Source organism: Humulus lupulus, chromosome 7 (genome assembly GCF_963169125.1).
Source record: "Humulus lupulus chromosome 7, drHumLupu1.1, whole genome shotgun sequence".
Classification (NCBI taxonomy): domain Eukaryota; kingdom Viridiplantae; phylum Streptophyta; class Magnoliopsida; order Rosales; family Cannabaceae; genus Humulus; species Humulus lupulus.
The window spans coordinates 176,988,072-177,132,250 of NC_084799.1; the positions used below are offsets into that span (position 1 = coordinate 176,988,072).

General features: G+C 41.5%; 4 protein-coding genes and 2 non-coding genes across 6 annotated transcripts; 4 read left to right on the forward strand and 2 right to left on the reverse strand.

The window, feature by feature from the left end:
• Positions 1–30,512: 30,512 nt before the first annotated feature.
• Positions 30,513–31,748, reverse strand: LOC133792396 (uncharacterized). The gene has a single exon (XM_062230298.1). It carries the CDS (start codon positions 31,746–31,748, stop codon positions 30,513–30,515), a length of 1,236 nt encoding a protein of 411 aa, XP_062086282.1.
• On the forward strand, positions 31,276–31,382 carry LOC133793314 (small nucleolar RNA R71). Its single transcript, XR_009874763.1, has one exon. It is a non-coding gene; the product is annotated as a small nucleolar RNA R71 (small nucleolar RNA).
• A 25,033-nt stretch (positions 31,749–56,781) lies between the features above and the next one.
• TRNAL-AAG (transfer RNA leucine (anticodon AAG)) lies at positions 56,782–56,862 on the forward strand. The gene has a single exon. It is a non-coding gene; the product is annotated as a tRNA-Leu (tRNA).
• A 1,057-nt stretch (positions 56,863–57,919) lies between these two features.
• Positions 57,920–63,608, forward strand: LOC133788858 (poly(ADP-ribose) glycohydrolase 1-like). The gene is made up of 11 exons (XM_062226483.1): positions 57,920–58,310; positions 58,482–58,667; positions 59,656–59,759; positions 60,320–60,524; positions 60,693–60,797; positions 60,980–61,098; positions 61,410–61,553; positions 62,002–62,146; positions 62,425–62,619; positions 62,916–62,978; positions 63,166–63,608. Exons 1-11 carry the CDS (start codon positions 58,056–58,058, stop codon positions 63,316–63,318), a joined length of 1,674 nt encoding a protein of 557 aa, XP_062082467.1. The 5' UTR covers positions 57,920–58,055; the 3' UTR covers positions 63,319–63,608.
• A 431-nt stretch (positions 63,609–64,039) lies between these two features.
• Positions 64,040–66,987, forward strand: LOC133788859 (putative pectinesterase 11). Its single transcript, XM_062226484.1, has 4 exons — positions 64,040–65,729; positions 65,822–66,010; positions 66,109–66,344; positions 66,585–66,987. The coding sequence occupies exons 1-4, from the start codon at positions 65,352–65,354 to the stop codon at positions 66,778–66,780; spliced, it is 999 nt and encodes a 332-aa protein (XP_062082468.1). The 5' UTR covers positions 64,040–65,351; the 3' UTR covers positions 66,781–66,987.
• Positions 66,988–96,179: 29,192 nt separating this feature from the next.
• On the reverse strand, positions 96,180–98,146 carry LOC133788860 (large ribosomal subunit protein eL30). Its single transcript, XM_062226485.1, has 5 exons — positions 97,988–98,146; positions 97,710–97,815; positions 97,218–97,319; positions 96,569–96,637; positions 96,180–96,429 (listed from the first exon to the last, which is right to left on the reverse strand). Exons 1-5 carry the CDS (start codon positions 98,006–98,008, stop codon positions 96,389–96,391), a joined length of 339 nt encoding a protein of 112 aa, XP_062082469.1. The 5' UTR covers positions 98,009–98,146; the 3' UTR covers positions 96,180–96,388.
• Positions 98,147–144,179: the final 46,033 nt, after the last annotated feature.

Consider the following 144,179-nt stretch of genomic DNA (forward strand, 5'->3'; position numbering starts at 1 on the left):
AAAAGCTGGCTATTTGGTGTCGGCATCTCAAAAATTGTGACGATACTTCCAAGCACATCCGATCATGGTCCTGATGGATCAGCCCCTGAGAATGGTCTTGCATTGACCTGATACTTCAAGTTGCTTATTAAAATGGGCCATTGAGCTGGGATAGTTCGAGATCCCCTATCAGCTAAGAATAGAGATAAAAGAACAAGCACTCGCTGACATCATTGTAGAGTGCAATCGGCAAGAAAAAGACTAGTGATCAAGAGAGGATTATTGGCAAGTGTACGTGGATGGTGCCTCAAATGAACACAATGTTGGGGTAGACATAATCCTGACAACCTCAGAGGACCACCGTATCCATTGCGCACTAAGGTTTGGTTTTGATGCAACGAACAATGAAGCCGAGTACGAGGCGTTATTATTAGGGTTACGCATGGCTAAGGAATTTAAAGCTAAGTGTATAATGATTAGAAGTGACTCGAAAAGTTGGTGGTCAACCAAATCCATGGCGAGTACCAGTTCTGCGAAATACGAATGACTGCCTACCTAGCCAAACGTAAAGACATGCTTGCCCAGTTTGATCGTTTCAAAATAGAGCAAATTACTTAAGAGAAAAATTCCAACACTATCAATTAGCAAAACTGGCGAGCGCAAGAGATGCGGAAACCCTCAAAATCATCTCGATTAAATTTTTGATGACACCAAGCATCAATCCTCCTACAATTGAGGACCGCTCGACTGGTGACCACTCAAATGGTGACCCCAGCACTGACAACGCCATGAAAGGCAACCACAAGGGTAATCATCCTGGCACATCGATGTTGGTTGAAGAAGAAGACACATGGATGCCTCCCATCATCAAATATCTAAGTGAAGGTATCCTTCCATCGAATCATAGCATGGCCAGGAAGATGCTTTATCAAGCGCCCCGCTATGTCATACAGGATGGTCGCCTAAACTGAAGGATGTTCACTAAGGAGGAGGCCCAGTACTTGTTACAGGAACTCCATGAAGGATTTTGTGGCGATCATGCTGGGGGCCAGAGCCTTTCCAAGAAATACTCCGACAAGGTTATTTCTGGCCCACCATGAACGAAGACTCCATGGAGTACATGAGAAAGTGCGACAAATGCCAAAGTTCTTCCAAGATCCCAAGTGCCCCTCCAAATGAATTGAAATAGATGCAAAGCCTGTGGCCTTTCGCAGTTTGGGGGATCAACTTGATAAGCCAACTCCCTACGGGTCACGGAAGAGTGAAGTACGCACTAGTCGTCGTCAACTACTTCACTAAATGGTGGGAGGCTGAGCCATTCGTGACCATCACTAAAAGCTCTTCCCAAAAGGTGTTGGACTTTGTTGTAAAGAATATCATATGTCGCTATGGGTTGGCTTACAAGAATGTGTCTAACAATGGAACCCAATTCGATAACGAACACTTCACAAACTTTTGTGTTGGCCATAAAATTGTGAAGAGCTTTTCGGCGGTGCCACACCCGCAAGCAGAAGGACAAGTTGAGGCTATCAACAAGACCCTCACGGACACTTTGAAGAAATTCCTAGAGGAAGCGAAATGGGCATGGCCAGACAAAGTCCCAGAGGTACTATGAACCTATAAAACAACGACAAGGACTTCCACTGGACACACACCCTTCGCGCGTGCTTATGGTTACGAGGTTATGCTACCCATCAAAATAGATGTCCCATTGCACAGAAGGTTGAATTATGATCAGGAGCAGAATGACACACTGCTTGCCAAGTCCCTGGATCTTGTTGAAGACAAACATGAACAAGAAAACCTGCGGGTCACACCCTACTGACAGAAAGTTCTCCATTGGTGACCTCATTTTTCACTGTGTGTTCCTCAATACGCGAGACTTGTCTGCCAGGGTCCTAGGTCTAAATTGGGAAGGGCCCTACCTACTAAAAGGATTCATGTATCCCAGAACATACAAGTTGGCGAGACTCAATGGTGAGGAAGTCCCGAGGTATTGGAGTGGAGAACACCTGAGGAAGTATTATTAGATACAAGGTCGATGCCCCACATTTGTAATCAAAGAACAACTCTTAAGTGGTTTCTCTTAATATGATTATTTTGAGTATTGTGTCACTCCCAAGTGACTTCTATGTAATGGCTCATTGGCCACAATAAATGAAAATCAAAAGAGATGTCTGCAAGACCGTCATGATTTCTCCAAACCTCTATAAGGTCTAATATCGAATGGTAAAACTCATTAGGTCAGGCCAACTAATGAAGAGAAAGTGACACTTATTACAAAGAACCCAAGGGGTTGAGACGGGATCCCAGGTCCAGTCGCAGAAGCATGAGAGCCATTACAAGCGATCGGGCAAACACAACAACTTCCCCCAGGTGAGACATTACAAGCAACCAGGCAAACTATTGGTTTTTATTGATCAAATCAGAGATTATACGCAGCAGAACAACAATCAAATTGTTAATTTAATCCCACAAGATTTCTAGATCTACTTCTTCACATGCATATATATATTGAATCAAAGACATGAATAGAAAAAAATACCTCAGGTCCTTCCTTGCTGCTATCTTTTTGTATGGAAAAATCCTTGATATCTCACACCAAGATCTTCCAAAATGTTCTCAGCACACAAAGAACGAGTGTGGGCTCGCTATACAAATAATAGGCAAAATCTATTTATCAGATGTTCTCAACACATGAGATCTGATAAAATTTGGACCTAGGTTTTGTGAAGAACAGTGACTTTTGTTTGAATCACTGTTCTCTTTCTCTGAGAGAGATTTCAAGATATTTTTCTATCCCTGAAAAGTTACGTTCTGAAAAACTGATATCCTATATTTAATATATCCAATCTATTAAAAATAAAATATTAGTTATTTTAAACAATTTGAAAATAACTAATCAGTTATCAGATTTTATTTAAATAATAATATTTTAATCATATTACAATATCTCATTATTTATTTAATATTTAAATAACTGAAATTGTGGAACCAAGAAACTGCTTAGAGTCTCTTATGCGTGTAGTACAGTGACTGTGCACTGTGCTACACGTGTACCACATGCCAGGGATGGCATGTGATTTTTCTCAATTTTTATTATTATTTAAATGCCAAAAATCCCAAAAATAAATAAATTAATTAATTCTCAATTAATTAATTACACATAATTATACAATAATGATGTTTGATGCATAGAAAAAATATTTTTCTTATCACATAAGTCCTTTTTGCCCATTTTTGTATTTACCTTTGTCAGTGTTTGTTTGAGCCATTTTGGGGACCTATAACATTAAGCTCCAATAAATTGAAACTAAATAATTAAACTCTTTAATTATAATAGTTAATTTATTAATTATGACATTTCTCCACTATAAATTCAGAATTGCACTCTTTATGTTATAAATATTCTTTTACAGAAATCTTATCATAAGTCGTCCATTGATATAACCATCTTACAATAGTTCAACCCTCTAATTAATTAGTTTATAAATTAGAATGGAAGAATAACCATTTTACCTTTCTAATTTACTTCTTATTCCTTAAGTACCATTAATTCACTAGTGAATAATTAATCTATAATCTAATTATAGATTTGAGCTCAAAATCATTCAGTTCCAGAATTAACCCTTAAGGGAACTAATATACGATCCGTTAGGAAAGATTAGATTCCGTATTGTTGATACATGTTCCCAGCCAACCATGATATTAAATCTCCAAAACAAAAGTCATTAGCCTCATTCTATGAAGAGACCTTAACGAATGAATAAAAAGATTTAATAAACATGAACAGGAGTTCATGAACACTCAGGATTTAGGTTGATCTATAAATGATCATCAGTTATGATATGAATTACATGTCTTTATTGTTAAGTGGTTTTTGGATAAAGACTTTAATTCATATCTGTCCATGTCATATATAATCATATTATATAAAGCACCTTTACCGAGATGTCTTACCACATCAATAATCCGAATCTAGATTATTTGTATCATTATGATACTCAGTAAACCGTACTTACAACTCCAATTAAAGAATTCCATAACTTTAATTTGTTGTTGTTGACTATTTTTATTCATTCATGTGATCTTAATTCTCTCGTACAAGATCACATCCTCAATAATGAATATGGAATTTTTCTGATATTTACAAAATTATTCAAATAATAATTTAACAATCTAAATATAGCAATAATAATAAACCATTGTATTTATTTATTCATAGAAAAAACAAATGTCTTTTACATGCTGTTAGGACACACTCCTAACAATCTCCCACTTGTACTTAAAGCAAGTGATGCATTTCTCTCAATCCCATATTACGTACATGACCCTCGAATTGCTTTGCAAGAAGCGTCTTCGTGAACGGGTCTGCCAGGTTGTGTTCTAATGCGATTTTCAGAATGGACACTTCTCCTCTATGTACGATTTCTCTGACCAAGTGGTATTTTCGCTCTATATGCTTTTCCCTCTTGTGGCTTCTTGGTTCTTTAGAATTAGCCACTGCTCCACTGTTGTCACAGTAAAGAACAAGTGGTTTCTCCACTTCTGGAACCACTTCCAGATCTGTTTTGAACTTTTTCAGCCAAACTGCTTCTTTAGCTGCTTCACAAGCTGCTATGTATTCAGCTTCCATGGTAGAATCAACTATACTGGATTGCTTAATGCTTCTCCAGACAACTGCTCCACCACCAAGAGTGAATACTGACCCAGAAGTAGACTTTCTACTATCCTTGTCAAATTGAAAATATGAGTCAGTGTATCTAGTAGGTTCGAGGTCACTACCCGAATATAATAGCATATAGTCTCTCGTTCTCCTGAGATACTTGAGAATATGTTTCACCGCAATCCGGTGTTCCAAACCTGGATTTGATTGATAACAACTGACAATCCCTACTGCATAACATATGTCAGGTCTAGTACATAACATTGCATACATTAGGCTCCCTACAGCTGATGCATAGGGATGCTTTCTCATATCCTCTTACTCTTGTGGTGTCTTTGGACATTGATCTTTGCAAAGAGTAATCACATATGAAAGTTATTGGATGGAGAGTCGGCGTGGAGGCAGGTCTGAGAGCAACCTGAGAAATCACTTGAGTTCATCACAAAGTCCTCGATATGATCCACAGACCGACTTGCGCGATCATTTGAACTCACAAAGAAGGTTTCCAACTCAGAATGGGATGTTAGCTATACTCGACATGAGGGAGGTCCATCCATTGTACGCGATAATGGGAATGTCCCACCTAACAAAGCTCGAACTTAGAGGGACAACAACCCATCAAACGTTCATAATAGGATGAGAGCTGTTGAACAACCCCCAATTAACCTAGGGACTAGGGATCAAACCCTTGAAAGGCTGCTTTAATGGAAGAGCAAATAAAAAGGCTCTTATTTGGGAAGGGAATGGACAATTGCGACTCAGATGAGGAGCTTAAACTTTTTGCTCCAAACATTGCAACGGCAACACATCCTATTGGATTTAGGATACCACACATGCCGATGTTTGATGGAAACGCAAATTCATCTGATCACCTTGAGATGTTTAACACCATGATGATGGCCCACAATGTTGGGCTCGATCTAAGATGTATCTTGTTCCCTGCAACTCTTGTCGGACCTGCCAGGCAGTGGTTTAAACAATACAAGAAGCATTCGATAAGCTCGTGGAAGAAATTTTCCTCTGACTTTAATAGTGCATTCCAAGCTTCATAGGTAGCGTGTGCTAATGTCGATTCATTGGACAACATAAAGCCGCAACCTGGTGAGACACTGAAAGCATACTTGAGTAAGATTTGCCAATGTTGATGCGCGAGCTAGGGACGTTGATGACAGCTCTAAGCTCATGGCAATGGGAACGTGACTCTTGGGGGGAGGCGACCTATGGCAAGAACTCCAAAGAAAAAGAGTTAAAAGCATAGACGAATTTCTGACCCGATCTCAGGAGTGGATAAACCTGGAGGAGGCACGAGCTTGTGTCACAGGAACCAGCTAGGTCCCTGTCCAATCCATTTGAGTGGTGACGGATATTACAGCTATGGCTTAACTCGTTACCCAAAATAACCATGGGGAAAATAATAAGAGGAAGGGGAATGGTGAGGGCGACTAGAACGGGACGAAGAAGAACAATTTTGTGGAGAAATTCAAGCCCATTTACGCCACCTATACCGACCTAACAGACACCCGAGAGCGTATCTTCTTGGCTAATTCTAATCGCCTCCCATAGAAGAAGCCAGAACCTTTAAGGCTCCAGAGGGCGAAGAGAGATCCTTCAAATTTTTTCCATTCCACAATGACATTGGTCATAACACTAATGACTGCCAGCAGCTGAAGGATGAAATTGAGACTCTCATTCAAGCTGGACCATTGGCCCAGTACGCCCGAAATCAAGTAGTTCCTAATCAACCTACTGGGTAGAATCCTCAGTCAGTTCCAGAAGCTCCGATAGGTCAACCTGGAGCTCAGAATAATCATGTCGACTCTCCCCCAATAGTAGAAGGAGATATATCCACTATTGCTGGAGGACCTCATTTGGTAGGAACATGCATCGGGGCCCAAAAGAGGTATATCAATGAGTTGAAGGCTCATAATGGTGTGGAGTTTGTCCAGGAGCGGCAGTTATCGAAGCAACAATGGTTGGAAAAGCAACCAATCATTTTCATAGAAGAGGATGCTAGCCACGTCCAATTCCCACACAATGATCCGCTGGTGGTAACCGTGTAGCTTGCTAACCAAAGGGTATAAAGAATACTAGTGGATAACGGAAGTTCCATAAATTTACTTTTTAGGTCCACCCTAGAAAATATGGGATTGTCCGTATCCGATTTGAAGGCGACCTCAATGACTCTGTACGAGTTTTCGGGTGAAGGAGCAGTGACCATATGGACAATCGAACTAGTGGTGACATTGGGAGAAGAGTCGCGATCTGTCTCCAAAATACTTGAGTTTGTGGTAATCGATTGTCCGGCCGCATATAACGCAATTTTGGGCTGACTTGCACTAATAACATTTGAAGCTGTCACTTCGATCCGACAACTGGCAATGAAATTCCCCTCAACCTCAGGGATATGCACAATAAGAGGAGACCATCTTGCTGCCAAAGAATACTATAGCATTTTTATGAAGGGAAAATCACAACTCGGGCAGTAGTCGATGGTCATAAGTGAGGGAGGTGAGGAGTCCCAGGAAATGGAAGTCACCCGTGGGATGGAAGAACCTTAAGAAGAAGATGGTGAGGTCACCCAACGTGACATCCGTGGGTATGCAAAGACATGTCTGAGCTTAAATCCATAGAAGAGCTTGAGGAAGTAAACGTCTACCCGAAAGAACCTTCAAGGGTTGTAAAAAATGGGAAAAATATTGAAGACAAAAGGAAGAAGGAGCTGGTCGAGTTTTTACGGAAGAACCTAGATGTTTTCACTTGGACACACGAGGATATGGTGGGAATCAGTTCGAGTATAATAATGCATACCTTAAACTTGGACAAGAGCGTGCCTGCAAAGTCCTAAAAATGGAGGCTTTTGGGGATGAGCTGAAGCATTAGAAGAAGAAGTAGCTCACGTACTAAAATGTAGGTTTACCATGGAAGCAAAATACCCAATCTAGGTTGCTAACCCTGCGATGATCCGAAAGACAAATAGGAAGTGGAGAACCTATATCGATTTCTCCAACCTCAACAAGGCTCGTCCCAAGGACTGTCTCCCACTACCAAGAATCGATCAGTTGGTAGACGCTACGGTAGGTCACGAGCTCAGGTCTTTCATGGACGTGTATTCTGAATATAACGAGATTGTAATGAACCCTGCAGACCAAGAGCATACCAGTTTCATGACCGAGAATAACGTATATTGCTACAAATTATGCCATTCGAGGTGGCATCTGGAAAATTTATGGGGTTCATAGTCAACACAAGAGGGATAGAGGCGAAGCCGGAAAAAATCAGGTCGTTGCTAGAAATGCCTTCGCCCAGGTCGCGTAAGGAAGTTCAAAGCCTAACTGGAAGGGTGGTGGCTCTGAACCGCTTCATTTTAAAATCCACTGAAAAGTGTCTACCATTCTACAACTTGCTCAAGGCAAACAAGAAATTTGAGTGGACCGAAGAATGCAAACAGGCATTTCACAATCTGAAAACGCATCTAGCTGAACCTCTCATACTATCAAAGTCGACGTCCTTAGAGGGTCTATTTCTTTACCTGACCGTGACAGAGAATGCAGCCAGTGCCGTGTTAGTTCGAGAAGAAAACCGGGTGCAGAAACTCGTATATTACGTAAGCAAGAGGCTTCTCAGAGCTGAATCACCACTGATAGAGAACCTGGCATTCTGTGTCATTTTGGCTTCCAGAAAGCTCAATCCATATTTTCAGTCCTATTCTATTAACGTCTTAACCGACCAACCTTTAAGACAGGTATTGAAAAAGTTTGAAATGTCAGGACGTCTATTAAAATGGGCCATCGAACTTAGCTAGTTCAAGATATTATACATGCCACAAACAAGAATCAAGAGTCAATGCCTTGCTGATTTTATGGCAGAGTGCACTGGTTTTCAGGACGAGCTGATAAGGGAGCCAGTGCAAGAATTATGGAAAATCTTCATTGATGGATCGTCAAATGAGAAGAGATCAGGAGCAGGGATAATCTTAATCTCACTTGAAGGACATCGGTTCCATACAGCTCTCAGGTTCAGGTTTGAAGAATCCAACAATGAAGCAGAGTGTGAGGCCTTATTGGCAAGGCTAAGGGTTGCGAAAGAGCTGAAGGCCAAAGCCATCCAATGCTATAGTGATTCCAAGCTAGTGGTAAATCAGATATTAGGAGAATACCAACCTCGAGGCATCAAGATGGCGCCCTACCTGGCTAAGGTAAATGGCGAGTCGTCTGAATTCGAGTTTAGCTCCGTTGAAAAGATACCCCGCGAGCAGAATTCTAACGTTGATGCTCTGGCTCGACTTGCTACCACCAAAGAGGTCAAAACATTGAATGTAGTTCCGGTGGAGTTCTTGGAAAGCCCAAGTGTAATGGGAGAAATGGTGGAAGATGGAATGGTTGACATAAGACCGACCTGGATGACTCCTATAATGGAATATCTCATGACTGGAAAGCTACCTGATGATAAGAAATACGGGAGAAAACTACTTTATCAAGCTCCACGGTATGTAATAGTTGAGGTAATCCTATATCGGCGAGGTCATTTGTTTCCCCTCCTGCGGTGTGTTCTGCCCGAGGAAGTAAGAACTATTTTACAATAGATACACAAAGGTTTTTACAGAGACCACACTGGGCTGCAAAACCTAGCACTGAAGGTGCTGAGACATGGCTATTTTTGGCCCACTTTAACGAAGGACTCGATCTTGTATGTTCAAAAGTGCAACAAATGTCAGCGTTTTTCCATAGTTGCCCAAGCTGCCATAGTCGAGCTAACAATGATTTCATCCCCTTGGCCATTTGCGCCATGGGGAATTGACTTGATAGGTTCCCTACCAATCCGAAAAGGAGGGGTTTGGTATGCAGTAGTAGTGACAGATTATTTCACAAAGTGGGTAGAGGTTGAACCTCTAGCAACCATCACTTCAAAGAGGGTCCTGGATTTTGTTGTGAAGAATATCGTATGTAAATTTGGACTCCCTAAAAAGATCGCGTTAGACAACGTAACGCAGTTCGATAGTGTTCTCTTCACATAATTTTGTGAAAAATATGGAATAACCAAGAGTTTCTCGTCGGTATCATACCCGCAAGCCAATGGGCAGGTCGAGTCAGTAAATAAGACCCTGAAGGCAAGCTTGAAGAAAAGGTTAGACAAAGCCAAAGGATTATGGCCTGAGCATCTCCCACAAGACGGACGCGAACTTTTTCTTTCCTTACAACATTTCTTATGGTGTTTTGTGAACACCATTTCCATTAAAAAATATAAATCGCCTTGGGGTGTACATTGCTAGAAATAAAAAATATTAGAAAAGAGCAGAATTAGATCCTTCTGACTATTGATAGTACTGGTGATGTGTTCTGTGTTCCAGGCCCTAGGACCTCCGTTCTGTCTAGTCTCCTTAAGCTATACGCTCCCAGACGTACTTCATTTTGGATTACATAGGGTCCTTCCCAATTTGGTCCAAGAACCCCCATTCTGGGAGCTTGAGATACAGGGAAGACTCTTATAAGGACTAGATCGCCAGTTTCGAACCTCCAACTCTTAACTTTAGAGTTAAAGTGCCTGGCGATCTTACGCAGATACATCTTTAGCTGCACTTGTGATTCCTCCAGATCTATTCGATGAGATCTAGGGATTCCTGGAGTAAGGCATGGTTCTGTACGAGATCGTATTTGTCCCGTCTGTTAGACAAGACTGTCGTTTCTATTGGGATGACTGCTTCACATCCATACACCATTGAATAGGGAGTATGTTCGATTAACGTTCTTTCTGTGGTCTGGTAAGCCCATCGGATGCGGGGTAACTCTTCTGGCCACTTGCTCTTGCAAGCTTGTATCTTTTCTTTAATGTTCCTTTCAAAATCTTGTTGGCTGCCTCTATTTTCCCGTTTACTTGAGGCCTTACAACCGCAGAGAAGCTTTTGATGATGCCATGTCTTTCACGAAATTCGATGAAGTGGATGCTATCAAATTGCTTCCCATTATCAGACACAATTTTGTGGGGGAGGTCGTATCGTCACACAATGTTGTTGATGACAAAGTACAAGGAATTTTTGGAGGTGATGGTGCTCATAGGTTCCGCCTCGACCCACTTGGTATAGTAGTCGACGACTACGATAGCTTATTTTACTCCACATTTCCCGGTCGGGAGGGATCCTACCAAATCAATTCCCCAATCTACAAAAGGCAAGGGACTAGTAATTAGGGTTATCTCTGTTGGAGGGCTCACAAGATATTTGCATAACTTTGGCATTGTTCGCACTTGCGGACTTAATCTACACAATCCTTCTTCATTGTTGGCCAGAAATATCCTTGCCTGATGATCTTCTTGGACAAGCTGAGTCCAGCCATGTGATCTCCATAAAAGCCTTCATGCACTTCATGCATGATTGCACTCATTTCAGTCCCGGATACACATCTGAGATAGGGCATGGACAACCCCATGCGATAGAGTTTTCCATCCGTCATGACGTATCTGAGAGCCTAGTACTGAAGTTTTCTGGCAGCAACACTATCTGCAGGAAATTCCCTAGTGGTTAGGTACTAGATGAGAGGGCCCATCTAGGAGGTAGAATAATCGATGGTGTTGATTATTGTGGGGGCTTGAATATTGGGCACAGGTAGATGGTTGATCGGGACTACTCCAGAGAGTTCTGCTTCACCATCCGTGGCCAATTTTGCCAATGTATCTGCAAACACATTCTGTTCCCTAGGGATTTGGCGGATGAAGTATTTCTTGAAAGATTGGAGTAACTCTTGGGTTCGCGCCACATAGGCGGCCATCTTCTCCCCCTTTGTTTGGTACTCCCCCAAAATCTACCTGACCACCAGTTGGGAATTGTTGTGGACTTTAACATTTGTTGCCCCTACCTCCCAGGCCAAGCAGCATGGCCTCATGATCATCCTCGTTATTTGATGCTTCAAACTGGAAACCTTGAGGGGATATCAAGATAATCCCAGCCCTAACCCCATTTTCATTGAAGGCTTCATCTACAAAGATTTTCCACAAGGGCATTATGGGGTCGACGGGTTCTTCATCTTCAGTTATCCCAGTGCATTCTAAGATGAAGTCGGCTAGGGCCTGTCCCTTGATATAAATCCTGAGGACATATGCAATGTCGAATTGGCTAAGCTCCATGGCCCACTTTAAAAGTCCTCCCGGTGATTCGAGTTTCTGTAGCACTAGTCGTAGGGGATGGTTCGTCGGTACCTTGATGGTGTGGGCCTAAAAGTAAGGTCTCAGCTTCCTGGAGGTAGTCAGTAAGCAAAATTTCAGCTTCTCAATTAAAGGGTATCTAGACTCTGCGCCCAGCAACCTTTTGCTTACGTAATAGACCGGGAGCTAGACTTTTCCCTCTTCTCGCATTAAAGCGGTGCTGATGGTGTGTTCTTACACTGGCAAATACAGGTACAATGACTCCCCATCGACTGGTTTCAACAAGATTGGCACTTAGGCCAGATGTTCCTTCAATTTTTGGAAGGCATCTTCACACTCGGTCGTCCATTCGAACCTCTGGTTTTCGCGAAGCATGTTGAAGAACGGGATGCACTTGTCTGTGGACTTCGAGACGAAGCAGCTCAAAGTTGCTATTCTTCACATCAAGCTTTGAACATCTTTTTGCTTTTGTGGCAATGGAATCTCGATCGACACTATGATCTTGTCAGAGTTGGCTTCTATCCCTCTTGAGCTTACTATGAAGCCCATAAACTTCCTGGATGCCACGCCAAAAGTGCACTTTTTGGGGTTCAGCTTCATCCCATACTTCAAGATAATGGCAAATGCTTATACCAGGTCATTCGCGTGTTGGGCCGAGGTCTTGGACTTGGCCAACATGTTGTCTACATAGACTTCTATGTTCCTCCCCAGTTGGTTCTAGAACATCTTGTTGATCAGTCTCTGATAGGTGGCCCAAACATTCTTAAGCCCAAAGGGCATGACGATGTAGCAGTATACACCATTGTCCGTCTGGAAGCTGGTGTGCTCCTAGTCTGCTACATGCATAGAAATCTAGTTGTAGCTAGAATAGGCATCCATGAAGCTCAGCAACTCGTACCTGATGTAGCATCCATCATCTGGTCTACTCGGGGCAGAGGGAACCAGTCTTTCGGGCAGGCCTTGTTAAGATCTGTGAAGTCGATGCAAGTCCTCCATGTTCCATTTTGCTTTGGTACCAACACCGGATTGGCCATCCAAATGGGATACAGGGCCTCCTCCCTTTCCGCGCCTAGGGGCCTTCACTTCTGCCGAATGGGAGTCATGTTCTCGTCAATGTTCAGGGCATGACATATGACATTGCAATCAATCTTGATCATATTTGAATGAGACTAAGCCAGGACATCCTGGTTTTTCTTCACTCAGGCAATTATGGCAGCCCTGACCTCTAACTTCAGGTTCCTCCCTACCTGGATCACTTGGGTTAGGTCAGTCTCCTGATGCACACCTCCTGAACTTCCTCCATGGGCTTTAATGCCCTATCCGCATCTATCCACGGATCCAATTCGTCATCCTCCCATACCACCCTCCGTGTTGGCTGTGGTGGTGGGATTGGATCAGCGTTTTCCTCATCAAGAGGTTCACTAACCATGAAGATCGGTCGGGTAGAAACGTGATAAAACTTTCAAGCGCTCTTCTGATCTCCCCATATTTTTCCCACTCCTCCATTATCACATGGGAACTTCATGCAAAGGTGGTGGATGGAGGTGATGGCGCTGAAGTCGACTAAATCAGGACGGTCGAAGAACACATCATATGCAGTGGGGCACTCCACCACTACAAAAGTGCAATACTTGAACGAGCCCTAAACCTCGTTCCCCAATGTCACGGGTAGCTGAATCTTGCCCATCAGGAGCAATGAATCCCCAATGAATCCGTAGATCTGTGTTGGGCAGGAAGCTAGATCTGCCTCTATTAGGCCAATTGCTGTGAATGTCAGCTTAAATAGGGCATTGATAGAGCTCCCGTCATCTGCCAACACTCAGGATCCCGCTTTGTTGGCGATTTGGGAATCAATGACCAAGGGGTCGTGATGCGGGAAATGAACGTTCCGGGCATCCTCTTCCATGAACGTGATGGGCAGGTTCATCAATGTAATGCCCCAAAATCCCTAATGTGGTTTAATGGTCGGATTAGTAGGCCGGGAGGGCCATAATTATTTTATTGTGCCATTAAATGATTATATGCATGTTTATGTGAATTATAATATAATATGATGTTAAATGCGTGCATGTGGGTCCACATTTGATTGTAAGGGCATTTTGGTAATTTGGCCTGTTGAGGGCATATTTGTATATTTTGGTGCATGCTTATGATTAATTGTTGAGGCCACATTATAATGTGGATTTGTTTGAGCTATTCTGCATGAGACGATCTTTGAATATAAACTATCGGTTTGGTCATAATAGGCTTAAGCTCGGGGCTTGGGGTGAGTCTCGGGATGTTTTGGTGATTAGAGCGTTACTGGGAAATAAAGGGTAACAGGTTGTGAATTATTGGTATTTGAGAATATCGAGAATAGTGGGAATGGGAGGGTGTTAATTATGATTAACAAAATAGCTGGGAAAGGACGGTTTTACCCTTGGGAGTCTTTAGAAACCTTTAAATGACCTAGGGGCAAAATAGTCATTTCACCCATAAGATATATATCAGCTTTGTAGACTGTAGAAGCTTACCAAAACAGAGCAAGTTCTCCCCTTCTCCCTTACATCCTTGCTCCTTCATTTTCCTTTGGTATTCTTGACCTCAATTTGAAGAAACAAGCTAGGAAATCAAGGATTGGAGTTTATAAACTTAGTTCATCCATTGAAGAGGACACAAACCCAGCTTGAGGTAAGAATTCATCCATGAATTTAAGCTATACTCTGTTTTTCTTATGGTTTTTAGTCAAGAGATTTTGATGTGGTTAGTTGGGAATTAATGGAAACTTTTGGAGGAAATTCACTTGGGTTTTGATGCTTGTATGCTCGGTAAGTTGTAGTAACAATTGGTGACTTTGTTTGGTGATGTTGGGGGAGTTTTAATGAGGTTTTAGAATGAGTTTGAAGGGAGAAAAACAAGGATTTTGGCTGAATTTCAGGTGGGGCTATGGCTCTGTTCTAGAGCGCTGCGGCCCAAGCTTGAGAAAATGGGAGAAAGAGGCTGAAGGGCCGCGACATGGCCAGGAAGGGTCGCGACCCGTGCTGGGAGCTAAAGGGAGGCCGCCTCTAGTTGAGAGACGGGTCGCGGCATGGGCAGGGAGGGTTGATCCTGAGGCCTAAGGCTTGAATCCCCATATGTTTAGGGAGGATGCCCGAATTTGGTGGGAAGTTATAACCCAGACAAGAAACATCAATGACCTGAGTTAGGAAGAGTTTCAGACTCTGTTCAACGAGAAATACTATAATGATGCCACCAGGGCGGCAAAGGCTGAGGAGTTCATTAGGCTACTTCAGGGGAATTTGTCAGTGACTAAGTATGCCTTGAAGTTTGACCGATTGGCAAAGTTTGCCATGGAGCTGGTGCCCAATGATGGGACCAGAAGGGAGAGATTTCTCCAGGGGCTACAGCCTAGATTAGCTCGTGATGTTCGTATTACCACTGTGGTAGGGGTTACTACCTATGCACAGGTGGTCGAGAAGGCACTCACAACTGAGAGTGCAGAAAACAAGATCTGGCGAGATAATGCAGCCAGAAAGGAGTCCAGGAGGACGGTCCTCCATTTGTGGGTTTTGGTAGGGGTGGAGGCCCCAGTGAGAAGAAGAGGAAGGTTCCTGACACCTTCCTAGTTCCAGGTCTAGATAGGCGACCCCGTGGTATTTCAATGGGTCATCCAGGTGGTAATGAAGCCTGGAAGTCTTATCTTGAATGCCCTAGGTGCAATAGGCGTCATTTGGGAGAGTGTAGGGCAAGGGCCTGCTTTTCATGTGGAGTAGTGGGCCATCTTAAGAAGGATTTCCCTAAGGCCAGAAAAGAAGAGCCCAAGAAAAGCGGACAGCTCGGCCCTAGCTCGAGTGTTCGCATTGACACAAGTAGAAATTGAGGCTTCTCCCTCAGTAGTTACAGGTCAGCTTCTTAGTGCTGGAACCCCTTATAATGTTTTGATTGATTTTGGTGCTACACACTCTTTTGTTGCTAGTGGAATTATTGATAGACTGTGTAGACCTTGTGGTTTTTATGCTGTGGGGTTTGGAACTTTATTGCCCACTGGAGAGTTAGTGGTATCCAAGAGATGGGTCAGATCTTTTCCAGTGACAGTGGAGGGCAGAGAGTTGTCAGTGGATTTGATAGAGTTGGTTATGACTAATTTCGATATGATACTGGGTATGGATTGACTGGTAAAGTATGGTGCAACCATTGATTGTAGAAGGAAGATGGTCACCTTTGAGCCTGAAGGTGAGGATCCTTTTGTGTTTGTTGGTACTGTGCACGGACCTCGCATGCCTTTGATTTTTGTTTTGAGGGCTAGAGATCTACTGCAAGGGGGTTGCATTGGATTCTTAGCCAGTGTGGTTGACACCACTCAGGTTGTGCCAGTGAGACCAAAAGAGACCAGATTAGTTTGTGAATTCTTGGATGTGTTTCCAAAATATTTTCCAGGGTTACCACCACACAGAGAAATAGAGTTCGTGATAGAACTGGCACCAGGGATGGAGCCAATGTCTAGAGTACCTTACAGAATGGCCCCAGTTGAGTTAAAAGAATTGAAAGTACAGTTGTAAGAACTGTTGGATTTGAGTTTTATCAGACATATTTTCTCACCTTGGGGAGCGCAAGTTCTGTTTGTGAAAAAGAAAGATGGTTCTCTGAGGATGTGTATTGATTACAAAGAACTGAATAAGCTAATAATCAAGAACAAGTATCCTTTGCCAAGGATAGATGATCTATTTGATTAGTTGCAAGGTAAGAAGGTATTCTCAAAGATTGACCTTCATTCTGGTTATCATCAGTTGAGGGTCAAGGAGGGAGATATACCAAAGACTGCTTTTCGTACCAGGTATGGGAATTATGAGTTCTTGGTCATGTTGTTTGGATTGACCAATGCCCCAACTGCTTTTATGGATCTGATGAATAGAGTGTTCAAGGATTATCTGGATCAATTTGTGATCGTCTTCATCGATGATATTCTGGTATATTCTCAGTATGAGTCAGAGCATGAGCAGCATCTGAGGTTGGTTCTACAGAGACTGAGGGAACACAAATTGTTTGTAAAGTTCAAGAAATACGCGTTCTGGTTATCTCAGGTATACTTTCTTGGGCGTATTGTCAGTAAGGAGGGGATTAAGGTAGACCCAGCGAAGATTGAGGCAGTCAGAGATTGGCCAAGGCCAAAGAATTCTTCTGAGGTTAGAAGTTTCCTTGGATTGGCAGGTTATTATAAGCATTTCGTGGAAGGGTTCTCAAAGATTGCTACTTCATTGACTGAGCTGACACGCAAGAGTCAGAAATTTGTGTGGTCAGACAAGTGTAAGAACAGCTTTCAGGAACTGAAGCAGAGGTTGATTACAGCTCCGATTATAAGTCTTCCAACAGATCAGGAGAAGTTTGTGATTTACTGCGATGCTTCTCATGAGGGTTTGGGATGTGTTCTGATGCAATTAGAGAAGGTAATTGCTTATGCTTCATGTCAGTTGAAGGAGTATGAAAAGAGATATCCCACTCATGATTTGGATTTGGCGCCTGTGGTCTTTGCTTTAAAAATATGGAGGCACTATCTTTATGGGGAAAAGTGTGAGATCTATACTGACCACAAGAGCCTGAAATACTTCTTCACGCAGAAAGATCTGAATATGAGACAAAGGCGTTGGCTGGAGTTAGTAAAAGATTATGACTGTGAGATTTTGTATCATTCAGGAAAAGCCAACGTGGTAGCTGATGCTTTAAGCTGGAAGGGTCCGGGACAGATTTATGGTGTAAGGCTGATAGCCAAAGAGTTAGCTGATGATATGACCAGAGCTGGTATAGAGTTGCTGGTGGGCTAGTTAGCCAATATTACGCTACAGTCTAAAGGATCAAAGAGGGTCAGTTGAGTGATCCACGATTGATCAAGATCAAAGAGGATGTTTTGGCTGGATCATCTAGAGATTACACAGTGTTTGATTTAGGCTTGCTGCGATACAAGGGGCGGATATGTGTTCCGTTAGACACTGCTTTGAGGCGAGAGATTCTGGATAAATCTCATACTACACCTTACTCTTTGCATCCAGGCACCACGAAGATGTATCGGGATGTGAGATTGTTGTATTGGTGGCCGGGGATGAAGAGGGATGTAGTGGAATATGTGGCTAAGTGCTTGACATGTCAGGAGGTCAAGGCTGAGCATCAAAGGTCGGCAGGGTTATTGCAGCCTCTGGATATCCCAGAGTGGAAATGGGAAGACATCACGATGGATTTCATGGTGGGGTTACCCAGGACTGTTGGTCAGCATGATTCTATTTGGGTGATAGTGGATCGCTACACCAAGCCAGCTCACTTCTTGCCAGTGAGGACTACATATACAGTTGATCAGTATGCAGATCTCTATGTGAGAGAGATCGTGTGTCTCCATGGAGCACCAAGGTCGATCGTGACCCCACTTTTACTTCCAAGTTCTGGGGGAGTTTACAGAAGGCCATGAGAACACAGTTGAAGTTCAGTACTGCTTATCATCCTCAGACATATGGGCAATCTGAGAGGACGGTCCAGATATTGGAAGACATATTATGAGCATGTGTGCTGGACTTTTGTTGATCTTGGAGTAAGTACCTTTGATAGAGTTTTCCTACAACAACAGTTATCAGTCTACCATTGGAGTTGCACCTTATGAGATGTTGTATGGTTGGAAGTGCAGATCTCCCATTCATTGGGATGAGACAGGTGAAAGGAGATACTTGGGTCCTGAGGCCGTTCAGAGGACCAGTGAGGCCATTGAGAAGATTAGAGCTAGGATGCTCACTTCTCAAAGTAGACAGAAGAGCTATGCAGATCCTAAGCGTAGGAACGTGGAGTTCCAAATGGGAGACTATGTCTTCCTCAGAGTCTCGCCATGGAAAGGGGTGAGGAGATTTGGGAAGAAGAGCAAGCTGAGCCTTAGATTTGTAGGTCCATTTGAGATCTTGGATATGATTGGTCAGGTGGCTTACAGATTAGCCTTGCCTCCAGCATTGTCAACTGTGCATAATGTGTTTCATGTTTCAGCTCTTTGGAGGTATGTGTCTGATGTGACTCATATTTTGAGCTATGAAGATCTGGAGCTTGAGACAGATCTCTCATTTGAAGAGCAGCCAATCCAGATGCTTGACAGAAAGGACAAGGTCCTCAGGAATAAGACGATACCTTCGGTTAAGGTATTGTGGAGGAACAACAAGGTCGAGGAAGCGACCTGGGAGCTGGAGTCAGATATCCAGAGTCAGTATCCCGAGCTATTCAGGTAAATTTCAAGGATGCAATTTCTGTAAGGAGGGGATAGTTGTAATGCCCCAAAATCCCTAATGTGGTTTAATGGTCGGAATAGTAGGTCGGGAGGGCCATAATTGTTTTATTGTGCCATTAAATGATTATATGCATGTTTATGTGAATTATAATATAATATGATGTTAAATGCGTGCATGTGGGTCCACATTTGATTGTAAGGGCATTTTGGTAATTTGACTCGTTGAGGGCATATTTGTATATTTTGGTGCATGCTTGTGATTAATTTTGGAGGCCACATTATAATGTGGATTTGTTCGAGTTGTTCGGCATAAGACGATCTTTGAATATAAACTATTAGTTTGGTCATAACAGGCTTAAGCTTGGGGTTCGGGGTGAGTCTTGGGGTGTTTTGGTGATTAGAGCGTTATCGGGAATTAAAGGGTAACCGTTTGTGAATTATTGGTATTTGAGAATATCGAGAATAGCGGGAATGGGAGGGTGTTAATTATGATTAACAAAATAGGTGGGAAAGGACGGTTTTACCCTTGGGAGTCTTTAGAAACCTTTAAATGACCTAGGGGCAAAATAGTCATTTCACCCCTAAGATATATATCAGCTTTGTAGACTGTAGAAGCTTACCAAAACAGAGCAAGTTCTCCCCTTCTCCCGTACATCCTTGCTCCTTCATTTTCCTTTGGAATTCTTGACCTCAATTTGAAGAAACAAGCTAGGAAATCAAGGATTGGAGTTTATAAACTTAGTTCATCCATTGAAGAGGACACAAACCCAGCTTGAGGTAAGAATTCATCCATGAATTTAAGCTATACTCTGTTTTTCTTATGGTTTTTAGTCAAAAGATTTTGATGTGGTTAGTTGGGAATTAATGGAAGTTTTTGGAGGAAATTCACTTGGGTTTTGATGCTTGTATGTTGGGTACGTTGTAGTAACAATTGGTGACTTTGTTTGGTGATGTTGGGGGAGTTTTAATGAAGTTTTAGAATGAGTTTATAGGGAGAAAAACAAGGATTTTGGCTGAGTTTCAGGTGGGGCTATGGCTCTGTTCTAGAACGCTGCGGCCCAAGCTTGAGAAAATGGGAGAAAGAGGCTGAAGGGCCGAAGGGCCGCGACATGGCCAGTGGTGACCGAACTCCTGTTGCCATCCTGACCCAGTGGAGATGTCCCAGTTTGATCAGTGTAACGACCCAAGTTTGCTAATAAGGCTTAAGGGCCTTGATTAGTGTGCATGGAGGGCATAATGGGAATTATGTGTGACTATAATGAGTAAAATGCATGATTATGATTTAAAGCATGTTATATGACTATTTGAATATTCGAGATGCATGACTATGTGTATTAGTATGCATGTAGGCCCTGATTAGGTTAGAAGGGCATAATCGTAATTTTGGCCATTATGGGCATAACCGTATACATATATGTGATAATTGTTGAGACCACATTATTATGTGGATATATCTGTGATCTATGACTCGAGACGATCCTCGTGAGCAGATTAGCAAAAAAGTCATGGCGGGGATTTATACCCGGCTCGGGGTGAGCCTAGGGGTATAAATGGGAATTTGGTGAGTATGTTGGAGTCTATTTTGACATTGAGGAATATTATTGGTGATTAATTGGGTATTGGGAAGTAGCGGGAAAATATTAGAGACACTCGAGGAATTAGCAGGAATTGGGTGAAATGACTAAAATGCCCTTAAGTGGACTAAAGGACTTGGGATTAAAGGGGAGGGTATTGTGGTCATTTGGCAGATAGAGATAAGTAAAACTGAGGCTTTATGTTAGTGGAAGTTTTAGAAAAATATAGAAGTCTAAAAGAAAGAAAAGAAGGAAAAGAAAGGGGAAAACAGAGTTGTACTCTCTAGGGTCGGTTTGTGGTTCTCTCACCACTTTTCTTGGGTTTTCTTGGAGCAAAGCTCAGAGGAGAGCTAGGTTAGGCTGAGCATCAAGGATCCTAAGCTAGGCTTGAAGAATTGACAGGGGTTTAGCAAGAACACACCATCACTTGAGGTAAGACTTTGTAGCTTCTTCAATTTCTGGTTTTAGTTTTTGACCTATGGTGCATAAGCTGGATTTGATGGGAACTTTAGGGAATTTATGCCAAAGGGTGAGGAAGAGCAAGCTAAGGAGGTGTAGAGGTTGTCTTGAAACCGAATTCTCATTAAAGGTATGAAGTTCTGAGCTTTAACTCTGATGTTTTGACTGGTTTCTGCTCAGTTTTGAGTTTAGGGTCAACTATGGTGAATTTTGGTATTAAGGATGCATGTACTTGAGTTTTGGGTATTTGGGGTGCTTGGGATGAGTGGATTATGTTAATAAGGTTGTTTTTGAGTTTGGTGAAGATTTGGAGAGGTTTTGGTTGAGTTTGGTTCGAGGAAATCGCAATAAGGAAAGTTGGGGTATTGCCTGTCTGTGACTAGCGCTAGCCTTTGGGCGTAGTAGCGCTAGGCCAAGCTTTCAGGGGGAAATTTGGTTCTTCTTGTAGCGCTGTAGCGCCCTCCTAAGAGAGCTGTAGCGTTACCCTGTTTTCAAAAAGGGATTTTAGGGTTGTTTTCAAGGGTTTTTGACCAAGGGTTTGGGGTTTGATTCCACCACCTTGTTTGGTGGAACTGGAACTTCCTGGGGGCTCGGGATTGGTCCCGAGGCTAGGTTTTGGGACTTGAGGTTTGATGATGACTTTGACCTATGTTTGTGTTTAGGTGAGCGCTAGGGCTTGAGAGGGATCGTGCTCAAGGAGTCAAGTGATCAAAGCTAGCGAATCGAAAGGTAAGAAAACTGCACTCGGTTATATGTTTGTGATGGGACTAAGTGCTCTCGATATTTGTATTATGTCAATGATGGTATTATGCCATGGGACATGTGATAGCGGCCTAAGGGTGTTGTACACAATATTTGCGCACAGGGCGCGACTTGGCCACTAGTAGCCGAGGATAGCTTAATATTCACTGAGCTCGGTTTAAGCGGGCCGGAGTCAGTGGGATAATGGAGGGAGCAGCCTGAGGGCGCTAGCCCTAGTTATCATTTGTGATATGATATATGATATGAGTTTATATGTTTAGTATTTGGAATACTTGATTATACTGAATGCTTATATGGTTGAGAATATGTGATGCAATATGAGATATTGGTTTGTCTGTTGATTGCTTATGCTCTGTTGTTGTGTTTTCTTGCTGGGCCTTGGCTCACGGGTGCTACGTGGTGCAGGTAAAGGCAAGGGCAAGCTGGACCAATCCTGAAATGGAGAGCTGCGGGGTTGAATGTACATAGCTAGCTGTTCGATTGCCATGGTCGAGGAGTGGATCAGGACAGGGATTGCCTAACAGTCTGTTTTGCCTTAATATGGCTTGATATTGTATTTAAACCTTATGTCTTTTGTAAATTGTCTTTAATCTTAATATTTTCGGGATCCCGTATAAACAGGAAATGTTTCTTCATGAAAATGTGATTTTTGAGACCAAAATTTTTTAACCCTAGTTCCCTTATAGTTTCAATAACACATTTTAAATTAAATGACTTGATTAGCAAGTCTAGCACTTTATAAACACACAGTGTAAGGCGTTACAATCAGGTTCTCGATCTCGTCCTTCAGCTGACAACATTCCTCGGTCATGTGGCCTACGTCCTTATGGTAGGCACACCTTTTGCTGGTGTCCCTCGAATTTTTCCCCTTTGAACATGGGGCTTGGTTTCTGATAATGGACTACATTTCCTGTTGCAAGGTAGATGTTTTCCAGGCTGTCCACCAAGTTAGTATACTCCATGTATTAGGGCTCGTACCCCCTTTTTCCCTTCTTCGAGGGCTCAAATCGGTTCTGAATTTTACCCGATCTCTTTCCCTATGAAGGGTTCATGCTTGCCTCAGCTGCTTCGACCTGAGGCGGTTGGGCAACGCCGGGAGCGGCATTGTACCCAGTGGGTGCCACTCTGTACCCGGAGAATGGGGTCGATGGAGCCGGAGCATATCCCGTCGAAGTGGACCCATAAGCCATCAGGGTCATGAATGGCAACCCAAGGGTTCCATTGGATCTGAATGCTGCTAGAGGTGCTGGATAGATATTTGCTTAATAATGCACTCCGTATCCGGGAAAGGTTTGCGCTGTCGATTGGGTTGCTGGCTACTACCCAAAGGCTTGGATTCGATCCTCCTCCCAGTTGATGAAACCTTGTGCCCTCATGATGAATTCTTCAAGGGTGGCCGCCTTGCTGTCTTGCATGTCATCCCAGAGAGGGGACCCAGCTTTGATTTTGAAATGGAGAGCTACCAGACGTTGTCCGTCATCAACCTTAGTTTTTGAGTCTTCCTTCATGAAGTGTTGGATGTAAGCTCTAAAGGTCTTTGTGGGATTCTGTTTGATGTTGGCCAGCACGCTGACTTCCATGTCCAGCTTTATGGCGGCCACTAACTGTTTACGGAAAGATGACTGCAATCTGGACCAAGATTGGATCGATCCCATCTTAAGTCTCTTCCACCACTCTTTTGTGGGTCCAGCCAAAATTATTGAGAAACATAGGCACTTGCCGTTGTCACAGACGCTACATTCATCAGGTGATTGTAGCGGGACAAGTGATCTTTGGGGTCAGTGTTCTTGGTATAGGCGGGTATATCCGGCATCTTGAACCCTTTGGGTAGCACGATGTCTAGGATGCGCTTGGTGCATGGTTCTTTTCTTCTTCTTCAGAATCAAAACCTCTGTCTTCTTGCTTCCGGACCAGCGGTTCGTGACCTTTTCAAGAGTGACCAGTTGTTCCATGAACTGCCTGGCCATTCCATTGTCTAGGGGGGCTCTCTTGGTCCTCTATTTGTTGAGGTTATTCCTCAAGTCGCCTCCTCGGGGGTGAATCTTTTCTTTGTAGGTCCGCTCCTTTCAGGCATTGAGGTCGTCGCGCAAGTCCACTCGGGAAGTGTTGTCTCTCGAACTGATTGGTTCTCGCTCTTCTTCGTGTTTGCACCCACTATGATCCTTGTTCACGGAGGCACTAGGATAAAAGCATCATCCTTGATCGTCCTGTCTAGGGACGTTCCGGGGCTTAGTACCCTACGAGCACTTTCCCTATGGGTTGTTCGGATGATCCCGTCCAAGGACAGGATTCATCAGTTCTTTCCTAAGGAATTGCCCTGGATTAGCCCTAGTTTTTGGAATGGGATGAGCTCTCTTTTTAGGGTTTGTTTTTTCAACAAGATCAGCCATTTTGGCCTACCCTTTTTCCTGAGCAGGGTTCGTCGGGCTGGCTCCAGGATGTGGGGATGGTCCCGAAGGAGAAATAGGGGTAGCATCATTGGGTACACTAGTCCTTACAGGTGGGATAGGCGGATGCGTTCCTAGGGGAGGAATGACTGAAGGATTGGCTGCCAATCCTTGGGCAACAATAAAGGCTTGCAGAGCCAGGAGGGACTCTTGCATTTGCTAGGTGGCCTCCTGTTGTTCAGCGATCCTGGCTTCTTCATCCAGGACCTGTTGTCTCAAACGAACCTCCTCTGGATCCTCTTGTTTAGGATCCATATCCTTCTCATCAGGATCAATGGGGCTTTTGACCTCGTGATCCTCATACTCCCCTCCATCTTCCTCGTAATAGCCTTTGTCGTAGTCACCCCATCCCCAAAGTTTTGGGAGTCGTTGGGCAAAGGCCCTTGGTAAGGCCCAACCTCAGGTTGGTCTTGAGGAAGTGGTTGATTGGGCAGTGGTCTTCATTGTCTTGTTGTTGCTGGTGACCAGGATCGACCACGGTATGCCTGGTGTTCACCATTTTTATAGATGATCAAGGTTGAATCAAGCTTTCTTCAACTCTCAATGAAAACACCAAAATATTTACCGAGTTTTTTAGAAACTAGAAATATGTTATGAAATAAGAGTTGGAAAGAAAGGATTAGAGATGAATAATCATAGTTTTTACGTGGTTGAGGCATTAATGAGCCTTAGTCCACAAGTCACTAGTATTAGGCTTTAGAGAGTTTTGCCAATGGAGTTTTCTAAAAATTCAGCAGGGTTTTTGCTTACAAGAGAAAATCTGGGATCCTTGCTATAGTGCACAACTGATCCTATTTATAGGTAGTCAAGTAGCTTGGGTGGGACTAATTTGGGCCCAGTAAGGATGTAATTACAATTTACTCGCTAACAGAGCCATAATACAAAGAACGTAACATAATTAGATGTTCTTAATCTGAGCCCATTGGATCGGCTTAGGCGTGGCCAAGCCTTATAGTTGCCCATTGTACGTTGGAATGGACTGGTCCACGTGGGCTACTAAGGGGATCTTGGGGACAGGATCTGTCAGAGTAGTGGAAAAACTGTTTCCTAGGAACAGTGTACATTCCGTGCGTACCCTATTCTGTAGGTTAGTTGAGGAGACCAACTACCAGATTTCGTGGGGATAGGTCAACATCAAGGAAAACTAGGCTTGCCCTATCTAGACGTCTGGTCTGGGTTCATTTACTAATGTCCTGGTTCATTTATCGGAGTCCTGGTTTGTTCACCAGGACCCGAGTTCATTTGCCAAGGTGGACATCGTGATGGTGGAGACCTCCCCTGGGTTCTTGATAAGTTCCGTCTCTAGTGAACAGTTAATCTGCCACCTTAATTAGCATCTCAGAGGATGTAGGTTGCTCGTGGCCGAGAAGATGTGTCGGGCCTGCATCTCATTCCTGGTTCCTTCATTATGCTCGCGCCCATTGAATGTTGTTGGGCTTGATAGTGTTTGGGCTATCAGGTTTTCCTCCTTCCTCGTTCGTTAGGCTTAGGATGGGCCCGAACCTCTTCTGAGGGCCCACAGACCCATTGGGTCATGCCACGTGTCAAAGGTGGAAAACAGTGATAACATTATACATGTATGATCCTGGTTGATATTAATAAATTTTAAAACCCAAATTCTCCGCTGCGTATCTCTGATTTACACATTTAATACCAACATTGTCTGCCCCAAATTGTTAGGCCAATCCGAGATGTCTCCTACCCAACGTGACCAAATCCAGCCACACCTCTCCACGACGAGTCTAGATGACCCAATAAGTCAATTCCAGCAAAGAGCGACCCCCAATCAACCTAACCCAACAAATCCTAACCCTAATTTTGTGGGTCTAGCAAGAAATGAAGAGATTTCCATAGGAAGAATCTAGAGCTCATACATTCATTGGGATGCAAGCAAAGATCATCAAGGTGTAAAATTGATGGGCTAAGGATAGATGAGGTAGAAATCTTACCGATATGAAAAATAGGCTTGGTGGGGCAGCATGATGCTTGAACTTGGTAGAATGCTTGGACTCAACAGACTACAAGGGGCGACGATGTCTTGCACGAGGAAGATTGGGTGAGAACTTCGTCGCACTTCAGTGTGTTTCACAAATGAGATGCCCAATGATCTCCTCAAATGCACATTTAAAGCCTTGAACCCACCACTCCTTCAATCAAGAGGTGTCACACGAGGGGGAAGAAGAAGGAGAATTTGGTGTCGCCATCCTTACTCCAAAATTGCAGTGTGAATGAGGCCCAAGGTTTGCCCTTCACCACTTTATTAAAGAGGCACACCTAGGTGGCTCCCTGCCACCATTGGTGTTAAGATCCAAAAGGCGAGACCCTCCACTATTTGTCGGGAAAAGCAAAATTCAACACCCAAGGCGATTCCTACAAAAGGAAAGGTTCAAAAACGCCAAGGAATGGCAATTCCTGAGCTCGCCACAGCCGGTGCACGAACCTCATGTCGCCAATTACCTCAGTGTAGGTACTAAAGCTTCATCTCGCCAGTCGCCCATGACTCACTATTGTGAAAAGTTGCTAAAAAGGAGGTTCCTTGAGAACGGAGCAGAACATGCGAGTACGGGCTAAGCATCCGTCCCATCCTTGAGAACATGTGGCTAAGGATGATACCACCTCAGTGAAATACAAAACCAATATGTACCCATGCTGCATGAGAATTCAAATGTCTATAAATTCAGTGCAAATAGACGGAACCGAGACAAGCCATCGCTCAAAGAACTTGTTTAGTGATATATGGTAACCATCCATGGGTAATAACCATTGAGAAGTCTTCCATATATATATTTATGTAAACCAGATCTGGAGAGTGGCATATATGGTACAACAAAAATTGTGATGGAATGCAATGACTTTTCAAGTCCTTTAATTTAGTAAACCCAAATACCTAGTTTAATGGAATTAGAATTCCTATTGGAAAAGTCGTTCCAATGATAAAATGCAAACCAAACACTTGAATTGGTCATCTTTAGGAATAACAATTTCATTCCTATGTTCATTCATGTAAACCAAACATTACCTTAAATTCTAATTTATTATGATTAAAGTCAATATTGAGATTAATTGACTCAATATTCTTAATATGGTCAATATTAATTCAGTTACTCAATTGCATATATTGAGTTGCCTAATTTATATATCATTATTGATTATCAAATATTCTGACATCAATTGTGACAGAGATTTTGATGAAAAGTCTCACTTATATAAATATATGGTATCGGTCCCCATGCTCATTGCTCACATTCATTCATTCATAAAGACCATCAAAGAAAGCAAGTGAGAGCTTGACATATCGTTTACCCATTAATATTTTTACTTTTATTTTTGCAAATTTAAAGATCAATATATCAATGGGGAATAGCATCAATGGTGGAGTCACATCTCGATTTGGTAACAACCCTACTAAGTTCATTCCACATATTAGCATTGTTTATATGACTCAGTTTTTCTTACATGCCTCTCAAATAAAAACTAAAAAACACTTGAGTGCAAATATTTAATGAGATCTTTGAATTAGGATATTTTATATATTTATTTTTTTAAGGTATTTTTATAAGGAGCAAAGTCTAAGCCTTTATTTCCTATAAAAATGTAGCCTAACCTATGTAATGGGGCTTTCTCATGAGTAAAGATAAAGAAAAATGAAATTCATATCTTGTCCCTCTTTTCACCTTACTTCTTATCTCACCTTTTCTTCTTCATTGTTGAAATAAAGAGAAAGAAAAACAACAATCATTTTTATTCTTTATTCAATCCCCAACTCAAATTCAATATGCTTGATCCTTTCGTTAAATAAGTTATCAGTTAGATTTAGCCTCAAAATCTGCCATTATTGTTCTTCTCTCACATTTTCTTCCATTTTATCATGTCACATTTTTTAACTAGATAATGTTTTTTGAGGTTGATTTTTTGTTTTCAGCCACTATTTTCAGTAGACACTTTAATTTTTTGAACTTTTGGTTGATTATTGCCATATTTACATCCTAATCATATTCTACACATTATTCTTGATATTAATTTGTCATTTATTGACATATTTTCTACCATCAATGAGATATTCAAGTTTTTCCAGTTTACTATTTTGTTACCAATTTTTTATAGTTAAGTACTTAGTTACAAGTTTGTCTTCTTTAATAATAATAATAATAATAATAATAATAATAATAATAATAATAAAATCATTAACTAGTTATTGATTCTACTAGTTTTAGTTTTGTTACATACCTTTTAGGTCTTATTATCAATTGGGAAAATACCAGTTTGATCTTTGTGCTTTTCCCGAATACGTGATCGACCCCTGTGTTTTGTTAAATGATCCCAATCAAGCACAAGGTTAGTTTCAATGCACCGCTGGAGTACCAAAGTGAGATTATGAAGGCATCGATCAAATGAGTCACGATAAACACTAAAATCATCCATAAAAACCTCAATGATGTTTTCAATATATTCTGAAAAAATGCTCATCATACATCGCTGAAAAGTAACAGGAGCATTACATAACCCAAACAACATACTTCAGAAATCGAATGTACCAAAAGGGCATGTGCAGGTTTTCTTCTCTTGATCTTCAGGAGCAATAACAATCTGATTATATCCCAAATAACCGTCAAGAAAACAATAATAAGGATGACCCGCTAACCTCTCAAGCATCTGATCAATGAAAGGTAATGGAAAGTGATCTTTACGAGTTGCCGCATTCAACTTTCGGTAGTCTATACAAACTCGCCACCCCGTTTGCATTCTTTTTGGTACCAGCTCGTTTTCATCGTTCTTTACCACTGTGATTCCAGACTTCTTTGGCACTACCTGAACTGGACTCACCCATTGACTGTCTGAAATTGGGTAAATAATACCCAAATTAAGGAGCTTCAGTATCTCCTTTTTAACAACCTCCATCATAGGTGGATTTAATCTCTGTTGCCCCTCACGTTTTGGTTTAGACCCTTCTTCAAGTAAAATTCGGTGCATGCACATAGAAGGGCTAATCCCCTTAATATCAGCAATAGACCAACCAATGGTTGTTTTATATTCTTGGAGAACTCTCATTAATTTTTCTTCTTGGACTTGGTTAAGATCTCTTGCAATGATAATTGGAAGTGTCTCGTTCTTCCCCAAGTAAACATATTTGAGATGCTCCAGAAGTGGCTTCAATTCAAGTGTAGGAGCTTGAACAATTGATGGTTGCAATTTCTCATTAGAAATCTATAAATTCATAAATGCAACCTTCTTAAAAGTCTTGTCAAAACCACTATTGAGTGTGGTTATGACATCCATGATCTCATGAGAAAAATCTTCATCGGTCAACACAAGATGCTCTCTCAACGCAACCTCCAAACAATCTTCATTATGCAAATCTAAAACTCGTTGAGAAAGGATATCCAACACATCAAGAGAGTAAACAGCATGTACATCACTTGGATACCTCATAGCCTCAAAAATATTAAATCGAATTGTCTCCCCATCAAATTCCATGGTCAATGTACCGTCATGCACATCAATCTTAGTTCTCACAGTTTTCATGAATGGTCTCCCCAACAAAATTGGAGTGGAGCATGGAATAGATTCATCTTCCATATCAAGAACATAAAAATCAGCTGGAAACACCAATTCATTCACTTGAACTAACACATCTTCTATTACACCCTTGGGATAAGCATTTGACCTATCAGCAAGTTGAATAGTCACCCCTGTTTCTTCAAGTGGACCGAGATTCAATGAAGCATAAATGGAGAATGGCATGACATTGATAGAGGCTCCCAAATCCAATATACAACGCTCAATTCTTTTATTACCAAAGTGCAAGGGATAGTAAAAGTACCAAGATCCTTACACTTGGGTGGAAGCTTCTTTTGAAGAACTACATAAACATTTTCCCCCACACTAACCTTTTCATTACCCCTCAATTTACGCTTATTAGTGCACAACTCTTTCAAAAACTTGGCATAGCGCGACACTTGTTTAATAGCGTCAAGAAGAGGAATATTCACTTCTACCTTTCGAAATGTATCAAGAATTTCCTTGTCAGCCTCTTCCTTTTTAGTCTTCTTTAGTCTGCTTGGGAATGGAGGTGGGATGACAAAAGTAGGCTTAGGGTTTACTTGTGTAGGGGTGGTTGGATTTGGAGGAACATTTTCATTAACTGAGAAATCAACTTGTGGCTTGGATGACAATTTACTGGGCATTGGAGGACTAGGTGGATCATATTGCGTCCCGCTTCACAAAGTTACCGCACTAGCATTCTCCTTGGGATTCATCTCAGGTTATGAAGGCAATTTATTAGACAGGTGAGCTTCCAACCTGTTATATGATGCTGCTAATTGTCCCACCTGATTCTCCAAACTTTTGATGGAAGCTTGGGTGGTTTGCTGAAACTGAAGAGTATTTGTAGCAAGTGCATTGATTAAATCCTCAGTAGAGGGTTTGGCACTTGGTGGTGGAGCAACTTGCGGTGCTTGTGATGGTCTAGGTACAAAATTATTTTGAGACCGTTGTTGCAAAGTGAAACCAAGTGGTCTTGAAGATGAAGACTGTGGAGCAATTTGTTGTTGATTCCCATAACAAAGATTTGGATGATCACGCCAGCCAGGATTATAAGTTTGTGAAAAGGGTTCATAGTACATCTGACGTAATTGACTAGGGAAATTCCCTACAGCATTAACACCCTCAGTTTCTCCCTCAAATAAAGTAGGGCAAGTATCAGTAGCATGCCCCACAACTTGACAGATTCCACATGGCCTCACCTGTTGGCCTAAAGCTAATTGTTGTACCACTGTAGTTAATTGAGCCAATTGTTGACCCAGCGAATTAGCATTAGAGGTGCTCACTTCATTAGCTGATTTGAGTGGTGGAATAGGATCTTGGCGAATGCCAAACTGTTGTGAGTTGGCAGCCATATTAGAAATCAAGCTCCTAGTTGCAGCAGGAGTCTTATCAACTAGTGCATCCCCACTGGCTGCATCAATCATACTCCTATCCAGTGATTGTAATCCTTCATAAAAGTACTGAATGAGGAGTTTTTCACTTATCTGATGATGAGGGCAACTAGCACACAATCGCTTAAATCTCTCCCAATATTCATACAAAGACTCCCCTGTATATTGCCTTATATTACAGATCTCTTTCCTGATGCTTCCAACTTTTGATGCTGGAAAATATCGTTCCAGGAACATAGTCTTCATACCATTCCAGGTTTCAACAGTACCAGGTGGAAGATAGTACAACCACTCTTTAGCTGCATCCTTCAGGGAGAAAGGAAAAGCTTGCAACTTAATTTGTTCTTCAGTCACTACAGCAGGTTTCATACTAGAACAAACAATATGAAACTCCTTCAAATGTTTATTCGGATCCTCACCAGGCAGCCCATGGAAAGAAGGCAATAAGTGGATGAGGCCCGACTTTAGCTCAAATTTTACATCCAACGGTGGATGCTGGATGCAAAGTGGTTGTTGGTCAAGATTTGGCGCTACCAACTCTTTCAATGTCCTTTGCTGGGCCATTGTTCTATAGGATCGAACTGAATCATCAGAATCAGATTCGTTGTTAGACGGTAATGGCACTTTAACCAGATTGACTTGTGGAGCAAGATGTTGAAGAGTGGATTATCGGTGATAGTCCTTAAAGAACGAGAAGCTGACGATGACTCAAGATATTGTTTAAGCCCAAATAACCTTTCTTGGGTATCGTCTTCACCAGACATATACACCTGACAATTCCACAGTAAAATCTAATTAGTCACAAATAAATAAATTTGAATAATAAAGAGAATAACAATAGTCCCCAGCAACAGCGCCAAAAATTTGATGGGTGTCGTATGCCGTATCAAATTTAATTATTGATTTTATTAATTCCTTATACCAACTATTTCAGTATAGTGATAAATAAGGGTCGAACCCATGAGGACTACTATTCAATTTATTATTCAAAATATAAAAACTAATAAAGAAAGGGGATTTAGATTTCAAACTCAAAATTAAATAACATAAACTAGAAAGCAATTAAAGATTGATATTACGATATTAATAAACATTTATAGGTTAACCTCCACCCTCAACAATCATTCTCAATCACTAATAATAAATATCATTCAAATTTCTCAATTAAACTATTAACCCCGTACATAACGCTGAAGCAGACAATTATCTCAGTCTCCCTATTACAAGTAATCAAGGCGAAGCGCTCAATAATTAACTCTTTTATCTAAGCAATAAATCTATTTAACTTAAATAAAGCATTAAGTCCTATGGAGACAAGTTAATCTAGGCAATAAATTAATGAAGCATATAATTCATTTAACCTATGTTCTATTTTTCATCACAATCAACAATTCTTTTGACATAACTATCAATTGCAATTTATCGCATACACTTAGAATCTTAAACCATTAGGTGAGTAGTAATTCTACGATGACAATTGAATAATGTAAAACCTTAATTAGTTGGCCACCTAACAAGAAATCACAAAATTCATAACATTCAATTGGAAAAATAGAAACAATTTAATATTGAGAGAAATTAAAGAACAATATTCATTATAAAATCAACAATTCATGTTGTGGGTTTTGAATTAACCCTTAACCTAAAAAAAACCTACTCCATAATAGTAATCATAATCACAAACATAATTATAATTAAGATTAAAGAGATTAAGGAAAGAAAAGAAACTAGACTGATGAACAAAAGTAATGTATTCTTGTAGTCTTCTCTTCAGCCTTTTCTCAGTCTTTTTCTCTCCTAAACCGTCATAAAAACCTCTCTAAAATTAACCCTAATAATCCTTTATCGTCAATTCAATTATAATTAAAAATATGAAAACGACGTCGCAAGCCGCGGCCTGGAAAATGTGACCCGCGGCCTAGAACAAAATCTGTGCAGAAATTGGTCACGCAGGCAGTGGCCTGAAAAAACTGAGCAGCGGCCTGTTTGAAAAAAAAAATTCTAAAACACCAATTCCATTTAAGTGTGTCGCGGCCTGAATTTTATGAGCCGCGGCCTACCTTCAATTTCTTCAATTCTTGACCTTAGATAGCTTGTACATTGCCGCCACTTCAACATTTCAATCCCGAAAGCCTAGAATACTCCTAAAACTTCATTTTAACTACACTTGCCATCAAAATGTCAGATTTATCATCATAAAATCCAATGTAGAAAATATGTTGTAGAATCACGAAACTAAGTTAAAACTATTAAAAATGCTATCATAACACCATCCAAGCATAGAAAAACTTAACAAATATTAATACAAAAATGACCTTATCAAATACTTCATTCTCAGCTCTTCGACCACTTTTTCCGCTTCTTTGAACTCATCGCATCGCTAACAACCTAAGAATTGATCTTATAATTGAAAATATTTTGACCAGAATCGAGTCTAGGGTACTATTTTGATCCATTTTGTAAAACACAAGGTCCAAATTGTCATTTAACAAAACACAGGGGCCAAAATGATATTTTTCCTTATCAATTTTAGTATCTCATTACTTATAATTAAATTAGTGATTGATTATTGGTTATAGAAAGTAGTAAAATGGTTACTAATTCAGTTTTTGTTAGTTATAGTGCACACTTTTTGGTTCTATTTAGCAATTTTAGTAGCTAGCCTCTAATTTTTTAAGTTCGGAATTAGGTTACTAGTCCTACTTTTTTCCCACTCAATAGAACACCTTTGTTTTAAGCAATTGATTTCTACTTTTTTTTAGTTACTGAGTGGTTATAGGTTATTGAACGTACTAGTTTTTTACTCTATAACACTTTTTAGTTCTTTTGAAACATTATTAGTTACTATTACGACACTTAGTTGAGCCTGGTTACATAACCTATTGATTTGTTTTGCTGGTTGTTGATTCTAATTATCTTTTTGGCAATCTTAGTAACTAGTTTCTAATTTTATAGTCATTAACTGGTTCCTAGTCACTAAATCCACTAGTGTATTACTCAATTTTTGCAGTTTATAATTTGTAATCGTTAATGGTGTTTTTAGTTTTTGAGTAGTTCAACATTAATGATTCTACTATATTTTGTTATTCTATTGCACACTATTTGGTTTTTTTAGCAATACAAATACTTGTTTAGTATTTTTTTTTAAATTAATTTTTTTTAGTTATTGAACCTCCTGGTGTTTTGTTGGTGTTATCTTATAATTCACACTATAATTATTTTAAGTTGGTCACTAATGTCTTAATTCGTGAGTGCTTCTTACTTATTTTTAATTATGCTGCACATTCTTTAATTTTGAATGTTTACTCAATTTTTCGTCAATAACACACTTTTTTATAAAAATGACAAATAATTATTGAAAAAGAAATTAATGAACTCATGATCAAATTAGAATTTTTACTTGATTGGAGTGTTAATGAATCAACCATCCATGAGTCACTCCTTCTAATTATGAGATTTGAACTTAAAAAATAAGAAGAAATGAACCACTTGAGTTTTCTCTAACTCCCTAGTTCATATACAATTTCTTATTAAACAATGAATTATTTATGAAAACTGGTAGTTTGTACATGGATGACCTTCTATTTATATCTATAGATGGGTCTTGTTAAATTTGAATTAAAATACAAATAGTAATAATAATATAATTAATTTGGGAAAATAGTGGCAAAAGTACCCAATGTTTTAAGAAACTAGTAATTTAGTACCCAATCTTTTTTTTGTGGGAATAGTACCTATTGTCCACTTCTGTTGGTATCTGTCGGTACCCGACCCAATTCCGTCTTATTTTGTCTTTAGTTTTTTAAAAACCAAATTTTGAAAAAAAATGTTTTATTTAAAAATAAAATAAAAACAAACTCTGAAAATTAAAAACAAAACAAAACATCATAAAAAAAAACTCCATGAACGACCGAAGAAGACGAGTAGCAGTGGAGGAAAATGGAGGGTGAAAGTTCATATTTTTCCAGTGGATCAAAAGCAATGGCTCGAAGATGTAGGGCTGGGAGTTGATTGCGACCGCGAAAACATTGTGATTGTGGCTTGGAAAATGTAGTCAGAACCTCTTGGATTGAAGCAAATCCTGGGAGAAGATTTCGAACTTGTCGCTTAATGAAAGTAAGAAAGGATAAATTTGTTTTGGTTTTTTTTTTTTTTTTGTATCTGGGTTTTCTTCATCTAGGTTTTCTTCTTGCTTTATGTCAGTCAAAAGGGGGTTGCGATTGTTTCCGGTGGGTGGATCCAGAAATGGCTGAAAGTGGAAGGGTTGTCATTCCAAACTAGAGAAAAAGAATTGAGGGAGAAACTTGAAACGCGAAAGATCTCTTGGAGTCTGAAATACCAAGTCTAAATCGTGGGAACAAGCTAATTATGGGTGAGGGTCATGTTTGCAGTGCTTGTGGTCACCTCCTTAAGAAAGATTGGATTGGTATAAGTTAGGGAAAGTTGGTTTCCATTGTATTTGTAGTTGTACTAGTCTGGTGTTTGAAATATTAGACATTGTGTGATTTTGGTTAAAAAAAAATACCTGATACAAGGCAATGGTGTTTGTTTCAGCTATCAAAGTGCTAGTTTCATTGTATCTGTAATGCAGCAAGTCTAAAATGAATGAATGCATTTTGACAATTGTGCTTGTTCTGGTTAAATTCTGGTCATGTTAGTTTCAGTTCATTATGCTTACTTTCACAGATGCAAATAATAATTTTGATTCCATGGTATCATGTGGAAAATTCATACAAGATGCAAGGTCATAATTGGCACCCAATATGGCAGATACAAAATATAATTGGCACCCAAATTGATAGACAGATGCAAGTCATAATTCATAGACAAAAAAAAGTCATATCAGTTTGCTAAATAACACAGGCTACACAAAATACTTGGCCAAATCACAAAGTCCACACCTTATACATTTGTACACAGATTTAGGCCAAATATGCCTGAAAACAAAGGTCATAAATGACCCAAAACTGTCGTAACAACAAAAGATGACATATACACTATAACTTAGATTCTAAGATGGTGTTGGTTGAGATGAGGAAAATGTTGTTGTTGGTCCACTCTGTCTTCCTCTTCTCCTCTGTGTGTTTTGTTCTTGAGATGCAGTGGCTTGCTGAGAGGTGGTGGCTGGGATGAGGAAAATATTGTTGCTGGTCCACTCTGTCTTCTTCTTCTCCTCTGTGTGTTTTGTTCTTGAGATGCAGTGGCTTGCTGAGAGGGTGGTGGCTGGGATGAGGAAGTTGCAGTTGTTGGTTGTCTTCCACGGGGTCTTTCACATCTCCTAGGTGTGTGTTGCTCTTGAGAAGCAATGGCTTTTTGAGAGGGTGGTGGCTGAGATGATGAAGTTGTTGCTACTGCTGCTACTATTGCATCTCTTGTATTCTTTTTGGCTCTCCTCTTCTGTCTTTTCACAGTGTCTGGATGTGCATTCTTTAGAGGTGGTCTGCCCATTTTCTTGGCAACAACATGCTGCAATCAATAAATAAAAAGAAAATTAACTAAAACATTTATAAAATCATAATTGAAAAGCAAACTAACTAAAAATAGCTGGAGATTGAATACTTGTGTCACTGCTGGATTCTAGCAAGTGACTCTTGAATGACCTGATTGTTTACAATTGCTGCAATGGTTTGGTTGACCAAACCTTATTTTTTTGGTTTCATTGGTGTCATCTTCATCAGGTGCCTTTTTCCTTGTCTTCTTTGGTCTCCCATGCAAGTTTGATTCAGTTGGGGGGTAAATTGGATTCAAACCAGGATCTGGCCACTTATCAGGACTTGGCATTGGTCCAATAACTGCAGCATATTGTGCTTGAAAGTCTTCTTTTTTGTATGCATCAATTATAAAATCATAAATATTCAGATTGGAACTCCATATATAGGCCAATGCATGCCCATATGGTACCCCACTCAATTCAAAAGCTCTACAAGTGCATGTCCGAGTAGCTAGGTTACATGAGAAGCTCTCACTACCAAGATAAGTAACCTGAAACATGTTTGCATCTACTCTAATACATGAACAATGCTTGGCCACATGCTTGTTCTTCTTTATGATATCTAGAATTTTCTTCCCCACAGGTTGCAACCACTTTGCCACACTTTTCCTTTTCTTACATAATATAGACATCAACTAGGACCGAATTTTCTCCAACAAAGTTCCGATGGGCTTGTCCCTTGCATCCATTATGGCAAAGTTGAAACTCTCACATAGATTGTTCAAGAGCATGTCACATTTGACATGCAATCTAATGTGTGACCTTCTCCATTCATTTGGACCCTTCTTCATTAGCCAATCATATGCCTTCTCATTCACCTCCTTCATTTCAGCCATCCTCCTTTTGAAATCTTCTGGTGTTATGGCTTTTGCATAAGCGCACAACTTTTATTTTAGAAGAAGACCTGGAAACTTCTTTTTAAATTTGGCATGTAAATGCATCACACAAAATCTTATCTCAGCACCATCAAACAGGGAACCTAAAGCATTTTCTAACCCATTTTGTTTATCACTAATCAATGTATATCTCCTAGTGTCAATAACCTCCAAATCGTCCTTAAAAAATTTTAAAAAGTAGTTCCTTGTGTCTGTATTTTCCTTCTCGCAAATAGCATATGCGATTGGAAACATGCCATTATTTGCATCAATACCCACAACAGCCAACAACATACCTTTGCAGTACCCTTTTAGGAAACAACCATCCAAGCCAATAAGTGGTCTGCAAGCCTTGAATCCCTCCTGGCAAGCTTTGAGACAGATATAAACTCTCTCAAACAACCTCTTGTCATTGACAATGCTACTTTTGATAATGGATGTGCTCCTAGGATTGTGGTGTAGGAGTTGTTTACAATAATCATCCAAAACTCTATACTGCTCCTTCACAGAACCTTCCAGCATTTCTTTGGCCTTGTTCCTGGTGTTGTAGAATACACAGAATGATGTGTTCGAGAACTTGGTTTTTGCAGTCAAGGTGTTGAAGTTGTTGTAAGTCATATTTGAGTTCATTCTAAAGTCTTCGATGAAATGCTTGGCCAACCAAGTAGTAGTCACTTTCTTGTTGTCAAATACAATGCCACAATTATGCACATCCACTAGTGTATTGACTCTGAATGTTGTGTAGTCTTTTTTCTGCACCCTAGCATACAATGTCTAGCCACAACCTTTCCCTTTACAAATTGCCCTTATCTTCACATAATTATTGGTCACATAAGTGAACTCCTTGTCAGTGCTTATGAAGTGCTCAGTCAGAGCCTCCCTAAGTTGCTCCTTACTAGCAAACTCCAACCCATGTGTAAACTTGAAATCCTTCCAGTCAGTCCTTAGATGAAACTCTTTTTTTCCTCTCTTAACCTCACCTACTTCTTCATCGCTGTTCAAACTCCTTAGATCATCATACTCATATTCACTATCAGATCCCCCTATGTCTTCTTGGTTGCAGGTATCGGTCACTGAACTCCACCAGCTGCTAGGGTGTGCAACAGTATCCCCAAAATGCCTCTTCTCATCCTCATCTAGGGCATACTATTCTTCAAAAAAGTTTAGATCAGGTTGTGTCTCATTAGGCCCTTCACTTCGGCCTAACTTAGGTTGTGGTTCTGTCTCAATAGGCCCTCCACTTTTCCCAAAAGAAGTTTCTGTTTCAAACTCATTTGACCCTTCACTATGGTCGAATTCTATTTTTGTTTGGGTCTCAACAGGCCCTTCACCAATGCCAATTGAAGTTTATGTTTGTGACTACACAACCCCTTGACTTTGCCTAGTTTCAGGTTCATAAAATCTAGCACATTGCCTATTTGTTGGTTCAAACGGCTTCCCCAAAACCATCCACGTGGCCTATATTAATTTCTTGTTGGCCCTCATTACTTGGTTGACTAGTGTGGCTTCCTGGTTGTTTGCCTTAGGCCATGTCTTCCACACCAGTTGGGACATTTTGGGCCTGCTCTTCCTCACTGTCAATATCTACCAAATCAACTATCTCTATACTCGAGTCACTTTCATACTCACCCTCATAATCTTCACTCCAATTATCAGCCTCAACATCTTGATTCCAATCATCTGGCATGTGCATAATGAACTCTTCAGAGCCTTTTGAGTCATCTTCACCAGTTGGCATTGGAAAGTCATTTGCCTCCAACTCCATCATCTCCTCTTTGCTCATCACATAGTCATCTGATTTGGCCCAAACCCTCACTTCTACTTCCACTTCAGCATCATTAGGAATCTTCTCAATACAACATCTCTTAAGTGGAGGTGGAGCTTCATCATTGACCTTATTGGTATCACCACTACTACCAATTTGAGGCACAGAGCCTTGCAAGACAACATACACATCAATTAATACCTTATTTGAATATGTCAAAACAAAAACAGGGTATCCAATGCAAACATTCCCATGTGGTCAGCAAAAACAGCCTACTTTACAGTCCAAGTCTTTCACTTTCACTAGATAAATTTGGCAAAAGTACAAGGTTGACAGTACAAGTACAATGGAAAACATAACAAAACCCGTTAAACAATTCAATTAACAACCATACACATTTAATACCCATTTACCAGTTATTCAACTAAACCTACCCCAAACTTAAACAAACAAGAAAAGACCACGATAAACCCATTTACTTAGGGAAATTTGATTTTTTATGCTTAATAGTGTGGTGTAATACAAAATAATGCTAGGCATTTTTAACATTACAAAATAATGCCAAAAGTTTTGCTAGTGCCCAAAATGCCCCTGTCACAATTCCCCCAATCCCCCTTTTGATTCTCCTTCTCCTTCTCAAACTATCGGTTCAAGCTCTCCCCTGACCGTTCAACTAACCAGACCCATACCATCGAGTCCCAGTCGCAGCCCCCGTCGAAGCTGCGCTGCCCCCCGTCGAAACCCCGCGCTGCTGCCCGTCGTCTCCCCTCTCGCCTCTCGCCTCTTACCGTCCGTCCGTCCTCCAAAACCCACGGCCTCTAGCCTCTCGCCGTCCGTCCGTCATTTTGGGTATCCACGGTTCGAGTTTCTCCATACCCAAAACAAAGGTAAGCTTATTACATTGAATTTGTGTTTGTAGTGATATATTTTAAGATTTTTTGTGTATGGATTAGTGTGGGATTGTTTGTGTGTTTGTAGACTTGTGTTTGAATCTGGTTTGTTTTGGGTATGGATTAGTGTGGGTATGTTGAGAGTGAAGTCTGGGATTTTTGTGGGTCTGGTAAGGTTTCTCGATGGTGATTCGATGGTGGTTCGATGCATGCTCGATAGGGGTTTGATAGGTTAAGCCGTTAAGGGTTCCAAGTTTAGGTTCGATGCTCGATGGGGGCTCGATAGGGGCTCGATGGGGGCTTGATGCATGCTCGATGGGGGGTTCGATGCATGCTCGATGGGGGTTCGATGCATGATCAATGGGGGTTCGATAAGTTAAGCCGTTAAGGGTTCCAAGTTTAGGTTCGATGCTCGATGGGGGTTCGATGCATGCTCGATGGGGGTTTGATGCATGCTTGATGGGTTGGGTATTTGTTGGGTTCGATGGTTGTTGATGTTGGTTCGATAGGGTAGGCCTTAGGGGTTCGATGTTGGTTCGATGGGGTAGGCCCATTATGGGTTCCAGGTTTAAACCTAAGAAATTAGATGCATGCTCGATGGGGGTTCGATGCATGCTCGATGGATTGGGTCTTATGTTGGGTTCGATGGTGGTTCGATGCATGCTCTAGGGATTCGATAGGGGGTTCGATGGGTACTCGATAGGGGTTCGATGGGTGTTCGATATGGGTTCGATGGTTGCATATATGTTTATTCATGGATTTTTCACGCGACTTTGTTTAACTGCATTATTTTTATCTTTATTTTTTTGCAGATGCCAAAGTTTCTTTTACCCTTGACAGATCACTTTCCTGGACGAGTCACATATAGGGGCAATGGTTACTTTAAAACAATCAAGGACAAGTTTGAGGAGCTCGGGTTGATAGAAAGGGTGAAGGAATCCCCTTTCAAACAATTTTTCATGGCTAAGAAGTTAGACTTCTCTGCATCTCTCATACATCAATTAATGTTGTGCAAGATCCAGTGCATCAAAGAGGATGAGTTGCATTTACATTTGGGATCTAGACCCTGTAGATTTGGTAGAGGCGAGTTTGCTTTGGTTACAGGGTTGAACTTCAGTTCTGGGCCATCTGAGACTGATTTGAAGAAACACTTAACTAGTGACCGCTTAATCAAGGAGTACTTTAATGATAAAGAAACAGTGAAGATAATGCATTTGGAGGCTGCTTTAAAAAACTGCACTATAGTTGAAGATGCCTACAAGTTGGGCCTATGTTTCTTTGGTGGTTTCAAACTAACTTAATGCTTTGTATTTGATGCAGTTGATTGTGTTGTCCATGTTGAAGCCCTGGCCTTTGGAGATAGATTATTATAGCGCTCTGACGGAGGGTGATGCTCCCTTGTATCCCGGGTTGGGCCAAGAAGAAGAGGTAGAAACTCCCATTGATTTTGAGAAGGTGGCGGAGATAGCTGCTGAGGTTGCGAAGGCAGCCAATATTTTTGTTGATGGCCCTGATGATGAGGATACCCCAGTCCCCATCGGCCCCACACCCTCAACCCCAGCCCCATCGGTACACCCCAGTCCTGATCAACCTGATTTACGAGAGGTGTTGGAGAGGTTGGAGTGAGTCGAGAGTCGTCAGGATACCATCCTAAAGAACCAGGCAGTCATCATGGATGCTGTCAATAAGATCTTGACATTCGTACAAGATCTTCCAAATGATTCTGATTCCGACTCACTTGACCTCCCAGATGATTTTGTCTCACATGACATAGGCACTCCTCCCCCGATAGTACTCACAGCAAATCATGAGACCCTAGGTGTTGCTATAACAGAACCTGGGGATGTTGCTGGTGTAGAGTTTGAATTGGCCAAGAGGAAAAGACGTAAACCTAAGAAATTTGAAGAGTACACCAACCCAACCAGAAAGAAAGCTCGTTTGGATGCAATTGATGACGTGCCATTAGTCCTCGACCCTCTAAAGAAGCCACTTGCTACACAGTACAGGATGGTCGGCAAGTGGTTACTTGGAGATATTCCAAACAAGACAAAGAGGGATGTCCAAACTGGTGTGTATGGTCCGAGTTGGTTTCTGACGATGAAGACACCACAGTTTTGGATCGATGATGGGGTAAGTAATTTTATTAATATCTGTTATCTGGTATAAACAGTGGGTTCGATAGGGGTTCGATAGGCAGATGGTTTGGGTTCATGGGGTTTGATATGCAGGTGGTTTGGGTTCATGGGGTTCGATAGGGGTTTGATGGGGTTTCGATAGGGGTTCGATGGGGTTCGAAAGGGGTTCAATAGGCAGGTGGTTTGGGTTCATGGGGTTCGATTGGGGTTCGATAGGCAGGTGGTTTGGGGTTCGATAGGGGTTCGATAAGGGTTCGATAGGCAGGTGATAGGGGTTCGATGGGCAGGTGATTGGGGTTCGATAGGGGGTTCGATGGGGTTCGATAGTGGTTCGATGGGGGTTATATGGGCAGATGTTTTGGGTTCATGGGGTTCGATAAGGGTTTTGATAGGCTGATTAATTGCTTTCCTATCATTTTTGCAGCATATTGATGCGGCCAAGCATATGCTACGTAGGCGTCGACAGTTCTATCCCGGGGCGTATCGGCAAGATGTTGTTGTGATGAATATTATGTTCTCACAAGTGGTACCGGCTCGTTATGATGCATATCAGAATGCCAAGGAAGCGGATAAGAAAAGGTTTTTGTGGGATTCAGATGTGATATCAATGATTACGGGAATTGACAATCAATTTCTGGCATCGTGGAAGGGAGTAGACACTGTATATTGGTGCCAGAACTACCTTCAAGCGCATTGGTTTGCAGTTGAAGCCTCCATTTCTACTTGGACTCTGAATGTTTATGATTCGGACGTGACCGTGATAAATGATAAACAACTGTAATCGTTTATGAAGTCATGGTCTACTTTGTTCCCATCGTTGTTATTGCAGTCACAACTTTTCAAGGACGACCCTCGGTTGACGATTCCACCTGGAGCTAAAAGATGCAAAGAGTTCAATGTGCACCGCATGCCAGTTGATTCAGTACCCCAAACCAAAGTCAGGTAATAAAAAGTCTAGTTTTTATTCAAGTTTTTTAAATTAAATTCTATGTAGATTTTGTTACTAATGCAATTTATGTTTTGGTTACAGTGGAGATTGTGGTGTGTACGCCATCAAGCACATCGAACACTTATTGGGTAGGCTACCACTTGACACGATTTGCGATGACAACATGGAGTTGTTCAGAAACAAATGGACAGTTGACTTATGGTATCAGAATTTTAGACATTGAACATTCTCTTGTTGTTATATTTATTTGCTTAAAATCTAGATTATTAAGAAAAAAAATTGAGTCGAGCATCTTTTTATTAACGACAATTAACGACCAAAATTAATTAACGACAATAAAAAAAGAAAACGAAAAATAACCTTCAACTTCAAGTTTAAATAAAATAAAACAAAAAATAAACTCAAAGCCGAGCTTTGCATGAGGACTTGTTGTGGCCACGACCACCACATCTACTGCACTTACGCATTGTAATTGGTTTTTCCCCGCCAGATGGCCAACGGTTTGTCCTTGGTCTTCCTAGCTTTGGCTTTTTTGGCCGACCATCTTGTTGTTTCTCTATGGGTACACCAACTACCATATTCTTAATGTCATCTGAAAGTATCCAGTCATCCTCGTTCCCAGTTGGGTAAATGGTTTCTTTGTACGAATTCCTCCATGACTCAATGGTGTAAAATGGTGAACACAAAGAGTAAAGGTTCACTCCACGCTCTATAGCTGCTGCAGCTGCATGGGGAAAAGGTGTGCCTATGAGCTGGAATACCCTACATGAGCATGATTTCGTCATCAAATTCACCTCAGCATCGCTGTCTCCACCAGTTACATGAAACTCGAATTGACCAAGGGCATAGACATTCATGAACCTTACTTTGTCAGCATTGTTCGATACATCTGCCTCCATCAGGGTGGATAATTTGGTGGTAGTCTTCTCTGTCACACTACGTCATTCAGAAAACCAAGACTGTAGTGTGAACCGAATGAATTCTAAAAAAATTGTAACTGGAAAGGTTCTTGCATCCTTGGTCTTGTTGTTGAATCTTTCAGCGTAGTTGCTTATCATTATATTGTATCATTTTCCAGGAAAGAAAGGACGAGACCACTTATCAAAACCAATTCCCTCCAAATAGGCAGCTATAGGAGGATCCATTCACTTAATAATTTCAAAATGCTTTAGAAATTCGGTCTTCTTCCATGCACGGGCTGCTACCCACATCTCACTGTGACAGTGATCAATCTTGAACTTGGCTTTCACATTCATACTGATGTGATGGTAGCATGCACCGTGGTAGGCATCAGGAAAGACAGCCTCTAGAGCATGAATAATACTCGTATGCCTATCTGACACGAAAGCCAAGTCATCAACGTCCCCAATGGCTTCCTTCAACTTCGTCATGAAATATTTCCACGAGTTGCGGTTCTCACTATCCACCAACCCGAACGCAATTGGATATAAATGACTATTCGCATCCAAAGCAACGACACATAGCATGTGGCCACCGTACTTATTCTTCAAGAATGTGCCATCCACACATATCACAGGACGACAAAATCTGAATCCTCTCCTACAAACTCCAAGGGCAAAGAAGCAATATAGGAAACGACCATCTTCAGTGACAAAATCAGTAATTGTACTTGGATTCTTTTGCTGCAACTTGTGCAAGTAGGATGACAACTAGCAATACGAATCCTCATATGTCCCCCTAACATACGTAAGTGCCTTATCTCTACATCTCCATGCCTTTTCATAACTCATATCAATACCAAAAATTTTCTTCATATCCTCCTTTATGTTGTTTGCCATGTAACTGGTCCCATCAACTGCGTATTTGTTCTTTATGAGGTGTCCAACGACCCACGGTTCAACTTGACGATGACCTTTTTGTCGCACTTCTAGTGAGCATGTGTGTACGCTCTTGTATACCGTGATCTCAAACATGGGGGACATTAGTTGTTTTTTCCCTCTCAGTCTCCAACAACAGTCAGGATCTTTGGATGTGATATACCACACGTCAGTACCCGACTTTTTCACCATATACTCAAAGTTATTCTTCATTGCAAATAGAGTAGCTTTGGTTTTTAAATCAATCTTATCCTCAAAAGTCTTCCCAACATATATTTCTCCCATTGGTCCACCAGATGATGAGGAATGGGTTTTAGCAGATGCCTCAATATCTTCTTTTGTAAACATTGGGGCACTCCATCTGGTGTGATCTTCTCTTGATACAATTTTCTCCCTCCACCTAGTGTTATCTTCTGTCCTAGCAGGTTGATTACTTCTTCGAGCAGGTGCTCGGCGTCCTTGAGTTGGGAGGTGTGCCTATGCAAGAGGCAGTCCTGACTCTTCTTCTACTTGTTGGGCTTGGGAAATGTCTAACTCCTCATTTGAAACATCTGCACTATAATACGAGTCATCCTCGAAACCATCATCATTATCTTCAAAACAATTACCAACTGGATCATCATTCACATAGGGATCGTACTCATATGCCTCAAGCACACCTGTGGGACCTCCTTGTGGTATATCAAGTTGAATAGTAGCCATCAGATCAGTAACTGGAACAAAAGTGCCCACCTCGTTAAGATGCTTGTAACTGCTACCTGCAGGAGATGGATCGACACTGGTCGTGTCTTTTTTGTTCACACTAGGAGAAGGATCTGATATGACATTCTTCTTAACTGGAGTCACACATAAGACTACCCGTTCTTTCAAGCTTATTCCTAAGAATACATGAACTTGACGATCATTCTTCAATTGAACCAGTGCAAATGGTTGCTCGTCGCATACGTATGGCACCTCGAGTTTCAATTCATACACCTCTCTATCCACCTGAAATGTCTCGTGCAGTATGTCAAGTAGTTGCAAGTAAGTGACATCATTCTCTACTGGTATCACTTCACCTTCAGCATCCTTAAAATACCATTTCCTACCATGCATTTCCCAAACACCGTTGTAAGAAACAAATACGTAAACAGTAGAACCTGAAATAAAAAAACACAAATACAGTTAGTTGAAAAACATATGGTAGGAAATGCTATTTTAACGATGCTGAAAAACATGACCATCGAGCCTCCATCGAGCATGCACGAAATAGTGAGAATGCACATTACCATCGAGCTTGCATCAAGTAGGTATCGAGTAACAATCGAGCACAACATGCAACGTAAAAAATGATGTGCCATTGAGCTTGCATCGAGCAGGCATCGAACATCCATCGAGCATGAATGGAATAGTGATAATGCACATTACCATCGAGTACCCATCAAGTAGGTATCGAGTAACCATCGAGTACAACATGCAACGTAAAAAATGATGTGCCATCGAGCTTGCATCGAGCAGGCATCGAGCATCTATTGAGCATTCATGAAATAGTGAGAATGCACATTACCATCGAGTAGGTATCGAGTACCCATCGAGCAGAACATGCAACCCTAAAATTGATGTGCCATCGAGCAGGCATCGAGCATCCATCGAGCATGCATGAAATAGTGCGAATGCACATTACCATCGAGTAACCATCGAGTACCCATCGAGCAGAACATGCAACCCTAAAATTGATGTGTTATCGAGCCTGCATCGAGCAGGCATCGAGCACCCATCGAGCACAACACAAACTCAGAAAATTCCCAGAAAACGCAGATCGACAAAAAACCAGAAAAAACCCAAAAAATGTACAAATATTGCTCAGATATATTCGAAATGCTCAAAAAGTTTAAAGTAAACATCACTAATCCAAGTATTTAAGAAAAAATTGCTTACCCATTAAATTTTTCTCCAAGATTTCTCAACCCTTAATTTGGTCTTGATCCCCCTCTACAAATGGCTTTCTTAGTGGCGGTCCCTTGGTCGATGGGGTTCTACCGTGGTGCTCTTTGTGGTGGTGTGAGGTGAGGTGAGGTGAGTGAGAGTGAGGAAGAAACAAGAAGAAGGAAGAGAGGAGGAGGGAAGAGAGGAGATAGTTGGTTTTAGGGGTATTTTGGGTATCCAAAAATGAATTGGCATTATTTTGTAATGTTAAAAATGCCTAGCATTATTTTGTATTACACCACACTATTAAGCATAAAAAGTCAAATTTCCCTTTACTTAACCTATTAATTCAAAAAATAAAGAGTAAGCTCAAGAAAACACTTACTGTAAACTGGAACTAGCTTGTTTGGTTTCCGAAACGACAACATTCCGTAGGGCATAATCGTCGTCTTCCCTCTCTTCAAAAATGGAAATGCAAAACCAGTTCTTCGTTTTTGTAGCAAGTGGTGGCTGGATTTTGGGATTTATTTGAGTTTTGTTTTTGAAATGGGGTGTTTTCTGGGTTTGTTCTTTTTCAGTCGTTCATGGAGTTTAGTCATTCATGAAGTTTTGTTTTGTTTAGTTTTTAATTTTCAGAGTTTGTTTTTAAATAAAACATTTTTTATTTCAAATTTTGGTTTTTAAAAAACTAAATGGTGAATTAATCTCCACTGTACACGTGGACAAAATAAGACGGAATCGGGCTGGGTAACGACAGATACCGACGGAAGTGGACAATGGATACTATTCCCACACATAAAAAAAATTGGGTACTAAAACACTAGTTTCTTAAAACATTTTGGTAATTTTGCCGTTATTTTCCCAATTAATTTTTATACTTTTTAAAGAAAGAGTAATAATAGGCTCACTCTCAAATTACACATTATAATGTGTCATTATTATCAATCATCTAATATTTTTAAGTGCACCCTCACATTTTACATTTAAATGATCATAACAAATTCATTCTGTCATAAATAAATCAGTATAAGCCTCCTTTGAAATAAAACAACTATGTGCGTTCCTCACGACTAGATAGTAGATACACATAATTTCAAGCAAACTCTTTACACGTTTTAACTAGTACATTATTTTTTAGCAAATGCAAAACTCACATCTCAAATAATGTGTATTTAAAGTCTTGATTTCGACTAGGTACCTGTTGCTTTCATTTTCTGATCAGTTTATGAATCCATCATCTTTTGAATGTTGGACAAGTAATTAAAAAAAAATGGTGATAACATTAAATTGTAAAATACTTGTAACTAGCTACTAATCTTCTAATAATTGATTATTGGTTTTATTGTTGAAGGTTTTTCAAAAATTATAATCACATTCAAAGATTGAAAATAAATTCACTAGATTGAAGTTTCACTAAATTTGGTTACTAGTTAATATTAAAAATTTGTTGAAGATATTGTCAGATTTTATTGAGATTCATATGGTATTTGTCCAATTCAGATTGGTAAATTAGGTTTTTGTACTTGGAGAATTACCAAACCTAGGAAAGATGATTGAGGTAAAAATTAGACCAGTAGCCATTTTAAAATAACCATTAATTATTACCCACCTTTTTACTCTCTTTCATTTATACCCACTTTAATAGTCCATATCCCCATTGTACTCTTTCTCTTGTTCAAACACTAAACAAGTACTCGTGTCATGTCACAGACCCTTCATCTTCAACACCTCGACATTGTCCAGCTCTTATCTTCTCCACCACCCCGGCGTCGCGAGCCACTACTGATCCCAGCTACTTCATACACGCACTGCCCCATATCTATTTCCCTCTCTCCGCCCAAGCAAGACACTCTTTATGCTGCTACATCTGGCAATCCAATAGTAAGGGTTGCAACAATGAGCCCTTTTTTAGTTAGCCCCAGATGTTGTTAGAACCCCAAACCTCTTACTCTTACTCTCACACACCCACACTCACCCAGCCACTCGGGGCTACCTCAACCCCAAGTGCTATATAACTTTAAGTTATGTGATCAAGCTTCATTATATTTTATGACTCTATTTTAACTTTATGTGGTGGTCGGAGTGATTCAACATAATATATGTATGTGGTAAAATTTCATTTACATTTTATGAGTCTAAAGATATTGTTGTCTTTCATTTGTTTCATAAGTTGAGCACCTAGTATTGATAAATGCAGATTATGTGATTGATTCAATTTGTCGGCAACTACGGCATTTGGATCTTAATCCTCATGTTCCCAGTGTGCTTGCTGCTATGCTTTCCTATATTGGAGTAGCTAATAAGATTTTACCCCTATTGGAGGAACCAGTATGCTTTCTAGACTTGATATTTTAAGGACTTAACTGGTTCTTGGTCTTGAAGCATCATTGAAATTTCTTTCCATTCTAAAAATCGTGGAAGTATTTCTTTCATTAAAGAGTCATAACTTAACTCAGTTATTTGAAGATAATTCTAAATTTTTTGATGTGTTCATTTGTATCCATGTATTTGCGTCCCTGTGGTGCTATAATCACTTAAATATTAAATTCAACGTGTGAATGGATGCTTTTAATTAATAATATTCATGATTTGGTATTTGCAGATGTGCTATGTTTCACTGAACTTGAAATTCTTGGCAGGCATCAACGCCCTGAATTAACTATTCCCTTTCTAAATGTTATTTTTTATTCCTTGTATGTTTTTGCAGTATCACTAGTTCGCACATATTATTTTATCTTTTTGGTTGATGCTCAAAAATCTTCTAGGAGCTACACTAAAGAACTATGGTTCTTAACCTATTTACATTTTTTGCTAGAAATAAGATTCACTACTATTTTAGATTGGAAATAGAAATCTAACCAGCAAAGTTCGCATGTACTGCCTTTGCAATATTGTTCAATCCTGTTAAAATGTGCTACACATTTCTAGAATATTTGTATCTTAGAATATTCTAGTGAAAACTTTAGAAATCTAGAAAAGCCTAGAATATTTAGAAAACTAGAAGTAACCAATCAAGAAGAATGTAGAAGAATGTAAATCAATTAGAAAAGTCTAGAAAAGTTGTAAATCATATAGAACTAGAATAATCTAGATAAAATTAAATGTAGGGGTAAGCAACTATAAATACCCCATCAAGCTTCCAAATTGTAACCAAGCTTGAGTAGCCAAATCAAGTCTTTTACTACTAACTTACTACTTTGTCTCATCTTTTCCTACACACATAAAAATTAAAACATAACTCTTCCTTGTCCCACCAATCATCCAACTTATCAACTTATCAACACCATCATACTACACTACCTAATATCCATCCTATACAACCTACATACATAATAATTTAAATAATTCATATACAAATAACAATTATCTTACTCAATCTCATTTAACATTCCATCAGTGGTATCAGAGCTCCGTTTGATCATATCACTGGGCGTAATCTTTTCCGCTCATCAACATGAGTTTGGAGTCCAACCGCTCTTCTCTACCTCTTCCAATTTTCCATGGAGAAAACTATGATTTTTGGTCCATCAAAATGAGGACCTATTTTCGATCACAAAATCTATGGAAAATTATTGAAGAGGGAGTCACTATTCCGGAAGACATTACATCTCTTTCGGAAGATCAAAAGAAGGTAATGGAGGATAGTCAACAAAAGGATTCTCATGCATTATACTGCTTGCAGCAAGCTATGGCAGACAATCTTTTTCCACGGATTATGGGCGCAGCAACGGCAAAAGAAGCATGGGACACGCTGCAGGAGGAGTTCCAAGGAACAATTAAGGTGCGCACTGTTAGACTACAAAAGCTTAGAAGAGATTTTGAAAATCTTAAAATGAAAGATAACGAGACTGCAAAAGATTACTATTCTAGAATTAAAGAAATAGTAAATCAAATGGGAGCCTATGGAGAAATAATTTCTAACAAGAATATAGTACAAAAGATACTAATTTCTTGTACAGAAAAATATGATTCAATAGTTTCTGTGATAGAGGAAATTAAAGATTTAGAAACTCTATCACCAACTGAACTAATGGGCTCTCTTGAAGCATATGAAAGTAGACGAGAAAGGCATAAGGAAAGTGAAGCTGAAAATGCCTTTCAGTCTAAAATCAATCCGCGGGCTCAAAAACCAAAAGTTGATGGGAAAAAGACACAAGAAAAACAAAAAGAAAATAACGACAAGTATCCTCCATGTGACATTTGTAAAAGAAAAAGTCACTTGGAGAAGGACTGCTGGTTTAAAGGAAAACCACAGTGCCAAAATTGTAAAAAATTTGGGCACACTGAAAAAACTTGTCGTTTAAAGAAATCCCATCAAGCTAATTTTTCCGAAGAGAAAAATGTTGAAAGTAATCTCTTCTATGTCTGCCAAGCTGCAACAGAAGAAGGAAAAGATACTTGGTATCTTGATAGTGGTTGTAGTAACCACATGACGAAAAATGAAAGCATCTTTTGTAGTCTTGATAAATCCAAGACTAAAGTCAAAATCGGTAATGGTGACTTCATGGAAGCAGTCGGCAAAGGCACCATTGCCATTGACACTAAAAAAGGCAAGAGATACATCAATGATGTACTCTTGGTACCCAACATCGATCAAAACCTACTTAGTGTAGGCCAAATGATTGAAAAAGGGTACTCTTTGCATTTTGAAGGAAATTCTTGCACAATCTATGATAAGCAAGATAAATCCTTTCAAATTGCAAAGGTAAAAATGAAAGAAAACATATACTTTCCTATACAATGGAGATATGCAAGCAGTGTGGCAATGCAAGCACAAACAGATGAGTCATGGTTATGGCATAAGAGGTTCGGTCACTTTAACCTTCATGGGCTAAAGATCCTCAAGCAGAAGAATATGATGCGAGACCTCCCAGCAATTAAGGAGATCAACACAGTCTGCGAAGGATGCATGCTCGGGAAACAACATCGACAACCTTTCCCATCCGGCAAAACTTGGAGAGCCAAAAAGCCACTAGAGCTGGTCCATACTGACATCTGCGGGGCAATGCGCACTCCATCAAATGACCAAAACAGGTACTTCATTCTATTCATTGATGACTTTACTAGAATGACATGGATTTATTTTTTGCAACAAAAGTCGCAAGTCTTCGATATTTTCAAAAAATTCAAATCCCGTGTCAAAAAACAAAGCGGTCACTACATCAAGACAATTAGAAGTGATAGAGGCAAAGAATACACTTCTAATGAATTCAACAAGTTCTGTGAAGATAAAGGGATGGAACACCAACTCACTGTTGGATACACACCAGAACAAAACAGCGTATCTGAAAGGAAAAACAGGACTGTTATGGAGGCAGCAAGAGCCATGCTACTAGAGAAAGGTCTCCCAAAACGATTTTGGGCAGAGGCAGTAAGCACTGCAGTCTACTTGCTCAACAGATGTCCAACCAAAGCCGTGCAGAATAAGACGCCGATCGAAGCTTGGAGCGGACGTAAGCCATCAGCAAAGCATCTCAAAGTCTTCGGCTGCATATGCTACTCTCACATTCCAAAAGAGAAAAGAGGCAAGCTTGATGAGAAGACTGAAAAAGGAATCTTCTTAGGCTATAGTACTCAATCAAAAGGTTATCGAGTCTATAGCTTGGAATCAAATAAACTAATAATCAGCCGAGACGTAAAATTTGACGAAGATGCTGCATACAACTGGGAGACACAAGAAGTTGAAAGAAAGACAGTCAATATTCCTCTACCACCAAGACAAGAAACTGATCAAAATGAAGTTCCAACTCAGCCAACCACAGAGGAACCGACACAAGTCATAGAATCCCCACCAGACTCACCAGTAAGGCGAACAAGACCGCTTGCTGAGATCTATGAGACATGCAACCTAGTGCTTATGGAGCCAGAAAGTTTTGAAGCAGCTCAATAGCAAGAAGTATGGAGACAAGCCATGAATGAAGAGATAAAGATGATTGAAAAGAATGAGACTTGGGAGCTTGTAGATCGTCCACGAGACAAAGATACTATAGGAGTCAAGTGGGTCTACAAGACAAAGCTAAACGCAGATGGCTCTATCCAAAAGCACAAAGCAAGATTAGTTGCGAAAGGATACTCACAACAATACGGAGTTGACTACAATGAAACATTTGCTCTAGTTGCCCGCCTCGACACAATAAGGGCATTGATAGCTCTAGCCGCACAGAAGAAATGGAAGATTTTTCAACTCGATGTTAAGTCGGCATTTCTTAATGGCTTTCTCGAAGAAGAAATATACGTGGAACAACCTCAAGGATTCGTGGTGCAAGGACAGGAAAATAAAGTTCTTAAGTTGAAAAAGGCCTTGTATGGCTTAAAGCAAGCTCCGCGAGCCTGGTACAGTAGAATCGACCACTACTTTACTGAACAAGGATTCAGGAAGAGCAAAAGTGAGCCAACACTCTATATCAAAACTCAAGGTACGAATGAAACACTTATTGTCTCCTTATATGTTGATGATCTCATCTACACAAGCAATAATGAGAAGATGATAAAGAAGTTTAAAGAAGACATGATGAAAATTTTTGAGATGACCGACCTGGGATTAATGCACTACTTTCTTGGGATCGAAATAACTCAAAAAGAAGATGGGATCTTCATCTCACAAAAGAAGTATACGGAGACACTATTGAAGAAATTCAAAATGGAGGGATGCAAGACTGTATCAACTCCATTAGTAAACAACAAAGCTCTCAAGAAGGAAGATGGCTCACCAAAAGCAGATGAATCAAAATTTCGAAGTCTAATCGGCAGCCTACTCTATCTAACTGCTACAAGACCAGACATAATGTACGCAGTTAGTCTTCTATCAAGATTCATGCATGATCCAAGTCAAGTTCACTACGTAGCAGCCAAGAGAATCCTTCGATACTTACAAGGAACACAACTTTACGGAATCTGGTACGAAGTCATGAATGAGTCAAAACTGATTGGCTACACAGATAGTGACTGGGCAGGATCCATGGACGACATGAAAAGCACGTCAGGATATGCCTTCACACTTGGATCTGGAATATTTCCATGGGCCTCAAAGAAACAAGCAACAGTTGCACAATCATCAGCTGAAGCAGAGTACATTGCAGCAGCAATGACTACAAGCCAAGCTATATGGCTTAAAAAAATACTAGAAGACATGGGAGAATCACAGAAGGAAGCTACAAAGATATATTGCGATAGCAAATCAGCTATAGCAATGGCGAAAAATCCAGTATTTCACAATAGAACTAAGCATATAAGCATCAAGTACCATTTCATCAGGGAAGCAGAAGCAAATAAAGAAATCGAGCTCAAGCACTGCAAGACTGAAGAGCAGGTAGCAGACATATTCACAAAGGCACTACCAAGAGGCAAGTTCGAGCTACTGCGAGACATGATTGGAGTTACCGAAATGTGTACCAAGGAGGAGTGTTAAAATGTGTTACACATTTCTAGAATATTTGTATCTTAGAATATTCTAGTGAAAACTTTAGAAATCTAGAAAAGCCTAGAATATTTAGAAAACTAGAAGTAACCAATCAAGAAGAATGTAGAAGAATGTAAATCAATTAGAAAAGTCTAGAAAAGTTGTAAATCATATAGAACTAGAATAATCTAGATAAAATTAAATGTAGGGGTAAGCAACTATAAATACCCCATCAAGCTTCCAAATTGTAACCAAGCTTGAGTAGCCAAATCAAGTCTTTTACTACTAACTTACTACCTTGTCTCCTCTTTTCCTACACACATAAAAATTAAAACATAACTCTTCCTTGTCCCACCAATCATCCAACTTATCAACTTATCAACACCATCATACTACACTACCTAATATCCATCCTATACAACCTCCATACATAATAATTTAAATAATTCATTTACAAATAACAATTATCTTACTCAATCTCATTTAACATTCCATCAAATCCCTGTTTGGCTTGAATTTTTAATAGATTCAAATCTTCGTGACTCCCTTATCATTGTATGTTCATTCTTACATTTTATTCTGATCAAGCTTGGTAATTTGTGAGGGCTATTATCTTATTTGTTTGTTTACATTTCCACATGCAACAGTTGCTACAAAATTTATGTCTGTCAAGAAAACATGTAACTGCTTTTGAAAACTCACAACTAGACTCAGTGTTTTAACCTCCATATGCAACCTTTGCTACTAAATTAATGTGTCTGGTCTTGTACAAATATTATACTCATTGTTGATTTGGGAATATTTCAGCTGAAGATATCGAGCGTAGATCCCGTCGAAGCACTTTAGTAGGAAGATTATTTTGGAGAGACCGATTGGCTTCATGACAAACTCTAGACATGAAGTAGACAGAATTTGTGTAGTTTGTTGATACACTAATCTTTTCATAATTATCATATTACAAAATGTAAGAAGAGTAGGAAAATACCATTCAATTGTTGCATATATTGTGTTTTTTGAAACCATAAGGTGTTAAAATTTAATTAAGTGAAGCCCAGTGGTTTAAATTTCAAGGAGTTATGATTTAGATTGTTTAGATTTTAAATATTATGTTTTATAGTTTAAAGACGTGATTTAAATTTTAAAGAGTTATGGTTTAAATTTTAAGCCTTGTGTTTAAATTTTAAGTAGTTATTATTTAAATTTTAAAGAATTGTGTTTTAAATTTTAAGTTGTGTGATTTAAATTTTAAGCTTTATAATTTAAATTTTAAAGAAACGTGGTTTCAATTTTAAATAATGGTGATTTAAATTTTAAAGTCTAATTGTTTAAATTTTAAAGAATCATGTTTTATATTTTATATGGTCATGGTTCATATTTTAAGCCTAATGTTTTAAGTTTTAAATACTAGTAGTTGAAATTTTAAGTTTTGTGGTTTATATTTTGAAAAGTTGTGATTTAGATTTTAAGACTTAAGGTTAAATTTTAAAAGGTCGAAGTTTAGATTTTATGTCTTGAGATTTATATTTTAAAGGTATATGGTTTATATTTTAAAGAGTTGCGGTTTAGATTTTAAGTTTTGATGTTTACATTTTATAAAATAATTTTTCATAGACTACTGAATATAATCTTATAAATATAGTTATCATAAATATATTTATATATATATATATATGACAACATAAAAGTTTCATTTTTGCAATAACAACTTTAGTTTCTATGAATTATTTTAACAAACACTTAAAAGACATTTCCAAACTAGTACTATTTGAGTTTAATATAAGTTGTTATGAATTTAAAATTCTTCTTTAAATATTTTAACAAACAATTAGAATGCATTTCCAATTTAACAATAATATGACACATATAATATACACTACAACAACACTTAGAACCATATGCTCAAATAAAGGTAATTTGAGAAATCTTATAATAATAATGAGTAAAGTTTAACTAAATATATTTAGTGTCTAATTTTAGTTAACTACTTCTAAAAGTTGGTAGTTATCAACTTTTACCAAAATATCAATCGGATTATTTGTGGTTAAAATTAGATCATGTATCTTTGTTAAATTGTTGGAGCCAAAAAGGAAACGTGGGTTCATGCTGAATTTTTAAATTTAGGAACTAGAATCTTTGAAAAATTTCCCATGTAAATCATTAATCAGTTGGAATTTACCACCAAAAGGTTTGATAAATCCAAATTCTCATCTATGTTTTTTTTTTTTTTTTGAAAGAGAATTCTCAGCTATGTTAAAAAAAAAAGAAAAAAAGTCTCCTTTCTATTTTGTTTTTATAAGCGCTGGATTGACAACTTTATAAAGAATTAAAATAAATTATTTAATTAACAGCTGTTGAAATGGCCGAGTTGGTCTAAGGCGCCAGATTAAGGTTCTGGTCCGAAAGGGCGTGGGTTCAAATCCCACTTTCAACACATATGATTTTATATTAATATATTCCTTTTTGAACTCCCATCTAACAGGACTTTTAACAAGATTTTTTTAGAATATGAAAAAAAAAAAAAAAAACGTGAGCGTAGGTTAAAAGATATATATTTTATATTAATTTTCAATAAAAAATTTAGTATCTTAATTAAATTTTGCCACCTTCGTTATACCTTAATTGTTACTTTAGTCCTCGAGTTATTTTTTTTAGCAGTTACATCCTTATGTTTGTCAAATATTAATAATTTAGTCCGATAGATAAATTCCTGTTTAAGTTACAACGGAAACACATCTGGTAATGCGAACAAATTTATTTTTTAATTTAAAATAAAATAATTAATTTAAGTAATTAAAATCTAAAAAAAACAACTTACTAGCAACATCATTGTCAACTTGTTGTTCAGCACAAGTGGAGCCCTGGAGGAAGAGGTAGTGGTGGTGGTGGCGTTGGAGCTATGAGGTCATTGATAGAAGGCAGTGGCAACGAGGAAGAGTAGATCGATGAAGAAGGCTATGAGGTTGTTACTTCAGGAATGAGAGTGTTGATGAGGATGACTAATGTTACCAGCTAGGCTTATGGAATTATTAATCAAATTATTCGGCTTGCGTTGAAGTTCGCAAGTTATGAAGGATGCCAAAGATTGGATTATTGAAATGAGTTATGTTTTTTTTTTTTTTTTCTGGAAATAATGAGAAGAATAAGAGAAGTTGTTTATATGTAATATTGTGTTTATGTGTTTTGCATGCCAGTAAGTTTCTTTTTTTATTAAATCTTTTTAGTTTTTATTATTTAACTTACTTTTAAATTAAAAATAAATTTGTTCACATTACCATAAGCTTTTCCATTATAATTTAAACTGGAGTTCAACTTTTGGACTAAATTGCTACTATTTGACAAACATAAGGATGTAATCGCTCAAAAAAGTATAACTGAAGGGGTAATAGTGCTAAAATCCCTATTACAATTATAAGTTATATTTTTGTTATTATTTTTTGGAAAAAGAATCATAAGTTGTATATTTGGAAAAGAAGAGATAACAGCAAGTAATAGATTGGATATATTTTTTTTACTTTTATTGGAAAATAACATTGCCGATGGTCAAAGTAAACTGAGTATTCCTCACCAAAACTCCAGAGAAGAATAGACTCCGACCGTAACTGAAACAGAGAGAACCTTTCAGAAATGGAAATGGAAGACAGAGAAGATCTCAACTCTATCTTACCCTACTTGCCATTGCTGTTACGCTCCTCTACCCTATTCTGGCCTTCTCAAGCCGTCGAAATACTCAAGCTACTTGCTGCTGGCCCTCACCATAGCCATCTTCACTCCGGAGACCTTCTGTTCCGCTCCATTACTGACCTCAGACGCTCTCTTTCTCTCTCCGCTGATCCCTTGGCCTTTTCTGCTCATCAAGGTTACGCCCTCTTCTTCGACCAGGTAATCAATTCGATTTCAAAGACCAAATTCATGTGTCTATTTATTTTTTATGGTCAAAGTCGTTGCGCATGTTAAATTTCTTGAACTGAATTTGTATACTTATATAGAACCCAAGAATTGAAACCTATTATGATGATTTATCTATTTATTATTAGTTTTATCTTTTGGTAGTTAATATCCAGGGAGGAATCAAAGAAATGGTTTGAAGGGATTGTTCCAGCATTGGCGAATTTACTGTTACGGTTTCCTTCTTTGCTCGAATCGCACTACCAGAATGCAGATAATCTGATCAATGGCGTTAAAACTGGTCTTCGTCTTCTGAATTCACAAGAAGCTGGTTTAGTGGTCCTCAGTCAGGTAACTGTTTATCTTTTTGTGCACTGCTCAGAGGAAAGAACTCAACTGGGATCTATTCATTTTTTAATTAAAAATATTAATTTATTAGTATGTGTAAAACAATGAATAAATGTATATGTTTCATGCTAATATGGCTGATTGATATAAATTACACTAGAAAAAGAAATGACTTCTATTATTATTATTATTATTATTATTATTATTAATATTATCATTCTTTATTTAATTTTTTAATTTTTGAAAGATATTATGTTTCTAACCCTTTATTGTAACGTAGTAGAAATCAATGGACTTATGAATAAACCTTAAATCTATATCATGTATCCATATGACCATCAGGGATGGATATTTAGGAGAAAAAAGTTTGGTTATATCATATATGAAATGGTGATTGATGATTGTAGAGTAGTTCATTGCTGTTCTTAAGATACTGCGAGCTCTACCTATAAATACCACAGATCCAGTAAAAGGTTCCAATTAGTAATTTTGAGTAGTTATTACTGAAGATATAGCACTTTTTGATCAGCAGTATGTTATTTCTGCTTTTTAGTTAATTCTAAAGGCATAAAAAAATGTTGCTTGGATAACATATGCAAGTGCTAAAACAGATACATTATTATTCTTTCAAAAATAGTTATTATGGTTAAACGCATACATCCTTTTAATGAACTTAAGATTAAAAGAAACTAGATCCCTTGTGAAGAAACTAGATCCTAAAATAACCCAAATCTCACTTTTCAATGGTTTTTAAATATAGGTTTGTTATCCTGCCAAGTCAGGGTTGAATGTACATATATATTTCTATTCACATTCTATGTTATGTCTAAATAGGTCTCTTGTAGTGTCCTTCATGATGTGTAGTGAGTAACATGTTGAGTGTGTTCTCCTCTGTACTACACTTAATAGTTGCAAAATAGCATTCTTGTCTGTTTGTTCATATGATTTCACTGTCTCAATTTTGCTGATCAGTGTTTTTATTGATTATCAGGAATTGATTGCTGCTCTTCTTGGATGCTCTCTCTTTTGTTTGTTTCCAATAACTATCAGAGGTGACAAACATCTTCCAACAATCAACTTTGATCATTTATTCGCGTATGTGACTTTCACTTTCAATAGCTGTGGTATGGGTGTCCTAGTATTTTTCATAGAGTTGATTCAGTAATTAGGGCGGGTTGGGGGGACTTACTTTTGAATCTAAGTTTCTGCTGTATCATATTGACTATAATAGATGATTTGATTAAGATCTGTTGACAATTAAGAATATTAGATTTTATTCGGCTTCAAGTAGACTAATACTTTTTTTTATCAAATTATTATTATTTTTTTGGTAAAATATTCTCTTGAAATTTACTCCTTTAGAGGGCTGGAAGGATTTTATCACAAAGGGCTAAAATGTTTTTTTTTTTTGACCAGGATGTTCTTAGATTTTCTTGAAAGTTGTGTTAATTTTCAAGTCAAAATACTCAAGTTAGAAAATTGTAATTATAATTACTAAAAATGAGTAGCTAGTAAGGTTCTATTATTCTCTATTAATGTTGTATCTTGCAAGTTTGTTCATTTTATTCTGTTTATCCAGCTGATTTTTCTTTTGTTACTGGAAGTCTTAATACTTCTAATGAATACTTTTAGTGCTGAAAGTGTGATATATACAGGTCTCTACATGATAGCTGTGATCAAAAGCAGCAGGGCAAGATAAAATGCATTATCCACTATTTTGAACGGATATGTGCGCAAATCCCTGGAGGTTCAGTGTCATTTGAGCGCAATGTTCTCCCTTTAGAGCACCGTCCTTTATGTGTTTCCTACCCAGATGCTAATTTTTGGAGCGGTTCTTTAGTTCCTTTGTGTAAATTTGAGGTAAGAAAGAACAAAAAGAAAAAAAAAATGAGAAAGATCAGATGTACAAGGTTGCAAACCAAGAAATTTTATTAATATAAAATATTTTTATAATGATTGTATAGGTTCAGCTCAGTTTTCTCCCCAAAGTTTAGACAATCACCTGGGGAGCCTTTTATATTTCTGCAGGTCTGCAGTTTCGGTTTGATAGAAGATCAATCAAGTGGAGCTCTTGAAGTAGATTTTGCAAACAAATACTTTGGAGGCGGTGCTCTTCATAGGGGCTGTGTACAGGTGTGCTTGATGGACTTTTTGGAAATAGAACTCATTATAATTGCTATCTTAAAACCTGATTTACCGATGATCATATGCCTAATAAGTTATGGGGTCTTGCTTGTATTATGTTTTGTGAATCACGAAGATCATCTTCTTGTTGCAATGTGACGCATTTTTTCTTTTTTTACAATCTTATTTAGGAGGAGATCCGTTTTATGATCAATCCAGAATTAATTGCTGGAATGCTTTTCTTGCCTGCGCTGGCTGATAATGAATCAATAGAAGTTGTTGGCACAGAAAGGTTCTCAAACTATACAGGGTGAGTTCTACTGACACCTAATAAGAACATAATCTTCGCTTTATTTAATTTGAAATTACGACAAAAAAATTGATATGTAAGTACCCTGTTCGGGGTCCAATATATGGTTTTCATATTTCAGATTGCTGCTGTACACTTATAATATATTGTCTAAATGTAGTAAAATTTGAAAACTTGTCTATTTACTTTAGATTTTGGTATACTTTATAATTCTATAATACTTCCCAATATTGATTTAAAAGTCCCATGCTTTAATTTTTCTACTTTATTACTATTCTCTTCTTCTTCCAATCTGATAGAATCTCTGACAGGTATGCTTCTTCTTTCCGTTTTTCTGGTGACTATGTGGACAAAAAGGAAATGAACTCTCTTGGAAGACGCAAAACCAGAATTGTTGCAATTGATGCCTTATGCTGCCCGGAGATGAGACAATACAAAATAAAGTACCTTCTCCGGTATGTTAACTTTTGTATGTAAGGCCGTACACACACATATGCATATCAGCACAGCTTATTTATTTAACAGAAATTACTTATTGACTTTGTAAAAGGCCTAGTGCTCCAAAAGCACCAAAAGAAACTAATTATATATATATATATATATATTTATGTTTGTGTGTGTGTGTGTGTGTGTGTGTGTAAATAAGGCACTGTAAACAAAGAATAATTACACTGTAAAACTCAAATTATTCAACCAGAATAAAATAGGCCAATTCTTGTCATCTTTAAAGCTCTGCCTTTAGCTCCTGTGAAACTCGGATGTATATTTTGTTGGTAAAAAAATAGTTTGCCGATCTTTGATCATGATAACTATCCTTCTGTGTGTGTGTGTTTATATATATATATATTTAATTTTTATTTTACAATGAGAAATTTAATATGTTCAGCTTGTTTATATCAACAGGGAGATTAACAAGGCATTCTGTGGCTTTATGGATCAATCTAAATATTACCAGTATGATAGACAACTGCTAAAGAATGACTGTTCCGGAGACGAGCACGATGTAGTCATGAAAGATCCCAATTATGCGAGCACAAGTGATATTGGAGTATGAGTTCTCTTTGCTTTCACATTTTAAAGGATAACAGTTGCGTAACAATATCACATTTTTTGGAATTCATGTTGGTTCAGGCATTTACCGGGGGGGGGGGGGGGGGGGGGTTCATTTATTTTTCTCCATGTTTAAAACAAACATTAATATATTTTTCTCTACTTGTTCCCTGGATAATACTGGCCAGTTTTCATCCCTGCATGTGAGAGTCTGTGTACTTCTTTTTATTAATTTTAATTTGCTTTCTAAATTTTTGGCCATTTTCTCCCTACCAGGCGGAAGCTGCCTCAACTTCTATAGAAACATTTGAAGAGTCTGTAGACCCAGTGCCAAAAACATGTCAGGAGAAGGGTCATCAGTCTCTCAAAAAACGAGACGATGTAGGGATTGCAACTGGAAATTGGGGATGTGGTGCTTTTGGAGGAGACCCTGAACTGAAGACCATAATTCAATGGCTTGCAGCTTCTCAGGTAGATTTAGATTAGAAAGTATTTCTTACATGTACTAATTTGAAACAGGAAAACCTTCATACTGAGGTTAGAGCCATTGCATTCTAGTTGCAGGTTTATTATTATTATTTTTTTCTTCATTTCAGCACCTCGGACCCCTGTTCTGTTATACAAAACTTCTTTGGTTTTCTCAAGATACTGTTTTCGGAGCATTTTATTGTGTGGAAGTATGATGATCAAATATATGATTTTGAAAGATTTTTTTTCCCACCTCACCCTGATTTTTACTCCGATCTTTATGGTACCATTTTCTGTAGGGCCGAAGACCTTTTATCGCCTACTACACATTTGGCCTGCGTGCATTGCAGAACCTAGATCAGGTACTCCACATTTTTTGTTTAGTTTACGTTGTTATTTGTTGAAATATCTGTCTAAGCAACAGGTTAGTTAAAAATAATTCACATATGTGTAGTCTAAAAAAACGAAAGTAATGTACATGTAGTAACTCTAAGAACATTTAAAGATTCTACTCTAATATGTATATTATTTAAATTCTGGGTGAAGCAGGTGACTGAATGGATTTTGGTACATAAATGGACTGTTGGGGATCTCTGGAATATGCTAGTGGAATATTGTATGCAAGTATCGAAGGGAGAAACTAATGATGGTTTCTTCACTTGGCTCCTTCCTTCTCTATCAAGCCATGACGAAGGTGAGTAAACTAGAACAAGGACTAGCAAAACTGTGGTTGTAGCTGCTGCTCGATCGTTTTATTGTTTTGTTTTTTTAGTAGACAAAAAATTAAGGGAATTTTAAAATTATATACTTAAAATCTAAAGTATTTACAAAAATCCATTCAACTAAATTATTTGCACAAATACTGGTGTCATGTCAGCATAGCATACTAATTTGTCACTTTATTTTTATTTTTATATCATATTATTTCAGTACTTTTTAGATACCTCTGAAACTTATTTGTAAACATCTTAATATACCAGTTATTTATGTTATATTATGATATCTTATTATTTAAGATACATTTTGTTAATCTTCAAGTTTATTTCAGAAACTAATGAGTTATCATATGGTATAATATGTTACCATATAATTTATTGATAAAAAATAATTTAGTATACTACACAGTAACTTTTAAATTAAAACTTTTAATAGACTTTTTTAATCATTCCTGTATTTTACATGTCTTATTATTTAAGATACTTTTACATTATCTTTAAGTGTATTTTAGAAACTAATTAGTTATCATATAATATAAAATGTTATTCCTATAATTCCAAGTTACTATAGCTTATTAGAAAATGATGTTATTTAGAATACTGCATAGTTATTTTAAAAACTACATTTTTGTTGCTTTTAAAATCATTTAAGATACCAATTAGTTACTTTTTGATATATGACTAAATTTTTGGGTATGCCACAAATTAAAGTTACTTGAAATGCTTCTAAAATAGTTTTAAAATTGTTTAGAATACCATATGATATCTTTAAATGCAAAATAAGAATACAAATTTTGGTATATTAAATTTTGTTTTAAGTTTAAAATTTAGCTACTGTTTGGTTAACAAAATATAAAAAAGAAATTAAAAGGTTTTATGCTGGTCATCTTCTCTGATGACGACGAAAAAATATATGTTTTCCACATATCAAAATGACTACCTTGAAAAGTAAGTCGTGATTGTATCACTTCCGAGGCCAATCGACAAGTGGAGTGGTTGGAGATTTTTTTTGAAATTAGGGAGAAAATGTAGAAAAAAGCAACCTAAAAAAACTTGGAAAAAACAAACCTACAAAAAACAAAGGTATGATTGTAAATAAAATAACTTAGGTTATTATTGTAATTAAGATAAAAAAGAGGTACTAAGTGTAAATTTTCCAAAATTAATATTTGTCCAGCCGTAGATAGATCTAATTATAAATTAATAATAAGGAAACTATTCTATAAACCGTACCCTCAAAGCTAATTTTCATACATTATGAACTAGAAGTTAATCTAGTTGTTTTAATATATTTATTATCATTATAAAAAAGAATAGAGAATTAATATTTATATATATAAAGAAATCTATATAAAAAAATTAGAAAAGTGATTAAGCAATCTGAGTAGAATTCCACGCATGTTCCAAACTAATGTGTATGTTGGTCTTTTCAGATGTAAGGTAAAGTCAAACTTTCTTGCATATTTAATGAAAAAGTCAACCTTTTATTACAGTTGTCATAAAATCATTAGCTGACACTATTATGGCTGATGGCAATGTGGTAGCTTAGACAGCAAGAAGTCCAACCCTTCCCAATAACGTAATTGCCATAATGATTATTATACAGTAATTTACAGCCAAACAATGAATCAAAGCTAGCTAGCTATATTTGTTCAAATATTCTTGTGAAACACTCATATTTGGTTACAAGTCTTGTCGAACTAATTCAATGTCGGATCATTAACGGAATCTCTTTACAATCATTGATGAGATCACTTTGTAAATTAAATAAAAATGAACTTAATTAGTTTGTTCATGCCGCCGGCTACTTCTATTTGTTCCAACCAAAGCAAAATTTTATCACAACCCTTTATCATCAAGAAAACGGCTCATTCTATGGCATTGGATGACCTTATAAATGTCAACAAAATCATATTGCGAACAACCAACATTCATTCCTTGCTTAACTAATCCTCCCTTCACAAACTAAAGCCATTATCCTAAATAATCACAATTCTTCTAAGCACTTGTAACGTTACAATGGCTTTAACTCTCAACTATTTGATCAACACATTATCAATAATTATCGCCGTCGCATCATCTTTGGTCCTGGCCGAACCTCTATCAGGCCCGGCAATTTTATTGAGAGTAGACCAATCGGGAAAAGGTGACTTCACCAAGATACAAGACGCTATCAATGCAGTTCCATCCAATAATAGCGAGCTTGTGTTTATTTTGGTCAAGCCTGGAATATACAAAGAGAAGGTTATTGTACCAGCAGACAAGCCCTATATAACAATAAGTGGCACTAAACCTTCTGTAACTATTATTACATGGAATGATGGTGGTGATATCTTCGACTCTCCAACTTTCAGTGTTTTGGCTTCTGATTTCGTCGCTCGTTATCTGACCATCGAGGTGTGTGGTACTATATAAATGCATTTATGTATTATATATATATGCTAATAATAATGAAAACTAATGACCATATAAATAAATATATATTACAGAACACTTATGGATCGAGTGGTAAAGCAGTGGCGTTGAGGGTATCAGGGGACAAAGCGGCGTTTTATGGGTGTAGAATCGTTTCGGTACAAGATACTCTACTTGCTGATACTGGTAGACATTATTACAGCAACTGTTATATCGAAGGAGCTACTGATTTCATTTGTGGCAATGCAGCTTCTCTATTTGAGGTAGAGTTTTATTGATATTTTTTTTGTATTAAGTCAGGTAATAATAAAAATGATATATTAAGAAATTGAATTAGTAATTAATTTATAAATATTTGCAGAAATGTCATATTCATTCGTTGGCCGAAGGAACTGGATCAATTACGGCACAGCGAAGGGAGTCACCATCAGAGGAGACGGGATTCGTTTTCTTGGGGTGCAACATCTCTGGCGTGAGAACGGCCTTGCTAGGAAGGCCATGGGGGTCCTACTCCAGGGTCATCTTTGCTTTCAGTTACATGTCAAGTGCCATACTGCCCCAAGGTTGGGATGACTGGGGAAATTCAGACACACACAGGTATATATATTTTGTATACATTTATATATTATGTTTTTGGCAGTACCAATCCAACATAAAAGAAGCATTTTTAGTGAAAATATATATATTTTAAAATCATTTTTAATCACATTTAAAAAATCATTATAAGTAAAAATTCAATTAAATTTAATCACAAATTATCACTTGTATGATTTTTTTTATGGATAATAATAATTTTATTGTGACTGACAAGTGTTGATACCTAATTGTGTTTTGTAGTACGGTGTATTATGGACAATATAAATGTTATGGACGAGGAGCAGTTATGAGTAAAAGAGTCCAATATGCCCGCAACCTTACGAGCCTCGAAGCTGAACCTTTCTTGACCAAGGACTTCATTGGCGCCAAAGCTTGGATTCGCTCTGTTCCCACCAAATTCACCAGAGCTTTTGACAAAGTTGGTGCAAAAAACTAAGGACGTACGTTGATCAATGCACATCAATTCTTTAATTATTATTTATGCCATTCTATTTAAAATAATCACAAGATTCTTTTTTTCTTTCATTGATGTAAAAGAATAGATAAATACAAAATGATTATTTACGTTAATTATCAGATGTATATACATATATATGTAAAACATTATTCTTTTTTATATTATATAACGTGATTTTATTATTTTTCAGTGTTTGTATATATGATTAGCTAAATTTCTCACTTGTAATTCATTTTATTAATTTTATTTTACTAAAGAAAACATAATTATTAGCACTTCATTTTCTTCAAATGATAATTAGGCTTAGTTTTTCCTTGTTTTTGTGTGCGTGCGATAAATGAAAAACACATATTTATTCTTTCGTTACATGATAACTATGTGAAAGCACGGCGTTTAACGACTTCAACCATAAGAGATTAAAAAAGAGAGAGAGAAGTATCAGGTTAAAAAAAAACTATCCACTTGCGATGCGATTCTAAGGGCAGTTCCAACCAGACTGTAAAATAGTAAATATAGTGCTAAAAAACACAAAATTAAATTCAACACAACTCTATTTATTCCACCATTATGTTGTTAAGCTACATTATCCCACTAAATATGGTGGGATAGTGTAGCAACGGCAAAAACAAAAGGCAATAGTATTTTACTTTTTATATTAGTATTTACTAATAATATACTTTTTAGTGTTGTAGTTAGAATGGAGAAAATATATAATGCCAAGATTCTTTAGTTTTGGTGTTGGTGCAACACCATATGTGGTGTTATAGGTTGGAGATAACCTAATTTAGATATGTACTAAGTACTCACTAGAAGATTTTTTGGAAGGGGATAAGAAACAAAGAGAGAAAAAAAAACTAATTTCTTTAAAGATACACTTTCTCAACGGGTCCTCCTCGAGTAAGCATGTAGATTCTCACTACACTTGTATTTATATATATATACTAGATACAAACAACGTGCATATTAATGTGCTCTTTGGTAATATTTAAAAAAATAATTTTTTATTTAATTAATTGAAATTTTGACAATTAAACATAAAATAGTGTTTGGTAATTCTATTTTTCTTTATTAAAATTTTAATTAAAATTAATTAAATTTTGAAAATTGAATTTTTTCACTTTCAAAATTTTTTTTTTAAACAGTTTTCGACTTTTCATTTTTTTTTCTTCTCTTATTCAAATCAACACCTCATTTTGTATTGTAAAAAAATAAATAAATAAAAGTAAAAGTTATAAAACGTATTTCTTATTTTTTGTTTTTAAAAACAAAAAACAAAAATAGTTACCAAACATATTTTTATTTTTTTTAAATAAAGAAACAAAAATAAAAAAATAATATTTCCATTTTTGTGTTTAAAAAATTCAAAAACAAAAATTTTACCAAACACAACCTAAGTTTGTTTAGTTTTATTTATAGAATTTATTAATTATTTTTATTAAATTTATATTAATGTTATATAAATTTCAAATAAATATCTTATTTTAATTAAATAATTTATTTATTTTTGTTTAAGTTTATGTTTGTTCTAGTTTTTGAATTTGAGAGTAACAACAAGAGAATATGTACTATATATGTTTAATGTAATATTATTCTAATAAGTGAGTTTAATTTTAATTAAATTTTATTTAAGTTATAAAACGTATGATTTTATTATTTTTAAATAATTATCATTGCAAAATATCTCAAAAATATCATATTTTAATTTTTTTAATTATTTATTTTATTTTATTTAAGTTTAAGTGTTTACAAACTACCGTTAAATATAAGAATATTTCGTTAAAGTTAACATTAAAAAAATAAAAAAAACCGTTAAAACCAAGAATTTCTGTTACCTACACACTTATTATATAAAAAGAGATATATATATACTAGATACAAGCAACGTGGAATATGTACGCTTGCTTAATTTTATTTATAGAATTTATTAATTATTTTTATTAAATTTATATTAATGTCATATAAATTTCAAATAAATATCTTATTTTAATTAAATAATTTATTTAATTTTTGTTTAAGTTTATGTTTGTTCCAGTTTTTGAATTTGAGAGTGACAACAAGAGATTATATATTTTATGTTTAATGTAATATAAAATATTATACATAGATTTTAAATTTAAGTTTCTTGTTAGTTTTTAAAAAAAAAGTAATTTATTGCTAATTGATATTGGATTATATTATATGTTTAATATGATATTATTCTAATAAGTGAGTTTAAGTTTAATTAAATTTTATTTAAGTTACAAAACGTATGATTTTATTATTTTTAAATAATTATCATTGTGAAATATCTAAAAAATATCTTATTTTATTTTGTTTAATTATTTATTATTTAAAAATAATTATCATTGTAAAATATCTCAAAAATATCATATTTTAGTTTTTTTAATTATTTATTTTATTTTATTTAAGTTTAAGTGTTTACAAACTATCGTTAAATATAATAATATTATGTTAAATATAAGAATATTCCGTTAAAGTTAACATTAAAAAAAATAAAAAACTGTTAAAACTAAGAATTTCCATTATCTATACACTTATTATATAAAAGAGATATACTAGATACAAACAACCTTTATTGCATGTTTACTTAATTTTATTTATTTTTATTAAATTTATATCATTATCATATAAATTTTAAATAAATAAAAAATATTATATATAAAAGAATGACATAAACATATTAAATGAAAAATTAAACTAAAATATTGTTTATGATTTTTTTAATATATATATTATGATAACATTTTCAAATAATTTTTTTTAATAAAAATTAAGATTATGTATTATATATTATTGTTATAATGATACTTTATAGTATTTAAATTTATATTAATATAAGTATTAAATATCTAGTTTTGTATTAAATATTATTATAATAATATTTGAATTCATATTAATATAATTAATATAAAATTAGGATTATATATAATTATCATAATAATATTTTATAACATTTAAATTTATATTAATATAATGATTAAATATCTAATCTTGTATCATATATTATTATAATAGGGATATTTGCGGCGAAAATACATACGTTTTGCAAATTATGACACTTAAATATCTAACTCTTTATTTTTGCAGCTAAAATATATCCCGTTACACTTTTTTGGCACCCGTAGGTACCTCACCGTTAATTGTTAAGTCAATACCTACCTGTCAACTTCTAATTGGTCCAAATAAATAATTTTTATTTAAAATTAAAAATATATTAAATATTCAATTTTATATAATTAAAATTTTAAAAATCAATTTACAAAATTAAATATATATAAAAATTAAATTAAATCTTAAAACAAAATTAAATAAATTAAACTCTTATTTGAATTTTAAACTTAAACTAAATACAAATATAAACAAAAAAAATTCTTAAAAACAATCATTATTCTCTTCCCCCCCCCACACACAAAATCCAATTCTTCATCTTCTTCACCATTCTTCATTTTTTTCGTGTGTGCTAGCTTGCACAAAACAGAGGCAAACTTTGTTTTTTTACATCTCATTCCTCTTCCCCTATTCATCTTGTTGTTCTTGTTTTTTTTTTTCCACAGGTGGAGTGCAGATCTAGGTAAGTGGAGGCTGGAATGTTGTCGTCGTGCAAATCAGACAACGTCCTCGGTGGGGGAGGCTGGGTGACGAATGAGATTTGGGTTTGACGAACATTCTAGAGTTCCCATGCTCAGGGGTGTTCAGGTTCCGTCTGAAGCTAGCCCCATCGGCGTCACAGATCCATCTTCTCCAGCCTAGATGCCGACAGCCCAGCTCCATCCAAGCAGACCCAGATTTGTGCTCCTCGTCCTCCTCCGGTCCAAGCAATCCCAGCCCCTCTCGACATCCATCTTCTCCAACCTAGCAACCTAGGAACAAAAAAAAAAACAAAAAGAAGAGGAAGAATGGTGAAGATGACGAATCAGGAGAGAGAGAGAGAGAAAAAAAATATTTATTTTGGTTAGATTTTTATTTTTAGGTATTTTGATTAATGATTTTTAATTTTAATTTAATTAAAATATGATGTTTAAATGAATTTTTATTAGATTTTTATTTAATTTTTAAATATTTAAATGAATTTTTAAATAAAAATTCAATAATAAATAACGTGAACCAATCAGAAGTTGCCACATGTGCACTTACCTGTTAGAAAACGGTGAGTGTAATATCTGCCTTTGCATTTTGTTGACGCGGTTCTTCGCCAGCAGGTAATTAAGACGAGAAGAGAAAGGGATTAGTGCTTATGTTGAACCGAAATAAATGAATGATCTTAGAAATGAGAAGGTGACACAAAATGCGTTTTTGAGTGGTTCAAATGTTAAAATCCTTCTACTCCACTAGTCAGTATTATTGTTATATACTGGGTATTTGATTACAGAGTATTTCTTACAATAGAGAATTCAACCCCTATTAACTCCCAAGGTCTCCATATTTATAGGAGAAGGCACCTGGGAGTTGGTAAGAAGGTCATCCCGTGACCTTCTTACCTATCATATCAACTCTGTGACATTCATGATTAATCCCTAAACCCGACACATAAGTGTGGTCAAATCAATAGGTAAGGGGATAATGGGCCGCACGGCCCAACCCAGCCGTGGGTGTCTGAATACGCATGTTCACACTGCGTGTCCGAGAAGTCAGGGATATATCAGACACATGATGCCTGATATATGCACGTTTACCTTGCTTGGTTGACTTTATAAAGGGTCATAGCATCCAATCTCTAGCTCGTACCACGGGCTGGATACTTCACTCGGCCTGTGGCCTTCTGGGTCTGGACTTAGTCCTTAGGCAATCTTGGTGAACTCTTAGGCCACCTCGAACTAAAGAGGTAGGACCTTACGATGGCAGCTCCGGTTTTGGGGATGTCTACATGGTAATCATGATTAGGCCGTGCCTCAGCTCGCAAATTAGCCCGTGGGAAAATCAGGGCGTACATCTGCCCCCCAAGCCCCTGCTCGTGGTACACGGTATCGTATAAGGCCAGAGTAGGGGCTTTTAGGCTTCCCCATGAACTCTTCACATTCCACATTTTATGCAGGCGCCTAATACGTGGAACATCGTGGTTGGTGACGGTACGTCTTCCAAGAACTACATTTAATGGCCTAGCCTATGACCAGCCGTCGTTTCGTATTTCGAGTGGAGGGCCTTGGATCCCACATCAGGGCCATCCAACGGCCCTCTTTATGTGACCCTTCACGTATATAAAAGGGGTGACCACCCTACGCATGGGCCACCCTTTCATTTGAAATTTCTCAGAAATTCCCTTCTTCTTCTCTCTTCATCTCAGAAGAAAAACCCTCTTCTTTCCGACTGCCATTCTCAACGTTCAAGAAGCTCAGGCGTAAGGATTCCTTTGAAGCTTTGGAAACAAATACTCCGACGAAGCTCCAACCTAGGCGATATCTTCATCCGCTTCTCAGCCAAACACTCTGTAAGTCTCCTGACTGTGCATGTTTTGAAAATATTTTTCACTGTAGCTTAGGTAAATATTTATTGTAGCCGCATGCAAGGGTTTGCTGGGTTTTGTGGGAATGAAGGGTGAAAGCCTTTTAGGTTAGGGTATTTTTGCAGTAGGAAATCACTTAGGAGTATGGTTTTTCGGATGCATTTTCTGGGGAAAATTTATGGGCAGGATTTTTGGTATTTTGGGTGCAAAACCGGGTAACTTAGGGGACACGCTTCACAGGCGGTTTTTCCTTTCTTGCCTATTGGAACTTTCCCTCCAAGGAAAATTTTTAACCTGACCCTCCTGACACACGAATTCCGAGTAATCGGGGATCTGTTGGGAGCACAGGCGCGTGTTCATAGAACCGCGTGGTCTCACTCTCCACGAGCTGGGCTTACCTTAGCTTGTGCAAAGAACGTTTGATCCTTCCTCATGCCTAGGTCACCTTTTCTGAAATCTTTTCTTTTGTTCACTAGGCGATCAGATGGCAATGAAGAAGAACGCTCCAAAGAAGACCGCTGACAGCTCGGCCTCCCAACAAGACAAAGGAAAAGCGGTGATGCCCGAATCCCCGATCCCCAACTTCGGGCCAGCGGTGGAACAGGAGCTTGAGGTGGCTCCTGACGCGTTCTTCGAGGCGGAGAGGATCGTCTCGAAGATTACCGACCAGACGAAGGTCAACAAAATATTCCTCTCCCACAACATCGGGCTGGGGAGAGCATCAGTGATTACCCGACCTCCTGCAGAGGGCGAGCGGAGCTGCGCGCCGCTTGACGAGGCATTCGCGGCTTGGAGCGACGAGCACTTCAAGGCGGGGGCCTTCCTCCCGCTGGATTAGTATTTCACTGACTTCCTCAATTTCGTGAGGTTGGCCCCATTCCAGCTCCCCCCCAACTTTTATCAGTTGTTGGCGGGGTTAAGATATTTATTCTTGAAACACGAGTGGGAGGTCCCCACTCCTGCGGATATTTTGTACTTTTTCTGCCTCAAGGCCAGCCCGGAGCAGCGAGGGCGAGGTGACGAGTTTTACTACTTAACCCGGTTCCCCAACATGGCTGCGGTCATCGAGCTGCCCAGCCACCCCAACGACTTCAAAGATCAATTCTTTATGTCGATGGGGTTCCGAAACTGCAACCTCCACTACTTCAATCGTCCTCGTAAGTGCTTTTCAACCTTAGCTTGTAGGTTACGTATCATATAGCTCCTCCTGTATCCTTTTCTGATTTAGGTTAATCCTGCAGCTATCTTTGCGAGGACAGAGAAATATGTGACCCTCGGGGCCCAATACGAGACACTGGCGGGCTTGCCCCCCAGTGAAAAGGACTATCGCGTGCTCGTGACAGACGAGACGATGGTGGCCTGCAAGTTGATCTTCCCAAATCAGACTCTAAACTTGAGGAGGCCCCGGGGGCTTCCCCCAGCTCGCGATACCAGGCCCATCATCGTGGAGGAGGTTACGGGGGATGAAGATGAGGAGGACGAGGTTCCCCTCGTGAGGAACAAGATGCGGGCGTTGGAGGTCGCCCAGACAGCGGGCGAGGAGCAGATCCTGTCCGGAGCAACTGCGGGTCCTTCTGGCCAAGGTAACCCTTACTTGTTTAGGAACTTAGATAGGGCCACCGCAGACCCCCGACTAGCTAGGTTCAATCCTAGATAGCTCGTCCATCATCACCGAAGTGATCCGGACCTGGACGCAACCCTGCTCCACTGTGTCGACCGGCTTGTGTTGGACTACCAAGATAGCCGACCTAGGGGTACCGTAGTAGTAGATAACACCCTAGCCTTTAGGTCGATCCTATTCGAGGAGTATGGGACCAACCTTCGATCATGGCCATCACTCCGGAGGGGTGCCGTAGCTCCGAGACTTAGGCAATATGTAGAAGAATCTAGCCCTGAATCAGCCTCGGACCCAGAACTTGCGCCAGCTCGGGAAGTAATTGACTTAGATTCTTCTTCTAGCTCAGGGGGTAGGATTCCCTTTAGTATACATATACTTGAATTTCTCTTTTTCCCCCTTTTTTTTTGTTTTTGCATGACTGCTAACTTTTGTACTAACCATATCTTTGTTTTGACAGAAGAGATGTCTCAGCCCGAAGAGAGTCTGCGAGATGCGTTCGCCGGGGGGAACCCCTCAGCTGGGGCCTCTGGGCCAAGAATGAAGAGGCTCCGGACGTCTAAGCATGCTGCCAGGACCCCCACCAAGTCTCCTGCAAAGGAGAAAGAGCAACCCCCAGCCGCCCAGGTCATGGGAACGGTTCTTCCTGCTGCAGGGGGGAGCAGCATGCCCCCACCTCCTCCGCGAGCTTCGACCCTCATTCGGGACGCAGGGGCGGAGCCCGGGGCTTCGGCGATTGTACCTTTCGAGGTGCGAATCCCAGTCGACCCCCAGGACCTGGAGAAGATTCCAGAGGCCTTCCGGGGGACGGTGTATGAGTCGGCGAACTACGCCGTCTGCCACATCTACAAGTTCAACGAGAAGGAGCTCAGGGCCATCGAAACCATGAGCTTGGTGGGCGTGCTGGAGTCTTCATTGGGCATGGCCCTAACGGTAAGCTGACTTTACCCTTTTATGGTTTTTTATTATCATGCCTTGCCCTGTGTTTGGACAAAGTTGGCCAATAATATCCTTGCCTCAGGACCTTTAAGGCCAAGCTCTGCCCCTCAGTGTAGTCTCCACAAAAACCCTCATGCACCTCCTGCAGGATGGCCTTTGCCTCACCTGGAAGAACACATCGTAGGAGAGGTAGGGAGTGCCCACGTCGGTATAACACCCTGTCTACCATCGTATACCTGGGCGCTTGGTAGAGTACTCGTCGTGCATCATTACGTCCTTCAGGTAGCTTTCCCTCGAAGAGATATTCAAGGATGGGAGTCATCCAGGTCGGCCTGGCGTCGATCATCTCGACCTCCGCCCTGGCTTCTTCTATACTTGGTTTTTCCGAGAATTCTATTGGCACTAACCCCAAGGTCTCCGTCTCCCCAGAGGTGGCGAGCTTGGCAAGAGCGCCTGCGTTAGCGTTCTACTCCCGAGGTATCTGCTCGATCGAGCCTCTTTCAAACGCAGACAGCTCGACTCTTACCTTCGCTAGGTAGGTAGCCATTTTGGGTCCCCGTGTTTGATATTCGCCCAAAACCTGGTTTACCACAAGTTGGGAGTCACTGAAGCAATGGACGGAGCTTGCCTTCAGCTCCCGAGCTATCCTCAGCCCGGCCAACAAAGCTTCGTATTCGGCCTCGTTGTTGGAGGCCTTGAATCCGAACCTCAGCGCCGAGTGGAATCTATGTCCTTCAGGGGATATCAAAATGATTCCAGCTCCGGTGCCGTTCTCGTTGGATGAACCATCCACAAAGATCCTCCACGACGCCTGGGACAAGATGACTTGGGGTGAGTCTTCTGCGGGATCCTCCTGGAATCCCGTGCACTCTGCTACGAAATCGGCTAGGGCCTGACTTTTTATAGCAGTTCGCGGGGTGTACAAAATCTTGAACTGACTGAGTTTGATTGCCCACTTTAACAAGCGTCCCAATGCTTCAGTTTTTTGCAAAACCTGCCTTAAAGACTGATCGGTCATGACGTGTATTGAGTGGGACTGGAAGTACGGCCTAAGCTTTCGTGAGGCCGTGATAAGGCAGAACGCCAATTTCTCCATCAACGGATACCGGGATTCAGCACCGAGAAGTCTCTTGCTGATGTAGTAGACTGGTTTCTGAACCCGGTCTTCTTCCCGTACTAATACGACACTAGTTGCATCTTCCGTGACAGCTAGGTAGAGGAAAAGGGGCTCTCCTGCTTTCGGTTTGGATAATACAGGCGGCTCGGCCAGATGCGCCTTCAGGTCGAGGAAAGCGCTTTCGCACTCTTCCGTCCATTCGAACTTCTTATTTCCTCAGAGTCGGTTGTAGAATGGCAAACACCTATCGGTGGACTTCGAAATAAACCGGTTGAGGGCTGCCACTCTCCCTGTCAGGCCTTGGACGTCTTTGCACGACCTGGGTGAAGGAAGCTCGAGCAATGATCTGATCTTGTTGGGGTTTGCTTCGATTCCTCGGGTATTAACTATGAACCCCAGGAATTTCCCTGATGCGACTCCAAAAGTGCACTTCTGTGGATTGAGTCTCATGCCATACTCCTGTAGTATCTTAAAACATTCCTCCAGGTCGAAAACATGGTTATCGGCAGTCTTTGACTTGACTAGCATGTCATCAATGTACACTTCCATGTTTTTTCCGATCTGGTCTGCGAACATTCTATTTACTAACCTTTGGTAGGTAGCTCCGGCATTCTTCAGCCCGAACGGCATGACCTCGTAGCAATAAACGTTAGTCGGGGTCATGAAGCTGGTGTGTTCCTGGTCCGCCGGATTCATGGCGATCTGATTGTAGCCTGAGTACACGTCCATAAAGGACATGATCTCGTGCCCCGCCGTGGCATCCACCAACTGGTCAATTCTCAGCAATGGAAAGCAATCATTGGGGCAGGCTTTATTCAGGTCGGAGAAGTCGATGCAGGTTCGCCACTTCCCGTTGGGCTTTGGGACCAGCACGGGGTTGGCGACCCAAATCGGAAACTTGGCTTCACGGATAAAGCCGCATTTCTTGAGCCGGGCTACTTCTTCCTCTAAGGCTTCAACCCGGGTTGTTCCTAGGCGTCTCTGCTTCTGGGACTTTGCAGGAACGCTTTTATCCAGATGCAGGGTGTGCATGATAACACTCGGGCTGATTCCCACCATATCCTCGTGCGACCATGCAAACACGTCCAGGTTATCCCGCAGAATTCTAGTCAGCTCCGCCTTCCTCTTGCTACAGAGGTTTTTTTCGAGCTTGACCATCCGTGATGGGTTCTGTGGATAAATGTTTACTTCCTCGAGCTCTTCAATAACTTAAAGCTCGGATATGTCCTCGCCTATTCTGGGGTCAATATCCTCACTTAAGACGATATTTTTCCCTTCGGCACCTTGAGGTTTTTCAATCTCAGGATCAACTAAGGGTTCCTGAGATTCCTCTTCACCACCTTGGATGGCCATTGCCAGCTGCCCGGGTTTAGATTTTCCCTTCATGGAAATGCTGTAGCATTCCCTGGCAGCGAGCTGATTTCCATGGACAGTGCATATTCCCGTGGAAGTAGGGAATTTCATCGCGAGGTGACGAATGGAAGTGACTGCCTCAAACGCCATGAGTGTAGGTCGTCCCAAAATTGCGTTGTAAGCAGCGGAGCAGTCAATGACCACGAACTCGAGGATTTTGGAGACTGTCCGAGGTCCTTCTCCTAGGGTGATCACCAGCTCGATCGTCCCTATTGCTGCTGATCCTTCTCCCGAAAAACCATATAGCATCATGGAGGTCGCCTTCAACTCGGTGACGGTCAAACCCATTTTCTCTAATGTTGACCGGAATAGGAGGTTCACCGAGCTCCCGTTGTCGATAAGCACCCTCCTAACCCTCCGATTAGCGAGCTGAACTGCTACGACCAGAGGGTCATTGTGCGGGAACTGGACATGGCCCGCATCTTCTTCCGTAAAAATGATCGGTTGCTTCTCCAATCGCTGCTGCATTGGCTGACGCTGCTCCGGGGCGAACTCCACTCCATTGTGCGCCTTAAGTTCGTTCCAGTACCTCTTCTGGGAACCCCTGCTCGTGCTATCCATATGCGGACCTCCAGAGATGGTGGATATCTCCCCTCCTATCACGGGAGGAGGGATGTCCTGATCTACCCGAGACCCGGGCTGACTGGCCGGGACTTCTGGAGCAGGTCGACTTGCTGGAACCCTGTTCCGCACATATTGAGCTAAGGGGCCGGCTCGGATGAGAGTCTCGATCTCATCTTTTAGATGCCTACAATCGTCGGTATTGTGGCCAACATCGTTATGAAAACGGCAAATCTTAGAGGTGTCTCTCTTCCCCTTTTGGTGCTTCAATGGCTCCGGCCTCTTCCAGGGGAGGCGAGTAGAGTTGGCTAGGAAGATATTCTCCCTAGATTGAGTGAGCTCTGTATAAGTCGCGTAGACGGGCTTGAACTTGTCTACGGACTTATTCTTCTTTTGGCCGTGCTGGCTGCCCTCGCCATTCCCCTTTCTTTTGCCTCCACCGAGCTGGTTATTCTGTGTAACGTTTTGGGTCGCTTCCATGACCTCCGTCCCCACTCCAGCGCGCTGATCAGGAACCTGGCTGGTTCCTGCAGCCGAGGCTTCGGCCTCCTCCAAGTTGATCCATTCCTGGGCCCTATTAAGGAATTCGTTAACCGAGCTAACTCCCTTCATTTGTATTTCTTTCCAGAGCCCCCCTCCGACGAGGATTCCCGTTCTCATGGCCATGAGTTTGGAGCTGTCATCCGCGTCTCTGGCCTGAGCAACGACGTTCACGAACCTGCTCAGGTAAGCCTTCAGAGTTTCGTCAGGCTGCTGCCTCACGTTAGCCAGAGAGTCGGCCTTGACGCGGGCGGCCTAGGAGGCTCGAAATGCCCTTTTGAAGTTGGCCGAGAAAGTTTTCCAGGACCTGATTGATTGTGTTTTACCTTGCTTGAACCACTGCCTGGCTGGCCCAGTCAGCGTGGAAGGGAATATCAAACATCTCAGCTCGGGACCAATGTTGTGTGCCATCATCAGGATGTTGAACATCCCCAGATGATCCAACGGATCTCCGTCCCCATTAAACTTGGACAGGTGCGGCATACGGAAACCAGGTGAGTAAGCCGTAGCTGCTATGCTGGGGGCGAAAAGCTCCATCTCGCCCCCTGAATCATACTCATCTTTCTCCTTCTCCAACAGGAGCTTCCTCATCAGCTCCTCCATCTAGGTCAGGCGCTCGAGGGTTTGGTCCTGATGTCCTTGGTTATTCCGGGGCTATTCAACAGCTCCGGATCCATTGTACATATTTGGTGGGTTATTGCCCCTCCTATCTTGAGATAGGTTATTTGGGGCATTCCCGCCGTTATGTACTTCGGACAGGGCCCCCCCTGAGCGAGCATGGCTGTCGCCTCCTACTTGCTCCCCTCTATGGGAGTTAAGGCGGTCTCGCAGGTCGCCCCCTTGGGTGGCTTGTGGACTTTGTGCCGAGCTCAAATGTTGACGTAGGTCTCTGCCAGAAAGGTCACTCCGTCGACTGCCGGTCCAGTAGCTCCTGCTAGAGAGGCTTAGAGCTTGCCTTTGGTGCTGAGGATCTGGGATTTCCCTTGGCGCCCTGCTACGCCGGGAAGGTCCAGTTGATGGCGGGTTTCTTCTGCTACTCCCATAGGCTGGAATATCTCGGGCGGGCCGAGGAGGAGATGGATATCTGATTGGAGACAAAGGATGCCTGACTGGAGAGGCGATCCTAGTTCCGTCGGGACGGATCAAATTAGGTGGGGGCCTTTCGGCCCTACCAACCTGCTGGTCCCGTGACTGGCAATTTGGACGAGGCGCAGGACAGTTGTTGGGGACGAGCTGATGCCGCGAGCCCTCCCCGGACCTCCTTCTGGAATTTCTTCGAGCTGCCTTGGGCGCGCTCGAGGCTAGCTAGGAGCTAGGAGCCGAAGTTCTGACCGAACGGCTGTACTGCTGTTGTCCGGCTCTAGGCATTTCTTCGAAGTTTGCCTCTCGATGGTGCGATGAAGGAGTGGAGTTGGCTGTCGGAAGTCTGTCCGAGCGGCTATGCCTGGACCGGTTGGCTGGATTGGTGTTCATGGTTGGCTGTTGTGATTGGGAGGTGGTATTGGACTTTGTTATCATGCCTGATGAGCGGCGTCATTGATTGCAGGCATATAGTTGTGATGCCTCAGCAATCATCTAGACTCCGCGACAGTCGGGCCGAGGATGACAATCAGGGTCAAGACCCTCCACCTGCCCCACAAAATTGGCAAGAGATGTTTGCTAAAATGGAAGCAAGCTTGCAGAGAACAAAAGAAGAGCTTCGTCAGTTGAGGCAGCAGGCCCCTCCAAAGGTTACTGGGCTGCCAATTCAGCAGAGTGCAGCGCCAATGCCGGTTCAGCCTGTGGTTGAGAATAGGTGGGAACCTCTGTATGAAAGATTGAGAAAGCAGCATCCTTCCACCTTTGAGGGTGGACCAGACCCACTACGGGCAGAGTAGTGGATGAATATGGTTTCCTCTATCCTAGATTTCATGAGGGTTGAGGGGAACGAAAGGGTTGCCTGTGCCAGTTATATGTTCAGAGAGGATGCCCGCATCTGGTGGGATGTTGTGGTTCAGAGAAGGAATGTGGCAGTCATGGCCTGGGAAGAATTCAAGAATATCTTCAACGAGAAGTATTACAGCGTAGCAGTCTGAGCTGCAAAGGTTGACGAGTTCATCAACCTGACTTAGAACCGGTTGACTGTGACTTAGTATACTGTGAGATTTGATAGATTGGCGAAGTTTGCGCCAGATTTAGTGTCGACTGATGCGGCAAGGAGAGACAGATTTGTGAGAGGGTTGAATGTTATGATCGCACGCGATGTGAACATTACATTGGATCCAAAGACTACTACCTATGCACAGGTAGTAGACAAGGCCCTTACAGCTGAGAGGGCCGAAGATCAGATATGGAGAGAGAGCGTTGTTAGGTGCGATGCTAGGAGGACAGTGCCTCCTTTTGTTGGTTCCAGTCGGGGTAGTGGCCCCAGTGAGCAGAAGAGGAAGGCCCCAGATTCCTTCGTTCCTCCCAGTTCTGATAGGAGGGCACGGGGTGCTTTTAGTGGCTGCCAGGGCGGGGGTGACAACTAGAGGAGTTTCCCAGTGCGTCCTCGGTGCAGACGATGACATCAGGGTGAGTGCAAGATCAGGTCCTATTTTTTCTGTGGGAGTGCCAATCATTTGAAGAAGGACTGCCCACAAGTCAGGAAGGAGGAGCCAAAGCAGGGAGACAGTCTCGCTCCTGCCAGAGTGTTTACTTTGACTCAGACTGAGGCAGAGGCTAGCCCCTCAGTTGTGACAGGTCTGATTTCTAGTGCTGAGTCTTTGTATACTGCATTGTTTGGTTCGGGAGCTACCCACTCGTTTGTGTTTGCTAGGGTGATAGATCAGCTGTTTAGACCTTGTGTTGTGTATGCTAGGGGTTTTCAGACTTTGTTGCCAACTGGGGAACTGGTAGTCTCTAGAATGTGGATTAGAGCTTTACCAATAGAGGTAGATGGTAGGGAGTTGTTTGCTTATCTGATTGAGCTTGCGATGGATGACTTTGACATGATTCTAGGAATGGATTGGTTATCGAAGTATGGGGCAACAATTGACTGCAAGCGCAGAATGGTGGCCTTTGAACCAGAAGGGGAGGTACCCTTTGTATTCGTGGGGGATGTCTAGTGGACCGCGAATACCTATTATTTCAGCATTGAAGGCTAGGGACCTGATGCAGGAAGGTTGCATAGGATTCCTAGCAAATGTTGTGGACACCTCTAAGATTGAGTCGGTTGGACCAGGTGTCACTAGATTGGTGTGTGAGTTTCTAGACTTATTTCTAGCAGATCTGCCAGGCTTGCCACCGCAGCAGGAGATTGACTTTGTTATTGAGTTAGCGCCAGGGGTGGAGCCAGTATCTAGGACGCCTTACAGAATGGCTCCAGCAGAGTTAAAGGAGTTGAAGATTCAGTTGCAAGAATTACTTGATTTAGGGTTCATCAGACCGAGTTTCTCGCCATGGGGTGCTCCTGTGTCGTTTGTTAAGAAGAAGGATGGATCTCTTAGGATGTGCATTGACTACAGGGAGCTAAATAAGTTAACCATTAAGAACAAGTATCCACTGCCTAGGATCGATGATTTATTTGATCAGTTATATGGGAACACAGTGTTTTCTAAGATTGATCTCCGGTCAGGTTACCATCAGTTAAGGATTAAAGAGGAGGACATACCAAAGACCGCTTTCCGAACGAGGTATGGACATAATGAATTTCTGGTTATGTCCTTTGGATTAACCAATGCTCCAACAACTTTTATGGATATGATGAATAGGATTTTCAAGGATTACTTGGATAAGTTCGTAATTGTATTCATCGATGATATCTTGGTGCACTCTCAGTCAGAGTCAGAGCACGAGCAACATCTGCGGTTGGTTTGACAGCGTTCAAGGGAGCATAAGTTATATGCTAAGTTCAGCAAGTGTGAATTTTGGCTACCGCAAGTCATATTTCTGGGTCACATCGTCAGTAAGGAGGGGATTCTGGTTGATCCAAGTAAGATTGAGGCAGTTAGAGATTGGCCTAAACCAAGCAATGTTCCTGAGGTGAGGAGTTTTCTGGGATTGGCAGGATACTATCGCTGGTTTGTTGAGGGGTTCTCCAGAATAGCTACGCCTTTGACAGAACTAACAAAGAAGACGACAATGTATGTTTGGACGAACAGATGTGAGAACAGTTTTAAAGAGTTTAAACGACGACTGATCACTGCACCAGTGTTGAGTCTGCCAACAGATAATGAGAAGTTTGTAGTTTATTGTGATGCATCCAGACAGGGTTTGGGGTGCGTTTTAATGCAAGCTGGTAAGGTGATAGCCTATGCATTGAGACAGTTAAAGGAGTATGAGCATAGATATCCTACGCATGATTTGGAGTTGGCAGCGGTGGTATTCGCACTTAAGATTTGGAGACATTATCTCTATGGTGAGAAGTACGAGATATACACTGACCATAAGAGCCTGAAGTATTTCTTTACTCAGAAGGACCTGAATATGCGCCAGAGGCGGTGGCTGGAATTGGTTAAGGATTATGACTGTGATATCCTATATCATCCTGGGAAGGCTAATGTAGTGGCTGATGCATTGAGTCGGAGAGGCCCAAGACATTTGTTCAGTTCAAGGCAGATATCTGATAAGCTGGCTGAGGAGATGACTAGAGCGGGAATAGAGTTGGTGGTTGGCCGGTTAGCCAACATCACTCTTTAGTGTACACTTCTTGAGAGGATTAAGGAGGCGCAGGGGAAGGATTCCCAGTTAAGAGGTCACAGAGAGAATTTCTTAGTCGGAGCGACTAAGGACTTTTCCATTTCAGAGATAGGGTTACTGAAGTACAAGGGTCGGATTTGTGTTCCGATGGATTCTGTTATTCGACGGGAGATTCTAGATGAATCACATACCACTCCCTACTCTTTACATCCAGGTACGATGAAGATGTACCAAGATTTGAGAGCTTTATACTGGTGGTCGGGCATGAAAAGGGATGTGGTGGATTATGTGGCCAAGTACTTAACAAGTCAGCAAGTTAAGGCTGAGCATCAGAGGCCAGTGGGATTGCTGCAGCCTCTAGGGATTTCGGAGTGGAAATGGAAGGACATCACCATGGAATTTGTGGTTGGTTTGTGTAACGCCCCAACCCCAGGGACCGTTACGGTGTGCCTTGTAAACAGTGCTAAACTCGCTAATCGAGTCATTTAGCCAAAAACGTGTAACTAAGTATGATTAGCGGTTTAGGGATTAAACATTTTGGTTAAGATGTAACGTTTCACTAGAACGTTTAATATATATATTGGGATCCCGAAAATAAAGTTTCAGAGTCTATTACAGAAAAGTATTTACAACAGGCCGTTCTAAGCGGCAAAACAGGGTTCAACCTGTTGGTTTTTATTGATCAAATCAGAGATTATGCGCAGCGGAACAACAATCAAATTTTCAGATTAATCCCATAAGATTTCTAGATCTACTTCTTCACACTCATATATATATTGAATCAAGGACAAGAATAGAAACATTACCTCAGGTCCTTCCTTGTTGCTATCTTTTCGTATGGCTGAATCCTTGAGATCTCACACCAAGATCTTCCAAAATGTTCTCAGTCACCCAAAGAACGAGTGTGGGCTCGCTATACAAATAATAGGCAATAACTATTTATCAGATATTCTCAACACATGAGATCTGATAAAGTTTGGACCTAGGTTTTGTGAAGAACAATGGCCTTTGTTTTTGTCACTGGTCTTTTTCTCTGAGAGAATCCTAGATATTTTTCTATCCCTGAAAACTTACGTTCTGTGAAAACTGATATCCAATATTTAATAATATCAAATATATTAAAATATTTGTTATTTTAAACAAATTCAAAATAACTGATCAGTTATCAGATTTTTGTTTAAATAATAATATTTAAATCAAATCAAAATATCTCATTATTTATTTAATATTTAAATAACTAAAATTGTGGAACTTAGAAACTAATTACAGTCTCTTATGCGTGTAGCACAGTGCCTGTGCACTGTGCCACACGTGTACCATATGCATGTGCAGGCATGTGATTTTTCCCAATTTTATTATTATTTAAATACCAAAAATCCCAAAAATAAATTAATTCAAAATTAATTATATTTTTGTTAAATCAAATAATTAATTAATTCTTAATTAATTAATTACACATAATTAAACAATAATTATGTTTGATACATAGAAAAATATTTTACTTATCACATAAGTCATTTTTGCCCATTTTTGTATTTGCCTTTGACAGTGATTGTTTGAGCCATTCTCGGGACCATGGACCTATAACATTAAGCTCCAATAAATTGAAACTAAATAATTAAACTCTTTAATTATAATAGTTAATTTATTAATTCTGATATTACTCCACTATAAATTCAGAACTGCACTCTTTATATTATAGATATACTTTTACAGAAATCTTTTTCTTAAGTCGTCCATTGATATAACCATCTTACAATAGTTCAACCCTCTAATTAATTAGTTCATAAATTAGAATGGGAGAATTACCATTTAACCTTTCTAATTTACTTCTTATTCCTTAAGTACCATTAATTCACTAGTGAATAATTAATCTATAATCTAATTATAGATTTGAGCTCAAAATCATTCAGTTCCAGAATTAACCCTTAAGGGAACTAATATACGATCCGTTAGGAAAGATTAGATTCCGTATTGTTGATACATGTTCCCAGCCATCCATGATATTAAATCTCCAAAACAAAAGTCATTAGCCTCATTCTTTGAAGATACCTTAACGAATGAATCAAAAGATTTAATAAACATGAACAGGAGTTCATGAACACTCAGGATTTAGGTTGATCTATAAATGATCATCAGTTATGATATGAATTACAAGTCTTTATTGTTAAATGGTTTTTGGATAAAGACTTTAATTCACATCGGTCCATGTCATATATAATCATATTATATAAAGCACCTTTACCGAGATGTCTTACCACATCAATAATCCGAATCTAGATTATTTGTATCATTATGATACTCAGTAAACCGTACTTACAACTCCAATTAAAGAATTCCATAACTTTAATTTGTTGTTGTTGACTATTTTTATTTATTCATGTGATCTTAATTCTCTCGTACTAATACAAGATCACATCCTCAATTATGAATATGGAATTTTTCTGATATTTACAAAATTATTCAAACAATAATTTAACAATCTAAATATGACAATAATAATAAACCAATGTATTTATTTATTCACAGAAAAAACAAATGTCTTTTCATGCTTTTAGGACACACTCCTAACACAACCCTAGTTCCACTTTAAACCTCGGTCGTGGCGGACGAGCAGCTGCATATGTACACCTCATCACCTAAGCTCTTCAACTCAAGGATGATCCAGCTTCCTCTTGCCTTTACCTGCACCATATAGCACCCGTGAGCCGAAGCCCAGCAAGAAAACATAACACTTTACATAAACATTATCAAATGATTATCATTGTAACCACACTAAGCATAAAGCTTTCAAACCAAAGAGTGAACATCACACGATTCAAGAGGGAGAGTGGCTGCTAGGTAAGCCACTAGCCTCCAAGCACTTATTTCATTCATCGACCCTCGGGGTCGGTCTGACATTAATGCTCTTTGAGTCATTCAATGCTGATGGTCGATTAGATCTAATCTCTGTTGGCTTGCGTGATGCACGCTAAGGCCGTTCTGACTAATAAGTCAGCGCTATGTGACCAGTGTCCAGTACCACTGCCGAACCTGACTAATAAGTCACAACTTCACAGCTGATACTAACACCTTTGCCAATTCTGACTGACGAGTCAGTGCAACGTGACCAGTGCCCAGTACCACTGCCGAACCTGACTAATGAGTCACAGCTTCACAGTTGATACTAGCACCTTTGCCAAATCTGACTAGTTAGTCAGTACCATGCACAAGTAAGCAATGCTATCAATATGTATCATATGCCAGTTATCCAAGAATAGGGCATTCAGCATGCTTACTAAACAGTTGTTAGCATAATCATGATCATGCACAAACCCAGAGACTCAAGCTCTGACCAATCTCATATTCATCATTCATGGCATGCCCTAATCATATGTTTCTCATGCATCACGTGCAATATATCCAGCAACCCAATATGCACCAATTACAGTCATGCATGTCACGTTTAATAGTCAACCAACATGCATCAAGAATAGCCATGCATGTCATACATAATAATCAACCGACATGCATCAACAATAACCACGCATGTCATACTCAATGATCAACCAACATGCCTCATAATAGCCATGCATGTCACATATACACAGGGTGCAGTTTTCTTACCTCAAAGTCGAGCTAAAACAATTAAAAGAGCGACCCTTGAGAACGATCAACTTTTAGTCCTTTAGCGGTCACCTAGTCATAACCAAATATAAGGTATCATCAATAAAAATGATCAACATAGGTTCCCAAGTCAATATCTAGCCTTCGGGACATCAATCCCCACTTAACTGGGTACTAGGTTCAACCCCGAGGCCTATGGCTTGAATCCCCAAGCTAAAAACATGTTTTTGGGCTAAAAGGTCACTAAGGGCCGCAGCCCTCCTTGGCCATGTCGCGACCCTCCCCTCAAACAGAGGTGCCCAAACCCAGCATCCTCCAAGGGCTGCGGCTCTCCCTAGCCATGCCACGGCGCAACCTCTAGTTCAGCCAAAACCCCTGTTTTTCCTCCCCTACGATTTCTCTTGAAACCAACCCTTCAATCTCAGTTTAAACACCACTCAACCTCCAATACAATCCTTAAAATTGTTCTATATCACACCCTTAGCAAAACCCAAGACAAACCCCAATTAAAACTTCCATCAATTCAAACAAGCCACCATAAAACACAAGCTGAAAACTAACACTAAAACAGGGTATAACCAGAAAGTTAGTGGATAAAGCTCACCTTAAACCCAAGTTTGAACCTCCTTCAATGGCTGAACTAAGTCCACCAATTCAGCCCTTGGATTTTCTAACTTGAAACCCCTCTTAGAGCTCAAGAACACCAAAGAAGAAAATGGAGAAAGGTAGTGTACGGAAAGGAGAGAAGCATGAAGATAAGGATGCTCTGTTTTATTCTGTATTTCCACAGCTTTCTAAAACTTAAAAGCTTATATAAATCCTTAAGGTCAAAAGACCATAATGCTCTTAAGCCAAATAAATCCCTCTAAAAGCTTCTGAGGGTAAAACCGTCCTTTCCCGCCTATCTCGTTAATTATAATTAACGCTCTCCAATTCCCGCTATTCTCAATATTCCCAAATACCAATAAATCATATCCCATTACCCTTTAATTTTTGGTAATGCTCTAACCATTAAATTCACCCCGAGACTCACCCCGAGCCCCGAACTTAAACCCGTTATGACTAGACCGAACACTTACACCTCATGATCGTCTCATGTCGATTAGCTCGAACCAATCCACCTTGTAATGTGGCTATATTAATTAATCACAATCACGCACCCAAAATATACAATTACGCCCACAGTGGCCAAATTACCAAATTACCAAATTACCCTCATCATTAATATATGATCCCATATGCATGCATTCACAATCATATAATAATATAATTCACGTAAACATGCATATAGTCATTAAATAAATCAATTATGGCCCTCCCGGCCTCCTAATCAAGGTCCTAAACCTTATTAGGAAATTTGGGGCATTACAGTTTGCCGAGAACTGTGGGACAGCATGACTCGGTGTGGGTGATCGTGGATAGGTATACCAAGTGAGCCCACTTTCTGCTTGTCAGGACGACTTATACCGTGGAGCAGTATGCTGAATTATATGTGAAAGAAATTGTTCGGCTTCATGGAGCTCCGAGGTCGATAGTGTCTGACAGAGACCCCACCTTCACCTCCAAGTTTTGGGAGAGCCTACAGAAGGCTATGGGCACGTAGTTACGGTTTAGTACCGCTTATCATCCTCAGACAGATGGATAGACTAAGAGGACGATTCAGATATTGGAAGACATGTTTCGAGCCTGTGTATTAGACTTTGGGGGATCTTGGAGTAAGTATCTTCCTCTGATTGAGTTCTCGTATAATAACAGCTATCAAGCGACTATCGGAGTGGCTCCGTATGAGATGTTATATGGGAAGAAGTGTAGATCACCTATCCATTGGGACGAGACAGGTGAGAGAAGTTATTTGGGTCCTGAGATGGTTCAGAGGACCAATGAGGCGATTGAGAAGATCAGAGCGCGAATGCTCGCCTCCTAGAGTCGCCAGAAGAGTTATTCAGACTTGAAACGCAGGAGTGTAGAATTTCAGGTTGGTGATCATGTGTTCCTTAGGGTTTCACCTCTGAGAGGAGTGAAACGGTTCGGTGTTCGGGGCAAACTGAGCCCTAGGTTTGTTGGACCCTTTGAGATTCTGGAGCGGATTGGGGAGGTAGCTTACAGGTTGGCGATGCCTCCAGCATTATCAGGGGTTCATAATGTTTTTCATGTGTCCATGCTCTGAAAGTATGTATCAGATTCAACTCATGTGCTGAGTTATGAGAGTTTGGAGTTGGACCAGGATTTTTCCTATGAGGAGAAGCCGGCTCAGATTCTTGACCGGAAAGATAAGGTTTTGCAGAACAAACCATCGCCTTGGTGAAAGTGCTGTGGAGGAACAGCAAAGTTAAGGAGGCAACATGGGAACTTGAATCAGACATGCGAGAGCGGTATCCCGAGTTGTTCAGGTAATTTCGACGACGAAATCTCTGTAAGGAGGGGATAGTTGTAGCGACACAAATTTGCTAATGAAGATTGGGGCCTTGATTAGTGTGCCTGGAGGGCAATAATTGTTATACTGAGTTAATATATGTGAATTTAATGAATATGTGGTTAGGATGCATGTTTAGTTGAATTAAATATGCATGTGGGCCCGTTTGGATATTAGGGATATGTTTGTGATTTTAGCCCGTTGAGGGTATAAATGTAATAAACATGATATGTATGTGATATATCTGTGTAGCACGATCCGAGACAGTTCTGGGGAGCAGTTAGCCGGAAAGTCACGACGGGGTTGAGAATCCGACTCAGGGCGAGTCGAGGGGTATTTTGGGTACTAGATGTCTTATGGGGTTATTGGGTTATAGAAATAAATATTTGGAGATATATTTGAGGTTAGAATGTCTAGGAATGAATACTGGGGAAATTTACCGTTTTGCCCTCGGGGACATTTTGGTACCCCGAGCCTTGAGGTAACCATATGGACTTAAGTTAAATAAAACAAACAAATAGGAAACCTCCAGGCTTATTCTAACCGACTCACTCCCTCTCCCTTCACTGGTTTTCTTACACTCTTGGAGACTCAGAACATCTTGGAGAAAAACTAGCCAAAGTTAAGGAATTGGGCTGATGGTCTTGAGGAATTAAAGCTTGGAACTTAGAGAATCTACACAGAAATATAACTCATCAAGGTAAGCTCCTAATATGTTGAACTGTGTTAGTTTGCAGCTGGTTTTAAGGTTGAATATTAGAGTTTTGCATGTTGGAGGGATGAGGATTCAACTTTGATTTTTATAAGGTTTTGGCTTGAGTTTTTTGTTGGGTTTTGTTGTTGAATCTATGGTATAACCATTGTGATAATTATTTAGGATTGTTGGTTTGATTTTTGTGGATAATTGGACTGATTTTTGAGGTGAAAATGGTGTTATTTTCTGGGCTCGAAGGGTTGGGCCGCGGCTCTATTCTTGAGTGCTGCGGCCCTACGAAGCTGACGAGCCAGGGAGGCTCTGCCTCTAGGGAGCGCCACGGCTATAGGGCAGGGCCGCAGCTCAAATGGGCGTCAGAGAGGTTTTAGCCTTTGTTTTGGGGGCGGGTCGCGGCGCCAGCTCAAAAGGGAAATTTTGGCTGAATGGAGGTTTTAAGCGCGGGAACCTAACTTAGGGTGCTCGGGATCGACTCCACCACCGTGTTTGGTGGAATTCAATGTCCCGGAAGCTAGAATTATATCTGGAAATCGTTACTCGAATATTAATGGAATCCTTTATCATGCGTTGTGACTAGGTTTTCTTTTAGGCTCGGGATAGAGGACTGTGCTCGTGATCACGGTGCTTGGGAAGCTCGAGTTACAGGTAAGAAAACTATTGTTTCCCGTAGAGCATGAGTTGTAGGGCTTGGCCCTGTATGACTGTGTTGTGGGGTTTGACCCTTTGATTAAGTTTTTGTATGCTTAGCTTGTTGATTAGCTTTATCATATGTGAATGTGTTGATTGTACGGCATGAGCCGTGCACGGTGAAGACCGATAACGGCGAAGGCCAAGAACGGCAATGGGCCGGGAACGGCGATAGGCACGTGGAGTGCAAGGCCGAGTGCGGCAAGGGGCCAGGGCCGGAAGCAGCGTTTAGCACGCGGAATGCGAGTTGCTAGGTTGAATCCTAAAGGATACCTGGGATATCCTCACGGTATGGACCGCGAATCCAGGGCATGGTAAAGAGCCTGGGACGACATGGACGTATGTGTTTAGCCTATAGATGGCATGTTTAATTGATAAGTGTTGACATGTATGTTATATGTTTGTGAGTTTTCTTGGTGGGCTTCGGCTCACGGGTGCTCTGTGGTGCAGGTAAGGGCAAGGATAAAGTCAACCAATCATGAGTATGGCGAGCGTGAAGCGGCGTGTACATGTTTGGTCAGCCTGACTGCCACGGTCAGGGGCATTTTTGGGAGATGGATGTATAAAACTAGATTTTCTCGTTTAGTCGACTGTGATTATATTTTGAGTTGTAAATATTTCTAAACTGTATTTTGGGATCCCAAATATTAAACTTTTATAATTTTCAATGAAATGAGATTATTTTTAAAGTTTATATCTCTGATTATGATTTAATTACACGTTTACCTTAAAACCTCGTTTAACGAGTTAATTGCACGATTTAAACTCACTTAGTAACGGCTCGATGTGCCCCGTTGGTGGCACTTGTCCTAGAGAAGAAGATAAGGTATATTCAATGAGGCTTGAATCACATATGATATGATATGGGGTCCTATTTAACCCATCATGTCTGAGGCGTGAGTGAGCGAATACGACTTCACTAGGTGCGCCGAAAGGAGGCAGGCGCGAGATGATTGCCTCACGAGGGGCTCTTGCACAAGACGTGGGGCGCTACTTGGTGCGCGAGGCACGAGACGATGGTCTCGCGAGGTGCGGCCTCGCTGGGTGCGCCAAGAGGAGGCAAGCACAAGACGATGGCCTCGCGAGAAGCTCTTGCGCGAGACGTGAGGCGCTGCTTGGTGCGTGAGGCACGAGACGATGGTCTCATGAGGTGCAGCCTCGCTGGGTGCACCGAGAGGAGGCAAGCATGAGACAATGGCTTTGTGGGGGGCTCTTGCGCGAGATGTGGGGCGCTGCTTGGTGCGCGAGGCACCAGACGATGGTCTCGTGAGGTGCTGCCACGCTGGGTGCGCCGAGAGGAGGCAGGCGCGAGACGATGGCTTCACGGGGGGCTCTTGCACGAGACGTGGGGGCATTGCTTGGTGTGCGAGGCATGAGAAGTTGGTCTCACGAGGTGTTGCCGCTTGCAACGCGAGATGATGGGTCTCTCAAGGTGCTTGGGTGTTAGGTGCGTGAGACGATGGGTCTCGCGAGGTGCATTGGTGCATAGTGTGCGAGACAATGGGTCTTGCGAGGCGCATGGGTGCTTGGTTCCTTTGCATGAGGCGCTAAGACCTCTAGGTGTGCAGTGCTTCGGCTCGAGGCACTCAAACCTCTAGTGAGGTGGGGTCTTGCATTGCAACTAGGTGTGTCATGAGCCCCTTTTCCTTTCCCTCAACAAGGTTGGGACCTTGCGGGGCGCCTGGGAGTGTTTGCCAATGCTATGGAATATGTGAGGCCTATACGCTCGAACTTGATTGCACGAATAAATCACTTATTTTTAACCAATGCAGCAAAGGGGTCAGACATTTTTTTCTTGGTGGAGTTTTGGCATCCACACAACCTTACACTAATATCTCGCCACTCATTCGGAAACTCCTTGAAAACTTCCCTACTTTTGCTCCTACTGAGTTGCCCGACCATCTTCCTCATATGCGGCATATCCAGCATCACATTGGTTTTCAACCAGGTTCTATCCTTCCCAATTAACCACATTACCATCTATATTCTAAAGAGCATATTGTTCTTCAAGAGCTAGTTGATGATATTCTCCGCAAGAACCTCATTCGGCCGAGTTTGAGTCCGTGTGTTGTTCTGGCCTTGCTCGAACCTAAGAAAGATAACACATGGCGCATGTACATCAACAGTAGAGATATCAATAAAATATCCATAAAATACAGATTTCATATCTCTCGTTTGGAGGATATGCTGGATAAACTTGCTGGTTTGAAGTTGTTTTCCCGCCTTGACCTCAAGAGTGGCTACCACCAAATTCTTATTCGTCCTGGCGATGAATGGAAGACTGTTTTCAAGACTCGGGAAGGTCTCTATGAATGGTTGGTTGTGCCCTTTGGGCTGAGCAACGCCCCTAGTACCTTTATGCGCTTGATGAACGAAGTCCTCAAACCATTTATTTGTCACTTTGTTGTTGTTTACTTCGATGATATTCTCATATTCAGCAAGACATTGGATGATCACTATTCTCACCTCTCAAAAGTCTTTACTATGCTCCACACAAATCAACTTTATCTCAACTTAAATAAGTGTGAATTTATGGTGGATAAACTTCTTTTCTTGGGCTTCCTTATAGGCGTTGATGGTATTCATGTCGATGATCGTAAAATCGTAGCCATTCGTGACTGGCCTATTCCTCAATCTGTTTCAGAATTTCGTAGCTTTCATGGTCTCGCAACCTTTTACAAGCACTTTATTCAGAATTTTAGCTCCATTATGGTCCCTCTTAACCAATTCGTTACGCATTGGTAAGTTCCATTGGGGAGAGGAACAAGCGGCTAGTTTTCAGTTCATCAAAGATAAGCTCTGTCACGCCCCTGTCCTTGCTCTTCCGGACTTCGAACAAGCTTTTGAGATTGAGACCGATGCCTCGATGACTAGTATGGGTTTTGTTTTATCTCAACATGGCAGACCAATCGAATATTTCAGGGAAAAGTTAAATGAAGCTCGTCAGAAGTGGACGGTCTATGAGCAAAAATTATATGATTATCGTTTGTGCTTTGCACCATTGGGAGACGTATCTTTTGTAGCAGGAATTTGTTCTTCACTATGACCACCAAGCCTTACAATTTCTCAACTCTCAGTGTTCCTTGAATCATATGCATGCTTGATGGGTCTTATTCCTCCAAAAGTTCTCCTATGTGTTTAAGCATCGCAATGGGTTTGTTAACAAGGCAGTGGACACCCTGAGTAGATGCTCATACCTCTTGTATTTGAGTTTTTCCTAAACAATATGCCACTGATGAAGACTTCGCATATATTTGGTCTTCTTGTCAACACAGTGCATGCTTTGAAGATTTTCACCTTCACTTTGGCTTTCTCTTTAAAGGAAATCAGTTGTGCATCCCTCACACCTCAATCCATGAACTCTTTATTAGGGAGTTACACACCAGTGGCTTAGCTGCCCACCCCGGTCATGATAAGACTATTTCTTTGTTAGGGGAGCACTTCAATTGGCCACAACTTCGCAAGCAGGTTGCTCGATTTGTTGAACGTTGCAGCATTTGTCAAACTGCCAAGGGTCGACACCAAAATAATGGTCTCTATTTACCACTGTCGATTTCTGAGAAAATTTGGGAGGACTTGATTGTGGAATCTATTCTCGACCTTCCATGGACTGCTCGACATGCTGATTCCATCTTTTTTATTGTTGATCGGTTCTCCAAAATGGCCCATTTCCTGCCTTGTAAGAAGACAGATGATGCAAGCCATGTTGCTCTAATTTTCTTTCGTGAGATCATTTGCCTTCATTGTGTCCCTCGCTCAATCACTTCTGACTGGAATGTTCGTTTTATGCTTTGGCAACGAGTTAACACTACTCTTAATCTTAGTAGTGCTTATCACCGTCAAACGAATGGCCAAATAGAAGTTTTCAATCGAACCTTGGGAAATATGATTCAGAGTATTGCTGGTAGTAAACCAAAGCAATGAGACTTAGCTCTTCCCCAAGCTGAATTTTCCTTTAACTGTAGTCCCAATCGTTCTACAGGTATGGCCCCTTTCAAGATAGTTTACACCAAAACTCCTAACTTGGCAATCGATCTCGTCGCCATCCCGAATATCAAATACAAGTCGGTCACTCAACTTGCCAATGAAGTTGTGCAAATTCATCACCAAGTCAAGTCTCAACTTGAAAAATCTACAGCTTCTTATAAGGCTATTGTTGATTCACATAGGAGGTTTAAGACCTTTAATGAAGGTGATTTAGTCATGGTTCATTTGCGTAAGGAACGTTTTCCTACTGGCACATTCAACAAACCTCATGCAAAGAAAATCGGCCCTATCGTATTTTGCACAAGATCAATGATAATGTGCATGTTGTTGAGCTGCCACCTGAGTTAAAGATCTCCAATACCTTTAATGTTGTTGTTGACTTATATGAGTTTCACCCTCCGGATACTGGTCCTACAACGTCCATGAACTCTAAGACGAGTTCATCAAACAACAGGGAAGACTGATGCAAGGTGCTACGTTTATTCCATTTTAATTGCCTTAAATATATTTAGCACTTTGTCTTTATTATATTTTGTTGTTTTCTGTAAGTATATTGTCGTTTGAGCTTTTAATTACTTTTGAGACTTCGTTAACGATAACGTTTTGGGCTGCTTTAAATGACATCTTTATAGCAATGAGAAAACCTAAGCCAAATTGGTGAAAATAATTTTTTTTTTATAGTGGTTTTGCATTCTGGTCTACTTTTGATAATTTTTTACAAAATGATCAGTCTAAAATTCGACTAGTTGTTTAAATTTTTCGACCAGCTGTCTAAAATTTTTCGACTAACTGTCTAAATTTTTTTTCGATCGACTGTTTAAATTATGAGAGACAATTTTGCAAAGAATTATTAAAAGTAAACTAGAGTACAAAATGATTTTAAAAAATAAGTCACTTTGCCAAGAGGCCCAAAACCTAACTAAAGTTAACGATATTTTGTTTAGTGTAACATTTTTCTTAAGCTCCCTTCGAATCAATAGACTGCTGCTCCTTCATCAGGTTCCTGTTTGGACAACTCTCTCGTGCCACTAGACAATCTCATAAAAGAGAACAAGCATTCTCGTGAGAACCAAAAATGTTTTTAAAGTAGCGAATATGCACATAAACTTGTTTGAAAACAAATAAGATAAGATTAATGGGTTGTTACTTGTTAGGTTTTGTTCATCTCAAAATGTTCGTCTAAAGCTTGGAGTAGTCGAAAAATGTGGTCAAAATCTTGCGTCCAATTACTGACCGACACGTGGTAGTTGTGTGTGTTGCCAGGTGGCAAGAATCGTACAGCAACGTCAACAACGGTTGCTCTTCCCTTCTAGCCGCCGGTCAACAATTGGGTTGGACAGAAACATGAAATATAAAAAAGAGAGAAATGGGATATCTTTCTACCTTACTTTAGCAAATGCAATGTGACACCTAATCAAATTTTATTTTTACTTTAACGCTGGAAGTGGAGAGGACTTTTACGGCTAATCAGTAATCGCCCATTAACTTGTTAGCGATTTAAATAAATGTGATATATTACAATCACCTTTACCCGTGTAATGTTTTTTATGCGAATATCATTTTACTTCTACTTTTAGTGTACTACGTTACCACAGCCCAAACAGATAGGCATTACTACAAAACCCCCATAAATTTAAATCCAAAGTTGTCAATGAATTTGGTTAACGGTACATCCTTCAAGACAAAATATTAAGTCACAATAAAGCAATCACGTACCATAAATGAAGCAGAGCATTCAACATGTTTAGTATTGTTTTCCTAGTTAAAACTTAGAACATTGAAAGTTTGCCACCACTAGTGCTATTCCTCACGGCCAAACCCAAAAACAAAATGGAAAAATAAACAAACAAAAAAAGATCGACCAAAATCTAAGACCTGTTACAGATCATATGGGCTACTTAATGTTCACCAGGCATGTTCTTAATGATATCCGAATCACCTGAAAAGTAAAATGATAACGGATATGAATTTCAAATAATAACACCATAGAAAGTTTCGAATTCGTGACAAACAACAATAATTCCAAATAATAACACGACCAAAAGTTTTGAGTTTGTGACTAAAGACGAGCCAAGTACCTGGATCAATAATGCTAAGGCAGCATACTCTGTAGTATTTTCCACATGCAGTCCCCAAGTCTACGTTGTCTACAATAACAGCATGAGCAAAAAATTTAGGAAACTAGAAAAAAAATGGAATAACATAATGAGCCGATTGCATTAAATTTAAGGAGAAATAAGGAAAAATAAGTCAAGAACTCAAAACATGCAACTCCAAACCATCCTCTCCTCCCCAATTACTAAAATACACTATTTCTAATTTAAACCAAGAATAAAAATATGAAACCAAATTGAAACAAGAATCTAGTTTACAGTTTACAAAGCTATAAAGATACAGAATAAGGTTCAATGATCATGTCATCATCTAAATACTAACCTCCTACGAGTATCCACTATCCAGACATTAAACCACAATTTATAGTTAAGAATCCTTCAAAGCTAATATGCAAGATCAATCTTACGAAGTAATTACAGAGCAATGAACCATAATCCACACCATCAACGAAAAAGGGATTATTACTTGAATATTGATATTATAATACATGGGACGAAAACAAATACGAGACAAGTGCACAAGTACTCTTCAAATAATGAAGGATTAAACCATATTGTTAAACCTCAATATGGGGTGATGCCAGAAATTTAAGATCAGAAGTTAGAAACTTACTCCCATTGTAGTGATGAACTCCAACCTTAGCCAACATGGCATAATATTCAATCTCAGATTTCCTTAGAGGAGGGCAGTTGTTGGCAATAATAATTAGCTTCCCTGCAATAAATAAATTTAGGGATTAAAATAATCAGAAATGAGCTGGATTCACACCATCAACAAATAAACGGACTGATTCACACTATATCGACATCTAAATTATCAACGTTCAACGCCTCTACTTTAAAATTAATCCAAAAGGTCAAGACCATTTAGACAAAGAAAGAAAATAATATTATGTCGTCATAACTATCAATGCAAAAATAGGATTCAGCTGGAAAGAAAAATCCACATCAGAAAATGCACAATTATTTGCTAAAAAAAATACATCTCTACTTTAATGTAAAATTCTTAGATGCATATTGTTCGTTGAAAATACCCACAAAAGATAATGTCTTTGAGATCACTCCTCTAGTGTAAATGTAAAACATCATTGAAAATGAAAATCACCTTTGGAGTTCCTGAGAGATTTGAGGACTGTTTTGTAGCCCAAGGTGTACTTGCCACTCTTCATGACGAGAGCAAGCCTGTTGTTGATGCTCTCATGAGTCTTCTTCTGCTCAAATCAAATTACAAAAAAGCTCAATGAAAAACTAATTTTATAAAAAAAAAAATAAAAGCTGCAAAATCTATAACTCAAATGGGAGGATCTCCACACAAATGGTTGCCGAAACACTGATTAGAGACAGAAACTGATAAAGCAATGTTTAGAGAAAGAGAGAGCTTACGGTCTTCTTGGCGGCAACCATGGTTGGGTGCTTCGTTGAGGAAAATCTCTGCAGCGGCGATGAATACACAGCGAAGAAACCACTGAAAGATTAGTCGATGCGAATCTTTATAGGGGAGAGAGTAAGAGGATTAGGGTTTTGAGGGTCTTATTGCTACGTTTGGTTTCTATGATATTACCATCCCGAGTCGTGGATAAGAATAAACTAGTTTACGGATTTTAATAAAATTTCTTTAAAAAACACACTATAAATCCCAAAATTTGATTAAGACATCTTAATTTTATTAAAAATTAACATAAAATATAATTTCTTTTAACTTTAGCTCGCAGTTTAAAAAAAAATTCTTTTTCATATTCTAAAAAATGCATCAGCATGAGTTCACTCACTCAGTTCGGATATAGCTGGCAGGTAGAGACGTGAAAAAATAACCAAGTAGAATATTTGATTATTAACCATGTGAGCAGCTCGAGATTCATAATGGTGAGATCTAATGTTAGACGTCCTGGACTTATTACGAGCTAGGGGTCAGATAGCTGTCAAGCTTGAGCTCGGATGAGATATTCAGCTCGTGGGGACCTAGATATAACGCATACTAAGAGACTCGGGGATTCATAATACGCTCATTAATGACGAGACTGCATCGTATTTATGTCATTTATTTCTTGAGATAGCAGGAATATGTTTATTATGTTATCAAATCATATCCCAATGTAAATGAGAATAATCTTTATTAATTATATACCATATGTGTAGTTACGCAGTTTGTTTACATGGTTACCCAAACCTGTCCATGGAACTCCCCTATAAATACTGGGAATATTGGACAGGAAAGGGGACCATTATTTTGTATTACCGAAACTCTGACAAAATAGAGAGAGAAACTGTAATAATATTGACTCGTGGACTAGGTAGATTTTAATCACTGAACCACGTAAAAGTTCTGTGTTTTTTAGTGAGTTCTGGTTATTTCCTTACGGTTTAATATTGAGTGCTAATCTACCTATTTTATTTCTTAATATTTCATTGGCGAAAAACTGCATCAACAGTTTGTTGCTTTCATTGAGAGTAAATTAGTGCTACACAAGTTCCAGTCCATTTTCATCACGGTGGGCACTTGCTTAATGCATGATAATGAGGCAGAACAGCTTGGTGAGCAGGATGCCCATCACACCGCTATTCCCAATGAAAGAGGTCCGGATGTTCAACAACGTCCGAGAAAACAACTGGCGAGTCAGGGCGATACCGAGAGTTCGGCGTCGTTATCGCCAAATCCTAATCCAGGCTACTGACTGCCATCAAGATGGAAAACATGCAGTTGAGGAGCCATCTCGCTAGGGCAAACAGGCAGATTGAGGAGGTTTTGGCTCGGTTACCCCCTCTTGCAACCAACGTTAATGTCAGAAAGAGGCGAAGTGGGTCTCATAAGTCCCACGGGAATAACCGATCTAAACCAAATCGATTTGTCAAGACCGTCACTCCAAGTTCTGCGCCTGCGAGGCGAGATCACCATAATGTTCGACCCAGTGACCATCATAGGGGTTGTCAGCATGTCAGTCGGTCAGTCAAGACTGCAACCCTAAGTTCAGTGCCTTCTTCACAAGTCCCCAGGAATGTCCATGACAATCCACAAGGAGGGGCTGGGACAAGCTCACGAAGGCATAATGCTCCAACAAATCCTTCTGTGCCACGATCGGATCCAAGCACCGAGACCTAGAAACGTTGGAGTAGAAGATAGGCAGGCTAATTTAGTCCGTCCTAATGGAACAATGATAGCCTCACCAATAAGGCATCCCTCATCACCTGTAAGACATCTGACACCACCTCGTCCTCAACGAGTTATTCCAGCTTATGGGTTAGCAGGAGAAATTCTCCCCTATCCGCGAATACTTCCGCTCCATGAACGCGTGTTGAGAATCTAGACCCTCGATCTCAACCGCTAGCTGTAAGCTTTGCAAACGGAAGTTACTAGACCAAAAGTCATCGAAATGGTAGGTCCGAGAGCGACCTAAGAAATCATTTGAGTTTAGCACAAAGCCCTCGGTATGACCCGCAACCCGACTTGCGCAATCATCTGAACTCGCAGAGAAAGTATCCAGCTCGGGATGAAGATATTAGCTATACATGACACGAAGGAGGTTCGTCCATAGTACGCGACAACGAGAATGCCCCACCGAACCAAGCTCGAGCTTAGAGGGACAATAACCCATCAAACGCGTACGATAGGATGGGAGCTGTTGAACAACCCCCAGTTAACCTAGGGACTAAGGACCAAACCCTCGAGAGATTAGTTGTAATGGAAGAGCAAATGAAAAGACTCTTGTCTGGAAAAGAAAGGACGATTGCAACTCAGACAAGGAGCTCAAGTCTTTCGCTCCAAACATTGCAGCGGCAACTTATCCCGTAAGTTTTAGGATGCCACACATGTCAAAGTTTGATGGAGATGGAGATCCATCCGATCACCTCAGAATGTGTTAACACCATGATGATGGCCCACAATGTCGGGCTCAATCTAAGGTGTATCTTGTTCCCTGCAATTTTGGTCGGGTCTGACAGGCAGTGGTTTAAACAATACAAGAGGCATTCCATAAGCTCGTGGAAGAAATTTTCTTCCGATTTCAAAAAAGCATTCCGAGCTTCCCAGGCAGCTCGGGTTAAAGCTGATTCATTGGCCAATGTAAAGCAGCAACCTGACGAAACGTTGAAGGCATATCTGAGCAGATCTGCCAATGTTGTTGCACGAGCTAGGGATGCTGATGATAGTTCCAAGCTCATGGCAATGAGGACGGGAATCCTCGTCGGGGGTGACTTATGGCAGGAACTCTAAAGAAATTGAGTTAAGAGCGTAGAAGAATTCTTGGCCTGAGCTCAATAGTGGATAAACCTGGAGGAGGCGTGAGCTTCTGTCGCAGGAACCAGCCAGACCCATGTCCAACCCGTTGGAGTGGTAACGGATGTTGCAGCTACGGCTCAAACTGTTACCCAAAATAACCAAGGGGGAATAACAAAAGGAAGGGGAATGGTGAGGGCGATCAGAGCGGAATGAAGAAAAACAAGTATGAGAGAAATTCAAACCTATCTCCGCTACCTATACCGACCTAACGGACACCCGGGAGCACATTTTTCTGGCAAATTCTAATTACCTTCCATGGAAGAAGCTGGAACCATTGAGGAACCAGAGGGCGAAGAGAGATCCCTCAAAATTCTGTCGATTCAATAACGACATCGGTCATAACACTGATGACTATCGGCAGCTGAAGGATGAGATCGAAACTCTCATCAGAGCTGGACCGTTGGCCTAGTACGCCCAAAATCGGGTAGTCCCTAATCAGCCCGCCGAGCAGAATCCTCAATCAGTCCCTGAAGCTCCAATAGGCCAAATCGGAGCTCAAGAAAATTAATTCAAACCCCCTCTGATAGTAGGGGGAGATATAACCACTATTGCGGGAGGGCCACATTTGGCGGGAACGAGCAGCAGGGCCCAAAAGAGGTACATTAATGAACTGAAGGCTCATAACGAGGTGGAGTTCATCCCGGAGCAAAGATTATCGAAACAACAATGATTGGAAAAGCAACCAATCATTTTCACGGAAGAAGATGCTAGCCATGTCCAATTCCCACATAATGATTCGCTAGTGGTAACCGTTCAGTTCGCCAACTGAAGGGTCCGAAGAACACTAGTGGATAACAGAAGCTCTGTAAATCTACTTTTCAGGTCCACCCTGGAAAAAATGGGATTATCCGTAACTGATTTGAATGCGACCTCGATGACTTTGTATGAGTTTTCGGGTGAAGGGTCAATGGCCATTGGGACAATCGGACTGGTGGTGACATTGGGAGAAGAGTCACGAATTGTTTCCAAAGTAATCGAGTTCATGGTAATTGATTGTTCGGTCACATACAATGCAATTTTGGTCTGACCTGCATTGATGGCATTTGAAGCCATAACCTCTATCTGCCACCTAGCAATGAAATTCCCCTCAGCTATGGGGATATGCACAGTCAAAGGCGATCAGCTCGCTGCCAGGGAATGCTATAGCATTTCTATGAAGGGAAAATCACAACCTGGGCAGTAAGCCATGGTCATAAATGACGAAGGTGAGGAGTCCCAAGAAGTAGAAGTTACTCGTGGGACGAAAGAACCTCAGTAGGAAGAGGATAGTGATGTCACCCAACGCAACGACATTGACCCGCGGATAGGCGAAGAAAAATCAGAGCTAAAAGCCATAAAAGAGCTCGAGGAAGTAAACATCGATCCCAAAGAAGCTTCAAGAGTCGTAAAGATTGGAAAGAATCTTGATGACAAAAGAAAGACGAAGCTGGTCAATTTTTTACAAAAAAACCTAAACGTCTTCGCTTGGTCGCATGAGGATATGGTGGGAATCAATCCAAATATAATTATGCACACTCTAAATTTGGACAAAAATGTGCCTGCAAAATCCCAAAAATGGAGACTTTTGGGAACGGTCCGAACTGAAGCCCTTGAGGAAGAAGTAGCTCGATTACTAAAATGCGGGTTTATCTGGGAGGAAAAATACCCGATATGGGTTGCCAATCCTGTGCTAGTCCCGAAGATGAACGGGAAGTGGAGAACCTGTATCAACTTCTCCAACCTAAACAAAGCTTGTCCCAAGGACTACTTCCCACTGCCTAGGATCGACCAGTTGGTAGATGCCACGGTAGGTCTCAAGCTCATGTCTTTCATGGACGCATACTCTGGATATAACCAGATCACGATAAACCCTACGGACCAAGAGCATACTAATTTCATGACCGAGCATAACGTATGTTGTTACAAAGTTATGCCAGTCGGACTGAAGAATGACAGGGCTACATACCAGCGCTTGGTCAACAAAATGTTTGCTAACCAGATTGGGAGAAATATGGAAGTGTATGTCGATGACATGCTTATCAAATCGAAGACTGCCAATAACCATGTGTCCAATCTGGAAGAATGTTTTGGAATATTAAGGAGATATGACATGAATTTGAATCCCCAAAAATGCACTTTCGGGGTGGCATCTAGAAAATTTCTGGGGTTCATAGTCAACACGAGGGAAATAAAGGCGAATCCTGAAAAAATCAGATCGTTATTAGAAATTCCTTCACCCAGGTCACGAAAAGAAGTTCAAAGCTTAACTGGAAGGGTGGCGGCTTTGAATCGCTTCATTTCGAAATCCATTGACAAGTGTTTTCCATTCTACAACTTGTTTAGAGGAAACAAGAAATTTGAGTGGGTCGAGGAGTGTGATTTGGCATTCCACGACCTAAAAACGCATTTGGCTGAGCCCCTGGTATTATATAAACCAATACTTGGAGAGTCTCTGTTCCTTTATTTGGTCGTGACATAGAATGCAGCTAGTGCCGTGTTAGTTCGAGAAGAAGACCGTGCTCAGAAACCAGTGTATTATGTAAGCAAGAGGCTTCTCAGAGCTGAGTCATGATATCCACTGATAGAGAAGCTGGTGTTCTATCTGATATTGGCTTCCAGAAATCTCCGGTTGTACTTCCAATCTCATTCTATCAACGTCTTAACCGAGCAACCTTTAAGGCAGGTTTTGCAAAAACCTGAAACGTCGAGACGTCTTTTAAAATGGGTAATCAAACTTATCTAGTTCGAGATATTGTACATGCCACAGACTTTAATCAAGAGTCAGGCCCTTGCTAATTTTATGGCTGAATGCACCGGTTTTCAAGACGAGCTCATGAGGGAGCCGACGCAGGAATTATGGAAAATCTTCATTAATGGATCTTTGAACGAGAATGGATCAAGAGCTGGGATAATCTTAATCTCGCCATAGGGACATCGATTCCATACTGCTCTAAGATTTGGATTTGAGGCATCCAACAACGAAGCAGAATATGAGGCCTTACTGGCAGGGCTAAAGGTGGCAAGAGAGCTAAAGCATCAAGATGGCGGCCTACCTAGCTAAGGTAAAGAGGGAACTTTCTGAATTTGAATACAACTCTATTGAATAGATACCCTGCGAGCAGAATTCTAACGCTGACGCTTTGGCATGACTTGCTACCACGAAAGAGGCTGAAACATTAAGTGTAGTGCTAGTGGAGTTCTTGGAGAGCCCAAGTGTAACGGGAGAAGCAACGGAGGTCGGAATGATTGACATAAGACTGACCTGGATGACTCCTATAATGGAATATCTCGCAACTGGAAAGTTACCTGAAGACAGAAAAGACGCGAGAAAAATACTCTATCAAGCTCCAAGGTACGTAATAGTCAACAGGACCTTATATCGGCGTGGTCATTCATTGCCTCTCCTGCGATGTGTTCTGCCTGAGGAAGCCAAAACCATTTTGCAAGAAATACACAAAGGTTTTTGTGGAGATCATGCTGGGGGGACAAACCTGGTGCTGAAGATACTAAGACAGAGCTATTTTTGGCCCACTTTAACGAAATATTCAATCTAGTATGTTCAGAAGTGCCAGCGTTTCGCCATAGTTGTCCAAGCTGCTCCGGTCGAGCTAACAATGATTTTCTCCCCATGGCCATTTGCAGCATGGGGAATTGATCTGATAGGTTCCCTACCTATGGGAAAATGAGGAGTTCGATATGCGGTAGTGGCGATCGATTACTTCACGAAGTGGATAGAAGCAGAACATCTGGCAACCATCACTTAAAAGAGAGTCCTGGATTTCGTGGTGAAAAATATCATATGTCGATTTGGACTCCCTAAGAAGATCTTATCAGATAACAGGACAAAGTTTGTGTAACTCCCTCCTACCCAGGGATCGTTACGTTGGGCATTTTAAATAGTGCTAAACTCGTTAACTGAGACATTTGGCCATAATCGTGTAACTAAGTGCAATTACGGTTTAGGGTTAAATTTTTAGGTTAAGATACAACATTTCACTAAAACGTTTACTGTATACATTGGGATCCCAAAAATATACTTTAAAGGTTAATTACAATAAAATATTTACAACCAGTCGACCTAAGCGGCAAATTAGGGTTTAACCCTAGTTCCTCTTTAAACCCTCGGTCGTGGTGGTCGAGCAGCAGCATATGTATACATCATCACCTAATCTCTCCAACTCAAGGACGGTTCATCTTTCTTTTGCCTTTACCTGCACCACATAGCACCCGTGAGCCAAGGCTCAACAAGAAAACTCAATATGCTCATGAATAGGTAATAACATGTCGTTGAATCATAATAGGCATGCCTAGCAGTAATAAGCCTACTCATGCATGCAAGCGGGTACAAATAAATGTTTGTGGAGTCCTGCGCTCTGAGTAGATGACTAATAAGTCTCTCGCTCTGAGGTAGATGACTAATAAGTCTCTCTGAGGTAGATGACTAATAAGTTTCTCTATATAGATGACTAATAAGTCTCTCTGAATAGATGACTAATAAGTTTATCCCTGTGTAGATGATTGATAAGTCTATCTCTGTATAGATGACTGATAAGTCTATCTCTATGTAGATGACTAATAAGTCTCTCTCTATGTAGATGACTGATAAGTCTATCTCTGAGGTCCCATACCCTCCTAGCCATGTCACGTGTAGGTCACCTTAGCCTTTTGGCTCTGGCTCTAAATAACTAGCCTTTAGACTAGACAAGCGCTTTTGTTTTTCATCGAACTTAAGGTCGGTCAAGCATTTCATGCTTCTGTTGATAATGCTTATGTCGATTAGATCTAATCTTTTTGGCTTGTGTTAAACACACTAATACCATTCTTAACTCATAAGCCAATACCAAACGACCAGTGCTCAGTACTACTGTCGAACTTGACTAGCTTCACAATTAATACTGACACCATTGCCGACTCTGACTAATAAGTCAATACCATTCACAAATAAGCAAGACTGCTAAGCATTTAATATGCAGTCCATATATATACAGATAGAGCACTCAACAGGCCTCATCAATAACCATGCATGTCACATACTGGGTGCGGTTTTCTTACCTCTGATTCGAGCGTGAAGTAATAAAAGAACAACCTTTGAGAATGATCAATCTTTTGGTCCCTTAGCGGTCACTTAGTCATAACCAAATATGGAATCCTATTAATAAAATAACTCAATAAAAGGTTCATGATCTAAAACCTCGCTCCCGGGACCTCGAAGCCTACCAAAATGATTAGTATATTCGATCCCGAGCCTTAGGAATTGAACCCCCAAGCCTAAGCCCTTGAAAACTCCTCCTTGGCACAAAAGGAAAGGGCAAGTCATGGTGCGCCCCCAAGTCAGAGAGCACACTCAGCCTGGGCACTAGGGCAGGTCGTGACTTGCCTGGCCAAGTCGCGACTTGACCCCACGAACAGAGCCCCCCCTACCATTTTTTCCCATTAAAACCAGCCAAGAACCTCAATCAAACTTCCATTAAACCAACCATCAACACATCATGTCCACTAGTTTAACCACAAAACACAAGCTTTAAACCAATTAAAATCACCTCAAACAACCACTTCTATAATCAAAACTTCTAGCTCAAAAACTAATTTAAAACAGAGCAAAAACCAACAAATTAATGGCTGAATTCTTACCTAAAACCCAGGTTCGCATCCCCTTCAATGGCTGAACAAAAGCCAAGAACCTCAAGCCTTAATCTCTGTAACGCCCTGGTTACCCCAGAATAGTTACGGTGAACGGTGAACTGGAAATTTGACTCATTGCCTGAGTCCTTTGGTTACAAAACGTGTTCTAAGTGTTATTAACAGGTTAAGGTGAAAACCATTAAAAAGGAAAGGTAATGTTTTATTTGATACATAAAACTGTTCATGGGCCCACAAGAACATTTACAAGTTATTTACAACTCAAAAAGGTCATTACTGTTCCAAAATTGTAAACCCCACTGACCTAAGCGGCAAAAATAGGGTAAACCCCCTAGTTCCTCTGAGAACTCCTTGGCCGTGGTGGTCAAGCGGCCGCATATGTACACATCAGCACCTAAGCTCTCCACTCAAGGCTAGGTGAGCTTTTCTTTTCCTTTACCTGCACCACATAGCACCCATGAGCCAAAGCCCAGCAAGAAAACATAACATTATATGTAAACATCATCAAATGATTATCATTATAATCACACAGAGCTCAAAGCTTTCAAACAGATGAGTGAATATCACTTGAGGTTCTGATAAACCATTCTGAGCGACTGACAAACAAGTCACTATTTCAAGTGGAAGAGTGGCTGCTAGGTAAGCCACTAGCCTTCAACAGGTTCTGGTAAACCATACTGAGTGACCAACACATCACTTATTCATATGAAAGAGTGGCTGATGGGTATGCCACTAGCCTTCAGGCGCTTATAATGTTCCTCAAACTTGAGGTCAGTCCGGCATTAATGCTCTTTGAGTCATTCAATGCAGAAAGTCGATTAGATCTAATCTTTATTGGCTTGCATTAAACACACTAAGGCCGTCCTGACTAATGAGTCAGAGCAATGTGACCAGTGCCTAGTACCACTGCCGAACCTGACTACTAAGTCACAGCTTCACAGTTGATACTAGCACCTTTGCCAAATCTGACTAATGAGTCAGTACCATGCACAAGTGAGCAACATTTGCTAAGTATTCCATAATCAATTCATGTCCACATTTATTCAACCAACATGCTTCATGAATAACCATGCATGTCACATTTGGGGTGCAGTTTTCTTACCTCTGATTCGAGCTAGAATGAACAAAAGAACGACCCTTGAGAACGGTTTAGCCTTTAGTCCTTTAGCGGTTACCTAACCATAACACATTATGGGATACCATTAATAACATGATAATCAAAGGTTCTTAAACCAATATCTAGCCTCCAAGAGATCAATCCAAACTAATCCAAGTAGTAATGACACTCCCAAGGCCTAAAACTAGGTTCCCGGGGTCAAAACGAGCAAACGGGGCGAAAACTGGGCAAGGGCTGCGACCCCCAGAGTTCCCTGAGGCAAGGGCCACGGTGCCCTCCATCAAGGGCCACGGCGCCCAGCAGGCACAAAAACTCCACCTGCTTCTTCAAGGCAGGGCCACGGCACCCCAAGAACAGGGCCGCGACCCTTAACTCTGGGCCATTCCCAAACACGTTTTTATCACTCCAAAGCCTCCAAAAACATACCTAAACATTCCCCAATCATCAAATCAAAGTTCCCAAGCTTCCCAATGCATCAAAACCCTCAAAACCCAAGGTTCAAACAAATCGAAAACCCAACAATTCACAAAATCCAATTCAAAGCTTAGAAACTCTAAAAAATCAAAACTTTAAACTTAGATTTCCTTCGATTAGGTTGTTTTCTGTCAAATCCTTCGATCAAGAAGCTTCTAATCTTTCCTAGGATTGCTATGCCTCGATCCTCACTCGATTTTGACTCCTAGAACTCGAGATTTCTTCAAATATGCTTCGGATGGCAAAAGTGAACTAACGAAGGAGAACGAGAGGTTTTCTTATCGTACGTTCTATCTGAGAGCTACTTCAAGCTTAAGTAACCTTAAATAAAACCTAATGCTCGGGGTCCCGAAAACACCCCCGGGGACATTATAGTCAAAATCTCCAGAATTTCACCCTGATCTCAAATATTCCCAATTTATCATCAAATAAACATTCCTATTACCCCAAAATTGACCCCGTTATGACGAAACCGCTAATCCACTAAAAATGACCGTCTCATGCCGAATAGCTCGAATATCTCCATAATAATGGAATCTCATTCACAAATCACATCATGCACCCAAATACACAAATTTACCCTCAATGGACCAAATTATCAAAACAACATAATATATCAAATGTGGACCCACATGCATGCATATATCATTATATCATAATATAATTCACATAAACATGCATATATTCATTTAATGGCGTAATTAAACAATTATGGCCCTCCCGGCCAACTAAACCGCCACTAAACCACATCGGAGAATTCGGGGCATTACAACTATCCCCTCCTTACTAAAATTTCGTCCTCGAAATTTACCTGAATAGCTCGGGATACTGACTCTGCATGTCTGACTCCAGCTCCCAGGTCACTTCCTCGACCTTGCTGTTCCTCCACAATACCTTAACCAAAGGTATCGTGTTATTCCTGAGGACCTTGTCTTTTCTGTCAAGTATCTGAACTGGATGCTCCTCAAAGGAGAGATCTGGTTCAAGCTCCAGATCTTCATAACTCAAAATATGGCCCACATCAGATACATACCTCCGAAGAGCTGATACATGGAATACATTATGCACGTCAGAAAATGCTGGAGGCAAGGCCAATCTGTAAGCCACCTGACCAATCCTCTCCAGGATCTCAAATGGACCTACAAATCTAGGACTCAACTTGCCTTTCTTCCCAATCCTTCTCACCCCTTTCCATGGTGAGACTCTGAGGAAAACATAGTGTTAATGCAGTTCTTCGCCAACAGGTAATTAAGAAAAGAAGAGAAAGGGATTAGTGCTTAGGTTGAACCGAAATAGATAAATGATCTTAGAATGAAATGGTGACTCCAAATATGTTTTTAAGTGGTTCAAAGGTTAAAATCCTTCTACTCCACTAGTAAATATTATTGCTATATACTGGGTATTTGATTACAGGGTCTTTCTTACAATAGAGCATCCAACCCCTATTAACTCCCAAGGTCTCCATATTTATAGGAGAAGGCACCTGGGAGTTGGTAAGAAGGTCATCCCGTGACCTTCTTACCTATCATGTCAACTCTGTGACATTCATGATTAATTCCTAAACCGGACACATAAGTGTGGTCAAATCAATAGGTAAGGGGATAATGGGCCGCACGGCCCAAACCAATCATGGATGTCTGAATACGCACGTTCCTGCTGCGTGTCTGAGAAGTCAGGGGTACATCTGACACGTGATGTCTGATATATGCACGTTTACCTTGCATGGTTGACTTTAGAAAAGGTCACAGCCTCCAGCTCCAGCCCGTACCACAAGCTGGATGATTCCCTCGACCTGTGGTCTTCAGAGTCCACTCAGTCCTTAAGCAATCTTGGCGAACCCTTGGGTTACCTCGAGCTAAGGGGGTAGGATCTTATGACAGCAGCTCCAGTCTTGGGGAGGTCCACGTGGTAGTCATGATTAGGCCGTACCTCAGCTCGCTAATCAGCCCGTGGGAAAATCAGGGCGTACATCTGCGCCCCAAGCCCCTGCTTGTGGTACACGACGTCGTGTAGGGCCATAGTAGGGGCTTTTAGGCTTCCCCATGAACTCTTCATATTCCACATTCTATGTAGGCGTCGAATATGTGGAGCATCGTGGTTGGTGATGGTACGTCTTCCGAGAACCGCATTTAATGGCCTAGCCTATGCCCAGCCGTCGTTTCGCCTTTCGTGTGGAGGGCCTTGGATCCTACATCAGGACAATCCAACGACCCTCTTCACGTGACCCTTCACGCATATAAAAGGGGTGGCCACCCTACGCATGGGCCACCCTTTCATTTGAAATTTTCCAAAATTTTCTCTTCTTCTTGCTCTCAAAAATCCCCCCTTTTCCTCTTTCCAGTTACCGCCTTCGGTGTTCTAGAAACTCAGGTGCAAGGACTCCTTCGAAGGCTTGGAACCAACTACTCCGACGAAGTCCCAACCCAGGCGATTCCTTCATCCACTTCTCAGCCAAACACTCTGTAAGTCCCTTGACTGTGCATGTTTTGAAATTATTTTTCACCGTAGCTTAGGTAAATATTTACTGTAGCCGCATGCAAGGGTTTGCTGGTTTTCGTGGGCATGAAGGGTGAAAGCCTTTTAGGTTAGGGTATTGTTTGTAGTAGAAAACTGTTTAGGAGCATGGTTTACAGGATGCATTTTCTGGGGAAAATTTCTGGGTAGGATTTTTGGGATATTAGTTCAAAATATCCAGGATTTTGGGTGCAAAACCGGGTAGCTTAGGGGACACGCTTCACAGGCGGTTTTGCCTTTCTTGCCTACTGGAACTTTCCCTCCAAGGAAAAATTCTAACCTGACCCTCCTTACACACGAATTCTGAGTAATTGGGGATTTGTTGGGAGCACAGGCGCGTGTTCTTAGAACCGCGTTGTCTCACTCTCCACGGGCTGGGCTTACCTCAGCTCGTGCCAAAGAAACACATTTAGATTCTCTTCCACCTTAGGTCGCCTTTTTCTAAAATTTCTTCTTTTTTTTCCGTTAGGCGACTAGATGGGACCCAAGAAGAATGCTCCCAAGAAGCCTGTAGGAAGCTTGTCCTCCCGTCAAGACAAAGGGAAAGAGGTGATGGCCGAATCCCCGATCCCTCACTTCGGGCCAGCGGTGGAACAGGAGCTCGAGGTGGCCCCTGATGTGTTCTTTGAGGCGGAGAGGATCGTCTGAAAGAAAACCGACTAGGCGAAGGTCAACAAAATATTCCTCTCCCATAACATCGGGCTGGGGAGAGCATCCGTGATTGCCCGACCTCCCGCAGAGGGCAAGCAGAGCTGCGTGCCGCTTGATGAGGCATTCTCGGCCTGGTGCGACGAGCATTTTAAGGTAGGGGCCTTCCTCCCGTTGGATCAGTATTTCGCTGACTTCCTCAATTTCGTGAGGTTGGCCCCATTCTAGCTCCCCCCCAACTTTTATCGGTTGTTGGTGGGGTTAAGATATTTATTCTTGAAACACGAGTGGGAGGTCCCCACTCCTGTGGATATTTTGTACTTTTTCTGCCTCAAGGCCAGCCCGGAGTAGCGGTGGCGAGGCGATGAATTTTATTACTTAACTCGGTTCCCCAACACGACTGCGGTCATCGAGCTGCCCAGCCACCCCAACGACTTCAAAGATCAATTCTTTATGTCGATGGGGTTCCGAAACTACGAGCTCCACTACTTCAATCGTCCTCGTAAGTGCTTTCCAATATTAGCTCGTAAGTTAAGTATCATATAGCTCCTCCTGTATCCCTTTCTGATTTAGATTAATCCTGCAACTATCTTTGCGAGGACAGAGAAATCTGTGACCCTCGGGGCCCAATACGAGACACTGGCGGGCTTGCCCCCCAGTGAAAAGGATTACCGTGTGCTCGTGACAGGCGAGACAATGGTGGCCTGTAAGCTGATCTTCCCAAATTAGACTCTGAACTTGAGGAGGCCCTGGGCGCTTCCCCCAGCTCGCGACACCAGGCCCATCATCGTGGAGGAGGTCGCGGGGTATGAAGATGAGGAGGACGAGGAGGATGAGGTTCCCTTCGTGAGGAACAGGAAGCGGGCGTTGGAGGTCGCCCAGAGAACGGACGAGGAGAGGATCCGGTCCGGAGCAGCCGCCGGTCCTTTTGGCCAAGGTAGCCCTTATATGTTTAGGAATTTAGATAGGGCTACCACTGATCCCCGGCTAGCTAGGTACAATCCGAAACAGATCGTCCAACGCCATCGACGTGATCCGGACCTAGATACAACCCTGCTCCACTGTGTCGACCAGCTCGTGCTGGATTACCAAGATAGCCGCCCTAGGGGTACCGTAGTCGTAGATAACACCCTAGCCTTTAGGTCGATCCTATTTGAGGAGTATGGGACCAACCTTCGGTCATGGCCATCACTCTGGAGGGGTGTCGTAGCTCTAGGACTTAGGCAATATGTAGAAGAATCTAGCCCGAAACCAGAGTCGGATCCAGAACTTGCGCCAGCTCAGGAAATAATCGACTTAGATTCTCCCGCAGGAGCTCCGGGGCCGATGGTCATAACCATAGGTTCTTCTTCTAGCTCGGGGGGTAGGATCCCTTTTAGTACATATATATACTTGAATTTCTCCTTTCCCCCCTTTGTTTTTGCTTTTGCATGACTGCTAACTTTTGTACTAACCATGTCTTTGCTTTGATAGAAGAGATGTCTCAGCCCGAAGGGAGCCTCCGAGCTGCGTTCGCCGGGGGGAACCCCTCAGTCGGGGCCTCTGGGCCAAAAATGAAGAAGCTCCGGATGTCGAAAAAAGCCGCCGGAACCCCAACTAAGTCTCCTGCAAAGGAGAAAGAGCAGCCCCCAACCGCCCAGGCCGTGGGAACTGTTCCTCCTGCCGCAGGGGGGAGCAGCATGCCCCCACCCCCTCCGCGAGCTCCGGCCTTCGTCCGGGACGCAGGGGCGGAGCTCGGGGCTTCGGCGATTGTACCTTCCGAGGTGTGCATCCCAGTTGACCCCCAGGACCTGGAGAAGATCCCAGAGGCCTTCCGGGGGACGGTGTACGAGTCGGCAAACTATGCCGTCAGCCACATCTACAAATTCAACAAGAAGGAGCTCAGGGCCATCAAAACAAGAAGCCCGGTGGGCGTGACGGAGTCTTCATTGGGCATGGCCCTAACGGTAAGCTGAACTCAACCTTTTATGGTCTTTAATTATCATGCCTCGGCCTGTTTTTCCTTTCTTCTCTCTTTTTTTTTCTAAGGCAGTTGCCTCTCTGCTTTCGCAGGGCGCCGTTGCCCTTCATCGGAGCATAGCCAGGACCAAGGCTCCGCTCGAGGAAATGAGGAGCGAGCACCAGGCGGTTGTGGCCACTCACCAGACTTCTCTGCAGACGGCTAAGGATGCCTTGGCAGCCTCGCAGGCCGAGCTGGAGGAGACTCACCCCAAGCTTCAAGAGCTCGGGGTCACCCTTGCCACTGCGCGGGCAGACCTAGATACTACGAAGGCTAAGGCCAAGGCCGCCCTGGTGGCCGAGCGGGCAACTTCAGACGCCGCTATGGAAGACATGTTCTACCATTGCTGGGCCTATAACCAGGACACCGACTTCTCCTTCCTGGCAGCGCCGTCTGGGAGCCCTTGCTGGAGAAGTTCAAAGCTCGCCTCGATAAAGAAGCGCCCTCCGAAGCCGGGGAAGGCTCCGGCGCAGCTGAGCAGGGCGAGACGGCGACCTCTAAGGGGCCAACTGGCGGAGCTTAGGGTCTTCCTCTTTCGTGCCCTTTCCTTGAATATTTTCAAATTTTTCTGTGTAACTTTTGCATGAGGTGCTTACACCTCGAGACAATTTAACTATCAATTTTATTTTTAATTGATTTACCGCCCTTTGCCTCTACGCATTTTAGTTACTATTTTGAAAAACTTAGTTCGCGTTAATCTTTATCAATATCTCGAGTTCTTTAGGAAGAACAACGATCAATAGTTTAACTTCTAAGTTTTATGACCTGGTTATATCCAGGAACTTAATTTGAAAACTTAGTTCGTGTTAATTTTTATCAATATCTCGAGCTCTTTAGGAAGAACAACGATCAATAGATTTAAATCAACTTCTAAGTTTTATGACCTGGTTATTTCTAGGAACTTAATTTGAAAACTTAGTTCGTGTCAATTTTTATCAATATCTCGAGCTCTTTAGGAAGAACAACGATCAATAGATTTAAATCAACTTCTAAGTTTTATGACCTGGTTATATCCAGGAACTTAATTTGAAAACTTAGTTCGTGTCAATTTTTATCAATATCTCGAGCTCTTTAGGAAGAACAACGATCAATAGATTTAAATCAACTTCTAAGTTTTATGACCTAGTTATATATTGAAACTTAGTTCGTGTCAATTTTTATCAATATCTCGAGCTCTTTAGGAAGAACAACGATCAATAGATTTAAATCAACTTCTAAGTTTTATGACCTGGTTATATATTGAAAACTTAGTTCGTGTCAATTTTTATCAATATCTCGAGCTCTTTAGGAAGAACAACGATCAATAGATTTAAATCAACTTCTAAGTTTTATGACCTGGTTAACTCCAGGATAGGACTTAGTTCGCGTTAATCCTTACCAATATCTCGCATTTTTTAAGAAAACAACGATCATCGATATGAATCAACTTCTAAGTCATAAGGCGACCTGGTTATATCCAGGTACCATATGCCCCCCAAGTAACTGGGAAAGGGTCTTTCGTGGTTACTTTAGATTACACTTGAAAACATGTACAAATATAAACGAAAGGTTGATTCTCATTGCTTAATACATAAAAAATGACCTTTTAGGCCTTACAAGTGAATCACTGATAATATCTCTTCAAATGGATGGCGTTCCAGGTCCGTGGGACTGCCCCTCCATTTAACCGAGCTAATTTATAAGTTCCCTCCTTAATGACCTCGATGACTTGATATGGCCCTTCCCAGTTCGGTCCCAAGACTCCATCCTTGGGATCTTTACTGGCCAAGAAAACTCTTCTGAGGACCAGGTCGCCAACGTTAAAGGCGCAATTCTTGACTTTTGAGTTGAAATAACGAGTGATCTTCTACTGATAATGGGCGAGCTGAAGTTGTGAATCTTCTCGTCTTTCATCTACCAGGTCAAGGGATGTGCATAGTAGCTCGTGGTTGAGGTCCTGGTCATAAGACTGGACCCTATACGAAAGCACCTTCATCTCCACAGGGAGGACTGCCTCACTACCAAAGGTCAGGGAGAAAGGAGTATGACCCGTAGGGGTCTGATGCGAGGTCCGATATGCCCATAGGACCTGGGGGAGCTATTCTGGCCAGACCCCCTTCGCTTCATCTAGTCTCTTCTTGAGGCTTACATTGAGAGTCTTGTTGACAGCCTCGACCTGGCCGTTCGCCTGAGGATAGGCCACGGAGGAGAAACTTTTCACAATTCCGTACCTTTCGCAAAATTTGGTAAACAGGTCGCTGTCGAATTGAGTCCCATTGTCGGAAACGATCTTCTTGGGCAGATCGAATCGACAGATAATGTTCTTGACCACGAAGTCAAGGACTTTTTTGGAAGTTATCGTTGTCAGAGGTTCTGCCTCAGCCCACTTCGTAAAGTAGTCGATGGCCACCACGGCGTAACGGACCCCACCCTTTCCAGTAGGGAGGGCGCCAACCAAGTCGATCCCCCAAACTGCAAACGGCCATGGGGACGAGATCATCTTCAGCTCGACTGGGGGAGCTCGGGCAACTGTGGCGAATCGCTGGCACTTGTCGCACTTCTTCATGTATGAGATCGAGTCTTTGGACAGAGTTGGCCAGTAATAACCTTGCTTCAGGACCTTTAAGGCCAAGCTTTGCCCCCCAGTGTGATCTCCGCAAAAACCCTCATGCACTTCCTGCAGGATGGCCTTTGCTTCACCTGGAAGAACACATCGTAGGAGAGGTAGGGAGTGCCCACGTCGGTATAACACCCCATCTACTATAGTGTACCTGGGAGCTTAATACAGAACTCGCCGCACATCATTACGCCCTTCAGGTAGCTTTCCTTCGACGAGATACTCCAGGATGGGAGTCATCCAGGTCGGCCTGGCGTCGATCATCTCGACCTCCATCTTAACCTCTTCTATACTTGGTTTCTCCAAGAATTCTACCAGCACTAACCCCAAGGTTTTCGTCTCCCCAGAGGTGGCGAGCTTGGCGAGAGCATCTGCATTAGCGTTCTGCTCCCGAGGTATCTGATCAATCGAGCCTCGCCCAAACATGGACAACTCAACCTTTACCCTTGCTAGGTAGGCAGCCATCTTGGGTCCCCGTGCTTGATATTCGCCCAGAACCTGGTTCACCACGAGCTGGGAGTCACTGAAGCACTGGACAGAGCCCGCCTTCAGCTCCTGGGCTATCCTTAGCCCGGCCAGCAAAGCTTCGTATTCGACCTCGTTGTTGGAGGCCTTGAACCCAAACCTCAACGCCGAGTGGAATCTATGTCCCTCGGGGGATATCAAAATGATTCCAGCTCCGGAGCCATTCTCGTTGGATGAACCATCCACGAAGATCCTCCACGATGCCTGGGACGAGGCGACCTGGGGTGAGTCTTCTTCAGGATCCTCCCGGAATCCTATGCACTCGGCTACAAAATTGGCCAGGCCCTGATTCTTTATAGTAGTTCGCGGAGTGTACAGAATCTCGAACTGGCTGAGTTCGATTGCCCACTTTAACAAGCATCCCGATGCTTCAGGTTTTTGCAAAACCTGCCTTAAAGGCTGATCGGTCATGACGTGTATTGAGTGGGACTGGAAGTACGACCTGAGCTTTTGCGAGGCCGTGATAAGGCAGAACGCCAACTTCTCCATCAATGGGTACCGGGATTCAGCTCCGAGGAGTCTCTTGTTGATGTAGTAGACTGGTTTCTGAACCCGATCTTCTTCCCGGACTAACACGGCACTGGCTGCATCCTCCGTGACAGCCAGGTAGAGGAAAAGAGGCTCTCCTGCTTTTGGTTTGGATAGTACGGGTGGCTCGGCCAGATGTGCCTTCAGGTCGAGGAAAGTGCTTTCATACTCTTCTGTCCATTCGAACTTCTTGTTTCCTCGCAGCAGGTTGTAGAATGGCAAGCACTTATCGGTGGACTTCGAAATAAACTGATTGAGGGCTGCCACCCTTCCTGTCAGGCCTTGGACATCTTTGCGAGACCTAGGTGAGGGAAGCTCGAGCAATGATCTGATCTTGTCGGGGTTTGCCTCGATTCCTCGGGTATTGACGATGAAACCCAAGAATTTTCCCGATGCGACTCCAAAAGTGCACTTCTGTGGATTAAGCCTCATGCCATACTCCCGTAGGATCTTGAAGCATTCTTCCAGGTCGGAAACATGGTTATCAGCAGTCTTTGACTTGACCAGCATGTCATCAACGTACACTTCCATGTTTTTTCTGATCTGGTCTGCGAACATTCTATTCACCAACCTCTGATAGGTAACACCGACGTTCTTCAGCCCGAACGGCATGACCTTGTAACAATAAACGTTAGTCGGGGTCATGAAGCTGGTGTGCTCCTGGTCCGCCGGATTCATGGCGATCTGATTGTAGCCTGAGTATGCGTCCATAAAGGACATGAGCTCGTGCCCCGCCGTGGCATCCACCAATTGGTCAATCCTTGGCAATGGGAAACAATCCTTGGGGCAGGCTTTATTCAGGTCGGAGAAGTCGATGCAGGTCCGCCACTTCCCGTTGGGCTTTGGGACTAGCACGGGGTTGTCGACCCAGATCAGAAACTTGGCTTCACAGATAAAGCCGCATTTCTTGAGCCGGGCTACTTCTTCTTCTAGGGCTTCAGCCCGGGTTGTTCCTAACCGTCTTTGTTTCTGGGACTTTGTAGGAATGCTTTTATCCAGATGAAGGGTGTGCATGATGACACTCGGGCTGATTCCCACCATGTCCTCGTGTGACCACGCAAACACATCCAGGTTATCCCGCAGAAACTTAGTTAGCTTCGCCTTCCTCTGGCTACAGAGGTTTTTTCCGAGCTTGAACTTCCGTGAAGGGTTCTGCGGATCGATGTTCACTTCCTTGAGCTCCTCAATAGCCTGGAGCTCGGATCTGTCCTCGCCTATTCGGGGGTCAATATCCTCACTTAAGACGATATTTTCCCCTTTGGCGTTTTGAGGTTTTTCAATCTCAGGATCAGCTAAGGGCTCCTGAGGTTCCTCTTCACCACCTTGGATGGCCATTGCCAGCTGCCCGGGTTTAGATTTTCCCTTCATGGAAATGCTGTAGCATTCCCTGGCAGCGAGCTGATTGCCATGGACAGTGTATATTCCCGTAGAAGTAGGGAATTTCATCATGAGGTGGTGAATGGAAGTGACGGCCTCAAAAGCTATGAGTGTAGGTCATCCCAAAATTGCGTTGTATGCAGCGGAGCAGTCGATGACCACGAACTCGAGGAGTTTTGAGACTGTCCGAGGTCCTTCTCCCAGGGTGATCACCAGCTCGATCGTCCCTATGGCCGCCGATCCTTCTCCCGAAAAACCATACAGCATCATGGAGGTCGCCTTCAGCTCGGCGACAGTCAAACCCATCTTCTCTAGTGTGGACCGGAATAGGAGGTTCACAGAGCTCCCATTGTCGACCAACACCCTCCTAACTCTCCGATTAGCGAGCTGAACTGCTATGACCAGAGGGTCATTGTGAGGGAACTGGACATGGCCCGCATCTTCCTCTGTAAAAATGATCGGTTGCTTCTCCAATCGCTGCTGCTTTGGCAGGCGCTGCTCAGGGACGAAGTCTACTCCATTATGCGCCTTGAGTTTGTTCACGCACCTCTTATGGGCGCCCCTGCTCATGCCAGCCATATGCGGACCTCCAAAGATGGTGGATATCTCCCCTCCTATCATGGGAGGGGGGACGTCCTGATCTACCCGAGACCCGGGCTGACTGGCTGGGACTTCTGGAGTAGGTCGACTTACTGGGACCCTGTTCCGCGCGTACTGAGCCAAGGGGCTGGCTCGGATGAGAGTCTCGATCTCATCTTTTAAATGCCTAAAATCGTCAGTATTGTGGCCAACATCGTTGTGAAAGCGGAAAAACTTGGAGGTGTCTCTCTTCCCCTTCTGGTGCTTCAACGGCTCTGGCCTCTTCCAGGGGAGGCAAGTAGAGTTAGCTAGGAAAATATTCTCCCTAGACTGGGTGAGCTCTGCATAAGTCGAGTAGACGGGCTTAAATTTTTCTACGGACTTATTCTTCTTTTGGTCGTGCTGGCTGCCTTCGCCATTCCCCTTTCTTTTGCCTCCACCGAGCTGGTTGTTCTGTGTGACGTTTTGGGTCGCTTCCACGACCTCCGTCCCCACTCCAGTGGGCTGAATAGGGACCTGGCTAGTTCCTGCAGCTGAGGCTTCAGCCTCCTCCAAGTTGATCCATTCCTGGGCCCTGTTAAGGTATTCATTAACCGAGCTAACTCCCTTCCTTTGTATATCTTTCCAAAGTTCCCCTCCGACGAGGATTCCAGTTCTCATGGCCATGATCTTGGAGCTATCATCTGCGTCTCTGGCCCAAGCAGCGACGTTCGCAAATCTGCTCAGGTAGGCCTTTAGAGTTTCGCCGGGCTGTTGCCTCACGTTAGCCAGAGAGTCGACCTGGACGTGGGCAGCCTGGGAGGATCGGAATGCCCTTTTGAAGTCAGCCGAGAAAGTTTTCCAGGAGCTGATTGACTGTCTTTTTCCTTGCTTGAACCACTGCTTAGCCGGTCCAGTCAGTGTGGAAGGAAAAATTAAACACCTCAGCTTGGGGCCAATGTTGTGGGCCATCATTAGGGTGTTAAACATCCCCAGGTGATTCGACGGGTCTCCATCCTCATTGAACTTGGACAGATGCGGCATACGGAAATCAGGTGGGTACACTGTTTCTGCTATGCTGGGGGCGAAGAGCTCCATCTCGTCCCCTGAATCGTACTCATCTTTCTCCGACAGGAGCTTCCTCATCAGCTCCTCCATCTGGGCCAGGCGCTCGAGGGTTTGGTCCTGATGTCCTTGGTTATTCTGGGGCTGTTCAACAGCTCCAGATCCATTGTACATATTTGGTGGGTTATTGCCCCTCCTATCTTGAGATAGGTTATTTGGGGCATTCCCGCCGTTACGTACTTCGGACAGGGCCCCCCCTGAGCGAGCATGGCTGTCGCCTCCTGCTGGCTCCCCTCTATGAGAGTTAAGGCAATCTCGCAGGTCGCCTCCCCGAGTGGCTTATGGACTTTGTGCCGAACTTAGACGCTGACGCAGGTCTCCGCCAGAAAGGTCACTCCGGCGACTGCCGGTCCAGTAGCTCCTGTTGGATAGGCTCGGAGTCCGCCTTTGGTGGTGAGGATCTGGGCTTTCCCTTGGCGCCCTGCTACGTCGGGAAGGTCCGGCTGATGGTGGGTCTCTCCTGCTACTTCCATAGGCAGGAATATCTCCGACAGGCCGAGGACGAGATGGATATCTGATCGGAGACGGAGGATGCCTGACCGGAGAGGCGATCCTGGTTCCATCAGGATGGATGAGGTTAGGTGGGGGCCTCTCGGCCCTGCCAACCTGCGGGTCCCGCGCCTGGCGATCTTTACGAGGTACAGGATGGCTGTTGGGGACGGGCTGACGCTGCGAGCCCTCCCCGGACCTCCTTCTGGAATTTCTCCGAGCTGCCCTGGGCGCGCTCGAGGCTGGTTGGGAGCTAGGAGTCGAAGTTCTGACCGAACGGATGTACTGCTGTTGTTCGGCTCTGGGCACTTCTCCGAAGTTTGCCTCTCGATGGTGCGATGACGGAGTGGAGTTGGCTGTCAGAAGTCTGTCCGAGCGGCTATGCCTGGACCGGTTACCCCGGCGAGACTTAGGAGCCTCGCCTTGCCTCTCTCCGACGTTAGCGTCGGTTGTGAGAGGGGGCAGTCGGGCCAGCACATCCTTGATCTGCTGGTTAGCTATTGCTAGCTGGCTCCTCAACTGAGCATTCTCCATCTCCACCACAGTGTAATAACATGGGTTCGGATTAGGTGGCCAGGGCGCCGAACTTCTAGTGTCGTCTTGGCCCGCCGGCTGCTTTCCTGGTCGCTGCTGGACTTCAGGAATTTGTTCACCAGGGATGGCAATATGATGAGCCTCCTTCCCATCATGCTGTTCCATCTCATTACCATTTCTGGATCGAGTAGTCACCATAGTTGGTTGTTTGCGACAGCACTAATCAAACTTCCTCTCAATGAAAGCACCAAACTGTTGACGCGATTCTTCGCCAACAGGTAATTAAGAAAAGAAGAGAAAGGGATTAGTGCTTAGGTTGAACCGAAATAGATAAATGATCTTAGAAATGAAATGGTGACTCCAAATACGTTTTTAAGTGGTTCAAAGGTTAAAATCCTTCTACTCCACTAGTCAGTATTATTGCTATATACTGGGTATTTGATTACAGGGTCTTTCTTACAATAGAGCATCCAACCCCTATTAACTCCCAAGGTCTCCATATTTATAGGAGAAGGCACCTGGGAGTTGGTAAGAAGGTCATCCCGTGACCTTCTTACCTATCATGTCAACTCTGTGACATTCATGATTAACTCCTAAACCTGACACATAAGTGTGGTCAAATCAATAGGTAAGGGGATAATGGGCTGCACGGCCCAAACCAATCGTGGATTTCTGAATATGCACGTTCCTGCTGCGTGTCCGAGAAGTCAGGGGTACATCAGACACGTGATGTCTGATATATGCACGTTTACCTTGCATGGTTGACTTTATAAAAGGTCACAGCCTCCAGCTCCAGTCCGTACCACGAGCTGGATGATTCCCTCGACCTGTGGTCTTCAGAGTCCACTCAGTCCTTAAGCAATCTTGGCGAACCCTTGGGTTACCTCGAGCTAAGGTGGTAGGATCTTATGACGGTAGCTCTGGTCTTGGGGAGGTCCACGTGGTAGTCATGATTAGGCCGTACCTCAGCTCGCTAATCAGCCTGTGGGAAAATCAGGGCGTACACATAGTCTCCTACCTAGAACTCCACGTTCCTGCGCTTTGGATCTGCATAGCTCTTCTGTCTACTCTGAGAAGCAAACATCCTAGCTCTAATCTTCTCAATAGCCTCATTGGTCCTCTGAACTGCCTCAGGACCTAAGCATCTCCTTTCACCGGTCTCATCCCATACAACATCTCATAAGGTGCAACTCCAATAGTAGATTGATAACTATTGTTATAGGAGAACTCTATCAAAGGTAGATACTTACTCCAAGACCCACCAAAGTCCAGCACACATGCTCTCAGCATGTCTTCCAGAATCTGGATCGTCCTCTCAGATTGCCCATCTGTCTGAGGATGATAAGATGTACTGAACTTCAACTGTGTCCCTATGGCTTTCTGCAAACTCCCCCAAAACTTGGAAGTAAAAGTGGGGTCCCGGTCTGACATGATCGACCTAGGTGCTCCATGGAGGCACACGATCTCTCTCACATTGAGATCTGCATACTGATCAACTGTATATGTGGTCCTCACTGGCAGAAAGTGAGCTGATTTGGTGTAGCGATCCACTATCACCCAAATAGAATCATGCTGACTAGTAGTCCTGGGTAAGCCCACCACAAAATCCATTGTGATGTCTTCCCACTTCCACTTTGGAATATCCAGAGGCTGCAATGACCCTGCCGGCCTCTGATGCTCAGTCTTGACCTGTTGACATGTCAAGCACTTAGCTACATACTCTACTACATCTCTCTTCATCCCTGACCACCAATATAGCGATCTCACATCCTGATACATCTTCGTGGTGCCTGGATGCAAAGAGTAAGGTGTAGTATGGGATTCATCCAGAATCTCTCGCCTCAATGCAGTGTCTAATGGAACACATATCCGCCCTTTATATCTCAACAAGCCTGTCTCAGACACTGAATAATCTCTGGACGCTCCAGCTAGAACATCCTCTCTGATCTTAATCAGCTGCAGATCATTCAACTGACCTTCTTTGATTCTCTCCAACAACGTAGATTGTAGCGTAATGTTAGCCAACTGGCCCACCAGCAACTCTATACCAGCTCTGGTCATATCATCTGCTAACTCTCTAGCTACTAGCCTCATACCATGAACCTGCCCCGGACCCTTCCGGCTCAAAGCATCAGCTACCACGTTGGCTTTCCCTGGGTGATACAAAATCTCACAATCATAATCTTTCACTAACTCTAGCCAACGCCTTTGCCTCATATTCAGGTCTTTCTGGGTGAAGAAGTACTTCAGGCTCTTGTGGTCTGTATAGATCTCACACTTCTCTCCATAGAGATAATGCCTCCATATCTTCAAAGCAAAAACCACAGCCACCAACTCTAAATCATGAGTGGGATACCTTTTCTCATACTCCTTCAACTGACGAGAAGCATAGGCAATAACCTTTTTTGATTGCATCAAAACACAACCCAAACCCTGATGAGAAGCATCATAGTAAATCACAAACTTCTCCTTATCTGTTGGAAGACTCAGAATCAGAGCTGTAATCAACCTCTGCTTCAGTTCCTGGAAGCTGTTCTCACATTTATCTGACCACACAAATTTCTGGCTTTTGCGTGTCAGTTCAGTCAATGCACCAGCTATCTTTGAAAACCCTTCCACGAAACGTCTGTAATAACCTGCCAATCTAAGGAAACTTCTAACCTCAGAAGCATTCTTTGGCCTTGGCCAATCTCTAACCGCTTCGATCTTTTCTGGATCTACCTTAATCCCCTCCTTACTAATAATATGTCCAAGAAAGGATACCTGAGACAACCAGAATTCACATTTCTTGAATTTAGCAAACAGCATGTGTTCTCTCAATCTCTGTAGAACCAATCTCAAATGCTGCTCATGCTCTAACTCAGTCTGAGAATATACCAGAATATCATCGATGAAGACGATCACAAACTGGTCTAAATAATCCTTGAACACTCTGTTCATCAGATCCATAAAAGCAGCAGGGGCATTAGTCAATCCAAATGACATAACTAGAAACTCATAATGCCCATACCTGGTGCGAAAGGCAGTCTTTGGTATATCTCCCTCCTTGACCCTCAACTAACGAAGGTCGATCTTTGAGAATACCTTCTTACCTTGTAACTGATCGAACAGATCATCTATCCTTGGCAAAGGATACTTATTCTTAATTGTCAACTTGTTTAGTTCTCTATAATCTATACACATCCTCAAAGAACCATCCTTCTATTTCGCAAACAGAACTGGCGCACCCCAAGGTGAGAAACTAGGTCTGATAAACCCAAATCTAACAGCTCTTGCAACTGCACTTTTAATTCTTTCAATTCAGCTGGGGCCATTCTGTATGGTGCTCTAGACACTGGCTCCGTCCCTGGTGCCAGTTCTATAACGAACTCAATTTCCCTATGTGGTGGCAATCCTGGAAAATCTTCTGGAAACACATCCAGGAATTCACATACAAGTCTAGTATCCTCTGGTCTCACTGGCATGACCTGGGTGGTATCAACCACACTGGCTAAGAATCCAATGCAACCTCTTTGCAATAGATCCCTGTCCCTCAACATAGAAATCATAGGAATGCGAGGTCCATGCACAACACCAACAAACACAAAAGGATCCTCACCTTCAGGCTCAAAGGTGACCATTTTCCTTCTGCAGTCAATAGTTGCCCCATACTTTGCCAACCAATCCATACCCAGTATCATATCAAAGTTAGTCATAACTAACTATATCAAGTCCACTGACAACTCTCTGCCCTCCACTATCATTGGCAAAGATCTAACCCACCTCCTGGATACCACTAACTCTCTAGTGGGTAACAAAGTACTAAATCCCACAGCATAAAAATCACAAGGTCTACACAATCTATCAATAATGCTACTAGCAACAAAGGAATGTGTAGCACCAGAATCAATCAACACATTATAAGGGATTCCAGCACTAAGAAGCAGACCTGTAACAACTGAGGGGGAAGCCTCAGCTTCAGCTTGAGTCAACGTGAACACTCGGGCTGGGGCCGAGCTGTCCACCTTTCTGGGTTCTTCTTTCCCTATCTGAGGGCAATCTTTCTTAAGATGACCCACTGCTCCACACAAGTAGCAGGCCTTTGCCCTACACTCTCCCAAATGACGCCTCTTGCATCTAGGGCATTCAGGACGAGTCTTCCAGGCTTCACTACCCCCAGGACGACCCATTGTAATACCACGGGGTCTCCTGTCAGGACCTGGAACTGGGAAGGTGTCGGGAACCTTCCTCTTCTGATCACTGGGGCCAACACCCCTACCAGAACCCACAAATGGAGGAACTGTCCTCCTGAAATCTTTTTTGGCTGCACTGTCACGTCAGATATTAGTCTCCGCACTCTCAGCTGTGAGTGCCTTCTCAACCACCTGTGCATAGGTAGTAACCCCTGCCACAGAGGTGATACGAACGTCATGGGCTAACTTGGGCTGTAGCCCCTAGAGGAATCTCTCTCTCCTGGTCCCATCAGTGGGCACTAGTTCCTTGGCAAACTTTGCCAAACGATCAAATTTTAAGGCATATTCAGTAACTGATAAGCTTCCCTGAACTAGCCTAATAAATTCCTCAGCTTTAGCTGCCCTGATGGCATCATTGTAATACTTTTCATTAAACAAGGTCTGAAACTCCTCCCAGCTCAGAGCATTAACATTCCTGGTCTGGGTAATCACTTCCCACCAAATCCGGGCATCATCCCGAAACATATAGGTAGCACAGGCCACCCTCTCACTACCAGCTACCCTCATAAAGTCAAGGATAGTGGTAATCATACTCATCCATTGTTCTGCCTTGGAAAGATCTACACTGCCCTAAAAAACAGGAGGTTGTTGCTTCCTGAACCTTTCATAAAGAGGTTCCCATTTGTTTCCTACCTCAGGCAGCTGTCCAACCACTGGCACCGACACAGAAGGTGCCTCTGACACACCAACCACTGCAGGCACTTGCTGTTGTCTCAAGAGACGAAGCTCCTCTCCTTGTTTCAACACTATAGCCTGCAAGTCATTAAACAATTCATGCCAGTTTGCAGGAGCTGGCTGTGGAATCTGAGACTGGTCATTTTCCTGACCCTGGCTGTTATTGTTATTCTGGCCCTGATCGCTCTGGCCAGCTGTAGTGTCTGTCTGTTCTGGGTTCATTCTTATCTGATACCTTGCTGAAACATTGATCAATATGGCCAGTCAGGTAGTAATAACTAAACCTCTTGCCGCCTCACAGTCCAAGAACAAGCAGACAATTATCATATTCCACAGTCATCCAATATTCACAAGCAGATACATGTTTATGGCACTCAACATGTATCACATAACAATTCATAATATTTCAGGGGCACAGGTTCAACACAGTGTCTCATGCATACAGGTAAAGCATATGCACCACATTTAGACAGTTATGCACATAACTACATAAATAGTTACCAAACCATGAGTCGAGCTTGACTTCAGTGATGTGTGTACATGCCCAGCTAGTCTACAGGAACCTTAACCTTGACATTGCTCTGATACCAAATTGTAACACCCTGGTTATCCCAGAACAGTTACGGTGAACGGTGAACCAGAAATTTGACTCATTGCCTGAGTCCTTTGGTTAAAAAACGTGTTCTAAGTGTTATTAACAGGTTAAGGTGAAAACCATTAAAAAGGAAAGGATATGTTTCATTTGATACATAAAACTGTTCATGGGCCCACAAGAACATTTACAAGTTATTTACAACTCAAAAAGGTCATTACTGTTCCAAAATTATAAACCCCGCTGACCTAAGCGGCAAAAATAGGGTAAACCCCTAGTTCCTCTGAGAACTCCTTGGCTGTGGTGGTCAAGCGGCCGCATATGTACACATCACCACCTAAGCTCTCCACTCAAGGCTAGGTGAGCTTTTCTTTTCCTTTACCTGCACCACATAGCACCCATGAGCCAAAGCCCAGCAAGAAAACATAACATTATATGTAAACATCATCAAATGATTATCATTATAATCACACAAAGCTCAAAGCTTTCAAACAGATGAGTGAATATCACTTGAGGTTCTGATAAACCATACTGAGCGACTGACAAACAGGTCACTATTTCAAGTGGAAGAGTGGCTGCTAGGTAAGCCACTAGCCTTCAACAGGTTCTGGTAAACCATACTGAGTGACCAACACATCACTTATTCATATGAAAGAGTGGCTGATGGGTACGCCACTAGCCTTCAAGCGCTTATAATGTTCCTCAAACTTGAGGTCAGTCCGACATTAATGCTCTTTGAGTCATTCAATGTAGAAAGTTGATTAGATCTAATCTTTATTGGCTTGCGTTAAACACGCTAAGGCTGTCCTGAATAATGAGTCAGCGCAATGTAACCAGTGCCCAGTACCACTGCCGAACCTGACTAATAAGTCATAGCTTCACAGTTGATACTAGAACCTTTGCCAAATCTGACTAATGAGTCAGTACCATGCACAAGTGAGCAACATTTGCTAAGTATTCCATAATCAATTCATGTCCACATTTATTCAACCAACATGCCTCATGAATAACCATGCATGTCACATTTGGGGTGCAGTTTTCTTACCTCTGATTCGAGCTAGAATGAACAAAAGAACGACCCTTGAGAACGGTTTAGCCTTTAGTCCTTTAGCGATTACCTAACCATAACACATTATGGGATACCATTAATAACATGATAATCAAAGGTTCTCAAACCAATATCTATCCTCCAAGAGATCAATCCAAACTAATCCAAGTAGTAATGACACTCCCAAGGCCTAAAACTAGGTTCCCGGGGTCAAAACGAGCAAACGGGGCGAAAATTGGGCAAGGGCTGCGGCCCTAGCACCTTGGGCCGCGGCCCCCAGAGTTCCCTGAGGCAAGGGCCGCGGCGCCTAGCAGGCACAAAAGCTCCACCTGCTTCTTCAAGGCAGGGCCGCGGCACCCCAAGAACAGGGCCGCGACCCTCAACTCTGGGCCATTCCCAAACACGTTTTTATCATTCCAAAGCCTCCAAAAACATACCTAAACATTCCCCAATCATCAAATCAAAGTTCCCAAGCTTCCCAATGCATCAAAACCCAAGGTTCAAACGAATCAAAAACCCAACAATTCACAAAGTCCAATTCAAAGCTTAGAAACTCTAAAAACTCAAAACTTTAAACTTAGATTACCTTCGATTAGGTTTTTTCTGTCAAATCCTTCGGTCAAGAAGCTTCTAATCTTTCCTAGGATTGCTATGCCTCGATCCTCGCTCGATTCTGACTCCTAGAACTCGAGATTTCTTCAAATATGCTTCGGATGGCAAAAATGAACTAACGAAGGAGAACGAGAGGTTTTCTTATCGTACGTTCTATCTGACAGCTACTTCAAGCTTAAGTAACCTCAAATAAAACCTAATGCTCGGGGTCCCGAAAACACCCCCGGGGACATTATAGTCAAAATCTCCAGAATTTCACCCTGATCTCAAATATTCCCAATTTATCATCAAATAAACATCCCTATTACCCCAAAATTGACCCCGTTATGACAAAACCGCTAATCCACTAAAAATGACCGTCTCATGCCGAATAGCTCGAATATATCTCCATAATAATGGAATCTCATTCACAAATCACATCATGCGCCCAAATACACAAATTTACCCTCAATGGGCCAAATTATCAAAACAACATAATATATCAAATGTGGACCCACATGCATGCATATATCATTATATCATAATATAATTCACATAAACATGCATATATTCATTTAATGGCGTAATTAAACAATTATGGCCCTCCCGGCCAACTAAACCGCCACTAAGCCACATCGGAGAATTCGGGGCATTACAATCTCCTAGCTTGAACCCTCAATCTCAGCTTCAAAAATTCAAAGGAAATAGAGGAAGAAAGATGATCGGGAGGGAGAAAGAAAAAGAGTCTTTGTTTTGCTTCAGCTATATTTCTTCTACAGCCATCTATTAAGTTTAAATATATCCTAAGGTTGAATGACCAAAATGCCCCCCATGCCTAATTATTTCCTTAACAGCCACCAAGAGCAAAATCGTCATTTCCCGTCTAATCCCGTTAATTATAATTAACGTCCTCCAATTCCCATTATTCTCAATATTCTCAAATAATTAATAAATCATATCCCATTACCCTTTTAATTTATGGTAATGTATTAATCATTAAATTACCCCGAGACTCACCCTGAGCCCAGTAACTAACCCCTTTATGATCAAATCGCTAACTTGCATTCAAAGATCGTCTCATGCCGAATAGCTCGAACAAATCCACATTATAAGGTGGCCTCATTCATAATTCACCAACATGCATGAACATATACAAATATGCCCTCAACGGGCCAAATTACCAAAATTCCCTTATAATGAAAAGTGGATCCATATGTATGCATTTATTATCATATAATAATATAACTCACATAATCATGCATATAATCATTTAATGGCATAATAAATCAATTATGGCCCTCTCGACCTCTTAATCAAGGTCCTAAGCCTTATTAAGAAATTTGGGTCATTACAGTTCGATAGTGATCTCTTCATAAACTTTTGTTAAAGATACGACATAACAAAGAGTTTCTTGTCGGTAGCATACCCAAAAGCCAACGGGAAGGTCAAGGCTATAAATAAGACCCTTAAAGCGAGCCTGAAGAAGAGGTTAGACGAAGCCAAAGGATTATGGCTCGAACAGCTCCCGCAAGTACTTTTGGCCTACCAAACTTCTCACAGGGCCTCCACGGGGCACACTCCTTTTTCCCTAACTTTCGGAAGCGAGGCCATGCTTCCAATTGAAGCCATAGTAACTACTCACAAGCAAAGGACATTTGATCAAGAACAGAATAACGGGCTACTTAATGCATCTCTCGATCTGATCGAAGAAAAACGAGAAGAATCGCAGTTACAACTCGCCCATTACCAACAAAAGATCACTCGCTATTTCAATTCAAAAGTTAAGGGGCGTAGACTTGGATTAGGCGACTTGGTTCTCAGAAGGGTCTTTTTAGCAAACAAAGACCCCAAGGATGGTGTGTTGGGCCCGAACTGGGAAGGACCATACCAGATCGTAGAAGTCTTACGCGAGGGAACTTTTAAGCTAGCGCGAATGAATGGGGAAGTAGTCCCACGGACCTGGAATGCTCTTCACTTGAAAAGTATTATCAATTGTACTACCATCAATGTAAGGCTTGTTTATAAAAGTCGCTTCAATTAAATAACAGATGGATTATTAAATAACCATTTCCTTGTTTTATTATTGCGAGCTCGTATTCTTATAATTGAAAAAGCAACCAGGAAAGTTTATACTTCCTGGTTACTTGGGGGGCACATAACCGAGGAGGGTGAGTTTTTTTTTAAAAAAAATAAAAAATTAAGTCTACACAAGTAAGATTAAAAACTTAGAAGCTGGGAAAAATTGATTATTCAACGACTTTTTAAATCTCGAATTTTCAATAAACCTAGCATGAGCTAAGTTAAATCATCTAAAACCCTGGATATAACCAGGTTCGAAACTTAGAAGATGAAAAAAATTGATTATTCAGCGACTTTTTAAAGCTCGAATTTTTAGTTAACCTAGCACAAACTAAGTTTAAATCATCTAAAACCCTGGATATAACCAGGTCCGGGGCCTGATTCTTAACAGGTTTAATGCTATTAAGCTTATTAAAAACCCTGGATATAACCAAGTCCAAGGCCTGATTCTTAACGCGTACGATGAAAATAAGCGAGCAGAACCTTGGATACACCTAAGATTGATATAATCTATGTTGATCCTTAAGATTTTGAATATGCAAAAGTCTAAGAATTCATAAACATGAAAATAATAAAGGAGACAAATAGATCATAAGTCAGATGTATATTAAAAAAAATCCTCGAGCTAAGCCCGAAGGCAATTTTTTTTATCCCAAGGGATTGTTGGAAATGATTACAAAAGAAAATCTTAAATAAGATCATTGGGCTCCGTCAGCTCGCCCCGCTGAAGTAACCTCCTCACCATCTCCCTCCGTTGTTCCAGAAGCCTCACCAGTTTCCGAGGGTTCTTGCGAAAGCCGAGTCTTAAATTTAGCAAGATATGGATCCCACAGCCCAGGCTCCATGAAGGAGAAGTTCCCATCCTGACTGAAAGCCCAGCAATGGTAAAACATCTCCTCCATTGTTGAAGATGACAACACCACTTCCTCCTTGGCTTTAACTTTGGCCTCGACTAGCTTCGCTTTGAGTTCGCCATTTTCGCCTGAAGCTGTTCAGCATGGCAGTTCGCCTCTGCGACCTAAGCCTGAGAGGCGATCAATGCGGTCTTTGCAGACTGCTCGCCTTCTTGGGAAGAGATAAGAGTAGCCTTAGCAGCATGCTCAATCTCTTGAGCAACTGTCAGGGCAGCTTTGGCGGCGTGCTCACTCTCCTGACTAGCATTCAGGGCGACTTTGGCAGTGGCCAGCTTAGCTCGGAGCTCTTCATTTATGGCCTTAGCATGAGCTATGCTTCGGTATGTGGTCAGGATGGACTACAGAACAACAAAGCAAGTCACAAAAAAAAAAGATTAAGAACACATAGTAAAGAAAAAAGAATCAGAGGTGGGAGAAGGACTCACGATGAGGTTCATCCCCATAGCAGACTCGAGGACATCCTTCGGGCTGCGCTCCTCTATGGCCCTCAAATCCCTAGCACTAGCTTTATATGCATGGCCCACCATATGACTCGCTGTCTCATACACTATACCCCGAAAGGCCTCGGGGATCTTATCCATATCGTGTGGCTTAACTGGTATTCAGATGATGGGGGCATCAGTTTGAATTACTTTGGGGGGGGGGGGGGGGGTGGGGGCATATGTCGAGGAGGAACTTGCCGAACGGTGACAGTTGTCACCAGAGCTGGCTCTCGAGCGCAGCTTGCATCTTTACCCTTAGAGGAGGATTTTGTAGTATCCCCCGTTTTAGGGGTGGCCTTCTTCGCCACCCTGGGCCTCTTTACGACAGGACCCGTTCTGGACCTTTTAGATTGAAAGGAAATCCTTAAGTCAGGAGCTCCTATCGACTCCATCTCTTAACCTGAAAATAACAAAGGGGAGTTAATTCACAGGAGTAATGTTTCAAAGGTATGAAAAAAAGGAGGGGAATAAGGATCCTACCCTCCGGGATGGGGGAGGAATCTATTACGACCATCTCGGGTGTATGGACGGGCTAAGCACGACCTCCAACTCTGGGATTAACGGAGGGGAGGGGGAATCTAAGGCTACAATCTCTTGGATCCTAGGGGGTTCAGGTCCCTCCTTGGGACTGGATTCATCTACATACTGCCTAAACCCAGGAGCAAATGCACTTTAGAGCAGAGAAGGCCAAGTCCTAAGGTTAATCCCATATTCTTCAAAGATAGGGGATCTAAAGTTTAGCGTGTTATCAACTACAACGGTGCCTCATGGATAGCTGTGGTCATAGCTTACCATCAAGCAATCCACGCATTGGAGGAGGGTTACGTTTAGATCCAGATTGGTGGGAAGGCGGCTAACGAGCTGGTTGGGATTAAAATGTATTAACCTAAAGCTCGCAGTTGCCCGATCTAACTCTCTAAATAGGTATGGGTTACCTTGGCCAGAGGGGCCGGCTGCTGCCCCTGACGTAGCTCGGACAGGGTCGGGCCCCTGATTGGTTTCGGGAGCCCGTCTATTTCGCACAAGAGGCACCTCGATCTCTTCCTCGTCAGTGTCCTTAGTGTCTGGCAAGGCCTCTTGGGAAGAAGGAAGCTTGAGGATAAATGGGAGTAGAGCTCGGGTCCTCAGAGCTAGTGTTTGACCCTCACTGATCAAGTTACATGCCAACATCGTGGCATCATTCACGACCTGGCGATAATCTTTTTCCCCGGGGGAAAGACTAGACAAAGTCTCGTATGTTAGGAAAAAATGTTTTACCTCAATGGAAATTGATAATAATATTACAACTCTATGCAATAATATTACAAATAAATATAGATTGATTAAATAAGGTTACTGTAATGACCCGAATTTGCTAATCGGGCTTAGGGCCTTGATTAGTGTGCCTGGAGGGCAATAAGTGGTTTAATTTGCCTATATGTGAATTTAAGTGTATATATGATTATGATGCATGTTTAATTGAGTTAAATGTGCATGTGGGCCCCGTCTGGATATTGGGGGCATAAATGTGATAAATGAAATATATGTTGTATATGTGTGATATGTCTGTACAGCACGATCCGAGACAGTCCTGGGAAGCAGTTAGCCAGAGAGTCACAACGGGGTTGAGATTCGGACTCGGGGCGAGTCGAGGGGTAATTCGGGTATTAGTTGAGTTATGGGATTGTCGGGACATAGAAATAAATATTTGGAGATATATTTGAGGATAGAATGCCTAGGTGGGAATATTTGGGAAATTTACCATTTTTGCCCTCGGGGACGTTTTGGTACCCCGAGCCTTGAGGTAACCTTTAGACTTAAGTTATATAAAACAAATAAAAGAAAGGAACTGTTTAGAAACCTTGAAAAACCGACCTATACTTTCCTAGAACTGAAGTTACTTTTTTCTTTCCTTTCTCTTACACTCTCTAAGATAAAACTCAAGAGGAAACTCATAGGAAATTCTTGGTGCGAGTTAGCATAAGCAAGGGGATTCAGTTGTGTTAACTCGGGAGCTTAAGGCTTGTGGATTAAGGTTCAACATCAGGGGTTTGAATTCAGCAAGAGGTAAGTTTTCCATGGAAGTTATACTTAAGTTTCAGCTGTGTTTTTCCAAGCTTTCATGTGAGTAGAAACTAGGCTGTTTTTGGATACTTTGGTTGTGTTTTGGGGCAGATTTCTGTTGAGTTTTGGTGTAGATATTGGGCTGGAATGAAGGTGTTATTATCTGGGATTATTGGCTTAGCTTTGGTGGGAATTGGCTTGAAGAAAGGATGAAAAACTGATGGGAAAATCTGGGTTCGCTGTATAGTCGCGGCCCAAGGAAGGGTGCGTCGCGGCCCGCGTACGCGCGCAGCCATGGGAGGCTGAGAAAATTCAAGCGCGCCGCGGCGCTTGCAGGGCGCGCCGCGGCCCGCGTGGGGGTCAGTGGGGAGCTAGCCTCTGTTTTGAGGCTAGCCGCGGCTCTAGTGGGAGGGGCCGCGACCCTTAGTGTCAGTGAGGATTTTAATGATATTTTTGACTTGGGAACTTAAAGGGTAAGGCTCGGGATGGATTTTATCATTCGGATTGATATAATTCAAGGTTTCAGAGATTAGGGTTATGGTTTGAGGTTATTTGTTGGGTTAGAATTTGATGGTCGGATATTGTTATGTGTTGTGACTAGGATTTCGGCGAGGCTCACGTTAGCGGACTGTGCTCGGGGCATCGGTGCTCAAGAAGCTCGGAACTCAGGTAAGAAAACCCCTGTTTCCATAGAGCTTGTGTGCAGGGCTGAGCCCAATGTATTGAATGGAAATGACATGCAGGGCCGAGCCCTATATACTAGAATTGTAGAGCATGGCTCTTTATCTGTTTGTGCTTGAATTCTGTGCTTGTTGCTATATCGTGTTTGGTATTACATGTGTGTTCGACAAGAGCCGGGAACGGTGTAGACCGGGAACGGCGTGGGGCCGGGAATGGCATCAAGCACGATGAGTGCAAGGCCGAGAACGACTTGAGGCCGGGAGCAGCGTTGAGCACGTGGGGTGCAAGTTGCCAGGGCGAGTCCCTAACAGGATACCTGGGATATCCTAATGGCATGGTTCGCGAACCCAGGGCTTGGTAAGCGCCTGAGACGGCTAGGCCGTGTGTATTTAGCCATTGACGGCCTGCTTATATGTTTGATTTATGTATTGCATATGTTATCTGTTTTGGGTTTTCTTGCTGGGCTTCAGCTCACAGATGCTCTATGGTGCAGGTAAGGGTAAAGAGAAGATCAACCAACCATGAGCACAGCTGGCGTGAGGCAGCGTGTACATGTCCGGCCAGCCTGGCTGTCACAGCTAGGGGATTTTGGGAGATGCTTGTAAATGAACTTAGATTTTGTCGTTTAGTCGACTCTGATCAGTTTTGTATTGTAAATATTTTCTAAACTATGTTTTGGGATCCCAAGAGTAAACTTTTATGATTAGCTATGAAAAATTATTTTCTCTAATGTTTTTTTTTTTTAAATTATGGCTTAGTTACACATTTTGAGTTAAAACCTCGATTAGCGAGTTGAAAGCACGATTTTAAACACACTTAGTAACGGCTCTAAGGAAGTAGGGCGTTACAACTTGGTATCAGAGCGAGCCAAGGTTATTGGTTCTGGAGATTGACCGAACATGTACACACGCAGTCAGTGACAGGTTAACTCAGGGTTGGTTGGTAAGAATGGTTGGTATGTCTGAATAAATGTTTAAATGCCCTGTATACCTGTTTATTTTGTATAGAGCATGATGAATTAGTTAACATATGCATGATGCTAGGGCATGGCCCGTTGTGTGTTATATGCTATATGAGCTGTTTTGTGTGGATTACTGATGTGCCTGGGAGGTGGTTTTGGATGTTGTTATCTTGCCTAATGAGCGGCGTCGTTGGTTGCAGGCATATTTGTTAAGATGCCTCGTCAATCAGCTAGACTCCGGGGCAGTAGGGTCGAGGATAACAATCAGGGTCAGGATCCTCCACCTGCCCCTCAGAACTGACAACAGATATTGGCTGAAATGGAAGCCAGACTGCAGAGAACAGAGGAAGAGCTACGACAGATGAGGCAACAGGCCCTGCCTCAGGTTACTGGGCTGCCAATGCAGCAGGCTGCAGTGCCAGTGCCTGTTCAGTCTACTCTGGAGAATAGGTTGGAACCTTTGTATGAAAGGTTCAGGAAGCAGCAACCTCCTACTTTTGAGGGTGGTTCGAACCCATTGCTGGCGGAGCAGTGGATGAACCTGATTTCCTTGATCTTGGATTTTATGAGGGTCGAAGGACATGACAGGGTTGATTGTGCAAGCTATATGCTCAGGGCTGATGCTCGCATCTGGTGGGATGTGGTGAGCCAGTGGAGGAATGTTGCGGTTATGACATGGGAGGAGTTTAAAAGTGTTTTTAACGAGAAATATTACAGTGTGGCAGTGCGAGCCGCGAAGGTTGATGAGTTTATCAACCTGACTCAGAATCGATCAACAGTAATAGAGTATGCAATCAAGTTTGATAGATTGGCGAAGTTTGCGCCAGATCTAGTGCCGACAGATGCGGCCAGGAGGGATAGGTTTGTGCGGGGGTTGAATGTTATGATTGCCTGCGATGTGAATATTACCTTGGATCCAGCGACTACCACTTATGGCCAAGCGGTGGATAAGGCCCTTACTGCTGAGAGGGCTAAGGATCAAATATGGAAGGACAGCGCTGTTAGGCGCGATGCCAGGAGGACAGTGCCTCCTTTTGTTGGGACCAATCGGGGCAGTGGTTCCAGTGAGCAGAAAAGAAGAGCTCCGGAATCATTTACTCCTCCTAGTACTGATAGGAGAGTGCGGGGTGCTACCACCGGCCGACAGGGTGGCGGTGATAACTGGAGGAGTTTTCCTATGTGTCCACGGTGCAGGCGTCGACACCAGGGTGAGTGCAGGATCAGGGCCTGCTTTGTTTGTGGGAGTGTCAGCCATTTGAAGATGGATTGCCCTCAAGTTAAGAAGGAGGAGCAGAAGCAGAGTGACAGTCTTACTCCTGCCAGGGTGTTCACTTTGACACAGACTGAGGCGGAGGCTAGCCCCTCAGTGGTGACAGGTCAGATCTCTAGTGCTGGTTCTTTGTATTCTGCATTGTTTGATTCAGGGGCTACCCATTCATTTGTATCTGCTAGGGTGATAGATCAGCTTTGTAGACCTAGTGGTGTGTATGCTAGGGGATTTCAGACTTTGTTGCCAACAGGAGAGTTGGTAGTCTCTAGGAAGTGGATTAGGGCATTGCCTGTGGAGGTAGATGGTAGGGAGTTGTTTGTTGATTTAATTGAGATGGAGATGGATGATTTTGACATGATCTTGGGAATGGATTGGCTATCCAAGTATGGGGCAACGATAGACTGCAGGCGCATGATGGTGACTTTTGAACCGGAAGGGGAGGTACCCTTTGTGTTTGTGGGGACAGTTGGTGGACCACGTGTACCGATGATTTCAGCTTTACGGGCTAGGGACCTGATACAGAAAGGTTTCATGGGATTATTGGCAAGCGTTGTGGATATTTCTAGGACGGTGCCGGTTGGACTGGGTGAGACAAGGGTAGTGTGTGAGTTTCCGGAGTTATTTCCAGCGGATCTGCCAGGGTTGCCACCTCAGAGGGAGATTGACTTTGTTATAGAGTTGATACCAGGAGTGGAGCCAGTATCTAGGGCACCTTATAGAATGGCTCCGGCAGAGTTAAAGGAGTTAAAGATTCAGCTGCAGGAGTTGCTTGATTTGGGGTTCATTAGACCGAGTTTCTCGCCATGGGGTACTCCAGTGTTGTTCGTTAAGAAGAAGGATCGGTCCCTCAGGATGTGCATTGACTACAGGGAGCTGAACAAGTTAACCATTAAGAATAAGTATCCATTGCCTAGGATCGATGATTTGTTTGATCAGCTACAAGGAAGGACAGTGTTCTCCAAGATAGATCTCCGATCAGGTTATCATCAGTTAAGGATTAAAGAGGAGGACATACCAAAGACCGCTTTCTGAGCAAGGTATGGACACTATGAATTCCTGGTTATGTCCTTTGGATTAACCAATGCCCATAAGCTTTTATGGATATGATGAATAGGGTTTTGAAGGACTATCTGGACAAGTTTGTGATTGTGTTCATCGACGATATCTTGGTGTACTCTCAGACAGAGATGGAACATGAGCAGCATCTGTGATTGGTACTACAGCGGTTGAGGGAGCATAAGTTGTATGCTAAGTTCAGTAAGTGTGAGTTTTGGTTGCCACAAGTTACATTTCTGGGCCATATCGTCAGTAAGGAGGGGTATCTGGTTGACCCAAGTAAGATTGAGGCGGTCAGAGATTGGCCTAGACCGAGTAATGTTCCTGAGGTGAGAAGCTTTCTGGGTTTGGCAGGGTACTATCGGCGATTTGTTGAGGGGTTCTCCAGAATAGCTACGCCATTGACAGAGTTGACAAAGAAGAAGACCAGGTATGTCTGGACAGATAGATGTGAGAACAATTTTAAGGAACTTAAGCGACGATTGATTACTGCGCCAGTACTTAGCTTGCCGACGGAGAATGAAAAGTTTGTGATTTACTGTGATGCGTCTAGGCAGGGTTTGGGGTGTGTGTTGATGCAAGCTGGCAAGGTGATAGCCTATGCATCAAGGCAATTAAAGGAGTATGAGCAGAGGTATCCTACACATGACCTATAGTTAGCAGCAGTGGTGTTTGCACTTAAGATTTGGAGGCATTATCTTTATGGTGAGAAGTGCGAGATATACACTGGCCATAAGAGCCTAAAGTATTTCTTTACCCAGAAGGACTTGAATATGCCAGAGGCGGTGGCTGGAATTGGTTAAGGATTATGATTGTGATATCCTTTACCATCCTGGGAAGGCTAATGTTGTGGCAGATGCGTTGAGTCGGAAGGGCCCAGGACAGTTGTTTAGCTCGAGGCAGATATCTGGTAAGTTGGTTGAGGAGATGACCAGAGCGGGAATAGAGTTGGTGGTTGGACAGTTAGCCAACATCACTCTTCAGTCTGCACTCCTTGAGAGAATCAAGGAAGCACAGAAGAAGGATTCTCTTTTGCGAGGTCATAGAGAGAGTGCCTTAGTTGGAGCGACAAAGGACTTCTCCATTTCAGAGATGGGATTACTGAAGTACAAGGGTCGGATCTGTGTTTCGATGGATTCAGATCTCCGGCGAGAGATCTTGGATGAATCGCATACCACTCCCTATTCTTTGCACCCGGGTACGACGAAAATGTATCAGGACTTGAAAGTTTTATATTGGTGGTCGGGCATGAAGAGGGATGTGGTAGATTATGTGGCCAAGTGTTTAACTTGTCAGCAGGTTAAGGCTGAGCACCAGAGGCCAGCGGGGTTATTGCAGCCTTTGGGGATCCCAGAATGGAAGTGGGAGGATATTACTATGGATTTTGTGGTTGGTTTACCGAGAACTGTGGGACAGCATGACTCTGTGGACAACCTATACTGTTGAGCAGTACGCTGAGTTGTATGTAAAGGAGATTGTTCGACTTCATGGGGCTCCGAGATCGATAGTGTCGGATAGAGACCCCACCTTCACTTCCAAGTTCTGGGAGAGTTTGCAGAAGGCTATGGGCACGCAGTTATGGTTTAGTACCGCTTATCATCCTCAGACGGATGGGCAGTCTGAGAGGAGGATTCAGATATTGGAGGATCTGCTGCGGGCTTGTGTGCTTGACTTTGGGGGATCGTGGAGTAGGTACCTTCCTTTGATCGAATTCTCGTACAACAATAGTTATCAGGCGACCATCGGTGTGGCTCCGTACGAGATGCTTTATGGAAGAAAGTGTCGATCACCTATTCATTGGGATGAGATAGGTGAGAGAAGGTATTTGGGTCCAGAGATGGTTCAAAGGACCAATGAGGCAGTTGAGAAGATCAGAGCGCGTATGCTCGCCTCCCAGAGTCGACAGAAAAGTTATACAGACTTGAGACGCGGGAGCGTGGAGTTTCAGGTGGGTGATCATGTATTCCTTAGGGTTTCACCCTTGAGGGGTGTGAAATGATTTGGCGTTCGGGGTAAGTTGAGCCCCAGGTTTGTTGGCCCCTTCGAGATACTGGAACGAGTTGGTGAGGTAGCTTACAGATTAGCGATGCCTCCAGCTTTATCGGGGGTTCATGATGTATTTCATATATCTATGCTCCGGAAGTATATGTCAGATTCAACGCATGTCTTAAGTTTTGAGAATTTGGAGCTTGATCAGGATTTGTCCTATGAAGAGAAGTCGGTTCAGATTCTTGACCGAAAAGATAAGGTCTTGAGGAGCAAGACCATCGCCTTAGTGAAAGTGCTGTGGAGGAACAGCAAGGTTGAGGAGGCGACGTGGGAACTTGAGTCAGAGATGAGGGAGCGGTACCCCGAGTTGTTCAGGTAATTTCGAGGACGAAATTTCTGTTAGGAGGGGATAGTTGTAACGACCTGAATTTGCTAATCGGGCTTAGGGCCTTGATTAGTGTGCCTGGAGGGCAATAAGTGGTTTAATTTGCCTATATGTGAATTTAAGTGTATATATGATTATGATGCATGTTTAATTGAGTTAAATGTGCATGTGGGCCCCGTCTGGATATTGGGGGCATAAATGTGATAAATGAAATATATGTTGTATATGTGTGATATGTCTGTACAGCACGATCCGAGACAGTCCTGGGAAGCAGTTAGCCAGAGAGTCACAACGGGGTTGAGATTCGGACTCGGGGCGAGTCGAGGGGTAATTTGGGTATTAGTTGAGTTATGGGATTGTCGGGACATAGAAATAAATATTTGGAGATATATTTGAGGATAGAATGCCTAGGTGGGAATATTTGGGAAATTTACCATTTTTGCCCTCGGGGACGTTTTGGTACCCCGAGCCTTGAGGTAACCTTTAGACTTAAGTTATATAAAACAAATAAAAGAAAGGAACTGTTTAGAAACCTTGAGAAACCGACCTATACTTTCCTAGAACTGAAGTTACTTTTTTCTTTCCTTTCTCTTACACTCTCTAAGATAAAACTCAAGAGGAAACTCATAGGAAATTCTTGGTGCGAGTTAGCATAAGCAAGGGGATTCAGTTGTGTTAACTCGGGAGCTTAAGGCTTGTGGATTAAGGTTCAACATCAGGGGTTTGAATTCAGCAAGAGGTAAGTTTTCCATGGAAGTTATACTTAAGTTTCAGCTGTGTTTTTCCAAGCTTTCATGTGAGTAGAAACTAGGCTGTTTTTGGATACTTTGGTTGTGTTTTGGGGCAGATTTCTGTTGAGTTTTGGTGTAGATCTTGGGCTGGAATGATGGTGTTATTATCTGGGATTATTGGCTTAGCTTTGGTGGGAATTGGCTTGAAGAAAGGATGAAAAACTGATGGGAAAATCTGGGTTCGCTGTATAGCGCCGCGGCCCAAGGAGGGGTGCGTCGCGGCCCGCGTACGCGCGCAGCCATGGGAGGCTGAGAAAATTCAAGCGCGCCGCGGCGCTTGCAGGGCGCGCCGCGGCCCGCGTGGGGGTCAGTGGGGAGCTAGCCTCTGTTTTGAGGCTAGCCGCGGCTCTAGTGGGAGGGGCCGCGACCCTTAGTGTCAGTGAGGATTTTAATGATATTTTTGACTTGGGAACTTAAAGGGTAAGGCTCGGGATGGATTTTATCATTCGGATTGATAGAATTCAAGGTTCTGGAGATTAGGGTTATGGTTTGAGGTTATTTGTTGGGTTAGAATTTGATGGTCGGATATTGTTATGTGTTGTGACTAGGATTTCGGCGAGGCTCACGTTAGCGGACTGTGCTCGGGGCATCGGTGCTCAAGAAGCTCATAACTCAGGTAAGAAAACCCCTGTTTCCATAGAGCTTGTGTGCAGGGCTGAGCCTAATGTATTGAATGGAAATGACATGCAGGGCCGAGCCCTATATACTAGAATTGTAGAGCATGGCTCTTTATCTGTTTATGCTTGAATTCTGTGCTTGTTGCTATATCGTGTTTGGTATTACATGTGTGTTCGGCAAGAGCCGGGAATGGTGTAGACCGGGAACGGCGTGGGGCCGGGAACGGCATCAAGCACGATGAGTGCAAGGCCGAGAACGACTTGAGGCCGGGAGCAGCGTTGAGCACGTGGGGTGCAAGTTGCCAGGGCGAGTCCCTAACAGGATACCTGGGATATCCTAACGGCATGGTTCGCGAACCCAGGGCTTGGTAAGCGCCTGAGACGGCTAGGCCGTGTGTATTTAGCCATTGACGGCCTGCTTATATGTTTGATTTATGTATTGCATATGTTATCTGTTTTGGGTTTTCTTGCTGGGCTTCGGCTCACAGATGCTCTGTGGTGCAGGTAAGGGTAAAGAGAAGATCAAACAACCATGAGCACAGCTGGCGTGAGGCGGCGTGTACATGTCCGGCCAGCCTGGCTGTCACAGCTAGGGGATTTTGGGAGATGCTTGTAAATGAACTTAGATTTTGTCGTTTAGTCGACTCTGATCAGTTTTGTATTGTAAATATTTTCTAAACTATGTTTTGGGATCCCAAGAGTAAACTTTTATGATTAGCTATGAAAAATTATTTTCTCTAATGTTTTTTTTTTAAATTATGGCTTAGTTACACATTTTGAGTTAAAACCTCGATTAGCGAGTTGAAAGCACGATTTTAAACACACTTAGTAACGACTATAAGGAAGTAGGGCGTTACAGTTATAACTCTATAACTGAAAGTACAAATAAACAAAATAGAAGAAGAAGAAGAGAAGAAGAATGGAATAGTGAAAAATACAACTCTAAGCAAAAGATTACAAATAAAGTAAAAGTGTTTGGAACACAAGAAAAGATGATTACAACTCTAACAAAATTACAAGTAAATAAAACAAGAGGAATGAGAAGAAAAGCAATAGAGGAAATTGTAAGAACAAAACAAAGAAAACTCTCACTTACACAACCTAAGTGAAGAGTGTTGGGGATCACTAACTTGAACAAGGTTTAAAACCTTTGTCCAAAAGCTTATTTCCCCCTAACTCAAGCACTAAGAGATCTCTCTCAGATATTGGAAAAGCTTTCTGGAATTATCAAGCCTCAAGGTGTTTCTAGCCAAGTGCTCTAATGGATAGAAATGTTGTGTCTTACAAGTGAGTTATAGGCTCCTATTTATAGAGTTTAGAGACACCATTTGAATTTCAAATTCCACCAACCCCCATGGATGTTACCAATGTTTAATTGGATTAATATGGAATTAAAAATGAGATTTGGGAGTTATTTGGGTTTTTTGAGCCGTTCAACAAATATTGAAAAAACTGAAAAAATGGTCAGTTTTTGGCCTATGGCCGCCGCCAGAGACATTAGTGGCCGCGGCCATTAGCCTCTGTCCCACAGGCTGCGGCCACCAACGTTCAGTGGTCGCGTCCATCGACCATTTTCAGCACTAAAAAATGCGCTGTTTTTCCAAACGGTTCTAAACCCTCCCAAATGATTTTATAACTCCAAAACATTATTGGGGTTTAAATCATATCTCTAACAGCCATATCACATATGGCTTTATGAAATTCATCTCAATATTGTGTAACAACAATTTTACACAATAAAGGGTAATATTTGGAAGTTACAAATTTGTAACACCAAATATGTTACATTATTTGGATATATCTCATATATCTAAATATTGTAACTCTCTATTATATGTTACAATACGTGACACACTTTGTCACATTTATTTAATCTAAAACATTATATTATAATATAATATAATATTACATTATATTATAAAATAATATAACATTCCCCCACTATATTAAATAGTTATCTATTGTAACACTTATTTAATCAATCATTATATTTTGAAATATAACATATCCCCCACTTGATTAAATAAGAACTCTCTCTTATAGGAGTCATTGCATTAGTGCATAAAGCAAAGTGTTTTTCAACTTGAACTTTACTATAGTGTAATTATCACAAAATTTGTCGAAAATTAGGTTGCACTAGGCATTGAACCATCTTTTCATGATAACAAATTGGTGATAACACACACACCTTTGAAATGTTCACTTGAGACCTCTATGTCTCGCTTTGCACCGTTAATGGCCATGTGCACTTTCCATTCATGGACGTTCTTGAGAATACTCCCAATTCTCATGAGAGGCGGCACCACCCCTAGGTTCATATAGGTAGAATTCTTACAGTATTGTGTTACCAAAAATACTTGTCTTTACAAGACTGAATTCTATTAAAAAACCTTTCGGTTTTAACCCTCAACTTGGTAACACACAAGTACTCAATATCTCAGATGGGACTTGTTTTGAGTACAACTAATATTCACTTGATTGACTTGTTGTTACCTATTGAACCTAACACTAGTTGAATAACTAGTGTTAAGATAGGTTTCCATCAATCGTGGATCTCTTTAGGGAGTTTAAGTCCCATCCCTCGAGAAGATGCAGCCACTAAATCCCTCGTTAGTGGCTTAGTGAAAGGATCCGCCAGATTTTCACTTGTTCTCACATAGGATATTGAGATGACTCCTCTTTGAATCAATTCTCTTACATATCCATGTCTTAGACTAATGTGTCTAGACTTCCCATTATACACTCTGCTGTATGCTCTAGCCAATGTCGCTTGGCTATCACAATGTATCGATA

Coding starts and splice junctions, on each gene's coding strand:
- LOC133788860 (XM_062226485.1), bottom strand. CDS start 98,008: ATGGTTGCCGCCAAGAAGACC. Junction 97,816..97,987: donor TGGTTGCCGCCAAGAAGACC/GTAAGCTCTCTC, acceptor TGATTTGAGCAG/AAGAAGACTCATGAGAGCAT. Junction 97,320..97,709: donor ATCTCTCAGGAACTCCAAAG/GTGATTTTCATT, acceptor TATTTATTGCAG/GGAAGCTAATTATTATTGCC.
- LOC133792396 (XM_062230298.1), bottom strand. CDS start 31,748: ATGGCCCAGCAAAGGACATTGAAAGAGTTGGTAGCGCCAAATCTTGAC.
- LOC133788858 (XM_062226483.1), top strand. CDS start 58,056: ATGGAAATGGAAGACAGAGAAGATCTCAACTCTATCTTACCCTACTTG. Junction 61,099..61,409: donor AGGTTCTCAAACTATACAGG/GTGAGTTCTACT, acceptor AATCTCTGACAG/GTATGCTTCTTCTTTCCGTT. Junction 62,979..63,165: donor CATTGCAGAACCTAGATCAG/GTACTCCACATT, acceptor TGGGTGAAGCAG/GTGACTGAATGGATTTTGGT.
- LOC133788859 (XM_062226484.1), top strand. CDS start 65,352: ATGGCTTTAACTCTCAACTATTTGATCAACACATTATCAATAATTATC. Junction 66,011..66,108: donor ATGCAGCTTCTCTATTTGAG/GTAGAGTTTTAT, acceptor AAATATTTGCAG/AAATGTCATATTCATTCGTT. Junction 66,345..66,584: donor GGAAATTCAGACACACACAG/GTATATATATTT, acceptor TGTGTTTTGTAG/TACGGTGTATTATGGACAAT.